This window comes from Heteronotia binoei, chromosome 8 (assembly GCF_032191835.1).
Source record: "Heteronotia binoei isolate CCM8104 ecotype False Entrance Well chromosome 8, APGP_CSIRO_Hbin_v1, whole genome shotgun sequence".
Lineage (NCBI taxonomy): Eukaryota > Metazoa > Chordata > Lepidosauria > Squamata > Gekkonidae > Heteronotia > Heteronotia binoei.
In genome coordinates, this window is record NC_083230.1 from 90798650 (window position 1) to 90942828 (window position 144179).

A 144179-nucleotide genomic window follows, 5' to 3' on the forward strand; every position below is an offset into this window, starting at 1 on the left:
TTCACCCCCCCCCCCCGGCTTTGGATATGTAGCTTCAGCATGACAGCTTATCACCTGAGAAACTGACCTTTTCTGAGTTACCATTGTTCACTTTCTCAGTATTGACAGATTTGCATCCAGAAAAAATCCACAGAGGTAACAAACTGCTTCTTTCTAGATTTAAGACTCATTCTAGATAGGCAGGTTTTATTTAAGTTACAATTCATCTAAACAATAAATGGATTTGGGTACGTATGTTATCTTAGCTGAAAAAACTATTTGATTTACTAAAAAAATCCTCCAGACACAATCTTAACAACTTCAACACTAACTTGAATATTTCTTCCTTCCTTATTTTTAACTAAATTTCAGATGTCGTCTTGACTCTAAAGTGAAACAGCGCTCACAGAATGGAACAGTCCCATTTTCCCTCTGCTGCTGCAGCCCACTACAGTCTCCCAAATGCTGTCACCTGAGACAGCACTGGGTATGGTGTGGGGTCTGCGTTGAAGGAGGGAATACTCAAACAAAATCCGCAGAAGTGAGAATGATCTACCGAGAATCAGTGTGGACAACTCCCAACAATGGATGAACTAGCAAGGTAGGATGAAATAAAGTATCTAACCTGCAAGGGAAGAACAATTACTTTTTTCTAAAAAAGTTTTGTTCTGGCCTCTTATTAATAATATTCTGCTGTTTGTAGCTCTGGGTATACAACTGAATCCCAGGCATCAGAAATCTGTCCCCCTGGGGAAAAAATGACTCATTTGGAGGTAGACTCTATGGCATTATATTCAGGTGAGGCCTCTCCCCTCCCTAAACCCTGCCCTCCTCAAATTCTATCCCAAAATCTCCCAGAATTTTCCAACCTGGATCCGGCAACCCTAGCCAGGGCTGATCTCAATTTCTCCCTCAAAGGCCGAAGTAGGGGTAGAAAGAGTCCTGCCCCCTGCTCCTGCCTTTTACTGACAGAACCATGCCAGGAACCTGTGGTTACCTAGCAAGTCACTGAGGGAGTTTTTTGCTTAAAGCTGCAAGCACTCCTTTTATCATTTTTGCATTTTTTTAAACTGCCCAGTGTATTTTTTTTTAATTTCACTATTTCCTGAAAACCTAAGGCCCTTTTCAGGTTTGTAGAAAGATCTGTTTTGTTCGTTCATAGCTTGTCACCAGATTTGAATATTCAAAGATATCCTGACTTGGCTATTAGAATATAAGATAGCGATATTGGAAATAGTGTTATACTAAAGAAGCCATCCGGTGATGGGGAAATGGCAGCCTGAGTGGCCTGAGACAAGGAAAGTGCTGGAGAAAGGCAGTGACTCCTCAGGCACAAAAAAGTCTTTCCTGAGGTGCTTTAACTGTATTAAATATGGAACTTTCTGCTTAGAAAGCATGTTCTCTATCACTGAACCAGATCCCCTTCCCTCGTTATCACCATTTTCCTCTAGTTTGGTGTAGTGGTTAAGTGTGTGGACTCTTATCTGGGAGAACCGGGTTTGATTCCCCACTCCTCCACTTTCAGCTGGTGGAATGGGCTTGGGTCAGCCATAGCTTTCGTAGGAGTTGTCCTTGAAAGGGCAGCTGCTGTGAAAGCCCTCTCAGCCCCACCCACCTCACAGGGTGTCTGTTGTGGGAGAGGGGAGATAAAGGAGATTGTGAGCCGCTTTGAGATTCAGAGTGGAGGGCGGGATATAAATCCAATATCTTCTCTTCTTCTCCTTGACTTAATTCTCCAGAACTGGTTTCTGCTGGGCCAGGTTGGAGCTCACTCCACAAAAGAAAGCACTACCTAGTGAGGTTCACTCCCTCTGGTGGTCATTTTAATGGCTACAGGATGAGCCCAAGCCACTGCAACCTCCCTCTCCCCAACATTGTAGTATATCATATGGGAGGTGCTCCTTAATTCCTTCCAACATCATAGACACAACTCTGATTATACAGTATCTGATTAGATACTGGTGAGGCTTATATCCTAAAGATGTATGGACAACATGTAAGCAATCTGTAGTGTTTTCAAATATTAGAAAACTCTCTCACTGAAAAGAACCAGAAATATCTCACTCCAGAAATTATGCACACAAACAGAAGCAGATATTTCAAGACATGAACTTTTATCAGAGTATCTGAAGATTTTTAAAATGTTTAGGACTCTAACATTACTACACAGTAATAGCTTAAAGTGGTGATGGATAATCAAAAAAAGAAGCTGCAGCAAAGTACTTGAAATGTTTTATTCGTTTTGGTTTCTGTTCCTTGTTAATAAAACTTTTTTAAAAATCCAACAAAAGACTGTGGCTTGGGTGCAGACTAAATATTTCCACAGGTGCAAAAATTTCATCATCCTTAGGAACAGGTGGTAGAGATGCATTTTGAGCTGTTACAAGAAGGGGGAAGCCAGGAAACTGTACTCTGTGGGTAGAAATCCTTGCACGTGTAGAAATGTTACTCTGGATCCAGCTCCACAAGCAAAACAACTGCATTTAGGCAATCACACTTCAACTGAACACACTGGAAGATCCTATAAAACTGTTCCTTCAGAGCTCACTGATTTTAATGCTATATTACTACTCAAAAGTTAGGCACATGTGCTTTAACTGGGTTATCTGCACCTTGCAGATAAAGGAAGCAATCCATTGAGCATGGCTGATCTGTGTGATTCCATGCACTTCAAGAGGTTGTACACTATTGGTGCCCTATGAGTGGATGCATACAGCTCAAGTCTGCACAGCAACCACTGCCAGAACTGTCTTGAGCAATGCCTTCCATTCAAGGGAGGGGGAGGGGGACACACTGAAAAAGCATTAATGAGAGGCTGATTTGCTCCCTTGGTTGTCAGTTAGTACACTGCCACTAATTCCTTCCAATTGTTTCCAGTTGCCCATTTGTCTTCTCTGGTCCTTGATCATTTACTCATTATACTTGGCCAGTTTTAATCTTGGAATAATGTTCATAGATTGAAGTTCTTGGAATAAGAGTTTACAGGCATATGGTATGCGTAGGGATGACACATGGCATGAAGACTTGCAGTAGTGGCACCTAAAGAAAAGGCAAAACAAAAGCAAGGTCAATGTATGTATTCCAATATATTAAAGGATAAAACACATCCAAGGTTAGATCAAAACAGCTGATCTTATAGAATTTGCAGAACATGTACTGAATCAGGTCCACAAAGTGTTGAAGGTCCATCCTGGCTTTGGGTTTCTGCAAAAATGGTGAAATCCACAGCTTTTATATTATCTAAAAATTAAATTTACAGAGAAACCATAAAATGTTTTAAAAAATCAGACAGCTTCAAGCCATGGACCGATTTCCCACTAGCCTATTGCAGCTCTCATGCTCCTCTGCTCTGTGGGGCTTCCATCGAATTTCAAACTATCTGCCCTGGGGCTGCAACTAGCTTTACCTTTTTTTGTGCAGCAAACAGAAACTGGTTTTTAGAGGATCTTGTTTGCTGTGTGAAAGAGGTGGAGCGAGTTAGAGCCCTGGGGCGGACAGTGTGAAATCCGACAGAAGCCCCGTAGAGAAGAGGAGAGTGAGAGCGGCATGAGGCTAGTGGGAAATTGGTCATGCTGTTACATAGCAGCTGCTGCTCTGTCCAAAGTTACACACTTGTGTTCAAATGAAGACCTTTGAATTGTTACTTAGAATTTGCTATGGAGCTGCTTCAAATACAGCTAGAATCAGACAAACTATTCTTATGAAGATGCCAGAAAAGATACCTACATTGCTCTCCTAAGAAAGCAGTTTTACTGTTTTCGAGGTGCTGCGAATTAACATTTCCCTACCCAGCCTGAGATTATCACAGCCACAATTCAATGGCATTTTCTCCAAATTCCTGAAGAGGTGATATTCATGTGGAAGCACATTCATACGCACCATACATCTCTGCTTTTACTAGCTTCCAGACTTTAGCCTGAACCATTTCACGTCCTTTTGAAAACACCCCTAAATTTACTTGTCAGAGAAGGAGGGGACTGTTGCATCTGTGGAAACTAGATGCCTGTTATCAAAGAACTGGTGGGTTAGGTCAAATCAGGATGTGAAATTGTCTACCCTCTTAACTTTCCTTTCCTGTAAAGAAACTGAGCTGTGAACAGGTTTGTTCCTTGCACAGCTTGGACATTCATGAACGTTCCATGCAGTATAGCCAATCATCATAAATTTAAGTTCAATATCATAATCATGGAGATCACACACACACACACACACATTATGAACTCAAAGTGTTTTTTTTCACCAATTTATTTTCCTTGAGTTTGTCCAGCTGGAGACACATTTCATCATGTGTCTGATCAAAATGAGCTATAGATCTACTGTTTATGCCACAATACAAATGTTAACCTTTAAAATACCACAGAAAACTTTTTGCTTTATATATTTAGGTTTTTTTAAACTATTTATGTAGATATATTTTGCCCCCAACTTATATCTCTTGAATTCTGAAAAGCAAAGCAATAAATCACATTTATTTAAACTTCCAATTTTTAATCAACTTTATCACACAACATGTAAAAGCTTTTCCTCCTTCCTAAGGAAAATGAAACAGGCAGGCAAACATTAACCACAACTGAAATGCTGATAATCTGAAACCCAATTATGCCATCGATGGAGCCTGTGGTTTTGAAAGTTGCCCCTTTGATTCAAAAACTCACGTTACTCTCAGAAAGACGGATTTCAAATATAAAGCAGACAAGTTGGTGTGTTTTGTGTGTGTGTGGTTTATCTTTTGCTAAGCTAATGCCGGCCTATGGCAGAAGGATTGTTTTGTGCTATGTTCTTGTACTCAATTTCCAGTGCTGACCAACCTGTTGTAAATATTTAATGCAACTGATCTTCTGACAAACCAGCGGCTGCCCTGACTGCTATGCGAGTCTCTGCAGTAGCCCAGTATTACCAAGGAAACCCTCAGACAGTAGCACAGCAATGTTAATTGTGGTTAATTTAGGGGTGAAGAATGAGAGTCCTCCTCAATCTAATTTGTGAGTTGAATGAATGGCTGGACCTGTACTTGCTGGAGCTGAGAGGAAAGACCACAATAAGATTTTTAAAAACCCAAAACAAAAACACTACAATTAACAGGTTTTTCTGATAATGATTGTTCAAAAGTAAGAGAAAAGAGCACACTAATTCAACAGCTCGCAGTTTTGTTATGACTGAACAAATCAGTTTTTAGGAACATTTTTTTTTTAAAAGTCAACAGCTTAAATAAGTCAACCACATCCAAGTCACAGAGCTAACTGGGAGTGGGATAGACAGGGCTGCCAGGATGTTATTCCCCTGCCCTGTTCAGTGAGATCAGGAAGTCATTCCCCAGTTATCTTTTGTCATGTTCAAACAGCTGCACGATCTCCCAGTTCAGGTGCTCACTTCTGAGCATAGGGTGAGAAGGAGTAGAGTGTGTGCGGAGCACAAAAGCTTGAGGCTCACTCTTTTCTCAGTAGGTGTGAGGGATATGTGAGATAGGGAAAGTTAACAGTAACATATAAACAGCATTGGTGCTTTTGCCGGCTTAGTGTGAGATCTGGGTAGTATTCCTCAGGGAAGCAACGTAGCCAAGAAAAGGGGTCTAATTATTGTGGACTACTTGGACCTGCCAAGGCCTTGGAAGCTTTGGTGGAAGATGACCACCGTGGAAGACATTTGCCTTACATGGGCTGCTGCTGGCCCTGCCCTGAAGAATCCCCATTTTAGTGCCACCAATTCCAACTTTCCAGCATTCATTGTTAATTTGAGCTGGAAATGTTACTTGGTATGTGGACTTTGGCTACAGACCCTACTTAGGCTAACATTTTTGCCTTTGCGTCTTCTGTACTGCTTTTAGCTCCATGTGCTGCAGCAAGCGTTTCTATATAGAAATGTCTTGCTAGAGCTGGAATTATCAGCAAAGGCCATTGCAGAGGTTTGGAGCTGCTGTAATTGCCTAGTTTCTATTGTGTGGCTCGTTATAGGGCTGGTTGGCTCCCGCTATTGACAGACAGAGCACATAATCACCTAATAACTGGATAAAGAAACCCAATTATAGGTTATGTTCCCCATCAGATGCTGTAAAATGAGGATTACATCCCTTAAATGTGTTTCCAGAATCTATACAGGGCAATTTACACAGTTTAAACAAGTTCTGTGAAAGTTTTACAAATGTCGTGTCAAGAAGTAATTAAGACTATGCAACTTTTTTTTGAAACTGCAGGTTGGCAGTTTCATGGAATCTGACAACCGATACGGATACATGACAATCTCAGAATTCTATATTTGAAAAAAAGTTGCTAGTCCCCATGATTGTAAAATTATGTGCCTGAAAACATGTGGGCAGTGTCTATATAAGGCTGCAAACTCAGATGTTCGGAAAGTCAATCTTATTCATCTTTCTGTGCCCACAGGCCTCTCACCTGCAGCCAATTAATTTCTTCTGGCTTCCTAATACTTTAGTCATTTGACATATTTATATTTTGGAGTCTCTGCAGAAGGACCCAGATTATCAAAATATAAAAAATTAAAAACACTATAATAATCATAAAATGCACAGCAGGACTAAAGACATAAATCATAATACATAATAAAGAGAACAATTAGAACACCCTAAAAATGGATAGAGAGCATGGACGGTGTCACTTGGGGCCATTACAAGTATAGTTGCGGATCAGAGACAAACCAGGGTGGGAAAGGGGATGGCAAGAAAAGTAACAAAAGGCCTTGGAAAACAAATGTTTTATTTGGTGTTCAGAGGTCAACAAACTTGGCGCCAAGTGAATCACTGAGGTCCACATCCTCTCTTCCTTGAGTCCGCTGGCAGAGAGGGCGGGATAGAAATTTAAAGTAATAAATAAATAAATTTTACTGTACACCCAGTGAAAACTCTACAACTAACCCCTTTATACGAACAAGCATGTATCACAGTGATTTATATAATTTATCCTGGGTGTAGATTCTATCTGCTTCAATGCAAAATAAAGATACACCCAAATCAAAATCTGTGTCTTCTCATAAATATAGCTGCACTGTATATGTTCACCTTTATGTACTTTAAATTGATGTACTATCATTTACCGCTAATATTAATGAAAATGTTAGAAAAATAATTCGCTTTCATGGGATGTTTGCATAATTTGTCCTCTGATGAAGCATGGGTTCTCACATAGGAATTCATGATATTTTCTTTGTCACCTGTAGTTCCCACTGAGCAATTCCAACAGAGGAAGTGGCATACCCTTTATGCAACAGGAAAAGCAGAAAGTATATCCTGTTATTCCTTGACTCCGAATTTGAAAGGGAACAGCCCAATATTACCTAGTTTCCTGTCTATCTCAGAGATATTTACTGGGAATGATTATAAAAATATACTTCTGCACTACTTTGTTTAACACTCTTTATCATCCTCCTTTTCTCCTCGTCATGGAGTACCCTATCACATAGCCTTTTTACATAGCACTAGAGGTCTACAGCCCTGACCTGGATTGCCCAGGCTAGCCTGCTCTAATTAGATCTTACAAGCTAAGCAGGGTAGTGTGTGTGTTGTGGGGGCGGTCCTGGTTAGTATTTGGATGGGAGACCACCAAGGGAATTCAGGATTGCTATGCAGAGGCAGGCAATGGCAAAAACCACTTCTTTACACAGGGCTGGCACTACCCAGTAAGCCACGTAGGCTGCTGCCTAGGGCACCACCTGAACACAGGGGCAGCAGACACCTTTTCCCTCTCCCAGTGCACCACCTTGGGCCCCCCATTGCCATGCTCACTCTTGCTGCCACCTCCCTGCCCAGCCTGGTGGCCTACCAGGAGTGCTGTGGGCAGGCAATGGCAGGAAAGGGGCTGAGCAAGGGCAGCAGGGTGGTCCGTGTACTCCCCTTCTCAGTGTGCCACCTGATGGCAGAAGCGGTCAAGGGTGCCCTTGGCTTGCCCTTGCCACTGCCTGCCTCTCTGCTGCCCTCCTTCACCTGGATGGAGCAGCAAGGAAGAGGTGGTGGTGGCACCTCTCTGGACCTGGGCAAGGGAAATGTGGCACTCGTATCCGGTCCAGCACACCCCTGCTGCCTTGAGAAGACCCTGAGGCCGGTGGCCGGGTCACCTGCCTGCCCCCTCCTCTGGGGGACTCCTGCAGCCATGTTCAATCAGTGAACACCATGGAAAAAGCATAACTGGATGCCCTATGCAGGAGGAGTGCTGCAGGCATGTCACACAATGTGTGTGGGGGGGGGGAGGAAGGGCACAGGCAGCAGGAAATTGGGGGTGGGGTGTAGCCTCACATAAGGTGCAAAAAAAGCTGGCACTAGCCCTGTCTTTACATCTCTTGTCTTGATAACCCTACAGGGTGTCCACATGTTGGCTGCAACTTGATGACATTTGTCGCCAGAGGGGACTGTATCCAAACACTTGGTTTGTTATTCCAAAGCAGTGGACTCTGGCTTTCCTGGCTATGTGCATCTTTTACCTACAAATTATTTCTTTTCTCCTCAGACTTTTGCCTATGCTCTTTTATCCATTCATTTGGATTGTTCTTTTTCTCCCAACTTTCCTTTCTTGGGGCAACTGCTTTCTCAGATCACTCTTGCCTCCCCCTTTGCCTGCTGTCCTCCCACAAAGAATCAAAACAGTTCAATCAATGGCAGTAAGAGAATTTTCTGACTTTCCTTCTCCATATGTTGTTAGCTCAGCCAAACACTGTATGTTTTCATCACTACTGCTAGAAAAACACTGCAATATGAACTAGAAATTTGTGGCCTTGGCTGCTAGTATGTTAAATTCCATCCTGCTTCCAATATTCTCAGCTTTACTGGCCCTTTGATTTCCTTTTCTAGAAAGCTGTCTAGTTCAGTCTGTGCCTTCCACCAAAGATCACCTAACCCTCCACTCTTGAGGCCATGAACAAAATCTGCCCCTTGATTCTTTCTCTCGGTGACCTCTGACTATGTCATCTTTAGCCACTCATTTGATCACTGTGTTCTCAGCCTATCACATTTCTCCTCCTTTTGGCTACTCCTGTGCTTTGCCCTGTTTTCCTTCCCCACCCTCCCTACCCCTCCTTCTACTTAGCTACCCTAGTACATTCCCTGAGTTCATTGTTCCCTCCTAAGATGGGGGCCCCAATCTTGGTCAGCTTGTGGACACTGTTGGAATTTTGAGTATATGGAATGGGTGCCACCACAAATGGGTGCCACTGGGCACTACGGCCAGTTACAAAATATTGAAAGATTGCAAGCCATGCACCTTCTCGTGATGCAGACATCTGTTTCTAAATAGGTGCTCTCTGAAAACACAAAACTGATGCCCTGCTGGGTTCTTTTAAAGCACCTCCTCCTCTAGTGAGGAAAAAGGAAAGGAAAGCCAGGACTGGCTTGTGATTTAGAAAAAGAAAAAAAATGGGCATTAGGAAACCCACCAATAGGCACCATGTTTGCAACCACTGCTTTAAGCTCCGTAACATCTTTATCCTAGGCCATGCATTATGCTATTGTAAAGACTATTGCAGTTGAGACTCCAAGAAGTTTTTTTTAGGGTTCGGCAAGTCACAGGCTATGGTTGTGCCAAATAATGCTCACCCAGTTCAAAGAAAAATCCATATAACCTCTTATTTTTCCCTTCCCCAAGATACAGGCTCAAAGGCATAGAAAAAAGAGGAGGCACTGTAAACACTGGTAAGAATAACTTATTTACAAACTCAATCTTGGGGGAGGAAAAGAAAAGAGTTTTTGCTCATCCCAGTCTCTGTGGCCTCCCTTTCCTTTTGCTATGAAAAGTCCAAGTCACTGAGAAAAGGGACAGTTCCAAGTTCCATGAAGTTCTTTTGGCAGCATTTTCAGTATTCTTTGATTTGGGTCTCAAATGAAAAAAAAGGACATTGACACAGCTGGTCTCCCCTCTTCTGAAAATGCTGTGACAGGTCAGCCGTTGGTAACATGGAATGATACATGTGGTCACATCTTGGTTTCAGTTCCTACACTCAGCCGATGAGCCCTTTTTATTTTCCTAAAGTTTAGACTTGAATTTTCCCCCTAAAGCTTGGAAGATCTCCAGACAAGTAGATAATCTTCTGCCAAAAAACACAGGGGAGAGTCTAGTTTCCTTTTAAATTATTTTGTCCTGTAAAGACATAATCCAGCAGCTCTACAGGCACTAAAACACTTCACTAAAACCTTGACTAGAAAGACTTTTTAATAATCTTTGAGCACTTGCTTTGTGAAAATAACAGAGACATTATCTTCCATCCTGAGATAAAGACATCGTTTTTTAAAAAATCATAAAGGGATTTCCTTCTTTCCATGCAGCATTAGAAGTATCTTCTTCAATCCAAATCAAAACACAATTTATTTGCAAAATGCTATGCTAATTATTATGATACATATTTTCATTTGTCAGCAAAAGCAGCAAAAACTAAGTAGAAACTTAGACAAAACCAAAACTCAAGGTAAGCCTCATGTAAACATGAAAACAAAATAAGTTGTCTACTTACCAGCCAGAATATCCCAGCAAACCACATTGGCCACACACATCCACTTCAAATGCATCACTTGAAATCATAAGTCTTTCCAGTAAGAGCATGCTGGCTCCATAGCCTATCAAGCAATCTCGTTCCATTTCTCCCAGACGTAAGCCACCATCACGAGATCGGCCTTCTGTGGGTTGCCTTGGAACACACAACAGGAAGAGTTGCTCCGGAATGTTGTCTTATTTAAACCAAAACCACATTTCTCCACAGAACCACATCAACAGACTGCTGTTAAAAAGGCTCACACTCGCTGTCCCTAATTCTGCGAGTCTGAATTTTAGTCAAAATTTTAGTGTAGTTCTGTTTTCAAAACCAGTATTAGGCTAGTTCTATATATGACCTTTTTAAAGAAAGCAGAGGAAGGCATAGTTAGTAATGGGTATAATGCTTTTCAGTAGACTACGCAGATAGGGCATAAGCAGTTCTAAGAGGGGCATGAAATTTCTCCCTGGTCTTCACAGGCATGGACCCACAGAGCATTTCTGCACATGTGACACTAGCACTAAAGATAAACATTGCAAGGCTGCTTGTGCTAAGTTAAAGCTACTGAATCCGAATTTTCTTTTCCATGTGTGCAAGTCATATCACAAGGAATTTTTTGACTTTGCCAATATTGTGTATGGAATGCTATGGTGGGGAGCACTAAAACTTGTGCTGTTGTTGCCCTAGAACAAAGTTTGAGTCCAGTGGCACCTTTAAGACCAACAAAAGTTTAATTCTGGATATAAGCTTTTGTGTGCATGGGTGTGAATGCACACAAAAGGTTACACCCTGAATAAAACTTTGTTGGTCTTAAAGGTACCACTGGACTCAAACACTGTTCTCTTGTTTCAGATCAACACAGCTAACCACCTGAATCTATTGTTGCTCTAGCAGAACAGTTCTAAGTATGTTTCTCTTTCCGCACACATTTTTCTGAATCTGGGTCTGCACACATGTCATGTGGATTGAGAAAGGGTTTCGCCTAATTTTGGGAAGGTTTCCAATGAGCTGCTGGAAATCAGTACAGAACCATGAGGCCTTTCCTCCACTCCCATCTTTTCCTAGGCTCACAGCAGTAGTGCTGCCGAGTGAGCAACAAAGTCCATGGAATACCATTTATTAAGACCAAACAAAATAGCACAAATATTTTGTGCAAGATTTTGAGCTCTCTAGATGGAATGTAGAAAAACCAAAACAAACAAATAACAACAACAACATGCAGCCCAATGACCAGTTGCAGAGAATTCAAAACGTTTACACTAGGGGTGTCAAATGTCCATTCCGTGGGCCAGAACCACCCTGTCCAGGGCTTGAATCAGGCCCCTAGGGCTTTTTCTCCCCCCTCCTCGCATCCTTCCTGTCCTCACTTTCTGAAGCTGCAAGGGTGAAAAAGTTCCCTGCTCTTTCAGTTCCCTGCCTTTTCTGCCTTGTCTTTGCAGGTTGCAGCACAGACAAAGCTGCAAGGAAAACATGGAATGGACTATTCATCAAAGATCCTGGCAGAACATGGAGTAGAATTTCCAATAAGGTTTCTACCCAGATAAATAGGGCCCAGAGACCTTGATGGAAGATCCATTCCATATCTTCCTTGTAGCTTTGTGCTGCAATGTGTTTCAAGTGCCTATTTAGACAGCTGAAGCTCAGGCTTCCTGGAGTTGTGTCCTTGCAAATAAAAGGCTGATGCTTTCAGCCAGCTTGTCTCTGCTCAATGGACCTGACCTAGTTAGTACTGTAACCTGGGAACCTACAGCCAAAGAGGAATATTATACTAGAGAGCAATTGCCAATCTGAATAAACCCGGGGAGTTGCAAGAGTTTTGTTTGTATTTTAAGTTAAAAAAAACTTTGTGTTTGTCTGTGTCCTTTATGAAGTTTATATCTCCACTAACTCATTACATTTTATCATACACATGGCCTGTGCCCACGAAGTCCCATTTGTGTCAGATCTGGCCCTCCTAACAAATGAGTTTGATACCCCGATTTACACCAATGTTAACCTGGTTGGTCTTAAATAAGAAGCATCACATGGATTTTCGTTTTAGGTTTTGTTTGGAACCAGCATCAATACTTTTTTTTTTTGTCAGCGAAGCATCTGTTTTTGTCCAGCTAACATTGAGAGGTTTTTTTCTTCTTCACACACAGTTATGTTTACTGATATGATGTAAAATCTGTAAGTGGTAATCAGTTCTTTGAAAGCCTTTCTAAAGCTTACAGGACACTGAAGTGTTTTACTGCAGCTTCAAAATAATGTTTTGCAACTTTCAAGGCACATTTAAACTTTTTTCGGAATCCAAGCTTCTCTTCAGAATTTTGTACAGGAATAAACTGCTGAAAAACAGTCCTGACACTAGAAGATGAAAGTCAACCCTAATCAGGGCTTTTTGTAGAAAAAGCCCAGCAGGAACTCATTTGCATATTAGGCCATACCTCATTTGCATATTAGGCCATACTGCGTTCCTATGTGTTTCTGCTCAAAAAAAGTCCTGACCCTAATGCAATAAGGCAAACTGAAAATGCATGTTCATGTTTCTGCCATACCTGGTAAGGACTGCTCTTGGTCCTCGAGCTCTGGCATGCATCTTATCCAACACCATGTGCTTCAGCTTCTGATAATATACTGGCCCGAAATAGATATAGGCTTCTAAGGGCTCTCTAAAAAGGAAGAACAGAAGAAGTTTCAGGACTGCTACACCTGCCTGTTCTAACCAGCCAATAGTGCAATCCTAAACAGTCACACCTGACCTACATAGCTCAGGCTAGCCTGATCTCACCAAATCTTGGAAACCAAGCAGGGACAGCTCTGGCTAGCATTTGGATGGGAGACCTCCAAGGAATATCAAGGGCATGGCATGAAAGCAGGCAATGGCAAACCACCTCTGAACATCTCTTACCTTGAAAACCCTAAGGGGTCGCCATAAGTCAGCTGTTACTTGATAGAACCTTCCACCACCAAACAGAGTTACACCCTTTGAAGTCAATGGGCTTAGAAGGGTATAACTCTGCTAGGATTGCACAGCAAGAGTCCTAGACTTTGGAGTGCCCTTCCTATTGAGACTACCTGGTGCCTCTCCTTTAAATATCTCCTTTCAATATCAGGCCAAAACATTTATTTAACCTAGTGGTTCCACTTTTTATAATCTGTTTTTATGGCCTGTTTCTAGCCAGAGGACATAATTATAAAATATTATTAGGCAGCAGAATATTGGTTTATGCTGCTTTTATTGCTGCCTTGTTTTTAATGCCTTATTCTTGATAATTTTATGCTGTTGCTTATGATGTTATATTGTTTTTACTTCGAGCTAGTCTCTGCAGAGGCAGCAGATACGTTTGCTACATAAAAAAGGGAGGAGGAGGGGCGGTGGTTCAGTGGTAGCATTTGCCTGGCATGCAGAGGGTCCCAGATTCAATCCCAAGCATCTCCAGTTAAAAGAACTGGGTATTAGGAAATGTGAAAGACCTCTGCCTAAGACCCAGAGAGCTGCTGCCAGTCTGAGCAGACAATACTGACATGGTCTAATTCAATATAAGGCAGCTTCATATGTCCATGCATTCAATGTAACAAGTCAAACCAATATGTTGTGGCCTACACTTTTGAGAGCCTATTATATCAGCTTTATGGTTAGCTTCAGCTGGCAAATCCTGTTTTCCATTATGCATAGAGTTCTAGGTAATCCAATAAAAGTTTGAGATTGTCTCGCCCTTAGGGCTAATGTAATATGGGTCTCAAGAAGGGGGAAAAGTGTGAAAGTAAGCATAGAGAAAGAAAACCTAGATCACTGAAAAGGCAAAGGCTCCTTTCATTTTTCTCCGTTGACCTTAAAGTTTCATCTTAACTCATTTATGTCGATTTCTATTAGTCATACTTTTTACATAAGCAATGTGATACTTGCAAAATGGAGAGCTGCTTGAGTGACCTTTGCACAGTACTACATAGGGAATGCCTTCCCCAAGGCACTCTCTCTCACCCACCATCCTGCTTTGAGCCTCCAAACGACCATATTTTATTTGCTGGTATGCCCCCTTCTGCAGCCCAGGAGCAACATCTACATGAACAAGCAGTAAGCCTTCAAAGTGAAGAACTCCCTGTCCCAAGACATCTGCCTCAGTTCCTTGTGACAGGCTCCCAATGTTTATTTGAACTGTATTTATTTCCACAGTGCTGGTTTTTTAGGCTTTTTAAAATTTCTACTGTCTTTTGTGAGCTGCTCTCGGCATGTTTGGCACAGGAAAAAAACCACCAAAATATAAATTCTCTAGATACATTTCTATCCCATCCTTCCTCCAAGGAGCACAGGGCAATATATATGGTTCTCTCATCTTCCACTTTATCCTCACAACATGTTGTGAACTAGGCTAGGCTGACAGAAAGAATGAGTGGCCCAAGTCCATTAAGTGACAAACAGGGATGTGAACTTGGGATTTCCTGGTCCTAGTTCCATACTCTGAACCACTACACCACACTGAGTCTCAGATGGCTTTCAAAGTATTAACCTAGTCACACTCATAACATTCTTTGTAATGAGGCCCAAGGACCCAAGTTACTGTATTGTAATGTTGTGAGTTACCTGGAGCCCCATTCTGGGGGAAGGGCAGGATAGAAATCTCATTAAATAAATAAAAGGTGAACTATAAGAGTTATTATCTGATGTCCCATATGCGGAGCACTTTGCCCTGCAAGAGGGTGCCCCCTATGTATACAGTAAACCAGATCAGCAAGTAAAACCATTCTTGTTATCTCCCCACTCGGTTTTTAGCAGTCATTCTTGACAGGAACTTCTGATACACGTTGGAGCACAGATGTAGAATACAGTAAACAGACAGGAAGAAGAAAGCCAATGAGGACAACAGAGGATGACGGCATCATAAGCAAGAGAATTTCTTATGGGGGCACTTACCCTTCCCAGTTTGGATGCTGGGAACAACAAGGTCTGAGGTGATACATGTGCATTAGAGGCCGAGGCCTCTGCACCCTATTTGTTGGCCCTTGAGGGCAGCAGTTCCCAACCATTTTGGTGTAGTGACTCCTCCAAGTGCAAATTTACTTGATATGATTTTCCATCCAGGGTCAGCCCAAGATATTCTGGCACCCGAGGCAAACTATGTGTCACCCATCTAGTTCAGCACTGCATTTTCTACAGTGGCTAACTAGATGTTGCTGGGAAACTAGATGCTGTTGAGAAACTAGATGTTGTTGAGAAACAAAACTCCATTCCTCCCTCCTTCCTGTTACTACCATACAGTTACTAGTTGCTGGACAGACTCTCCCATTTGCTGCCTTTCCATCCAAATAGAGTCCTCCCCAAGACAGTGAACATCGTAGCATTTAAGCAGTAAAATACTACTTTAAAAATACATATAAATATTTAACAATGCAATAAAAACATACATACAAACACACACAATCAGGGAGAAGGGCCAATAAGAGTTCCCTTCTCCAAGATCCCCAAATGCATAGTTCCATGATCATGGGTTCTTCCTGATTTTCACACAGATCAGTGGAGCAGGATGTACTCCGTTGACGTTTAAGAGGAAAAGTGGAAGCATTTGCAGCAGGGGAGGACAGGCAGAAACAGCATACCTCAGTCTGGACACACTTAAATACCAGTTTGAGAAACAATGACCTAGAGAGCTACTTCTGCAATTAAGATTCCTAGCCATGGGAGTGCTTCCACAATCCATCCCCTTAAGCAAAATCAATTTATAGCTTGGCATTCTGAGCTATTCCTAAATTCTTGGTTGACAATTCTGATAGAATCCCATGCTATAATTTTGCTTACAGGAATGAACCACAAGAACAATCCTGTGATGAAAACTGTAACAGAGTGAAGCAGTTTTTTAGATTCCCTAGAAAATGCATTAGACAGAAATTTCTGACAAAAGATAGGGCAAAGAAAAAAATACTCCACACACAAGAATTTCCCTAGAAAATATAACTTTGTTATTTTTTTTCTTATTTAGGAAAGCAATAAATCAACAGATGTTTCAAGTTAGTGGACCAAAATATGCAGAGGTGGGATGGGTGGGAGCACAGAGTTATGGTGGAAATGGTGGAAAGCAGAAAGGTAGGATTAAGATGCATTTGAAAATGCAGGCATGTCAGGCCATATGGCCTCGTCCTGTTCCTAAACTGTCTCCTATTTCTGTCTCCACGTCTCTCAAGAAAGTCCGACTGACACAGCAGGAAGTTAACGGAAAGCCAAGAATGCCAGACCGACTCCACAATTAGCAGAAGCAATGCACAAAAAAGTCCTGATGGACAAGCACCTGCCTTCCATACCATACTTTACTACTGTATTCAATTTAAGGCTGCTAATCTTATTCCAAGACCATGTTAAAACATCTGCCAAAATCCCTTAGAATATTTTAAAACATCTTTTCTGTACACATAGCTTGTTAATTTGATAGTTTAGGAGAAATTTTTCTTCTTCTTAAAGCAACTCATTTAACACAGTCCTATTAGGTATTAAAACAAAATAAAATGCATTAAAAATAACAAGGAAGTGTACCTCTTATCCCTGTTTCTCACAGAAGGTTCTTACCCAGTGATGCCAGATGTTACATAGTCCTTCCCTAAGTAATTATAGCCATGGCGAATGAGATCTTCACACACATCCTTAACTTTACTGCCTCCAAATGCTGTTCCATAGTGAAATCTGCCATCTAAGACACCAGCTTTTCCTGCCAGAAGTTCTATTAGCTTTCCCACCTGTAAAATAGAAAACAGAAGAAAAATCAAAAGGAAGGGGTTTTTTGCATCTCACTTTGAAATCTGTCTCTAAAAAGTCAGTCTTAAAGCAGCTATTTCCCCCTATATGTATTTAAAGTGCAAATAAGATATAATCCATTGGGGGAGGGGGAGAGGTAAGGATACACAAAATGATGTAGGTTTAGGCTGGGATGCAAATTACCGGTTAATTAATTTAATGATCCCTAGGGATCTGGGCCTGCATTTGCTGAACAGTAAAATCCCATTCAGAATGCAAGCCACCTTGATTCCTTTCTCCCCCCTCCAATGCTGTATGACAACTGAGGCAGCTTCCAAAAGCAATTTGTGATAATGGCATGGGGAAGGTCCCAATTTGGGGGGGGGGGGGGGAAGAATCAGTATCCCACTGAGCAACTTGACCCTTTTATTTGCACCTGAAGTAGCTCACTGGATCTTAGAAAGAAATCTGAAGTTAATCTTCACCAGCATAGCAGGTATGTGGGCCAAACTAATCTGTGCCCTTTCCTTGAAATCCAGAAATCTGTGCTGCCTCTCCAAAAAGCAGAATGGACTACCAGATATCAAAGCAACCCCTATTTCTCTAGTGCCTCTCACTATTTTGTGGCAGGGCTGGAACCAGGAAAATACTCTTACCCTCCTAATCAAAATTACTACTTGGAATTTTTGTTTCTGCCTCTGGAGATAGACTGAATGAGCAGCCTGATCCAGGATATCCTCCTTAAATAAGACAGAATACCCAGGATGCAGACAAACAGAACCCTACTGGGAAAGTCCGGGGACAAGCAACGTTTTGACTTTAGGCAATTCATTGCTTTGTTCATGTCTCATTCAGCAGCAGGTAGAAAAGTAAACAGATATGAAGGCTATACAAATCAATCTCTACCAAATTTATCTATAGGCAGGATGACAACCTCTAAAGGAGGTACTAACTCACTGTCACCAGCTTTCCCCTCTACAACAGTCATTAGGAATATGAGCTTGCCAGACAAGAGTGTTGGCAAGGAGAATAAGAGACATAAAATATGCATGGGACCAACTATATTAGACCAACTATGGTCAGGAAAGGGAAGTACAACTTTCCACAGTGCTAACTTGGCTGGTCCATTCTGCCTTATGAAGAAAAATGCATGATGTGAAAGGCTGCATTTTTCTTAAAACTTATCTCTACGTATGAAGAAGTAGGGACATCCAATTTTGAAAATGCTTTAACCTGAGACATTACTGACCGTCATACGTGATGGGAAGCCATGGGGATTCATGATAATATCTGGACAGATTCCTGTGTCACAAAATGGCATATCTTCTTGAGGCACAATCAGTCCACAAACCCCTGGAACATAAGAGTGTATTTCAAGCAACAACAAAAAAACCCAATGTGTACTGCAGTGTCAATGTCAACTACTATACACTCTTGTATTCCCTCCTCTCTCATGGGGCACTTTTGTTAAGTTTTGCATTAGCCTACACAACATAGTTCCCTGAGAACTGAATTGAAGGGTCAGATCTCTTTTGAAGGGTTTTTAGGCTTAAAATCAGTCAAAGCAGACAGGCAACTCTGGACTGGGGAAGGAGGCTTTAATCTTTTCTTCCATGCCATGTTCCCAATGGAAATCCCACCCACTCCTGGGACTGCTCCACAGGAGAAGACAAATACACTATACAGTTCCTGCACCACCACCCAAACATGGAAGACAGAAACTCTGTGGGAGAAGGATTTTTATAGGAGAAATAGTATAAGGAAAAGCATGAACCCTTTTCCCCTTCCGACAAGGCTTCAATCTCAACAAGTATCAGAAAAGTCAGCAGGCAAAATATATTCTACTACACTGCTGTAAACATACATGGGAATGGACTATATTACTGGATGACAGTATATTATTATATGGAATTGAACATACCTCCCCCCAACTCTGCAATACTGCTTAAAGACTTTAACCAATGACCAATGTAAGATAATCTGGTGGCATCACTGTATATATTCTGTGGAGGATGCTGTTAGGATGTTCATCAAAAATCATGTTTCATTTTTTAAAAAACCTGATCCTCCATAGAAATCAGACTAGAACGAAGGCTTTTGAGGTGGTAAATAAAATAGCACTCAAGCATTCCCTGCCATTACTTAGCCAACTCAAGTTACTGGTTATGTTAGGTTTCATGGGCCCAACTGTCTTATTTCTATATTCCCCAAGTATTTCTATAAGAGGATGCGTAAATCCAGCAATCCCAGAAGCTTGCAATACTGTCTGTGAAAACCATCCAACCCCACTGCCTAATTATAAGTGGGCTAAAATGAATCAAGGCACACAATCTAATGTCTTAATAGACTTCCCAGTCCCCATGGAGAACACTTTAAATTTCAAACTAAATTGGGTAGTGTATTTTAGATCCTTCTGGTGAACTGGAGACAACAGTTTTACATTACTGAGCTACAGAGATGTTTCATGCACACCCAACAGGGATTTGTTTATGGGGAAAGGGGAAGAATGGTGATATTTGTGTCCACTCAAGGAGAGCAATTCTTCCAGTACCCAAGTAAAACCAAAACATGGACTAGATACATAGGGCTGCAGTTAACAGAATGGAATTGATACAACAGGAAAGGCAGCAAATCCAAGAACATTCATTTATTAAAAACAGTGAATTCATGATTTGCAGAAAAAAAACACACACCCCACAATCCATGGCGATGACACATTCCATGGCAGTAACACACAAGAACACCCCCCATCCAGTAATTTTCTCACATATGAACAAGATGCAGCAGACCTACCACATTATATTTACTGTGGGGTTGACCAAATTTACATTCTCTCTCCTACCCACCCTTCTGAATTAAAGGAAGTGTTTGTATCAGGACGAAAGGGCACCTGTAAGCCAAAAATTAAATCTTTGCTAAACTTAAAATTACTTTAGGCACTGAAACCCTTTTATATGCCAAGACAGTTCCCATAGCAGACAGCCACTGTGTTGTTTGTTTTGTGTGAAAGTGAATGATAAAAGATCCATGAAATCAACACAGAAAGGCAGAACAGCAGAAAGAGCCGAGGCCTCTCCATCATAGCGGCTTCTACCCTCTGCTGACTTGTATAACAATGGGATCGAGACGTCCAACTGCAGATCTAACACAGCTGTGCATTTCATTAGATGAAGAGCACTAGTGACACAAGTAAATAATTAACTTATTCTGGTCCGCTGACTGTGCTTATGAGACCAGTCATAGCTGACAGATTTTAATACAAGTTAAACACAAAGACAGCATAATGAGATTAGATGTTAAAACAAAATATTTAGACAGAATCTGGAGAAGGGGGGAAAGTACTCAACATCAGGCAAATTTTTAGACGTTCTCCTTTCTTAAAAAAAAAGTTAACGTTCTTAAATTTCAAGATTTTTTTTAAAGACTTAAGTTTGTTGAAAGAAACGCACTGTAAGGAGCAGCACTGAAAGACTTTTTCTCTTTCAAGATACAAATATACCCTCTAATAATCAGCTTTGTTTAATATGTATTGCTTTAAATATAACATGTATTGCTTTAAATTTCACATTTAATATTTTAAAAATAAACTCCTGAGTTCTGGAAAGAAAACAGAAATTGTGGATGAATTAGGCAAAATATTCAGATCCATATTTTAAGACTCATTCTATGAGTCAACATAATACATATTCAGATAAGAAATGTGTATACCAGTCTCCTCAACAGTTAAGGGGCAAAACATGCCTATAGATTAATGTCTCCAAAGCACAGTTTTATTTCCATTCCATTTAATTAAGCACTCACTTAATTAGACAAAACTCATTAAAGTACAAAACACATCCATTCCATATTAGCATCAAATGTTAACATAACACATTAATCAACATTTAAATTACACATATTTCAATTAAATTTCATAGCACAAAAATTGCAGAACTACAGCAAAAATGTAAACAGATTAAAAAATGGGGACAGGCAGTTTTTGGGTAGTTCTATGAAACTGAGGCCATTGCTAAAAAGACTCTGCCATGCCTAATTCAGAGACCCTGAACATAGAGATATTTCTTACTGAAGCAACCATATGCATCTGTGAGCAGGATGTGACTGATGCAACCATAAAGTTGGAGCCAGCTGCATCCACATTACACATCTTGAGTGGCACTTTCTCCTCAATGTGGGACTGTGACCAGAGAAAAAGCCAGCATGGCACTCATGATCTGAAGCACAGTCTGTCTGTCTGGTTTCAAAACAAGAGCAGGTTCATTGAAGAGAGAAGACAGAAGTATTGGGTAGAACCCAATAAGAGTTTATCTAATGCAAGCCCTATTGAAAACAGTGGGAGGTGAGGAAGGGCAGAAATCATATTTCCTCTATTTTCCAAGGGGACACAAAAAGACTAGCTCCCCATGAACTGTCTGTTTTATTTTTAAAAAAGATTTCTCATCTGAGCAGTGTTGTAGGAAGCTGAGTTTCATGGATACAGAGTGGTACAAATAACTGTTTATATAGAACACTGCTTGTGAAGTTTAGCTTCCACTCCAAACTGATGTATCCACTGAAGTGAACAAGAATGTTTATTGCCCTAGCTTTCTACAACTAAAGGATTCCAGTTGTTCAATACTGTTTGAAACGGAATAATTTGAAGTTGTATGATATTGTTCTTTGGAATTTCATTAACGGGGGGAAGAAGGAAGAGAAGGAGGAGGAAGAGATTGAATTTATACCCCACCATTCACTCAGGAGTCTCATACCAGCTTACATTCTCCTTCCCCTTCCTCTCCCTACAGCAGACACCCTGTGAGGTAGAAGGGGCTGAGAGAGCTCTTTGAGAACTGCTCTTAAGAGAGCAGCTCTTCGAGAATTGTGACTGGCCAAGATCACCCAGCAGCTGCATGTGAAGGAGTGGGGAATCAAACCCAGTTTCTCCAAATTACAGACTGCTGCTTTAACCATTACATCAAACTGGCTCATTTATATAAAAATTAATGAGAAACACCCCCCTGCATATTCAAAAGATTTTTAAAAATTATTCTAAACACAATAAATTTATCACAAAACCTATTTCATGCTGATAAAACACCTAAAGTAGTAACACCTCTTTCAGCATTTTCCATTGATGACTCAAGAACATTTAAAAGTGTGTGTGGTGTTGTCAAGTCACTTCCAATTTATAGTGATCCTATGAATTAATGATGACCTCCAAAATGTCCTATCCGTAACAGCCTTGCTCAGCTCTTGCAAAGTGACGGTCACGGCTTCCTTTATTATTGGGTCTTCCTCTTTTCTTGCTGCCCTGAACTCTTACTACCATTTTATTGTCTTTTCCAGTGACTTCTGTCTTCTCATAATGTGACCATAGGGAGAGGTCAGGGTTGATTTGATATAGAATCCATTGATTTGTCTTTTTGGTGGTCCATAGTATCTATAAAACTCTCCTCCAACACTACATTTCAAATTAATCTACTTTCTTCCTGTCAGCTTTCTTCATTGCCTAACTTTCTCACCACACATAGTAATGGGAAATATTATGCCCTAGTATCTTTTCTAGCTGCTTCATGGCTACCCTGACCAATCTCAATCTCTTTCTGAGTTTTTGGTTGCAGTCTCCTTTTTGGTTGGTGATGGAGCTAAGGAACAGAAGTCTTGAAAGATTTCAGTTTCTTTAGCATCATCCTTAAAGTTGTGTAATTTATTTTTTTTAAATTTATTTTAGTATATTTCTATTCCACCCATTCCCTGTAGGACTCAGGGCAGAGTACAACATATGATAAAACAATAAAATACAATTAAAACATTCTATAAACAGACAACTCAACAGCACTCAGATTACCATGTCATCACATATTGCCCCGCCTAGCCATCTCACATCATGATATCTCATAGAGATGGCAGTTTTTATTCCATTTCCTAGCACAGATGACAGTGCTGGCCAGCGAGGCCAAGCAGATCAAGAATAGACGCCCACAGCCTCAGCTAAAAGCCTGGTGGAACAGCTCCGTTTTACAGGCCCTATGGAAGGCTAATAAGCCAGGAAGGGCCTGGATCTCAATAGGGAGCTGATTCCACCAGGTCGGAGCCAGGACTGAAAAAGCCCTGGCTGTAGTTGCGGCGAGGCGGGCATCTCTTGGGCCAGGGACAGCCAACAGATGTTGGGAGGCCAAACGTAATGACCTCCTGGGCATATATGGAAAGAGACAGTCCCACAGGTATGTTGGTCCCAGGCTGCATAAGGCTTTAAATGTTAGAACTGAAACCTTGAAGCAGATCCGGTATTCAATGGGCAACCAGTGCAGACTGCGAAGCGCTGGCCAAATGCCCACCCGTAATTCCCTAGTAGTTATTACTTTTGCCTTCTTGATGTCCAGCTGTAATCCTGCTGTGGCACTTTCTGCTTTAATCTTCATAAGAACATAAGAGAAGCCACGATGCATCAGGCCAATGACCCATCCAGTCCAACACTCTGTGTCACACAGTGGCCAAATTTTTATATATACATACATATACACACACATATATATACATACTGTGGCTAATAGCCACTGATGGACCTCTGCTCCATATTTTTATCTAACCCCCTCTTGAAGCTGGCTATGCTTGTAGCCGCTACCATCTCCTGTGGCAGTGAATTCCACATGTTAATCACCCTTTGGGTAAAGAAGTACTTTCTTTTATCCGTTTTAACCTGACTGCTCTGCAATTTCATTGAATACCCACAAGTTCTTGTATTGTGAGAAAGGGAGAAAAGTATTTCTTTCGCTACTTTCTCCATCCCATGCATTATCTTGTAAACCTCTATCATGTCACCCTGCAGACAACGTTTCTCCAAGCTAAATGGTTCATCAAGAACCATTTAAAGTCTTTGCTATTTTCTGCTACTAATGTGGCATCATTTGAATATCTCAAACTGTTAAGGTTCCTTTTGCCAATTTTCACATTCATCTAAATCAGATCCAGCTCTCATTATATCTTCTGAGCAAAGATCTCATTAGATGACTGGAAGATAAAATACATTCTTGTCTGACACCTTTTCCAACTGGAAACCATTCTGTTAATTCACATTCTGTCCTAACAGTAGCCTCTTGTCCAGAGCACAGGTGGCACATCAGAACAATCAGATGTTGTGGCACATCCATTTCTTATAAAACCAACTATAACTTTTCATGATCTATACAGCCAAAAGCTTTGTCATAAACTAGGAAACACAAGCTGGTTTTCTTCTGAAATTCTCTTCTATATCCCATTAATGAATGTAAATTTGCAATAAGATCTCCAGTAACTCTATTCTGAACTCAGCTTGAACATCTGGCATTTCTTGTTCTACATACGGTAACAGTCTTTGTTGTAAGATTTTGAGCATCACTTACATTCAAAGGTATGCTCAAACACTGGAATAGTATTGTAGACCCCTGATACCATATCTGCATATTCCTTATAGTATAGATGCATTATAAAGAACAATCTGGTCATGGACCTGTCTTGCTTTACAATAAAGTTTTTGTAAAGATCATACTCTCGAGGTTTCTATACAAGTTGTTACTTTTTAAAGAAATGTACTGGACTTCAACTGATGACAATTGTGTCCCATTCCAAATGTTTTAGTATGAGAGAGTTGAGGAAAGAGGTATACTCATTAATACAGTTAGATAACTGAAACAGGGAATGATAAAATATCAATGAAAAACCAAAAGCAGGTTTTATTTAGATTTATATTTGCCACACAGAATAAAATGGGAATGTACATTATTCTTTGGCTTATTTTATTAGTCACAAAGGTAGCAGTGATGTGCATTTATATGATTAGACCTGGCTCTAAATAGATACAGGGTCCTTTAAACTACTTTACTATCATGGGAGCTATATTTCTACATATAGCTCCTATGCAGCTGGGATATTTAAATGACCAAACCATGTGATCCACTCTTGTTGCTCATGGTCCAAGGAAATGGCTTTTCACTACTAGTAGCATAAGCAACCTGCCTGTAACATGAAGAATGTTGGAAGGACCTGATAATTTAGAGCCTCCTGTGAATGGTATATGGACGTAACCATGAGGCTTCAATTTTCAGGCCTGGGACCTTAAAAGATACTCCAATGATGATAAATGACACTCTCTAAAAATATGGCATATTTTCTTGTGCAAAAATCAAGGAGTCCTTTTACACATGTCCTAAAGTGTTGCTTTTCTAACTCTTAGAAGTTGTATAACTCACCCATCAAAAAAGTGTAACCATGGGAGAAAACATTATCACATGGATAAGATACTTTTCATATTGTCAAAACACTTTTAAGTTTCTGATAAAAAGTGACCTCACTGTACTTGCGCTCCAAAGATGACCAACAGCATGGACAGTTAAGCAGTCAGAAGCAACAGTAAAATACCACGAGTGCTTTAGTGTTATAGTGACTGGAAGTGGGGCGTAATATAAGACTCAGTCAACACATCTACCACAAGATCTATCCTGAAGTTTAGGACTTCCTTACTCTGCACTTGCCTTATTTCTTCTACCATTATTACCCTATGTGCTCTATTCTATACTGTTTTGCCTGTAGTTTCAGACTGTGTGGCAATGGTTTTAAAAGTACATTAAAAATTCACCTGTTAGCTAGCACTACAACTTCTAAGTGATAGATAATGCCACACTCACAATAAAAGGCCTGCATAACCTTATTATTTTTTTTTTTTTAAAAAGAAAACTCAGTTAATATAAACATCACAATTTGGGGTCTGAGTTTGCAACCAAATAGTTTTTCAAAGCATTGCAAATATTAAAAAGATGTTCCAAGCAGGACTCTGGATAGGCAGCAGACAAATTCCCCAAGGAAATAAATATGACATGATCATCTAGTCAGCAGTTGTTTTTTTAAATCCAGAAAATGCAAAATAACACAAATCCATTCTAGTTTTATTCTACTGCTGAATCATTTGTGGCTCTGTCATATAACTTGCTATGTATGTCCCATCTGATGTAAAAATGAACAGGATTAAAATTAACATAAATAATACATAAGTAAACTTGATTAGCTTCCTTATTAAAACCATTCTAAATGAGAGGAGGTGCTAGAAGACAATACAGCTTGTACACTGGTTTCCCATGAGCTGCTGAATGGTCTGATGTGATAAATTTGCATAGTCTGAAGCACACAAAGGGCTGATTAACTGAAACCCTTACAATAGCTTCTTCCATGAGCATTGTAAAACAATAACCATAGGAACTTTGCAAAATACACATTGCTGAATGAATCAATGGCTTCAGGGGGAAAATGTGTTTAGGATATCTACTGTTTGAAAACAGAATTGGGAGATTTTTATTCTATGCCATAAAAAGTTAAAGCACCGTAATTTGGGAGGGGGAAGGATTTACTGAAAAGGGTCAGAAGGTTACCTGTTTGCTATTTGAGTTAAAATGCTTACTTGACTCTGAGAATAGCAAGTTAAGCAGAATTTAGTTTTTTAAAAAAATCAGAAGGTTGGCAGTCTTATAGTCTTATGACTTGGACTTGCTAGAAGCAGAAGAAAATAAATGGAAAAGGTTGAAAAATGTTTGTATTCAATTTCATTTAATGTAAGTTTTGAAATGTGGTTTCAGTGTTAGTATCTGACCCAAAACCTTGAAATAGAGTAGACTAGGAACTCAACAAATAAAATGAAATGCAAAAATGATTTGCATTTTTACACTGAATTTTTGTTCAGTTAAAGCAACCTGTCCTCCATCTTCCATTATTTGACATCAAATCTACTCTCTTAAAAAATCCATACTATTCCAAATCATGTAGTACTCAACAGATTGTCATTTTCACCTTAAAATGAAAGAAGTTTATAAGTGGCACAAAGATAACGTAAGATTATGTGGCATCTTCTCCAAAGAACTCTATTTTCAAGGAAGTACTCTTGGACATTTGTCAGGTCCTGGCACCCCCGTGGGAAAGTTAAGGGAGAGTTTGAATCCCTTCTTCATGTACAAACAAGAATAACAGAATTCACAAACTGGAACTGTCTTCTGAGGGCTAGGCTCCTCCAGGGCTTGATGTTTAGCCAGTTCAAGCTCTGCAGTCAAGCCTCAGATATGGCAGGAGAAGGGAGGTTGAAGGCACCTTTGCCCCTCTCTCTTAGTCTTTCTCTAACCATCCACCTTCCCCTGAAAAAACTCATGCTGTTCCTCCTCAGTCTTTCTGAGCTTGAGGCTTTAAATCAGCCTCCCAGACCCATCTTGCCCCCAGAATCCACTAATCCTCCCATCCCCTCAAAGGAGATTGAGAGAGTGAGGGCCTCCTTGCCCAATGAGAGACATCGCAGTAGGCCTATTCCCTCCCCTATACCCTCGGCATGGGGTGGGGAAGCTGGATTGCTTGGCTTTTCCTCCCTTCTGAGACAGGGCTCCTTGCTCCACCACCCAGCTGACACAGTGGCCTGGGTCATGTTGGGTCACTGGAGCTTTACCTCTGCCTGTTCTGAACAGCTGCAACTCTGCCAGTGTGGAATCCTCTGGCATAAGTGGAAAGTCAGGTCCCCCCCATGTGGTGAGTCTGAGGGGCTGAGCCCAGAGCAGAGGGAGCAGCGGGGACCTCCAGCGGGGACCTGACCTGCCAGGGTCAGTACAGTTGAAGGTGCCACAAACTACAGTTTATTACAGGTTTGTTTGTTTTTTAAAAAAGGGGGGAAAGACTCCTTCAATTGTACTGCTGTGGCCTAGATCATCAGTTACAGTTTCAACTGGCTTAGTCAGAACTGTGAATTAACATTTACCTTCTGTTTGAGTGCCGTATCTACTGGCATTGTCACTTTATTGTGAATTCATTGGATTATTTTATGTAAACTGCTTTAGGAGTTTGCTGACTAAATAGCAAAATAAATATAAAATGAAATAATAAACATCTCAAAGGATCTTCAGATACATTCAACACAGTAAGTGAAAAATCTTTTGGATGTATTTAATGATACAACTAACAGTGGACGTTTCCATTGGCAGAACAGGCTCCATCTGCTGACAGAAACTTCTGCTGTCAGCAGAACAGACACAACTCTAAATATTTAAAAAACATTTACCCACCATAAATATGCCCCAATATCAGTTTTGTGAGATCTGTGATTTTATCAACAATCCTGCTAAACTCCAGACAAGCCCACTGTAAAAGGCAATGGATACTACAGAGCAATTATGTTTTGCAAACTGTTCTGTCCCAGCATTAAAAGCCTATAAGAACTTCATTTTACTAAAGATAACATTTATGAATTCGAAATCATTTCCTTGTCTTTTCAGACACTGTTGTATAGATACTTCAAGAAAGGTTTAAGCCTTTATCTTGGATCTTTAGCTATTAAAACAGCTTCTGTTTGCTATTTCAACCCCCGCCCCCCCTAAATACAGTTCTTCCACTTCAGGAATACTGTTCAGCACTGCTGCTTAGTTCTGTGATCTGCAAGACCTTTGTTGGAGGTGTTAATCCTTTTTCACATGACAGACTGAAAAACGTTCTTTCAGAGAAGTGATATATTGCTTTTTCACATCAAAGGAATCTAACTTTTCCCCTTCACTGGGACATGTACAGAAGCGAGAGGAAATCTGGAAATATAACGATCTAGTATATGTGGAAGCTGGAACTAGATCTGTGCTTTTCTTGGCCCTCCTTAAATCTAACAATGGATTTCATCTGACAAACCAGAAATAAGTGAGATAATGGTCTCCTTATGATGCTTAGAACGTCACTTAAAATTATTTGATGAAAGTCAAGCTATTGATATAAAAGGCCCCTAATATTCTCTCAAACGAGTCCTGATTAGAGATGGGCACAAACCTAATCACAAACCTAATTTTGTCATGAAACTGCTCCTAGGTTGTGGTTCGTGATTGAGTCTCCCAAAAACTGCCCACGAACCGGCATTTTTTCCCACATAGTTCATGTGATTTGTGACATCAGTTTGTGAGCCAGACACACTGGTGCCAATTAATTAATTGTCGAAGCAATGGGGGGACAGACTTCTGCAGCCCTGGAAACACCACTAGTGGCCCTCCACAGCTTGATAGGCAGCTTTGGCTGCCAAAATGAGGGCTCCTGTTCTGCTCTATGGGAGAAGAATGGATATATCCCCCCAGCTCAAATGCAGCCCTTTTTACTTGGCAGCAGGCAGTTAGGCAGAGAAGGAAGGAACTGGATGTCATTCTTCCGTACTGTGAGCAGTGTTGGTGCTAACTCAGGGCTCTGAGGCACCTCTCCCTCTGCTACAGCCAAGCAAAGGGGCTCAGCCAGTGAGTTCCTCAGCTGAGGAACTACACAGTCTCCCTCTGTGGGAGTTTTGCACACTTGTCCCTGGCTGGGATGGTGTCTGGTAGGATCAGGACTCAATACCTGTCCCTTGGATTCCTTGGCTGAGGACCCACCCTCCTAACTGTCAACACCCCTATGTGCCATAAGGGTGAAAGTGGGGGATAGGGCCCACAGGGGTGCTCATCATGGGGAGAAGTCCACCCCACCTCATCCCACAGTCTCTGTCCCTGTAGAACAAACCTGTCCTGCCATCTCACTGGTGTCCACTGCCCAGACATACTGAGGTATCATCAGGGGTTTCAGAGGCAGAGCCTCTTTTGCCCAATCTGTTTTCGAGGATTGACTCGGAGGTAGAAGAGCTACTAGCACTGCCCAAACCAGAGCAGTTCCTAAATCTGAGAGTGGTGAATTGGGGTGGTGGACAAGCATCCAGCCCCTCCACATCCCAACTCATTGGGGCTGCTCCCAGCTCGAGCCCACCCCTCCATCAGTCACACTGAGGGTGCTGTGGGTGGGAGTGGAACCTCCAGGCAGCCCACCCTCCAGAAGATCGTTCCCACAAGGACGCTGGCCCAGTCAAACAAAAGGGCCAAGGGGAAGGCCAAGGAGGCAATCACACTGGACTGGGCACCAGCCTCCACACTAGACCAGGGGCAGCTCTTCCCCCAAGGGCCAGGGCCTTGGCAGAGAAGTTGTAGGTGGGTGTGGCCACCTGGTTGCATCCTCTTTGCAAGGAGGGGGAGTACAGAATGTGACATCCCCTACATTTGTGACCCACGTATAAAGGGCAGCATTGCTCTCTGTAATGCAGAGCTCCTGCAATGGAGGCAGAACCCCTGGAAACAACTGCGGAGGCCTCAGGCCAACCAACATGGCCAGAGGGAACAGAGGACAGAAGAGGCTGGTGGAGGGGAGATAAAGAAGAGGACCAGCAGCAGCAGCCCTCAGCCACCCAGAGCCAAACCAGGAAGGAGCCCCAGCACTGGTCCTCAGTAGTAAGCTGGGAGGTTGGTCGCATCAGGTAGGCCAGCTGTGCCCTGTTGGAGGGCTCAGTGGAGGTGATGTTGAAAGAGTACTCTCCAAGCCCCTGTGCCCGCTGGCTCCAATCCCCTGGAGTACTGGTCACATAAGGCTGCCATCTGGCCCAACCTGCCCTATATGGCCATGAGTCTCCTTTCCTGCCCCCTCAACAGTGTCCATAGTGAGCAAGTGTTCTCCCAACTGAGAGGCATCCTTACCCTCGCCACTCACACTTGGACCCAGCCCTGATGGATGAGCTGGCCTTCCTGCTGGGTTACCCTTCACTGGACCTTGGGGAGTAAAAGATCCAGGGTCACTATCTCCCCCCTTCCCCACATCCAACTCTTCACAATTTCTGTCCCCCCATAAATTGGTGCCTGCAGCCTCCCCCAACCTGCTCCTCTTGAATTGTGTCCCACCAAGAACTGTTGCTTCCAGCCTCCCTCCATCTAGGTCTGCCTCCTCATGATTTCTGTCCCCCCAAGAATTGTTGCTTCCAGTCTCCCCCCATCCACACATCTCTTCACCATATCTGTCCCTCAAGAATCAGCACTTCTAGTCCCCTCATCCATACCTGCTTCCTCATGATTTCTGTCCCTCCAATAAATGGTGCTTCCAGCTGCCACCCAATGGATCAATATCAACCTCCAAAGACCCCTCTAAGCTGCACTACAGGGTACTGGCACACAAAATTTTAGCAGGCAGCGCAGGCATTTTTACCTCAGCCCACTAGAAGACATTTTCCCTTCCACTGAAAACAATGGATGGGGGCACCTCCTTTTGGGGCCCACAGAATTGGACCCCCTGGTCCAATCATTTTAAAATTTGGGGGGGGGGGCTTTGGGGGGTTGAGAAGAGGCATTAGCAGCTGTGCTGCACATTTGGTGCCTCTAACTAAAAAAAACAGCCCCCTTCAGAGCTCCAGATACCCCTAGACTGATTCTCCATTATAGCCTATGGGGCCCATTGACTATAATGGTCCCCATAGACTATAATGGAGCTAGAAAAAAATGATTATTTTTTTTTTTTGCACATCCCCATTATGCTTTTCAGCATGATTTGTAAGCTGCCTTGAGTCACAGGGAAAAGTGGAATATAAATATTTGAATAAATAAGTAGTTTGGGCAGGTTAACAACATTTAAGCAACTTCCTTTTTGTTAGTTTAGACAGGGTTCTGACAGTGATTGTTCCACCTCTGTTATACATGACCTGTAAGTTTTCTAAGCTCCAGTGCAGGTCCAAGGCCAGGACTTCCAATATAGTGGACTGGGGCAAGTAGATCAGAGGTTAGGTTTACCAATATAATGGGAAAGAGTAGGTAGACATGTTCTCCAGAGGACACAGGTCTAACATTTATTGTATTTTACTGAGAAGCAGTCCTTAACGAATCAAGCAACATACTGGAGCTTTCATAGAGGTCAATTTTAAACGGTTAGGCCATAAGCTATGGACATAGTTCTTTATTTTTGAACCTGTTTTGGATCCAGATATATACACATGCTCCATCCAGCTCCCAATAACAGCTGAGCCACAGTATTCTACACCATCTGGAGTTCCTGAATTGATTTTGAGGAGAGACCAAAGTACAGTGCATTATGGCAGTCTAGTCCTGATGTCACCACAGCATGGATTCAGGTGACCAGATTAGTGGTATCAAGGTACAGGGCCATTTTTCAAGCAAGGACGAGTTGGACGAAAGCCTTTTTTTGCAACTGCATTACCTTCCTTTTCCAACAATAATATTGAGTCTGGTATAGCCCCAAGGCTCTTAATGTAGTCAGCAAGCATCAACTGAACCCCATCAAAAGTGGGGAGCATAATGTTCTTCAAGACCAAGCCCTCCATGGCCTCAGTTCCTAATATCTGCATGACTCTCTTTCCTCTGTGTTCTGCCATGACAATTTCATTCATCTGAACAGGACCTTTTACAGGTACCACCCTGAAAATCCGCAAAATAAAAAACTGCCTGTACATGTGCATTCTCTGTTGCAGCCCCACCTTATGTAATGGTCTGCCTGATGAAGTCAGGAATGTTCTCATTGTCTTGGCTTTCCACAAGCTAACCTGAGTTATTTGGGAGGTCTTTTTGCACAAGAAATACTGCTGTACTATAACAATAACTGTAACTGTAACAAGCTTGGAGTAAAAGGTTGTTTGTATTGTAGATTATACAAATGAGTATAGGTCATACACTATCTGTTGTCGTTGAGTAAGCTCTTTCTATGTAAACTCCACTTTTGTGCTTTCATGCTATGTAATTTTTGCCTTCGGGTTGGTTTCCAGATCTCTACAAGTCAAATCCTACTGCACTGTCTTCTCGGTGTCCCACTCTGTCCATGGTACTGATTTAGTTTTCTGTAATCTACCTTGAGTTCCAGTCAGAAGGTAGGCTATAAATTATGTAAATAAATACATTAAAAAAACCTACAACCACCAGGAGTTATTGAAGGGGCACTACAGTAAGACTATAACAAGACTTAGTATGGCTATTAGTCTATCAACAGCCATCTTATGAAAACAAAAAAAAATTACACCCCCCCCCCCCCCGTATTTTAATGAAGGTACTATTCTAAGTATTCGACTTACAATGTTTTTTTAAAATATGAATGTATGGAATAGTCAGTTCAGTCTCTTGCCTGTGATACTTGCTTTCAGTCCCAGCAGTTAAACACAGAGCACTGCTATGGTGACTGTACATAACATTTTTTTCTCTCTTCAAAATAAAAGTCCAGTAGGTCTTTAAGGCTATCACAGAACAGTGCTGAGTAAGACCATAAACTGAATTCCATGAGCATATGAATAAAAAAGCAGTATTGAACGGAGAATTTCTGGGTCAATTTGTTCAATCTGCCATTTTTTTATAGGCAAGATGTTCACCTAGAAGTAGGAAACTGGCTGAATTAATTCTTTACATTTAATGAAAATAATTCAAACTGACTATTAAAACACTTCCTAATGACTGATAGCTTCTAGTATTTATTTATTTTATTTATTTATATTAAGATTTATACCCCGCCCTTCTCACCTAAGTGTCTCAGGGCGGCTTACAACATGATAATTCAACAACTTCAGCTTAAAACATTTAAAAATACAATCAAACCATAAATTAATAAAGACAAGATAAAATAAGATAAAATAGAACCGGCGGCCTATAAATACATTTTGTTCCATCCATGATGTTTCCATTGTCAGTTGATGTCATAGGCCTGCCGGAAGAGGACTGTCTTACAGGCCCTGCGGAATTGCCCTAGATCCCGCAGGGCCCGCACCTCTTCCGGCAGCTGGTTCCACCAATAAGGTGCCGTTGTTGAGAAGGCCCGGTCCCTGGTGGATTTTAGGCGGGCCTCCTTTGGCCCGGGGACTACCAACAGGTTTTGTGAACCTGAGCGTAGTACTCTCTGGGGAACGTGTGGGGAGAGACGGTCCCTAAGGTAGGCAGGTCCTAGGCCATATAGGGCTTTAAAGGTAATGACCAACACCTTGTACCGGACTCGGAATATTACTGGCAGCCAGTGCAGACCCTGGAGCCCCGGCCGAATGTGCTCCCATCTTGGGAGCCCTAATAACAGCCGGGCAGCAGTGTTCTGCACCAACTGCAGTTTCCGGGTCCGGCACAAGGGTAGCCCCATGTAGAGGGCATTACAGTAGTCCAGCCTCGAGGTGACCGTAGCATGAATCACTGTTGCCAGGTCGTCACGTTCCAGGAAGGGGGCCAACTGCCTCGCCCGCCTAAGATGAAAAAAAGCGGATTTGGCAGTGGCTGCTATCTGAGCCTCCATCGTCAGTGAAGGCTCCAACAGCACCCCCAGGCTCTTGACCCTGCCCGACGCTGTTAACGGAGCGCCGTCAAAAACTGGCAGGGGGATTTCCCTTCCCGGGCCGCAGCGACCTAAGCAAAGGACCTCTGTCTTCGCCGGGTTCAGCTTCAGCCCGCTCAGCCTAAGCCACCTAGCCACTGCCTGTAACGCCCGGTCCAGATTTTCTGGGGCGCAGGCGGGCCGGCCGTCCATAAGCAGATAGAGCTGGGTGTCATCAGCATATTGATGGCAACCCAGCCCATACCCTCGGGCCATCTGGGCAAGGGGGCGCATATAGATGTTAAATAACATCGGGGAAAGAACCGCCCCTTGAGGCACCCCGCAATCAAGCGTGTGTCTCCGGGACAGTTCCTCCCCAATCGCCACCCTTTGTCCCCGACCGTCAAGGAAAGAGGAAAGCCATTGCAAGGCCAACCCCTGGATCCCTGCGTCGGCAAGGCGGCACGCCAGAAGCCGATGGTCGACCATATCGAACGCTGCCGATAGGTCCAACAGCATCAGCACCGCCGAGCCGCCTTGATCCAGATGTCGCCGAAGGTCATCCACTAGGGCGACCAGCACCGTCTCCGTCCCGTGGCCCGGGCGGAAACCAGACTGGTAGGGGTCAAGGACAGAAGCATCCTCCAGGAAACCCTGTAGCTGCAACGCCGCTGCCCTCTCTATAAGTTTGCCCAAAAAGGGCAAATTCGATACCGGCCGATAGTGTGCCAATTCGGTCGGATCTAACGTTGTTTTCTTCAAGAGGGGACGGACCACCGCCTCTTTGAGCGCTGATGGAAAATGTCCCTCCAATAGGGATCTATTTATGATATCCCGTATAGGATATCTTAGCTCCCTCTGGCAGGTCTTAATAAGCCAGGAGGGGCATGGGTCCAATTTACAAGTTGTTGGGCGTGCAGATAGGAGGATCCTGTCAACTTCTTCCAGGCTGAGCGCGCCGAAGCCGTCCAGGACACAATCCGAAGACAGGCACGGAGCCTCAGGTCCACTAGCTGTATCCAATGTGGCAGGGAAGTCGGAACGGAGCGATGCGATTTTATCCGCAAAAAAATCCGCAAAAGCCTCACAGCCAATTTCCAATTCATTAATATTTGGTCTGCCCTGTGGCAGCGTAGTAAGGGTCCGAATTGTATTGAACAGTTGTGCCGGGCGCGAAATTGCAGACGCAATCTCTGCCGCAAAGTAAGTTTTCTTTGCGGCCTTGACTGCCATCTCATAGGACTTCATAACCTCTCTATAAGATGTTCGAGTCGCTTCGTCTCGAGTACGCCGCCATTGCCTCTCTAGCCGTCTGAGTCCTTGTTTCAACCGCCGCAACCCCTGGTTATACCAGGGTGTCGGCCTTGAACGAGGGCGCAGAGGACGCCTAGGCGCGATCTCATCGATGGCCCCGGTAAGCCTATTATTCCAAGACTCCACCAGGTCATCGAGGGAATCGCCAGGGGGCCAGGGATCCCGCAGAGCCGTCAGGAACCGTTCCGGGTCCATCAGGCTCCGCGGGCGAGCTAAAATAAGCTCGCCGCCCAAACGGGGTTGGGGTGGGACGTCCACACGAGCCTTGAGGGCATAGTGATCCGACCATGGCACTGCTATAGAAGCAAGATCGTTCACTAAAACTCCCGAAGCGAAGATCAGGTCTAACATGTGACCGGCCTGGTGAGTGGGTGTCGTAACTACTTGGGAGAGTCCTAGTGTCGCCATGGAAGACACTAGGTCCATCGCCTGATTGGAGGTCACGTCATCGGCATGAACATTGAAGTCACCCAGGATCAAAAGCCTCGGGTGCTCCAATGCCCATCCTGCTGCGGCCTCCATCAGTGATAGTAAGGCGCTGGCCGGTGCGTTAGGCGGTCGGTACACCAGCCAGATCGCCAACCCCTCCCCAACATCCCACGCCAGGCCGGCACATTCAATGCCCTTGATCTCCGGAGCCGGGAGGGCCCGGAAGGAGTAAGCCTCTCGAATGAACAGGGCCACCCCTCCCCCCCGCCCGCTAGTCCGCGACTGGTGAAAGACCGAGTATCCTGGGGGCGCCATCTGGGAGAGAGCTACGGTCTCCCCATCGCGGACCCAGGTCTCGGTCACGCATGCCAGGTCCATGTCCTGCTCAAGCAGGAATTCCCTGAGGATAGAGGTCTTATTATTAATGGACCTGGCATTACATAACACCAGTGACGGAGGCGAGTAATTTCGCCTTGCCCCGCTACCTGTCACCATCGGGATGGGACGCAGGCTGGAAGGTGGTCGAGCACTATCTTGTCTCGATCTCCTTCCCTTCCATTTCTGCCTGTTCCCACCGTCATACCTTCCCCTCCCCAGGAGTACCGGAATCCCCAGGCCAATCATCTCTCACTGGTGCCACCAGCCCTTCTACTGACAGATACTTGGTTTTGTCTCTTCTCAGCCCTCCCACCTCCGATTGGCCTATCAATAAATACCCACTAATATCTAATAGTTACTTAATCTAATAGTTATTTAATCTACCCCCCCCCATCCAATCCAATTCACTAGCTAACAATAATAATTTATAATTCCAATTGGCTTCTTAATTAAACTCTACAGTCCTTATCCCTTTTCTCCAATTAATTTGCCATAAATAATTCCATTAAATTAGCTAGTCAATAACCAATTTTAAATAACCAATAATCAGTCCAATCTTAATCTTAGTAGTGGCAAGAAATTTATCCAGATCACAGTTTAACAGAAATGAGACCCTTCCCACAAAATCTAAGTTATATGAGCAATGACCAACTTACACAAGCTTTCAATGATAAATGAATGGATTTACCTTGGAATCTGGGAGTCCAGAAAATGAGACGGCAACTCAATTCAGACAAAACACAAAGTTTAATGTAGGGCAACTCAGTTCAGACATGAACACAAGGTATAACTATTGTTATTTCAAGTCTGTTAGATTTCCTCAGAATGTGAGTTACTCAGTATTAGGTTTCTACAGCATCAGCAGGAGGACTGCAGGTACCACTACAATGTAGAATTTCTTCTTCTAGTGTACTGGTGCCTGAATTGCCAGTCATTTATAATTTTTTTTTTAATTATATATCATCTGTATCTCATTCCTACAAACAGCATATATACACAAAGTCACATTATACATGTTTAAATCTACTATAAAATATTGCATCTTAGGTAGGAAAAATTGACTCACCTTTTTGCCCATGACGACTGCTAAATTTGTCCCCAATTTCAGGACGCCTAGTTTGTCTTAGTAATATTTTGATCAAGAATGCATCCTCTGCATTTGACGATATCATGACTTTCTCAATGTATGAATCAGTTGCACCCTTGTAACTAACAAATAGGAGACAAAAAATATTCCTGTTCCAAAAATACAGCAAAATCGACACATGGCAAGTCCTCCGTGAACATTAATAATGCTTTGAAAAATAGGAAGGATGTAACTATGCTTAGGATAGCCATTGTAATTTATTTCTTAAAAGAAAGTTATGATAAAGATAGTACTAAAAACTATTTTAGTTTAAACCATGAAAACATAAATGGCAGATTTTGCTTTAAAAAAAATCCCAAATATATTTGTGCACGATTTAAGAATTATTAGAAAGGCAACAGCATCATCAAGGAATCTGAACATAACAAAGTGTCTTAAAATCTCCAAGAGACACTGACTATAATTAGGGCCAGCCTAATTGCCTAGGGTGCTGGCCTTCGGGGGGGGGGGGTGCGAATTGGGCACCCCCAAGTGACTCGGTGATGTCGCACTGCCACCCAGCCTGGCCGCCTCTCCCAGGTTCCCCTGCGCAGGGCTCTAGGAGTCTAAACCCCTGATGTGCAAAAGCAAGGAAAGGATCTTCCCCCCGCCATGCCTCTCAGAGACTCCAAGAGGTGCAGGTGGCAGGGCAACCCCTTCTCTGAGGTCACTGCAGCCTGATTTCTCCATTCTATTCTATGGGTCCATAGGATGGAATGGAGGAATTGGGCTGCTGCTGTGATACGACCCCAGAGAAGGGATTTAAGGTTTAAAACTTCTTCTGTAGGGTCGTGCCGTGATGGCAGTCCGATCCTCCATTCTATCCTATGAGCCCATAGAATAGAATAGAGAGATCTGGCCACAATGACCCCAGAGAAGGGGTAGGCGCAAGCAGTTAGCCTTTCCTAGGGTGCCAAAGAGTCTAGGCTACACTCCAGCTCCTTTCAAATGTATTTTTATTTATTTAATTTATATTTCACCCTCTACCACAAATGGGCTCAGGGCTGGTCACAGCAAGTCATATAGGAATACATAGAACAATTAAGATATTAAAACAAACAACAGTTAATAGCTGACAATAAAATTACTATTACAACCAGCACAATGTCAACCCATGATTGATATATTGCTAATTTAAATTGTTTTAGTCTATGATATTTATTGTAATTGTTTTTATTCTTTTAATGTATTGATGTAACCCACCCTGAGGCTGTTTGTGGGAAGGGCAGGATATAACTTTAAATAAATAAATAGTCTGACCAAAGATGGTAGGTATTCTGGGAACTGAGGTGCCTTCTGAAGAAAGCTGATTAAGATTGAACATAAAATAGATACTTGGTGGCTGGTGATTCTTGTTGTTCTCTTATGCTGGGCAAGTCAGAAAGGGCACTATAGCACTATAACAGTAGAATCATAGAATTGGAAGGGACCTCTAGGGTCATCTAGTCCAACCCCCTGCACAATGCAGGAAACTCACAAACACCTCCCACTAAATTCACAGGATCTTCATTGCTGTCAGATGGCCATCTAGCCTTTGTTTAAAAACCTCCAAGGAAGGAGAGCCCACCACCTTCCAAGGAAGCCTGTTCCACTGAGGAGTGTGAGAAGTGTGAGCAGGGGAGGCTGGGATGGATACGACATCTGCCACCTCAGCTATAGGCCTGGCAGAAAAGCTCCATTTTACAGGCCCTGTGGGACTGTAATAAGTCCGCAAGGCTCTGATCTCCAATGGAAGCATGTTTCGCCAGGTCAGAGCCAGGGCAGAAAAAGCCCTGGCCCTTGTTGAGGCTAAACAAACATCTTTCAGGCCAGGGACTACCAGAAGGTGTTGGATGGCTGAGCCTAACACTCTTCAGGACACATATGGGTAGAGTCCATCCCACAGGTATGTTGGTCCCTGGCTGTGTAGGGCTTTAAAGGTTATTACCATAACTCTGAACCAGATCCGGTACTCAAAATAGATGAGAGTTTTCCCATGGACTTTAGGGAGAAATGGATTGTATCCAAAGAGTCCTATGGAACCTGAATGAGTAACACTTTTATTGTTATATAAGTGTCCAGAGGTTTCCCCATAGATTACAGCCTATCAGAAATACAATATTGTTCATATTTTTTTTTGCCAGGTAACACTGCTAACCCTATGCTAAGCCAACCAAAGATCTAGACCCATCTGTTGCTATTTGAAGAGCTTCTTTATCTGATCACCACTCTTGTGTTGCTCACACCTATTGCTTTTCCAGAATGAAGCATCTCCCACCCACCGTCAGGTTTTTTAAAGATAACATACGTGACTGGTACATCTTTATATTGTGGCTGCTGCAGTACACTGCTGCCTTCCAGAGGGGTCTGTGTCACAGTTGGCATTGATTTATTCACAAGCACCTGCTTGTTTTCTACCTTTTCACCTGTGAAGAGATGAGGAAAGAACTGGATGATGCTGGGCGATATTTTAGGCCAATTTACAAAGGTATCATGAGATTTTACAGAAAGATTTCCAATAGTGAAAAGATGGGTTGTGAGCAGGAATATTCTACAGCATCCCTTTCTTAAGTGGATTGTATTAATAAGTCATTGATAATTAAGCAGGGCCCACAACAGAAGAATCACATATGGGATTTTGGCTTCAGTTGATTGCATCATGGACTTAACTCAAGATCTCTTTTCCTGCTACACAAACAATTAGGTGTAGTGGATTGCTTCAACCACAGAAGACTTTCCTCTACACACTTAAATATGCAATACTGTCACAGTAGAGTGGTACATTCAGTGAAGCGATACAAACAGATATGCTCCTGCTCACAAGCTTCTTGTAATGCCATTTCTCTTCCCCACCCATCTTCTATCTGTTTTGTGGCACAGGCTACCAGAGGCAATGTGTTTGATTCTACCAGTTTTCAGGAAGCCTGTACGGCAGTTCTATTTCAGTTGGGCTTTCCTTAGAGATGGATGAATTTTTCTTTGTATAGGAGCTGTGCTGTAGGAGACAAGCTTTTTGTGCAGTTCCTTTGGTTCAGACTGATTGGTGTGTTTGGATTTTATTCTTTACTTTTCACTCCCTGGAAAACTACAGCACTGCAGTATCATAAAAAAATGAGATCACTCATAATCCAGGACACCCACAACTATATGAAACAGCAGACTTTAATTCTCTTTAGCTACATTTGTTGTTCATGTGTTTGTTGTCAACTGTCTACCTTTAAAGCCTCTCTTCAAATTTAGCCTCATCTGCAAAGAACTCCCAGCATCTGCCATAACTTTGTCTATGCTGTGTGCTGTGTTCTCCATTGCTACTTCCCAGACCAATTTATTCCACTCACCCTTCACTTTTATTTCATTAGTTTTATTTACCTGAAGGACCACCTTCACCCATATTTCACCTTCCAACCTGTCAGTTAAGATCCTCTTCTGAAGCTCTGCCATGATCCTGCTGGCAGAGATGAAGGAGAGATGACCAGAGACAGAGCTTTTTCAGTGTTGGCACCTTGCCTTGGGAATGATGCCTTGCCCCTTGAAGCTTGGCCTGGCACCTACTTTACTTTACACACAAGGCTGAAACATTCCCTTTCACCCAAGTTTTTAATTAATAGAGTTTAATCCCATTTAGCTGCTTTATGATCTGCTTCTGGCCTAAGAACGAGAATCTGCTTGGTGTGTGTTTTATGTTGTCTTTATGCCCTGGTTTGTTTTTAATAGTTTTATTTTTGAAAGCTGCCTCAAGCACATTTCTGGAGCTGTGGAATATAAATCTGCCAGTGAAATAAATAAACTGACCACCACAGAGGAAAAGGTTTGCCACTCTGTATGTTCTGCATTATACTTAGTTCAAAATTCACAGTAATGTTTTTAAAAGACATAAAAAAATGTTTCTCACCTGGAGAGCAAATTCCATCAGCATCTAAAATTTCATGGCGCCAAATTGGCTTGTGTGTAGCTGCATCCAGCATGGGTCCCATCACCTTGTCGAATGTCTGATTTGTGTACCGCTTCAGAGTGCACTTAGCATTCTTGTACACAAGACACCTTCCAAAACCTCAGAGAAAGCAAAGATGTTAACTGACATTATTGACAAGATTATCTAAGAACAGCCAAACAGCTGTATAAGCAAATATCACAATTACAATACCAACAACTTTTCAGATTTTAATTAATCATTTATTTTCCCCTAAATTTCAATGCTGCAATCCAACACACATCTACATGCATTTGACCAGGCTGCAGCAATTTGACTATAGCAGGACATTTTTGAAACGGACATGCAACTTGATCAAGTGCATGGAAAGGAAGTGGCTTTTGGCAGATGAAAAGTTGAGCCACAGAAAATTTGTCAGGTTTTAAGGGGCCATAGGACTTTTTTTATTATTTGTATACAAGATTAAAATGTCTACTTTAAAAAAAAAAAAGATAGCTTCAGTAAGATCATGCAATTCCCATTGATTAAAAACTGGGCTCACAGAGAACTACATTTCCAGAAATGCAAAAGTCACTGAACAATAATGGCAGAAACATGACACTCTTTGTCCCAGATTTAACTTTTGGAGGATAATGTTAAAATCCTTAGGATAAAATAGGTAAATGTTAACAAAACTAAGACACTATTAAGTGTGTCTTTCTCTTGTGTATGTGAGTGTGAATCTCAGATGGTTAAAAATTTTAACCAGAGACCAGTAACTAAGCAATAGGGTTGCCAGGTCCAACTCAAAAATAGCTGGGGATTTTGGGGGTGGAGCCAGAAGCAAGGGTTTGACAAGCATGACTGAACTCCGGAGGGAGTTCTGGCCATCATACTTAAAGGGACTGCACACCTTTTAAATGCCTTTCCTCCATTTGGAAATAATAAAGGATAGGGGCATTTTCTTTGGGGGTTCATAGAATCGGACCCCCTGGTCTAACCTTTTTGAAACTTGAGGGGTGTTTTGAGGAGATGAACCAGATGCTATGCTGAAAATTTGGTGCCTCTAGCTCAAAGAACAGCCCCCCCCAATACCCACAAATTCATTCTCCATTATACCCTATGGGAAACAGTCTCCACAGGTTATAATGGCATGCCCAGCAAACATTTTCCCCTCCCCGCTTTCTGATGACCCTGAAGATGGTGGAGGGCCTCCAAGCAGAGGAGTCCCCTGCCCCCAACTGGGGATTAGAATACAATCCGAGAGAGGTCACTATAATGGATAACACAACAAAAAATGCAAGCTACTAAGAAGAGGTCTATATGCGACCTCTTGCCCAGATTGCTCGAAGGTATGGGCTGGGGTGCCACCAGTATGCTGATGACACCCAGCTCTATCTACTTATGGATGGCCGACCGGTCTGCGCCCCAGAGAACCTAGATCAGGCATTACAGGCCGTGGCTGAGTGGCTCAGACTGAGTGGACTGACACTGAATCCTGCGAAGACAGAGGTCCTTTGTTTGGGCCGTCGGGGTCCGGGGGGGGGGGGAAATCCCCCTGCCAGCTTTTGGCGGTGTACCGCTGAGGCCAGCGGACAGGGTCAGAAGCCTGGGGGTGCTACTGGAGCCGTCCCTGAAGATGGAGGCTCAGATAGCGACCACTGCCAAGTCCGCATTTTTTCATCTTAGACGGGCAAGGCAGTTGGCCCCCTTACTGGACCCCGACGACCTAGCAACAGTGATCCATGCTACGGTCACCTCGAGGCTGGATTACTGCAATGCCCTCTACATGGGGCTGCCCCTGTGCCGGACCCAGAAATTGCAGCTGGTGCAGAATGCCGCGGCCCGGCTGTTACTAGGCCTCCCAAGATGGGGGCACATTCGGCTGGGTCTTCGGGCTCTGCACTGGCTCCCAATAACATACCGGGTCTGGTACAAGGTGCTGGTCATTACCTTTAAAGCCCTATATGGCCTGGGACCTGCCTACCTGAGGGACCGTCTCTCCCCACACGTTCCCCAGAGAGTACTGAGGTCTGGGACTCAAAATCTTCTCAACATCCCCGGGCCCAAGGAAGTGCGTCTCAAGACAACTAGAGACAGGGCCTTTTCTACAATGGCCCCTATGTGGTGGAACCAGCTACCGGAAGAGGTGAGGGCCCTGCGGGATCTTACTCAGTTCCGCAGGGCCTGTAAGACGACCCTCTTCCGGTTAGCCTACGCCTGACTGGATAAATGTAGCTTTCTAGATCTCTGTGATTACTGTATAGTTTTAATGCTAAAATTTTTTAAGGTTTTTAGGTTTTTAAATGCTTGATTTTAAATGTAATTACGTTGTTCTGATTTTATTGTTTTATAGTTTGTTGTAAGCCGCCCTGAGCCACTCGTGGGAAGGGCGGGATATAAATCTCGGAATAAATAAATAAATAAAATAAAAATAAAGTATATAGAAATCAGTCCAAATGTCCAAAACATGTATATTCAAGTCCCAAAGTAGTGTGGTGATAAGCCAATCGATTAAGTACTTGTTCCTTTCCAGTCTTCATCAGACCTGGGACCACAAACAAAAGCTTGGAGAAACGTCGACTGCGGGGTGACATGATAGAGGCTTACAAGATAATGCATGGGATGGAGAAAGTAGAGAAAGAAGTACTTTTCTCCCTTTCTCACAATACAAGAACTCGTGGGCATTCGATGAAATTGCTGAGCAGACAGGTTAAAACGGATAAAAGGAAGTACTTCTTCACCCAAAGGGTGATTGACATGTGGAATTCACTGCCACAGGAGGTGGTGGCAGCCACAGGCATGGCCACCTTCAAGAGGGGTTTAGATAAAATATGGAGCAGAGGTCCATCAGTGGCTATTAGCCACAGTGTGTGTGTGTGTGTGTGTGTGTGTATATATATATATATATATATATATATATATATATATATATATATATATAAAATTTTTGCCACTGTGTGACACAGAGTGTTGGACTGGATGGGCCATTAGCCTGATCTAACATGGCTTCTCTTATGTTCTCTTATGTTCTTATGAAAATATTATACAAAAATATCAGAAGGACATTCAGACACCACCAACCCTCTTCCAGTGAAAAAATATACAATACTTACATATTGATTCAATTATATAGATTCTTTACACAATTTTCAAAAAAGAGGGACGCAGAGCGTCTCCAGCAGCAATTTCACATCGGCTACAGCTCAGTATGTGGCTTCTTGCGCACCCAAATGGTGCAACTAACACGTTTAAAAAGGCAAACATCTCATTTACAGATGCCATTACACAAACCTCTTAAACATAAAGTAACATATTTCTAATGCAACATGCTAAAAGACACAAACATCACAAACTATATCACAGCAGATACAACAGTTACTAAAGCAGAATCCCAGGATGAGAAATACTAGATTACAATGGGGATTAGAATTTAGCAGATTGTCTAGCAGAATTTGTAATGTGGTAAGGAAGCATTGGCACATTGTAAGTGATATTGGAGGTTGTGAAATGCCACCACAAATAGGATTGCATCGCACTTATTCCATTAGGGATAAATTGGTAAGATCTAGAGAATACTAATCGGTCAATCATACTCTTAAAGGGCACTTTACTTGTAAAAGGTGTACAATTTGTCATTTATCTATGAATGTCAAAGAGTATTATTTTGCTGAAAAGACTAGACAATGTGTTCTAAATCATTACCCTACATGTGCTACCCGCTGTGTTGTGTATTTGATCATCTGTGGGTGTGGCCTAAGGTATGTTGGCAGCACTGCTGAAGCCCTTAGAGTACGTATTCTGGAACACGGGAGCAGACTTAGGAACCATGTGATTGAAGCTCCTATGGTCAGCCACTTTATGCAAAAGAATAATGACTGTGAAGATTTTTGTTTTTTCACCTTATATAAATATGAACAAACAGACAGAAATGAAGACGTGCACAAGATCCTGCTGCAAAAAGAAGCATACCGGATACACCAGTTGAATTGCATTTCTCCATATGGACTGAATATGACCAATGATTTGACATGCTTTTTATGAATGGTCTTCTTTATAATATCATGAGTGCTGTGCATAATTTGCCTGTGTGATAACATATTTTTGTATAAATTATGGGATTTGACATTCCTTGTATGGAATATTTTGAATGTTGTATCTGCTGTGATATAGTTTGTGGTGTTTGTGTCTTTTAGCATATTGCATTAGAAATATGTTACTTTACCTTTAAGAAGTTTGCATAATGGCAGCTGTAAATGAGATGTTTGCCTTTTTAAACATGTTAGTTGCACCATTTGGGTGCACAAGAAACCACATACTGAGCTGTAGCCGATGTGAAATTGCTGCTGGAGACGCTCTGTGTCCCTCTTTTTTGAAAATTGTGTAAAGAATCTATATAATTGAATCAATATGTAAGTATTGTGTATTTTTTCACTGGAAGAGGGTTGGTGGTGTCTGAATGTCCTTCTGATATTTTTGTATAGTATTTTCTTTTGTTTGTGGTCCCAGGTCTGATGAAGACTGGAAAGAAACAAGTACTTAATCGACTGGCTTGTCACCACACTACTTTGGGACTTGAATATACATGTTTTGGACATTTGGACTGATTTCTATATACTTCTTAGTAAATTGGTCACTAGCTTGCATTTCTTGTTATGTTACCCAACAGGGGACTGGCAACCCTACTAAGCAATGTAACTAGAGTACTGATCACTCTTTGTTTTTAAGAAAACAGAGTTAAAAGTTGATACCTCAGGTTTTTTCAACAGCCATTTACTGGCAGAAGATTTTGGTGAAGCACACCCATACTCCTAAAGACAGTGGGGAGGGAGTTCAGAACAATATCTTTTAATAAACTTTAGATTTTAAACTTAAAGATAGCTGTAAGTTATGTGAAATATATCTCCACCCTTCTTTCAGTTTCACCAAGTCATTCTGGACAGTCTTTGATTTCCCCCTAATGTTACTAGTCTACCAGAAAGAAAACATTCTGCTTTAAATCATGTCTGCCTTTGTTTTAGAAAAAAAGAATAAATTAAGTGTGCAGACATTAATGCCAAAGATACATGTCTAGGAATACTGGTATTGCTGCCTGGCAACTAACTGGAGGGGTATTAAGGATGGGGAAAGTATGCTAGACTGCACCAATACAAGCTATATCGAAGGGGGGGAAACAGTTTTGGTCACACTGAAACTAGTACTCAGGCAGACTGTAATATTACCAATTTCATAGAGTAGCTGGCATTTTAAAAACAACATAAAATTAAAGGCATACCACGCACACAAGCATGACTGAAACGAATACTGGGATAATCACAGACTTTGCAAACACTTTTAAAGAATGCAGCTGTGTCTACAAAGCACTCATCTACCAAAGCTAACTCTCAAAAAACAAGCTAACAAATCAGCTTTATACTTTTTGTTCATTGTGTTTTATCCTCAATTATTAGATTCAAAACAATGTACAACATATGCTTTCTTTTTGCTGAGACTATCAACAGCTCAAATGCCTCAAAATTTCAGCAACAGAACAGCAATAAAAAGTAGGAGATGATCCAATCAAACTCTGGAATCCCATTAATTCTAAAGTGAGAGTTAAGCAGGTGTTCTAATTTCTCCCACTGAAACTAATTGGATATAAAATATTGTGGTTGAATTACTTATTTCTTGCAATTACTTGCAAAGAGGTGTCTCTTTAAGAGGCATCTTTCACAGCAATTGAACATTTTAACATTTTCACAAATTTAAATTTTCTTAAAAATTATCCTTCCCTATTTAAGGTAATGCTGGAATTAATTCAAATTTATTTAATTAATATCATTGGTAGAAATTATGCTACAATGCAAGAAATGCAGTCATCTTCTGTTCACAAAGCATGATCTGCTTCTTACCTCTGTCTAAAGAAGCTTTATTTAAGACAAGAGCATCTTCGATATCATAACCACTGTAACTCATCACAGCAACAGTGGCATTCTGTCCAGCGGGCAGTTTCTCGAAGTCTATCAGCTCTATGGTTTTTGTCTTAACCATTGGTCTTTGTGGATATGCCAAGAGATACATAAGAGTATCTATTCTATTCCTTTGATTGTATCCAATGGTACCTGCAATTTAAAATATAACAGTTCATCAACAAGGTAGCTTCTCTGATGTTTGATACTAGAGCTATATGCAAATACAACCAATACATTTGTTATTTAAAAGCCATCATAGAGTTGGAAGGGACCTCAATGGTCATCTAGTCCAACCAATCAGCAATACTTTCCTTTATGTTTTTGCATAACCATTTCCAAACAAGACACAAGAAAATACAGAGTACTAAATAGACCACCAGCTATCTTTGAAATTACTGCTATTCCTTGTTGACCACTGTCTCAGTATTTTAGCCTCACTAATCAAATGAAAATTCTTAAGGTCTGGGACTTCTTTAAAAAGGAACCACTCGTAAAATTAAAATTTAAGTTGCATATTATTAAACAACATGGTCCATCTCTCAAATGAACCAGTACTCATTCCAGGCCTTGAAACATGTATTTCATAAATAGCCTTGTAACATCAGTTATAAATGCAAAAACTATCTCTATGCAGCCAGCAAGGGCTGAGACATAAGCACACAAAAAGGTAATTAAACAGAATTTTTTGTTTACTGTCAGAACTAGCATGGTATAGTAGTAGGAATGTCAGATTAGGATTTGGAAGACCCAAGCTCTGATCCCTCCTCTCTGTGACCCAAGGGTTCTTGTGAGACACACTGAGCATATTGGAGGAATGGCAGGATTCAAAAAATCTGAGAGCATATTGGAGGAATGGCAGGATTCAAAAAATCTAACTAACTAAATAACAAAAATAAATTTGATGCGGTCAACCATCAGCTACTAGCCAACCGCCTCGCTGACATGGGGATTCAGGGGTCTGCCTTGCAAGGGCTTACTTCTTTCCTCCAAGGCCAGGGACAAAGGGTGGCAACTGTGGAGACACTGTCCCAGAGAAACCCACTTATATGTGGTGTGCCTCAAGGGGCGGTGCTTTCCCCAATGTTGTTTAACTTCTATATGTGCCCCCTTGCCCAGAATGTCTGGAAGTAGGGGCTGGTGTGTCATCAATATGCAGATGTCCCCCAGCTCTATCCTATTGATGGGTGGTCAGGCTAGCTCCGCCCTGGAAAATCTGGATCTGGATTACAACCCATGGCATGGTGGCTCAGGCTGAGTTGATTAAAGTTAAATCTGATGAAGATGGAGGTCCTTTACCTGAGTTGCGGTGGCCTGGGAAGGGAGATCCCTTTGCCAGCTTTTGATGGGGTGCACTGGTACTGGCACCAAAGGTCAAGAGCCTGGGAGTGCTACTGGAACCCTCCTTATCAATGGAGGCCCAAATAGCAGCCACTGTCAAATCTGCCTTTTTCCATCTTTACAAATATGCCAAAAATATTGTGCAAATCACACTCTTAAATAGTTTGTGCAAATTAAATATATTATGAAAAGCATACAAAAGTTATCATAAATTAAGAACATTTTAGCCAAACAAAAGTCTCAAATGTAATATTTCAGGGAGGACCCCTCAAAGTCTCTTAATTTCACAAAGAGATACTAAGACTCAACAACAAAGCTCCAAAGGAGTCTTTTGTTTGGCTAAAATGCTTTTCATAATATATTTAATTTGTACAAACTATTTAAGAGTGTGATTTGCACAATATTTTTGGCATATTTGTATTTTGTATATTGTGCTGCCACTGTCTTTTTCATTCTTTTTTCCATCTTCGGCAGGTGAGGCAGCTGGCCCCCTTCCTTGAGTGCTGTGACTTAGCAACAGGGATCCATGCAACAGTCACCTCAAGAATTGACTACTGTAATGCCCTCTACATGGGGCTGCCCGTGTCTGAGATCCGGAAGCTGCAGCTGGTGCAGAATGCTGCAGCTAGGTTGTTGATGGGGCTCTCTATATACGAGCACATCCAACCAATTCAAGGTGCTGGTACCATATAGGTTCAAAGCCCTATATGGCTTGGGATCTGCTTACCTGCGGGATTGCCTTTCCCTGCATATGCTCCAGTACTGTGTTCAGAGGTCCTAAATCTTTTGTCAGTCCCTGAGCTGAAGGAGGCTAAGCTAAGTTCGACCAGGGCCAGGGCCTTCTCTGTGGCAGCACCAACATTATGGAATACCCTCCCAAATGATATCAGGGCCTTATGGGAGCTTGTCCAGTTCCGTAAGGCCTGTAAAACAACATTGTTCAAACATGCTTTCAAGAACTAAGGAGAGAAAGCTGCCAACTGCCTAGAAGCCGGCTATAATTATATTACTATCATCGCACTTTTGTGAGACATCGACCTAGGCCGTTAGCATATTCGGAAATTATGAGAAACCATGAAAAACTATGGGACGCCATCTATTTATCTTATACATTATGTATCAGCAGACATACCACCAAAGATGTTAATTTTATATATTATTGTTTTAATAATTGTTTAATGCTTTATTTTAATACTGTTTCTTAACAAATTATTGTCTTTTACGATGCTATTGCTGTTAGCTGCCCTGAGCCTGTTTGCAGGGCAGGTGGGATAAAAATAGAAATAAATCAATAAATAATGTTAGAAACTGTGGACTTTTCTTAACCTTGGATTTTGCAGTCATTGAAAGAAGATATATATATATATATTTGATAGTTCTTAGCACATACATCAAAGTTGGCATCTCACTTTCCTTGACAGCTGCCTCCCAAAGTGGCTCACGCTAATCAAGAGGCGCAGGCCCTGTCCTCAGGTCTACAAACTAGACAAAATCAGAAACAGTGAGCCTTTGTACCTAGCTGGAGCCAGGCTGATCTTCCCAAGCTAACATTCTTGCTTTGTTGGATGCAATGCAGCCATCCTGGAGCCCTTAGTCCTCTGGCTGATAAGGGGCCAGAGTGCTCTTCCTTTAACACCTAGCAGTCCAAGGGTTATTAGAAGTTAAAGGGGGAGGGGAATTGTAACTTTGTGGGGGGAACCAAAAGAAATTAAATCTAATGAGCGATTCCCTGTAATTTTCAGAATTCTATCACCCTGCATAGTCCTTCCCTGATATTGAAATTACAAATAAAGAATGACTGGATTATGATCTCAAAATAGATGCATGCTTTGAGGTAGTAAAGGAAAGGTGAGCATCCTTTAGGATACCTTTCTTCAGGATATCCAACTTTATAGGTCATTCTATCAATCCTTTTTGATTCAGTTCTGTGGCAAAGATCCAACATTCCTGCAAATCAAAGCACTTCCATATGTACCCTAGGGGCTCTCCTCAGTGCTGTTTCTAATACAGCAATGAATACAATATGACAGGATTCTCTTGAAGAAACTATGAGTTTAGAAGCAGCTTGTCCATCAGCACGAGGTCTATGGTTGTAAGGAAATGTACAGAAGTTACAGAGGCAATAGCACACAATACTACGGGTGCCGAAGAATGCCCAAGGGCATTATATTACATTTTTAAAGCCAAGCAGGTCACTTGGCAGCCCCATTTAAATTGTAATCTGTAGCCCCCTGAACTCCCTCAATGAGAAAGCATGAAATAAAATTTTTACAATACACCCAACGGAACTAAACAATATGACTTGCACTTCAAAATCATTACAGTACATAAGAACAAAAGAGAAGCCATGTTGGATCAGGCCAATGGCCCATCCAGTCCAACACTCTATGTCACAAAGGGGCAAAAGAAAATCAGGTGCTATCAGGAGGTCCATAATTGGGGCCAGGACACTAGAAGCCCTCCCACGGCGGCCTCGCCAAGCACCAAGAATACAGAGCATCACTAGCCCCAGACAGAGTTTTCCATCAATACGCTGTAACTAATAGCCACTGATGGACCTCTCCGCGGCCATATGTTTATCCAATCCTCTCTTGAAGCTGTCTATGCTTGTAGCTGCCACCACCTCCTGTGGCAGTGAATTCCATGTGTTAATCACCCTTTGCGTGAAGTACTTCCTTTTATCCATTCTAACCCGACTGCTCAGCAATTTCATTGAATATCCACAAGTTCTCGTATTGTGAGAAAGGGAGAAAAGGACTTATTTCTCTACCTTCTCTATCCCATGTATAATCTTGTAAGCCTCTATCATGTCAGATGAAAATACTCAACAAATACCTATAATATCCTTTCAGATATTTCTACAATCCCACTAGTCACTTTCCAAAAAGCAATCTTTGACACTTTAACTCACTGGATGCACCGGTTTATTGGAAGGCACACCCATTGTCTCCCCCAGCTTGCTAAGTTGAAGGCTGACATTACTGTGGCAGTGCAGGTATTCAAATGACCAGAAGGGGGTAATGTTAAGCAACGGGCCCTTTCTTCTCAGTAGGGAGCTAAAATGCTATCTCAATAATCCCAAACTCTTGACAGCCCGGGAAGTGACTAAACGGACTTGAACATGGATCTCCTGCAGGACAATGCAAAAACAGTTAGCGACAGCAGGGGACAGGCAAAGCAGACTACAGAGAAGGCTGAACTCCCCCACCCCCAAGAGGACAAAGCTACAGTAGCTATATCTGGTGCAACCAGTCATCATGCGGACAGATTCAAAGAAGCCAATTCATAAGACTCGCACGGCTTTTATGACAGGGAAGTATTCCTGAGGTTCTCGATGAGCACCAAATCCACAAGGATATGAGGGATCTTTCCTACAAGTAGAATTGCAGTGGCTATTTTAAAAGCAGTTCTTCAGTCTTTGATTAAAAAAAAAAAAAGATTCAGCACAAAAAGCAGAAATCCCCATGTGTACAATGCAAAAGATGGCAATGTAATGCCAACTTCTAAAGTGCACTTCTACTTCCCCTGCTCATTCTTCAGAATTAGGAGCTTTGTAGTAGCACACAGAAACAAAGTCGTTTTAAAAATTATTACTTAACAATATTCAGCAGCTTTTGTGTTCCCAGCGTCAGCAGTAACGTCAGAGAATTGTATCCAAGGAGCTAAATGTGCAAGACCCGGGGTCAAAGCAGCTGAATACACCAACCTCAGAAAACACAGACAATGAATTGCAAATGACACTGAAAACAAAATGAGAAAAAAAGACCTTCACACAGAAAACTACAAAAGAACTCTACAGATACTGAATTGGCTTTCTGTACACACTGATCCTGCTTAACTGTGTGTGGTAACTAACCAAACCTTCTGCGGCTAATAGTCCTAAAATAGAGTCTCGGGGGAGGGGGGAATATACATACACACATACACACACACTACATAACCTTTTGTTTTTTTAAATACAACAATGAACAGCGAAAGTTGTGTTATTCAAATTAATTAGCACTTATGAAAGGATGTTGCCATAGGGAAGAGGAAATTTTTCATGGGTCCCTATCCAGGGGCAAAAGAAACTTAAAATAAATGGATATCTGATTTCCAACAATGTCACTGCCTTTCCACAGGAAATATTTTTTAACTTAATTCACTGACATTTTTTCTTAAATCACTGAAAGTAAATTAGAAACAGGCAGAACTCCAGTCTCTGGGTGCAAGTGAACCAGAAGAAACTGCTGATGAATCCTGCAGACTGCCTTATATTTAGGGCTAAAATAACTAATGGGGAGGGGAAGGAAAGAGAACTAACTGCCATTTTTTAAAATTGACTGTAAACCAACAAATGCACTTTTATAAATTCCTGAAGTTGCTAAATTAGCTTCCTGAAGAGCATGATGTATTTTTACTTTAAAGCAACCTGCTCAGATTGCACCAGCAACTGATCCAGAAGTTAATAGACATGCAGTACATACAGTGGACTGCCCTATTCATTTTTCAATATACGTAAGAGTTCCATGAGTGCAAGGCCAAAGCAGTAGACATTTGCACATAACATTCCCTGCCCGTGTTAAAGGGGGGGGGGTGGAACCCTGGACAAATTTCTTTCACAGAGTGTCACAGTTTATTCATATGGAAGTAAATTTTTCTTTGTTGATGTTTTCAGGATTTTAATGCTGGTTTTAATTTAAATTATTGTTTTTCTTTTGTTGTAAGCCACCTTGAGCCCTGCTTACAGGGAAGGGCGGCCAATAAGTCCAACCTAATAAATTATAAATAAATAAAATGTTATTAAGTGCATGCAGTATATAGCACCACAAGCTGTCGTATTCTTCCACTGAAACTCTGATTTTGTTGTAAATGTAGGACACTAACTTTCCTGCGATAATAATATGTATCAATGAAAATTTTGCCAAACAAGAAAAAGATTGCACAAAGTGGAATAGGGTTCTAAAATGACATTTAGCATAGCATAATTGAAGATTGTTGCTATTAATCTCTCTCTTGAAACTGGATATTATGCACATTTGCTCATGAGTAAGAACCACTGAATTCAATTTGACTTACTTCCTAATAAGTGTCCTTAGCATTAGCCATAATTCTATTTGCTACTCCATTAAGAACGCACTAATCATTTATCAGTAGCAGTATTTCAAGAGAGAGGATCTAACTAGATTTCCTTACCAACCCCTCTACCCTCCTAGATCCTGTCGTCAGAGAACGTGTAATTAATACTGGGGGAAAATGGAGCACATTAACTATTCACAGGAAATCTCATCTTCATGCGTAAACAGTCTCCCCCTCTCTCTCATTCCCTGGACCTCTACAGCATGTGATGACATAAAAATCTGCCACTAGGTCTCTAAAGTCCTGAAAACAAATCAAGTAGAGTGACTATCATATAAGAGAGGGTGGATTTCACTTTTTCACATCTGATAATTTGTTTCAAAGTTACGTGTGCAATTCAAGCAGAACTTTGTATTTCAAAATGAAAAAGTAAAGTTAATTATTTGTGATACATGACTCAAACTAATGTAGTAATTACATGGTCTGCACATGACATGACACCACCCGGATCCAAAGCAAGTAACATCTTACCCATGGCTTGCTTCCCCATAGCACACTGGTAGGTGTTTCTTGGGGACTGGTTATGGTGAGGATATGGAATCAAGCCAGCACAGACGCCAAGAAGGGTGAAAGGTTCAATCTCCAAATGTGTTGTTGCTCTTCAAAGAAAAAAAAAAGACTGTCACAAGCTCAATAGAATAGCTGTAGGTAATTAGTTGCCAAAGCTCACAAAACTGAGTGTTTACAAAGTACAGGGATCAAACACTGATTTAATGACTGTCAGTAATAAGGCAGGGAAAGAGAAGCCATGCAGGTAAAGAGTGAAGAAGAGGCAGTTCAAAAAAACATGCATTAAAAATTGCATGGAAAGGTCATCTCTGTTATGAGAGACCTGATTTTGGTGTAGCCTTACAGGCTGGGATCACCAACATGTGTAAAAATTTCCCTATACCCACAAGGGGCTCCTCATTTATTTCAGGGGCAGGGGCAGACAGCTCCACAAAATGCAAAAAGATGTGCCTATTACTTCATTGAAGTCAATGGGGAAGTACACTTGTTCTTCAGCTCTGTGAACATTCCTATATGTGGGCAAAACTACACACTTCCATTAGCTACATCAGTGGAAGGACAAGACCATAAAAATGAACGTGGAAGTGGCAAAATTCATAGGTGCAATAATCAAGTACAAGAGAAATAATACTAAGTTCTTTTAAAATAATTTTTGATTCTAACTTCTGCTTGCAGTAGCCATATAGATAGATAGACAGACAGACAGGCATACAAAATCATACCAGCAGATGAAGCTGCCTTATACCTAAATCAGATCATTGGCCCATCAGAGTCAGTACTGTCTGCACTGATTGGCAGTGGGCTTCAAGCAGTGAGCTTTCACATCACCTACTACTACTTAATCCTGTTAATTGGAGACACTGGAGATTGAACCTGGGATCTTCTGCATGCTTTACCACTGAGCCACAGGTCCTTCCCACAATTGTCTTTGAAGATCATCTTTAATAAATGTTTTTACTGTTCTGAAGATATGTATGTCCACGTCATTTCTCATTTTTCTTTACACTTGCAAACTACTTCTTAAGATCACCAAATTTCATACTCAACGCAGGACACTTACTTAGTGATTGTATGTTCATACAGAGCAATGTTGCAATCATTTTCCTCATTCACATCCAAATATTCAACCAGACTCTCATGCAAAAAGTCTTCAAAATTCCTACAAAAAGAATATTTCAAAATAATCTTGCACAATTTATTTATTTATGTCCTGCTTTTCTCACCAATGAGAACCCAATGCACCTCACAACATCACTCTCCCGTCCTCTCCTGTACCCTCACAACAACAACCATGTGAGGAGGGTCAGGCTGAGAACAAGACCACATGTCCCAAGGTCACTCAGAGAGAGGTTTCAAACCTGGTTCTCCTAGTTCAACATGTTAAGCATTACACCATGCTGACTGCATTGATTCCAAATAATTAAGCTGAAATGATGTTCAAAAGTATTAAGACAGGTGATAGCCAGTGTTCCCTCTAAGCTGTTAGTGTGAGCTAGCTCACAGTTGTTTAGCCTCCAGCTCACACATTTTTGTCTTAGCTCAGGAAAAATGGCCCCAGAGCACACTAATTTATGCAGTAGCCAAATCACTTCCTCACAGCTTTAATACCAGTAGCTCATGAAGTAGAATTTTTAGAAGCACAAGACTCCATAGCTTAGAGGGAGTGTTGGTGATAACTGTAAAAATTAAAACTGCACAAGTATGTATGGGAACTAAGTTATTCTGAAAGGCAAACTCCTGAATGAATGATCTGTCCTTCATAGGAGGTTGGACTAATGGCTCCTTTCTGTCTGCTTAGTCAAAAGGGAACCACTGGATCCAATACAGAGTTTCCTCTGAGTTTCTTTTCCTTCGTTGTCAGTGGAAAGGCTGGACAATTGAGTGGGCAAGCAAATGAGCTTCGGAATTTAAGACCTGAGTCTCAAGAAAGAGTATTCTCAGATCCTTTATAGAGTCTCAGGAGTCCACAAGGGAGGATGTTTGGCAGGTCTGGTAAGGCTGGCAATATAACAACCACACTGCAGTGAAGTGTGAAATGGGGCACTGGAGGCGAGAAAACAGGTGCTTGCACCCGGTAAAAGTTGCACAGAAAAGGGAATTTCAGCCAGTGCAGATTTTTTACTGCATAGTAGGATATGCCTCTTCTCTTGAGTCCTTTCCTCCTCCACATTTGGGCATCCTGCTGTAATTCCAGCATGCAATATGTAGAGTAGAATGAACTTCTGGTCACTTGGAGACACCTGACACACATGACATTTTTAGAAATGTTGCAGAAAGAGAAAAGTTTTCAAAAAGAAATATAATGGTGTAATTCCAACCCAGTGCATTAGCACAGGTACATATGCTAGAGAGCTGGGATTGGCTGCAACCCACCTTATATACCCAATATGTGCTGCAAATATGCAGTACTCCTGACCAATGTGCATCTGCCATTTAACTTCCAAAATGGCCCTTAGACTCAACAAGCATACTACACGCAATATGTTCAGAAGAGATAGTCTTTGTTACTGTAGGATGATTACCTGCACAATCTTCCTCCATCAGAGGAGATATAGACACATCTGTCTGAAAGATTTATGGAGACTGAAACAAATTCATTGATATATCCAGCTCTGTGCATCAGCTGAAATGTGTTGACCAGTTTCTGGGGATCCCAAATGACGCCAAGAATGTTGCCTGTTCAAGAAGACTATCTCTATTGTGTGTAGTTTTGTAAACTACAGGCTGGATCCTGCCTTGGAAGGCACTGACAGGCATGTATTCTTCCCATATTCCCCTCCCCCACCACAGTCCTTGCTGACACTGGGAAACACTATTCTTGGTGTTGTGGAACCCACAAGGGATGTGCTGTTTAATCTATTAATCCATCCTGTCTCTCTCCTCCTTCCTGCCTTCAGAAAACTGGTATGCCATGAAGAAAGTTAAGCTAAAACTTTTCTCCCCAAACATGTGGGGTAGCATTTGATGATATAATCCTGACACTATCACAAGAAGGTTGTCCTCAAGAACAACAAAACCAACAAAACTGGCATTGTGCTCTGGTACGCAAGTGTGTAAATGGAATAGATTAACCTCATTTCTAATCATGACACAACTTCTACTTTATCCTGCTTTCTACATGGCTAGAAAATAAGTCAGCATGATGAATCCTGCCAAGTTACTTACCTGTAACCCTGTGCAAGTTCTTCCATATGCTTGTCTGTAACAGCGGGTTTTTGCTTCTTCACAATAATATAGGGTCTAGATCAAGGGAAAGAAATAAAACTAACTAATGTATAGTGAGCTTATTTAAACATCATAGTACAGAAGGAAAACAAAAAAGTTGAGGCTTTCTACATTGCTGTAGTCAGCAGCATACAAAAGTTGAACATCGAGTTAAGCTCACCACTAAAAATTCATGCTGGAGCTAAATGTTAAAACTGTCGTCTGAGAGCACTAAATTTGTAAACTTCCATGCAATGATCAGGACTCTAGAAAGTTTACACCACCATGTGGAAACACGAACACAAAGAATGGCACGCAGTACCCAAAACGTCAAGGACTGTTGCTATTTGTACAAGGTGCTCTTGCAGCGTGCAGTAAATAACTGCAATATACTTTGGCATTCCACTCCAAGAATCCAAGCTAATAGTTTTAAAGGCTAATTAGCACTTTCAAATGGTGAAGTGGAAATCTGAACAACTGCAAAAGGATTAGGGGGATGTGCTGGGGGAAGAGGGGAGAACAACCACAGAGGAAGTGGCAAATTGGATGACCAGTAAGTTTTAACCTTTTGCCAATTACACTGATGTCCATCATGTCAGGCTCTGCAAGTCATGGGGTATCTTTTTGGCAGTCACCATTTTGTGAGCGTGTAAAAGTAATCTGGTCTTGTGAAAGAACACAATGGTGCATTTTAGGAAGGAAGGGGCTGGTGGGATTTCCCAGGAGGGCTGTTACTGTAGGATGCTTACCTGCACAATCTTCCTCCATCAGAGGAGATGTAGACACATCTGTCCCCAAGATTTGTGGAGATTGAAACAAATTCATTGATATATCCGGCTCTACGCATCAGCCGAAATGTATTGACTAGTTTCTGGGGATCTCGAATGACACCAAGAATGTTGCCTGTTCAAGAAAACAAGAGTTTTCCTGAGTTTCAAAAAAACAAGAGTCTTTCTCTCTCTTTGGCCAGGCAGCAGAGGCACATTAGGGATGCATTTCTGTTTTGTGCTCTGCCCCCGGTCAAGATACTGCTTGCTCACTGAGAGCTGGCATACACATAACCAGATCAGGCCCTTGATCACTGTTAAGAGGTTAGGCATTGACAACACAATTATGCTCACAGACTCTGCCTGCTGTCCCTGCAGGGAATTTCTATCATCCCCTTTACTGTGGTTCACATATCTTGGCACTGACAGCAGTTAAGGAGGGTAAACACATTCTGCACTCAACCAGGAGACCCAACTCTGTCTTAAGAACCCTTGTTGATTGACCACCATACGACAATTGATTGACCACCATACGACAATTGTGCAGGGAAGCGACAGGGCTGCAGAACAAGAATATGCAATCGTATGGTTCACTCCTGATCGCTTAGCAATGGTTTTGAGAGAAGCTCTATACAGTCTGAATTGGGGACCTTTTAAATACTCAAGAGTTCCTTTATTCCATTGCTTGGTTATAATGCATAAAAGCGTGCAAAAGTTCTTCATATGAAAATTACTTGCCCCCCTCCCCCCGATAGAATGGCAATTTAGTGTTAAGGAGTCATGTTATAGGCACTGCCTTACGGCTGCAATACTTCAAATTTTCAGAGTTATGATGCGTGAAGGAAGACAGGGAAATAGTTTACAGTGTTTCTAATAGCTTATTTTATTTTTATATCAATGTTTAATTTTTATGGTAGAGTTTTTTGTACATAAGCTGTCTCAATCAGGAGAGGTGGCTCATAAAATTTCAAAATAAATAAAATAACAAATTTGCAGCACAATCGGGGGGGGGGGGCAGAAAGTCTTTTGGGAGCAGACGAGCCGCTACGTGGGCGCAGGAAGGGTTTGTGCCGACGTATGACTGGCACCACCACAGTGAGGGGAGTTACGTACGTGGGGGGCTGCCCGAGTGCTGCTCCGCCCGAGGACAGCGGCACCTGAGGGCTGCGCTCGAGCGTGGGTGCAAGTGAGGCGGAGCGCAGCATTCAGGCGGAGGAGAGAGTGGAGTTGGGGGCGTGGCCAGGCATAGGCGGTTTCCTGAGCAGTTTGGGCCATGACATGCCCCGAGAGGTGCAACGTTACGCCTGCAAAAACAGCGGCGTGTCCCATAGGCACTCGTTGAAACCAAAAACAAAGGTCACCTCGGCCACTGCAGAAGCTCACAAACCCCTTAGGGAGTGGCGTGATTGCCTCACCAATCCCCTCGCGCCTTGGACTGACAAGCCCCCTCCCCAGCACCCAATCATGATCTCCCCACTCCTAGAAATACTTCCGCTCTGGCCTCCCACAACTCAGTTGTTAGGGACAGCTTCACGTGGCGGGCTCCCAGCCATATAGACTTAGAGTGAGGGACAGGCAGGCACGTTGGTAATGGCTTTTGCACTGCACGGTCGCTTTGACAGTATCTTTGACTTGCGAGAGGGAGAGAGAGGTCTCTCCTCTGGAGCTAACTGCTTTTGTTTTCAGGTCTCCGCAGGTTCCGGGCTCCCGGAGGCTCTGTATGCGAGGACTGTCGCCCATGGCTGGGTAAGTTCCACTGTCCCCCCCTCCCCTCACTCTCGACTGCTCGGTGTGCGACCATCTCTGGCACTTGAACCCGGCAGTGGGCTCCATCAGGGGGCATTTGCTGACCCCGATATCCTGTGCTGCCGCCTGCTCCCTTCCCTTCATCTGCCCTCTGCCACTTTCCCAACCCCTGGCAGGGTGTGTGTGTGTGGCAGCTGCCCCGTTGCGGGGAGATGGGTCAGATACTGTCCCTTTAAGAGAGTGCCCAGCTGAAATGCAGCCTGCTCTTCCAGGTGCTGCCCCTGCAGGTGCTCTTGATCTCTGTCTCCATTTTGCAGGTGGGACTCCATCACAGAGGCTTCCGTGTGTGTTGCTCCACCGCCCCCCCCACTCCCTCAGCTGTTTCTGCCACTCTGAATGGAGCCCCGCCCACGGTGAGACTGCCTAGCATGCACCAGGGAGACTGCTGCACTCTGTTCCGGAAAAATAAAGTCTGAGCTGTGCCCTCTGTCGTCTCTCCTGCTTGGCATCTGCTGCACGTTCCCTGGGCAACCCACCCCCCGTCAGTGGCCTCTCCGAGGAAATGCCTGGAAGGGTGGGCAGACTTGGTTCGGGGGGGGGCATGGCTGGACGGGGGGGGGGGGTGCCGCCCCTCAGCCTGCCCAGGCTGACAGCCTAGTCGACCCCACAGAGCTGTCGTGCGCAAGGCACTAAGGGGGGGAGGTCTGCTGAAGTGGATGGATGCCCATCGGCTTGCACCCTGAGTTCTGCGGCCCCCAGGGGAGGTGCTCCTTGCACATAGCAGAGGGTGGCGGCAGGACAACACCGGGGGGGAGGCTCCAGGGGGGTGTCTTTTGGACTTGGTCTGGCCGCTCCCAGACACACATTCCAGTCGCTGTCTAGGACAGCGAACTCCTGCACTTGGCACTTCCTGCTTGTCCACGCATACCTCTGCCCGCCATTGGCAGAGTCTCTGACAGCAGGAGGGAGTGAGGGGACTGACAGCCTCTCAGGCGCAGGCTTTCCACCCCTTCACCCGGTCATGTGCAACAGGCTGGCCAATCCCGTGGTCCTGCGTGAGCCTGTTCCTCCCCCACCCCTGCCTTGGCAGCAGGCCAATGGCGTGCACCTGGGCAGAATCACCATGGTGACAGGTTCTCTCTCACTTGTAGGGCCGCTCTCCCCCTCCAAGCGTGGTGTAACGTCTCTCCTTTGGAAGCCAACTGTGGCTGCCGACACCAGTTCTGCACTCGAGCGCAGCTACACGGCTGTTCTCTGGATTGGGCTGTAAAGCTGTTTCCTTGGTTGTACAGTAACACATAAAGGGTGCCACGCCCCAAATCTGATCCAGGGGATCATCACTCCAGATGATACAATGGCAATGTGGCATGTAATCTGTGCACTGCATTCCAAGGTAGAACTCTCTTTGGTGCATTGGTATTATCAACTCAAGGTCTCTCTATAAAACTCTCATCCTATAAAGCACCACTGGACAGAGTTTAGATAAAGAGACTGATACACAGAAATAGCTAACTTTTCATTCTCAAACTGTTTTCTCAAGATTAAAAACCAAAACGTTTTGAGGAGGTTGCCTTACCATTAAGGAAAACAAGGAAGACATTGGGATATGAAAGTTCTTCCCCGCAGAGAAGATTTACGTCTTCTACTCCCAGGTTACCAGCTAATTTAATAATAGGGCCATCTTCCATATCAGTAGTAATGTGAGTCATCAGAGCTAGGTTTTTAACCAAGCCACAAGCCTGAAGAAAACAAAAATTACATTTATGTTAAAAGACAGCATTCATAAAAATGTGCACGGATTTTACAGAGTTCCTATTATTTTGCAAAGAGAATACTGATGGAATAAAGTTTTATGCTTTCTTCTGGCTTATAAAAGAAATATCACTCTCCCCTAAAGACAGTATATTGATGGAGAATTGCGTTGCATTATATATAGTACAGACACTAAAACTTTCAACCTGTGTCACTGCTAATTGTAGGCGTTGATTACCATGTTTTGTTCAGGTCAAGAAAACCATTCAATAAATAGAATAGGACCTGCAGCCTGTCCCTAGGTAAGTTTATTCTGAAGTAAGACTTAATAGGATCAATGGGACAACTTTTAGGGAATGCATAATGAGACCATAGTCTCAGTTTCAGCCAACTAAAACTTCACCACTTCAGTGAGATGTAAAATAACAATCCTAAGGTACACCAGCTTTGAAGTAAGACACACCGAGAACACAGTTGGGTTTGTTAGTGAACAAATATCCATATTTTCCAGGATGGCAGCTTTTTCTAGATCTTTCTCAAAAGATGTATTATGAAAACCAAAGGTCAAAAAAATAACTTTGGAGAAGAAATGAAGTACAGGAAGAACCATAATTGTTCCGATACAATCAGAAGACAATAAAATGGAACAAACCATATATAAAATAGCTCATGGGGAAGAATTTCAAAGGCAGGTTAAAGGAATGTGTGACAATTCTGGAAATGCCATGAGGAAAGCCAAGATTAGACACAGAAAAACTTAAGATATTAACACTGCATTGGTACCTAATGGCCAAAACACAGTGGATTGTCACCCTGTTGCCAGAAATCTATGTCTATATTTAAGATATTTCATAGAATCATAGAGTAGGAAGAGACCTCCAGGATCATCTAGTCCAACCCACTGTACAATGCAGGAAATTCACAAATACCTCCCACACACTCGTACATCCCCAGTGACCCTGCTCCATGCAAAAACCTCCAAGATCCCTTGCCAATCTGGCCTGGAAGAAAAGTGCTTCCTGACCTCAAAGTGTCAATCAGCATTTCACTGGGTGTGTAAGAAGGAGCCACAAGACAAGAACTAAGTGCTGATGCAATCCTTCCTGCCCTCCTCATGATCTGCCTAATTCACAGAATCATCATTGCTGTCAGATGGCCATCTAGACTCTGTTTAAAAATCTCCAAGGAAGGAAAATCCATCACCTCTTGAGGAAGCCTGTTCCACTGAGGAACCGCTCTGTGAGGAAGTTCTTCCAAATGTTTAGCCACAAATTCTTTTGATTTAATTTCAACCTGATGGTTCTGGTCTGACCTTCTGGTACAACCGAAAATAATTCTGCACCAAGCCCTTCAAGTGCTTGGTGATCATATCACCTCTCAGTTGTCTCCTCTCCACGCTAGACATAACCAGCTCCTTCAGCCTTCCCTCATAGGACTTGGTCTCCAGACTCTCACCATCTTAGTTGCCCTCCTCTGGACATGTTCCAGCTTGTCTATTTCCTTAAAATGCAGTGCCCAAAACTGAACATAATATTCTAGGTGAGGTCTAACCAGAGCAGAGTGAAGCGATACCATCACTTCATTTGATCTGGGCACTATACCTCTGTTGATACAGAACAAAACTGAATTTGCCTTTTTAGCTACTGCATCACACTGCTGACTCATGTTCAGCATATTGTTCACTAAGACCCCCAGATCCTTTTCACATATTCTACTGCCAAGGCAAGCCTCCCCCATCCTATAATTATGCATTTGGTTTTTCCTACCTAAATAAAAGGATTTTTTACCAGGTTCAGTGTACTGCATTTGTTTTAGCCCAGTTTCCCAGCCTTTCACGATCATCCTGTCTCTGTCTTCTACTGTATTTACAACCCCTCCCAATTTAGTATCATCTGCAAATCTAATAAGCATTCCTTCTATTCCTTCATCCAAATCATTTATTTATATATTGCCTTTCCACTATGCTCAAGGTAGCTTACAGAATGTAAACATATACATGTAAACATACAAACACCTAAAGCAAAATACATCAAGTTAAAACATTAAAGGAATTTCAGCTCGTGTTCCTTACCTCTCCTTCAGGGGTGTCTGATGGACACAGCATGCCCCACTGGGATGGCTGCAGAGATCGAGGGCCACTCACTTTTCTTGTCTTCTCAAACTGAGAAGAGATTCTTGTCATCATTCCAAGTGCAGATATATACGACAAGCGAGACAACACTTGAGTCACACCCTGTCGATCCATCTTGAATCTCTTTAATGACCAGTTCCCCTAAAAGCCAAGAATTACAAAAATCAGCAAAAGCACAGTATAAGTAACTCTCCATTATCTAAATCCAAAACCATTTTAAAAAATGTAGATCCTTAAAGGTCTACTGATAGAACAGCTTTAAGCTTTTCAATTGCCCTCAAGACTTTATGGCAGAAACATCAGATGAAGTTCTGCAAGAATAGCACTTTAACACACTGTCACCAAGGCTGCTCTTTGATTTTATACTTTAATTAACTCTTGCAGAGAAGGACTCATATAATAGCAGCTTCATGATTGATGGTTTTTACATGGGTAGAAGTACCCAAGGAAAGGAATATGAAAACACTTTATCGATTGTGGAGGGAACAAATGAATATTAATATAAGGTATGAGGGCTCTAACAGAGTTACACCCTTCTAAATCAATTTAAGTCCGTGGGACTGGAAGGATGAAACTCTGCTTAGGAAATCACTATAAAATACCTGGAATTAGTAACTGGGAAGTGGCTTGGGTCACCTTGTTGAGTACTTTAAATACATACGCGCCTGGTACCCTACACAATGGACAAGTAATGTATTATGAACGCTGTTACCTTCACTGCACCCAAGTATAATACTTTTTTTAATTACTTGAGACAGCAGAAGGAGAAAAGATGTTACTATTCACACTAAGAAACCCTGCAGCTGTTAGAAGGTACATTAAGATTTAAGGACAAAGCAACAAAAACAACAACTCACAACCTTTATTCCATATGTTGACAGCAGACAGCCCCCTACACCAAGTCCCATACATTTTGAAGTTTTCCCATGCATTTCTATATCATGTGTTGATAAGACTTTTAAATAAGACATATGAGAGCAGGAAGAACTAATCCACTGTCAAAGCAGGAATGAGCAGGATGGAGGTATGGAGGGGCAGTCTCTGGCACACCCCTATCCCTTCACCACTGCTGTCTCCACCTCACCCACTTCCCCTTTGTTGCATGGCAGCTGAACAGTGCAAGGCTTCACTCATGGCTTGGCCACTCTCCCCCCCCCCTTAATACCTGACCTGTAGCTCAGCTGTTAACCAAAAGAAGTCTATAAAAGGCTGAAGGGTGGGGGCAGAAAAATGGAGCTATCCCTCCACCAGGATTAGCCACTTGTGCACAGCATTTTCTTTTATTCTTCTTCTTTTGTTCCAGCTTAAAGGGGAAAGGCCTGGGAGTGACACACGTGCTCAGAATGAGCACAGTGCCACGTGGAAGAAAACCCCCCCACTGCTGCTGGGGAGGGAAGGTTGAACAAAAGCTCTGTGTGGAAGGGGCTGAAATATCTACATTCTGCAGTGCACTGCACCCACCCCTGACACTATATAAATAATAAAATTAATATTCTGAAACTAGTAATTTGAAAGATGCACGATTTCAGTAGTTGTCTTCAATGCCAATTCTTTCCTAGAGCTGGGTGCTATAGCCAGAGATATCTAGTAAGAGCCAGTGCTGTTGTAGTTAAAAGAAACCCTTTGCCTTCGAAACCATGAAAGGGGACACTTACAGTAGAGATGGCATTCACCATACCATTGGTGATCTGATCTTGCCTCATGTGCTTAACTACATCAAACTGGGCTGCTCTTTGCTTGGGAATGACTTGATCCGCAATCTTCTTCAACTCAGAGTTAAATTTTTTGAACAAGTCTTCAAAGAGGAGGGAAAGAAGCTACAAAAGGGAAAAAAAATGATTTAGAGAAACAGTGCCAGAAGCCATACTGGAAATGCATCATGAGCCATTCCTATATGTAGTCTGTGGAGAAACGCCATTTTAGTCTATGGTTATCTGGGAGTTGGCAGGAAGAGGCCATCAAACTGGAGTCAGGCTTCGGCCAAGTCTCTTCCGTCTCCCCTCCTGCCTGGAAGCAGCAATTCTGAGGCCTCCTAGAGAGACAGGAAGTCTTTCAGGCTGGTCTCCCAGAAGGCTGCAGGAGGGAAAACCAGTTCCTGAGTGGGAACTGGGTTTATAGTAGTGATTTTTGGTGGGAAGTCTTGAGTTGAGTTGGGCTTTGAGTTCAGTCAGTCTTGAGTTCGGTTTGAGTTGGGCTTTGAGTTCAGTCAGTTGGGTTGGTGAGTCTGTCTGTGCTGGATGGTATAGTCAGGGCAAGTATTGTATAATAGGGAAAGAAGGAGCGTTTTTCCCTAGTTTGATTATTTCTTCTGTTCACTATTTTAAAAAGCCTGTATATAGCTGTAACTTTTAAATAAATGTTTTGTCTTTTTAAAAGGTAGTCCTTCTGTACCACATAGTTTCCCCAACCACCTTAGACCACGCTACTGCAAGAGGGGAGTCCAGGGAAGGAGAAAGGCATAGTTGGCAAGGGTGCCAATCCTCCAGGGGTCTCCCAAAGAAGGACTTTGGTCTCTGTCATAACTAGGTACTGGGTTGGCAGAGGACCTTGAGGCCAGGCCTCAGAACTGGCAAGGGCGATTGGGAGTCCTGTTCCTCTCAGTCAGGAACCCCTAAATTGAGCAGGTGGTGGCAGCATGCCCTAGTGGCGGGAAGAAGATTAGCTCCCTTCAGGAGATGGCAACTCAAAAGGGAGTTGATGGGACCAGGTCTGAAGGCAGAATAGGGCCGGTTCCGCCACATGGTCCATCCTAGAACAGGATTATATCATCACTTCTAACTAAATGACTATCTTCAACCTTCCCCCCCTCCCCACCCCCCAAAAATAACACTCGGTATGGATACAAGAAGTCTGTTCTGTTCTTGAGAACTCTGAAACGAAATGGCCGAATTGGCCAAAGTCCATCTAGATTCCAACCCTCAGCCCTTTCATGACGAACAAGAAATTCAAGTGGTCATTAACTCACCTTCAAGTTTTTTTGTGTGTTTAGATGAGGGGATGAGGATAGGTCACACTACTGTGTAAAAACTTCCTTCGCCTGGTTTCTTATTCTCAAAATTACTCTATATAAACATAATCTATAACTCGCTGAGAGTCAGAGGCTGTGATCACACTAAATAGTGCACTTTCAATCCACTTTCAATTCACTTTCCAACTGGATTTATCTGTGTGAACTGGCAAAATCCAGTTGCAAAGTACATTGAAAGTGGATTGAAAATGCATTATTTCGTGTGTGTGATCACAGCCAGAGTGTGTAATCAAAAGAGTAGATCACTAATGAAAAATCTTCCCAAAGAATCACCAACATGAATATCTGCTATTTAGAAAAAGGGGAAAGAGCGCACTGCCTTCGCTTTGATAGGTCTTTAGTTGTGCTCTCCATTCCCCTCTTTTCCACTTAACATTTCAAGACTCAGATCTGCTCACCAATTAGCCTGTTCACATTTCACCACCACTCTACTCACAAACACATGGAATGGATTCACCCTATTCCCAGGGAGAAGGGTGTGTGTGTGTGTGTAAATTCTTGAACTTGGCAAGTCTGTCCCCAGTCTTGGATTTTACAGCAGTTCTGTCAGGAAGACTAAAAATACAGCAGCTACCAAATGCCAAAAATGCAAGTTCCCAGTATACAAAGCATTGTGAAGCACTAAACAAACTAGGTATTCAACCGGGCCCTGTTAAGACATTCTGGAGTCTATTGCATAATTTAATTCCTGCATGGAATAAGACCAATTTACAACTCTTTCTATTTTCTTAGAAGTATCAGAACTGTACCGCCTCAGTCGGCTGAAAGCCAGCCACCCATTCTGCTGCCCAAATAAATATTTCTACATATAACCTGCCGACCTTCCACCATCATGATGTCCTTTTGGTCTGCACACAAAGCTTATGGACAGTGAAACATCCAGGATCTTTTATCAACACCATCGAGAAGATTTCATGAAATCTTCTGGATTCATAAGTGTAGTCAAGTTAACTACAATGGTCCTTCTTATGGAGCTCTGACAGTCCACCTGTATTTCAACTTGAAACCACCTTGCCATCAAAGGTGCACCTGAAGGAAGTCCTGAAGTATTACAATATACACTGGATTACCATACATAATATTCTGACTAAACATACTGGCTTGTATTCAGTCATGTAGTTCTGAATTTTTAAGTGCACGTCTTTCTTCAGATAGGACAGCAGTGACCGGTTCCTCCCTCACAGAGCCCCACTTCCCCCCCACACTATGTTGTTCCTAAGGATATGCTAATAATCAAGAACACAATTTCAGAGGGGCTCAGTGGACAGCAATGGGAGGGGGAAATGGGCAAGTACCACTCTGTAAGTAGATTTCATTGGATACAAGCCACTAGAGTAACAGACAACAAAAGCAAATTTTAGAGTAGCAGCCATTTTAGTCTTGCAGCACTTTTTACTAATTTACTGTGGTATAAGCTCTCACAGACTATTTAGTTAGAAGCATAAAGTTATAATCAATTGGCAGATTACACACATGCCTGTGTAACACGCTACTGGGAGGAGGGGAGAATAAAACAAGCTAAAGAACTCCATTCCATCACCAAACAACTTAACAGAGATCTGTTTCTAAGCACTGCACTGTGTCAAGTAAGCAAAATGTAACAAATTGGTCCTAAATAAATCTCTAAACCATATTACAGTGCAGAACTGACACAATCTCATGGATATAATCCCTATTCACCGATAGACTTCATACACTTTAAATACTGCAATTTGATATTTCCTGCAATTTCAAAGTACAGATGCCATGGAAATATAATGCATAGTATATGCACTTGGTTTTCTACCAGCTGTACATAGGGCAGATTTTACAAGTTCCTGTACCCCTTCAAACAGCACCAAGATTAAAAATTTACTTACTCTGGACATCTACAAATCTAACCACAACTGGTTGTGATGCCTAAATCTGAGTGTTTTGCTTCTAGCCAACACACTGGGATTCTAAAGCACATAAGCAAGTCCCAATAAACTGTAATTACAATAAAGATGTCCTGGTTTAGCAAGTGTTCAGTTTCAGAGGCTCATTCGAGTCATGAACAACTTGTGGTTTGTTAGCTTGACTGAATGCAGCCATCACTTGAAGCAAATCTGCCTTTCTGCTGCAGTTCCCCATCCCTACAAATAGCAAAAAGCCTGTTTTAAGTGTTATAAAGTAACTGGGACACATATCTCCACTGTCTTCAGAAGAGCCACCAATATTCTCTTTCTGCCTGAAGTAATAAAAGTTCAGCTTTAAAGTTCACAAACTTCTTCATGTATTCCAATCTTTATCAATTCTTGTACATCCACAAGCTCTATCTCACAGCACAGCAAAGTTTCACAATAACCTTTTCTTTTTTATGGTCAAGAGTAAGTGATTAAAAAGAGAAAGGGATGGCACGCCAGTGATAATATTCATTGCATTTTAGAGCTAACCCAAGGTATCTGAGACAGGAACATTGAAGAGCAAATTAAATTTGAGGGGTGGGTGGGGGGAGAACATAGGGGAGAGGAAATGACAGCTCATCAATTGATTTCCATTGAAAATCCTGAGGAAAAAAATTAATAAAGTAGTTAAGCTGCTGAAATACAGTTTCACCAATTAGCTTAATGTCAGAGAATTCTAATTAGGCGCCTTGAGATTGCCATTTAGTGTTTGAGGCTTTGGAGTGCCAAATTCTCCTTTTCACACACTGGTTGCAAAATTAAAGACATTAGGCAGCCTTAATTATATTATCAGAACAGCTGGGATTAGTCAATCTCTGAAGTCAAGGCGGTTTTCTTTTGTCACAGGGTAGAAATCCCTTCCTTTCCAGGGTGCCGGATTTTGGTACTATTCCATATCTCACCCATACAAAGCAAGCTGAATTAGAAAGGAAGAAAGAAAGACAGGAGGAGGGGGGAACCCCAAACAAACCCCAAGGACAAAGACGAGGGAAATGCTCAGCAAATAATGAACACATTAAGGAAAGAGAAAAAGGTAGGTGAAAAGATTAAGCCTGGAATCGGTAGGTTTCGCTAACACCTCTGCTGGCACCTGGCCTGCCAAGCCTCTAGTGGCAGGAAGACTAAGAGGAAGCTCTGTAAACCAGCTTGGCTAGGGAAAACGACTGTTATCTAAAGCGAAAGCACATTTCGTACTCCCTTGTCCCATGGGGTGTGAAATTAGCAGCTATTGTTTTCACACATTTTTACAGACACAATGCCTTTTATGTCTTCACATTATGTAGGCTGCTATGTTTTCCTCCTCATACAGAAACAGCCTTTTTTCATTCAAATTTTTAAGCAACAGGATTTTTAAACCCAGGAAAACAACCAATGTTAATATATATATATATATCTCATGCTGGCTATTAAAGACAGAAACTCTAGTCAACTGAAAACCCTAAGGAACAGCTATAAAGTGGGATGTTTAATACATTTACAAAATACAGTCAAGACACTTTTGGAAACAATGAGAGAAAAATATCAAGAGGCCAGTTTTGAGATATATTTTAGATCCTAAACGTTAAAAAACACTAAAAAATAGACTTTAGGGAGGGACGGTGGCTCAGTGGTAGAGCATCTGCTTGGTAAGCAGAAGGTCTCAGTTTCAATCCCCAGCATCTCTGACTAAAAAGGGTCCAGGCAAATAGGCATGAAAAACCTCAGCTTAAAGAAGAAGAATTGCAGATTTATACCCTGCCCTTCTCTCTGAATCAGAGACTCAAAGCGGCATACAATCTCCTATATCTTCTCCCCCCACAACAGACACCCTGTGAGGTGGGTGGGGCTGAGAAGGCTCTCACAGCAGCTGCTCTTTCAAGGACAACCTCTGCCAGAGCTATGGCTAACCCAAGGCCATTCCATTGAGTCTTTGGAGAGCCGCTGCCAGTCTGAGTAGACAATAATGACTTTAATGGGCTGAGGGTCTGATCCAGTATAAGGCAGCTTCATATGATTTCACACTCTCAAAAAGCATCACTAAATTAGTGGGCATATGCTAGAGTAGGGGTCTCCAACGTGGCGCCTGTGCATGTCATGGCACCTGCAAACACCCTTCTTGGTGCCCAAGTGTTTTTTAGAAACTGGGTAGAACCAGGTGGAGCTCTTCCCCAGTAGGGCTTCTGATTTGCCACTGAGGGTTTGATGGGCTATGCAGATTAAAATAATATTGTTCCATTGGCAGCTCCCATCACGGTACTGGTTTTATGACCTCTCTTTCCCAGTGCATTTTTAATTACATCTTTTCTTTCCTGCACTTGGGCTTCCTGTGTGAGTTTAGCTTCATCTCCTGCAGCAGCTATTTTATGGTTGTTCTCAGGCCTTGAATACACCAGGAGCTCACAGGAGCACAGCTCCTGAACCTTTCTGATGGTTCCCCCTCCTCCTCCCGACCATGTCCATTGAGTAGTAGGTGCAGCTGCGTAACAATCCTTGGATGAGCTCCACCACCTATTTTTCTACAAAACGACCCCTGGTTGTGCTCACTATCCTGTGGCACAATTCCATATGTGCCCACAGGCTCACAAAAGGCTGAGGACTCCTGTACTAGAGTATATGAAGTTCTATAATTTTAGAATATTCCCCTAGTCTGCTGTGACAAATTTAGGGGCTGTCTGCAAAAACAGTTTACTGCATCAGTGCCAACCGTAAGTATTTGGGGGCCATTATAATTTGTTTAATGTAGGATACCTGGTTATTATTGTGACATAGTCTGCCGATGCAGAATAACACTCCCCTTGTTAAAGTGTGTGTGAGTTTTTCCACAGCAAGAGGAAAAACTCACACACACTTTAACAAGGGGAGTGTTATTCTGCATCGGCAGACTATGTCACAAAATACTTAGATAATTAAGTATGTGGATGCAAAACACTGGAGCAAATTACCTGTCCCGCCAATTCCAGTCTCTTGTTACCATAATAGTCTCTGTCATCTACTTTATTGTCACCTTGGGCTAGAATCACCCTGCGGACCATCACAGCTGTATAGATGCACTTGGAACGGAAATTGAATTCCTTCACCTGAAATAGAGTAATCAGATAGAAACTAGTAGACAACAGTGAGCCCTTTCCTCCAAGAAAAAGATCCTAAGAGCCCAAACTATGGAATTTGGTAGAATACCTCGATTTCATCCATAGAAAACAGAAAATATAACAGCCACCAGGATGGGTTAGAGGTGTGCAATAATCCAGCATGTTTACTCATTTGTGTTTTTAAAAACATGTTTCTTGGTAGGTAAATAAGATTGAAATTGATGAAGCGAGGCAATATTAGCCTGGTCAGCTAGGCAAATTTATTTGAGCACAGAAGGGAGTGCTGCAGAACACAGTTTGTGAGGACTAGGTGAGCATAAAAGGAACTTGGAGAATTCCAAGAATGGGGGGAAAAATGAATCCTGATTTCAGAGACCAGGATATCAACACAGCTCAGTGTCAATGCTTTTGTCATTCTATTTATCCTCCCTATTACAGTTTATACACACACACACACATACATAGAGGACGGAAGAATGAAAGCAAACAGGTGTAAATCTGGAAGATATTAAAGGTCAGGATAGTATTTAAAACAGAATATTTGCAGAACATTCATTCCATTTTCAACATACACTACATGCAGGCAATATCCCCTAAACAACATCTCTCAGAAATAAGGTATCCCTTGTCAACTTCAAAATTTGTGATGGGGCCCCTAAATTGTTATTTTCATCGTAATGACACAAACATGCTCACTTTTGCCTCTCTTCCATCACATATTCTACCACTTCCAGCATGACTTGAAAATACAGGATCTCAGTAAATCATGTAAATCTATTTTTGATTTGCAAAAGAGCAAACCTTGAAGAACACGTGTCAAAAAAGACACTTTGCCAGCTCTGACCTGGATAGCCTAGGCAAGCTCAGTCTCATCAGTTCTTGGAAGCTAAGAAGGGCTGACCCTGGCAAGTATTTGGATGGGAGACCTCCTTTGAATACCAGAGTTGGGAGGCGGAGGCAGGCTATCAAGCCACTTCTCTGAATGCCCTCCATGCTCCAGCGGGAGTTGCCAGAGGTCACTATGACTTCCAGATGCAGGCACACACACACACACAGTGCAAAAAGAAAAGAAAAAAGACACTTTTTTGCTTGAAACAAGAAAAAGAAGAATGAGCAAGAGAGAACAGCAACAAGGTATTAAGATTCAAAACCCAAAACAAGACAGGGTCATTGTTTCACTGCCCCTTATTGTACATACAGGGACATGGGCAAGGATAGTTGTTGCCAGCAGCTCTCTTGCTTCTTCCATCTTCGTCTTCTTGGGTCCTCCCCACATTCTCTGCCTTCGTACCTTATTTCCCAAATACTTCAATGCCTGTAATGCAAATATCATAAGTCAGTATAAGATCCGGTTTGTACTTATGGAATAGCATTTTCCCCATTGTTCCAACATATCATGTCTAATATTTTTGCTTTGTTTCACATTTCTGTAATTATATTTTGATTGCGCTGCTTATTATATATCACATCCTACTGATTGAATTGATTTCAACAGAAGGGTGTAAGTGTGCTTAATATGGCGCTGAAAGAATCTTATGGCACCTTTGCTGTTTTCAGTGCAACAGCCTAGAACTTGAGCAATGAAAATCAGTGCAACAGCCTAGAATTTGAGCAATGAAAATTATTCAGGGGCACTACATTGTTTTAACTGGAGCCCTTTAAATGGATAGTAAGAGTAAACAGGTTTCCTAGTTTGATTTTAACCATACCCAAATGGTACCTCCAGATTCTCCAACTTACGTACCCCGGTGACTATTCTAATATGTCAGTAAAAAGGTATTGAGCATGCTCATTATTTTTCTTAACCATGTAAATCAAAATGGCATTGGTCTTTTTTGGCACACGACAGTAATGAGTGAGCGCATCTTCAGTTTATCAACTATAATGACCTTCAAGTCTGTTTCAGCGCTGAGATGACCCATTAAGAGTGGGTATATTTGGTGTGCCTCACATAATCTATGGCCAACTTACAACTGGAAGGCCAGTGCCTATTAAAATAATGAATCTTTCTGGGGCTCAACAAAGAACAAAAACAATCACAGATAAATGGAGAAGGGGACTGCTCAAGTCTGTGTCAGTTACACTCATCAGAAATCCTACTATAACATTTCATACAGTTTTTGTTTTACCCAGTTTGCTTAACTTTGGGCAAGTTAAGGCAACTTAACATAATATTCACATAATGAAAGCCCATTGTAAGACCACAGGAAGAGCCCTGCTGCATCAGATTAAAGTTCTACCTACTCCAACTTCCTGTTTTCACACTGATCGACCAGATGCTTCTCAGAAACACCCAAGCAGGGCAAGAGGGCAAATTATATACTACAGCTATTGTCTCCTGTCAACTTGAATTCATGGCATACTGCTTTGGAACATGGGAGGTCTCTGAGCCATTGTGGTTAATAGCCATTGGTAGATTGAATGCATACCTCCAATTTCTTTTTCAATTATTTAAGCCAGCAGTCATTATCACATGTTGCATGGCAGCAGATTCCATAAAAGATGCCTTGAGCACTTTTTTTGGTCTGTCCAGGAAACATTTCACTGGATGAGTCACTAAGGTGTTGTAGCAAGGGGAAAGGAAGGAAATGTTATCTGTCCCCTTTCCCCATACCATGCATAATTGTATAAACCTCTGTTACTGAGGGGGTGAACTCTTTCCAAAGTCAGCTGGTGCCTATACATATAAAAAAAAATTATCACGATGATCGGCTGAGATGGAGTTTTCTACTGCGACATCAATAACAAGCATGGGAGCTTGACAAGCAATACTGAGAAAGCACACCCCCACAACACATCTTTTGCATCACACAATTAATTCACAAAAGGCACATATAAAAAAAACCCTGCCATCTTTAGAAAGCACCACTGACGGACATTTGAAAGGGCACACACCTGCATCTGTGTGAAAATCTGAGCTTTCTGGCACTCCTCCAAGCTGGGGGCAAACGCAGCCATCACGTGCTCCTCCGTACCGATCATCTGCACAATCTCTTGGTCACTCTCAACACCCATGGCCTAGAAGGAGGGTGGAGGGGGGAATAAAAGGTAGAAAACAGGAGAAAGAACGTCAGCTTTGTGTTAACTCACTGACATTTGCTTATGCTAATTTGGCATTGTATGTCAGTATTACTCGTAAGCAAAAGCGAGTTCTCTCAGAAACACAGCCATCTGGCACTGGCACCAGCACACTCAGAAATCATGGGATGGAAATCTTGATAAACAGCAGCAGAGAAGACAAACTACAACAGAACAAGCTTTTGCTAGAATTGCTGTCAGTGGCTCATCTGCAGAAGAAACATAATATTGTTTATCTGTAGGAAGTAATAACCATATGTTTGTACCTGACAAATGGAAGCCTGATGAAGTGCTACAGGAAAGTTAATGGTGCCTTTTCCAGGGTTCAACCATTAAAAAGTGACATTGCAGGCAACATGGGGTTCGCTCCAAAGGAGCAGCACTCCCCAGGGGGGGAAAAAGTTGCTTTTTGCTGAGTAAGTCTGAGCAGAACATTTGCCAGAAGAAGGGACAGATCCTGCCAAATGTCCTCAGCACAGCTGCTCCAACCAGCACTATCCTACACCTTTGGCAAAGGGTATGCTTGTGAACGTGGACAGGATGATTGCTACATGCTGATACAGCTGGGGCAATTTTTTTTGGTACTCTTTCAATTGCCTCCCACCATCAACCCTTCTTGAAGGGGCAAACTGTTTGATCAATGGCCTCTCCACATTTCAGCTCAATCCTAGTCTCTTTTGCCTGTACACCCACATGTGAGAAGGTTACAGAAGGGTCATTTTCCAGTTATACAGCTTTCTAGTGTTCTACCTACCTTCAGGGAACATGTTCTGTGTCAAGATATCTGCTGGGAGACCTCCTCAGTCCTGCCACAGAACCCCAGTATCATGCAGAATTCCAGGAGGCACATTTAGGTCAAGCAGGGTTCTGCTGTTCGTCAGCACCCTCTTGTGCAGACCAAATGTGCACCCTGTAATTCACCCGACACTACCCTGAAGTTGCTCATTGCCAAGAGACTGCCCACCATCTCTATGCTTTCTTTCAAGAAAGTTTGTCTGCCGTTACTTATCTTCTCAGCAAGAAACTGCTGGGAAGCTTCCAAGGAAGCCCAGCCTCTCTTGGAACTCAGCCTGAAAACTACTGCTCATCTCCCCCCCCCCCCCCCATATTGCCACTGAAAAGAAGAGACACGAAGTAGGCTTTCCATACAGAATCCTGACTTGAAAGCCAGTGGGTCTATTTTTTTTCCACTGAATACTTTATACACTGTAAAAGCTGTTTAATAAAGTGAGAAAGAGCTTAACAGGTTTAGGGAAGGGGGGGCAAATCTCTCCATGAATAAAGTGTTTCAAGGTGGAATCCGGCAGCACAGCCTTTTGTAAATTCCAGATAGTGCTAAAGCTTCTTCTTTCAGACATTTGCCTGGAGTTCTGCCATATCAAGAAACAGAATAATCTTACTAAAACCGCCTTCTGGCAGGGCAATAAAATGATTCTCAGAAGTTGGGAGGGTGAGAAGTTATGCTTGCATTCATATTGCTCTTAAGCCATGCATAACAACAACAACAACAACAAAAAGACTCTGCCAAATAACGCCTCGGGTACACTATGTACTCTGGTGTTCATTTGGAATGGACAATGCATCCCCAAATTACATTACCAAATAAAACTGCATGAAATGTCTTGCTAAATGTCTTCAATAGAGTCTTCTGTCCTAATGTCACCCAAGGCAAGGAATGATGGTTAGGACATTACACAAGTGGTACAAAATGGTGCTCTGCAGCTGCTACCTCCCCAGGCCCTATGACTACTTCAGGCACACTCCCATGCTGTCTTCTGTAGTATGCTCAACAATCAATATTTAAAGGAAGACCTCCAGGCCCCTGTCCTTAATTTAGGGCCTTCCAACCTTGCTGAGACACTTCTGGAACTTTGTGCCACCATAAAATGGCTAATCAAATATGTAGTGAGGATTTTACCACAGAACGGCTGCCATGAGATCTGGGGCCAATTACAAAACATTGGGAGGTTCCAAGCCAAGTGGATACAGGCAGCTGCTTCTGAGTAGGTACTCCCTAAAAACACAAAGTGGATGCCTCCTGAGCACCATATCAGGGATCTCTGCCCTAGCCATCATCATTGTTACAAGCCAGTCTGTTTACAACTCCTGGTCAATCTCCTCATCTTTCCAGAAGACAGATACACTTATAGCATGTGTCTGGGGCTGACACCCAGCCTGGACTCAACCTGCCTCCCCAACAGACTCAATATGGTCCCTGTTTGGCCTTGGTTGGATATGACCTGACACCTGGACAACCAGTCCTGTTGAGCAGGCCTGCGGGAGAAGGAGGCAGGAGGCCTTGCTGGGATGGCTGATGGAGAAAGAGCTGTGCCAGAAGGACCAGCTGCTGCCAAGGGTGTGAGCTGGCCCCAGATCATCCTGATGAGACCAGGGATGCCATCAGCTGGCAACACCTGGGTAGTCACAGCAAAGGCTAAGGATTAGGCCCCAGCAGCCTGAGATCACTAGGGGAGCCAGCCCCTCACCCAGGGCTGATGATGGCAGGCTGCAGATTCATTGGCAACAGCTGCCAGGGCAAGAGGCCAAGGGAGGGAAGAAAGGATTGAAGAGTTGGCATCAGAAGACAGGCAGGAAAGGGGGGGCAGGAATACCCCCTCCCACCACACATGTTCCTCATGTTGGATTGGCTCTGCCAGCAGAGGCTTGGTGGGCTGGGCCAGGACAAGGCTCAGAATGAAGGGGACTGGCAGCCTTCAGAAGAGAAACTCCTATGGCAGGCTAGGGAAGAAGGCAAAGATCAGGGCCTCCTGTATGAGAGAAGGCCATTGTCCAGGGAAGAAAGAGGGCAAGGCAAGGGTGCTATAAGTGCCTCTCCTTCCCCAATTCTGCGGCCTGGAGGAGCCTTCCTCAGTGCAGAGCAACATGGCTGAAGGCCATGAGGAAAAAGACTCACAGTATGAGGTCTCAGGCAGTAACAACTGATTTACACAGATGGCTGCTCTCAGGCAGAAGTCCTTCATATCACCTACTACCTAATCCTTTTAACTGGAGGTAACAGGACTGAACCTGGGACCCTCTGCATGCAACATGGGAACTCTATCACTTGACCCTGGCCTCTCCCTGTTACATGTGAAACCACTGTTTATTAATTTACAAAAACTTCTACAACTCCTCTCAAGGAACCTGCCTTGGGTTGCTTACAAAATAAGAGTAGTAAAAACAGAACATTAAAATGTATTAATTAAAACCCAGCATTAAAAACCTAGCCCAGCATAAAAACATAGACTGCAAAACCAACAACAACAGTTCTGCATTTCACTACACGGTAAACACTCTGGGGAAGGCCGGCAAATTGCTGATTTCAGCCAAAGGTAGATGTAGAAGAATACACATGGGTTACCACTGTAAATATGGCAATGTATATCATGTGTGTGCATAGTGCATCATATGGCATAACTATATTTAAATTATATCTTGCTTTTCTACTGTGTAGCGCTCAAACCAGCTAACATCCAATAAGAAGGAGAGCTAATGGCAGGCGTTTATGAGTTGAGTGCCAAACGGGAAGCTGGACACCAGAACAATGGCTTTGAAAGAGAGGCTAATACAGATGATTTGCCAAATGGATCAGTGACAGACTTGGCAATAAAAGCGCAGAGCTCCTGCCTAGAAAAAGTGTGCTGCATCGCTCTTTATGTCTAACTATATCTAACTAGAAGCTTTCCTCACAAAAGTCATGAGCATTTTCAATGAGCCATGAAGACTCAGATCCCAGAAACCAATGTCTGATAAATGCTCACATATGGAATATCAGGTGCCCAGATGTCTCTGGTGTACCTGAAAAGTTATGGTACTCCCAGTTCCATGCTCATTAATTTCTAAAGCAGATGTACAGTAGAACAAACCCCACAGAGGGAAATGCAGCCGAACCAGCCCTCCTGTAGCTTTACATACTCAGGCACTGAGCCCAGGTTTATAGATCTGGGAGCAAATGATGCCTGAATTGTGTTTTACGCTGCCAAAATTCTGGAAGCAGCTCCAGAGGTTTCTAAGTGCAAACAACTCTCACTGTACATTAAGCAGTTGACTGTGCCCCGATATAGGAGAACTTTTATGCTTGCTAAGATGAATGCTATACCATCGCAAGTAACAAATGAGCGTTATAAGAAGGTGCCCTATTAGGAGAGGCTGTGCTTATGTGCTACTGGGAAAACTGATACACTGGAACATTGTTTACAATGTCCCTTTTTCTCAAATGTGAGAGATTTATGGATTATTCCATCCCTGAGTGGGATGGTACATTATCATTTTCTCACTGGAGAGATATTTGCCTGGGGTGGATCTGGAGATTACTTTGGTTTGACAGCTTCAAGAGGGGACTGGATAAACATATGGAGCAGAGGTCCATAAGAACATAAGAGAAACCATGTTGGATCAGGCCAATGGTCCATCCAGTCCAACACTCTGTGTCACACAGTGGCCAATATACACACACACACACACACCGTGGCTAATAGCCACTGATGGACCTCTGCTCCATATTTTTATCCAATCCCCTCTTGAAGCTGGCTATGCTTGTAGCTGCCACCACCTCCTGTGGCAGTGAATTCCACATGTTAATCACCCTTTGGATGAAGAAGTACTTCCTTTTATCCATTTTTACATGACTGCTCAGCAATTTCATTGAATGCCCACGAGTTCTTGTATTGTGAGAAAGGGAGAAAAGTACTTCTCTCTCTACCCTCTCCATCCCATGCATAATCTTGTAAACCTCTATCATGTCACCCCGCAGTCGACGTTTCTTCAAGCTAAAGAGCCCCAAGCGTTTTAACCTTTCTTCATAGGCAAAGTGTTCCAAACCTTTAATCATTCTAATTGCCCTTTTCTGCACTTTTTCCAGTGCTATAATATCCTTTTTGAGGTGTGGTGACCACTTCACTGCTTACTCCCAACTCCAAATCATTTATGAACAAGTTAAAGAACATGGGACCCAGTACTGAGCCCTGTGGCACCCCACTGCTTACCGTCCTCCACTGCAAAGACTGCCCATTTATACTCACTCTCTGCTTCCTATTAATTAGCCAGTTTTTGATCCACAAGAGGACCTGTCCTTTTACTCCTTGACTCTCGAGCTTACTAAGGAGGCTTTGATGAGGAACTTTATCAAAAGCTTTCTGGAAGTCAAGGTAAACAACATCTATTGGGTCTCCTTTGTCCACATGTTTGTTCACTCCCTCAAAGAACTGTAACAGGTTAGTGAAGCAAGATCTTCCCTTACAGAACCCATGCTGAGTCTTCCTCAATAACTTGTGTTCATCAATGTGCCTACCCATTCTGTCCTTGATAATGCTTTCTACCAACTTTCCCGGTATTGAAGTCAGACTGACTGGCCTGTAATTTCCTGGAACTCCTCTGGAACCCTTTTAAAAGATGGGGGTGACATTTGCTACCTTCCAGTCCTCAGGAACAGAGGCAGATGTCAATGAAAGATTACATATTTTTGTCAGGAGATCTTTCAGAACTCTTGGATGTATGCCATCTGGACCTGGTGACTTATTAGTTTTTAATTCGTCAATCAGTTGTAAGACCTCCTCTCTTGTCACCTCAATCTGACTCAGGTCTTTCAACACCCCTTCCAAAATTAGTGGTTCTGGAGCAGGCAAACACTTCTCATCTTTCACAGTGAAGACGGAGGCAAAAAATGCATTCAGCTTCTCAGCCATTTCCCTATCCTCCTTCAGTAATCCTTTGATCCCTTTGTCATCCAAGGGCCCCACTGCCTCCCTGGCTGGTTTCCTGCTTCTAATATATTTGAAGAAATTTTTAGTGTTGGTCTTTATGTTTTTTGCAATATGCTCCTCATGGTCCTTTTTTGCCTGCCTGATCACAGTCTTGCATTTGATTTGCCACAGCCTATGTTCCCTTTTATTAATCTCACTTGGACTAGCTTTCCACCATTTAAAGGAGTCCTTCTTACCTTTTACAGCTTCCATTACTTTGTTTGTTAACCATGCAGGCCTTTTCTTATATCTGTTTGTGCCTTTCCTAACTTGTGGTATATATTTTATCTGAGCTTCTAGGATTGTAGTTTTAAATAGCCTCCAAGCTTCCCCAAAGGTTTTGACTGTATTTACCTTTCCTTTCAGTTTCCTCTTCACATGCCTCTCATCTCAGAGAATTTACCCCTTTTAAAGTTAAATGTGGTTGTGTTGGTCTTTTGGGGCAACTTCCTATTTATACAAATGGTGAAATCAATAACATTATGGTCACTGCTCCGAAGCGGTGTGATCACTTTTACATCTCTCATCAAGTCCTGGGTATTACTTAGGATCAAATCCAGGATCGCCCCGCCCCTGGTAGGTTCTGTGACCATCTGCTCCATAGCACAGTCATTGAGAACATCTAGAAACTCAATCTCTTTCTCTCGACCTGAACACATATTGACCCAATCAATCGTCGGGTAGTTAAAATCACCTATTACAACACAGTTTTTGTGTTTAGCCACTATCTTTAATCCTTCCAACATATTATAATAGTCCTCTATCTTTTGATTTGGTGAGTGATAACAAACTCCCATAGCTAAATTTCCTTTTGGGCCCTCTATTTCGACCCAAAGCATTTCTAGAAGGGAATCTAATTCTCTGACCTCAGTCTCACTGGACTGTATACCCTCTCTGACATACAGAGCCACCCTACCTCCAACCCTTCCATCCCTATCCTTCCGATATAACTTATATCCAGGAATCACCACGTCCCACTGATTCTCCTCATTCCACCAAGTTTCTGAAATTTGCACAATGTCTATGTTTTCCCCAAACACTAAACATTCCAACTTACCAATTTTACTTTGAACACTTCTAGCATTTGTATACAAACATCTATAATTTCCCAGGCAAGTTGGGCCCGCCACCTTCCTCGGCTGCCTCAAGACTTTGGCAGATACTCCATACTGTTTGTCACCATCTCAGTGGACAACTCTGATCCATTACCCAGTAGAAAAGTAACAGCTAACCCTTCATCTCTTTGAGATGAGTCCTCTCGAACCAGAGACATTTCATCTCCTGTCGGCTTTCCCCCAAGATCAGTGGGTATTAGCCACAGCATACTGTTGGAGCTCTCTGTCTGGGGCAGTGATGCTCTGTATTCTTGGTGCTTGGGGGGGGGCACAGTGGGAGGCTCCTAGTGTCCTGGCCCCACTGATGAACCTTCTGATGGCACCTGGTTTTTTTGGCCACTGTGTGACACAGAGTGTTGGACTGGATGGGCCATTGGCCTGATCCAACATGGCTTCTCTTATGTTCTTATGCTGTGGGAAAAAATTCATGCTATAGTGAGCAGAAAATGATTTTAAGATAGTTTACCTTGGTTTATTTGGATTCTAACATGGCACTACTCCAAACTTATATGTTAAATTAGGAGTATTTCAGTAAAATTAAGTAATAAGTGCGTCCCATTTTCAGCTCATAGCAAGGACTTAGAATTAAAAGCTCTCCAAGGACACACACACACACACACAATAAAATAAGAGAAGAAATGGTATCTTGGTAAAATAAGAGAAGAAATGTCCTGAGGCATTTCTAGAAGCACTCCTCCCTTTCCCCGCCATCAGCAAAATAAAAAAAGTCTGTCTTGAGCCTGCTAGCTTTACACTGCCCTGATTTTGCAGTGCAGCCCATTTATTTCAGATCTGCAAACTCTTCTGCACTTTCAGAGCATGTACAGAAAAAGGAACATAGCAGAGAAATCTCTCAGAAATACACTTAAGGTAATGCATTCCTTGATCAGGATGGCTGGAATCAATTATGTTCAATGCAGATGCATCAATATATAATGTGCCCACAAATCAATAGTAATAATAATAACAGTGACAATGACAACAATTCTTCAGTTTCACTTGCAAGGGAGAATGGAACTTCCCCGCAAAAGCTGTGAATGCACGTTACACTCTAGATGACGTGCACGTAAGGCCTCAGGCAACTACTCTTGAGACGCTGCATCAACAATACTGAATTGCCATCTTATACGCATCTAATCTTTTAGAAGGTGATCAGGGCCATTTGGGATGTCACGAGCTGTTGCAGGAATCTAAAAATATGTAAACTCAGCAAAGATGCAAGTGCTGTGCTGGCATGGGTACTAATTTGCATGTGAAATATGAAAATCAGGAAATGGATCAAACACTCCCTAGAGTGGTGGTGACCAGTCTTTTTAGAAGGTGCCCCACCAATCAAGCCCAAAGGATAAGGCACGGTGACTCTAGGGCACAGAAAGAAACATGTCCTATAGCAGCTCTTCCCTCTCTCTGGGTGCCTTTGCTTCTTGCCTATGAAGCTCAAGAGCAGGCAGCAGTACACTGCTCAGTAAGGTAGCAGAGATGTGAACTGCAGCGTAGTCCAGCATATGGACCATCCCTCTCACAGATTCCTGCTCTGATTCCCCACCCTGCATCTTGTCTCCTTGCATCTTACAGCCAGAATGCTGCTAATGTCCCAAGATGTGTGTTGTTGTTTTTAATTTAGGAGATTTTTAATGCCAGCTCTCCAAAGGCCTGTTCCAAGGCTGCTTACAAATAAAACCATCAGGAATTATCACTAAAAAGCAGCCATTAAAACAATCCAGGGACAGCATAATAGTATCCATAAAACAAGAATCAAACCCAAAGAAGTCCATAAACAGGTTTAAAAACACCCTTCATTAAAAGCTTTGTTTTAAAAAGAAAAACATTTTGGCCTGGCACCTAGAAGACAGTAAGGTCAAGCACCAGGCAAATTCAAGGTAAAGTGCCACCACAGAAAATGCTTTTTAATAACCTTATCAGAAATGTGCTAGCAACAAATAAATACCCACCCTATCTAACCCTAGTAAAATCCTTTAACATACAAACATCTTTGTTATTCATGCTGTTCTGAAGTTATGAGCAAGTGCTGCCCTCTTCTGGAAATGCTTCTGAAAGTTAGGTTACTGTCTGGCCCAATCCTGAATGCTGCTCTAGCACTGGCCCACCCAAATAGAAAACCACTTTAAAGGAGACCCAATCTGCCCAGCAGAACATTCCTTCCATCCATGCATGCATGCATGAATCCATCCATCCTCTTTTGGAGAAACTGTTTCTGCATATAGTCTCCCCATCCCTTTCTTAAAAATTAAAAAGTGGCAATTATTCCAGTAATGGAACCCACTTCAGGTCAAGCTGAAACCTATGAACACATGAAGCTGCCTTACACTGAATAAGACCATTAGTCCATCAAGATCATTACTGTCTATACTAACTGGCAATAGCTCTTCAGGGGCTCATAAGGGGTATGTATCATTGCCTACTGCCGTTTAACTGCAGATGCCAGAGATCAAGATGCCAGCCTTAAGTATGTCAAGCAACCGCTCCACCACCGCGCCAAGGCCCCTCATCAGTTAACCCATCAGTTAACCACCAAGATATTCTGATTACAGATAATGAGTTACACAGCATTCTAAAACAACAGCACATGCAACAGAAACAAAAGAAAACTTTGTACCTTGTTGGTATTTTTCAGGTATTTATTCAGTCAAATACAGATTAGACAATCTGATTTGGCTACCGAAACAGCCGCACCTGAATAAAAGCTGATATTATTTCACTTTTAGTCCAGCATAGCTAGAAGGCATTTAAACTTAACTGATTGATTCTCTATTATACCCTATGGGAACGGTCCCCATAGGGTATAATGGAGCCAAATAAATTTGGGTTTCCCAAATACTTACCTGAATACCAATCCAATACCAATAATGGTACTTGGAAATATTCAGGAATACTGATATTTTTGGGGTCCAATAGACCTGAATCAAGAAAAAAAATTTTTTTGCACATCCCTACTCAGCACTAACATAAAACTTGTTCTTTTTTTTTAAAAAAAAAAATTACCTTAAAGATAATGGCAATGGGAATGTCTTCTGAGAGTGTGTTGTGCTTCAGGTAGAATCTTCCCTGCTTCACAGTTATGTTAGTTCTGCTCTTCTTCTCATGAGTGGAGCTACACAATTGGTTAAAAAGGGGGGAGGGGGAAAGGATCTGGTAATTTACACTTTTCATACTACAAATCCTTAGATTTGTGTTTGGTGATGGACTAAACAAATAAGGAAATTCTCACCATGACACAAACCTCTCACTCCTGAATACTAACACATTATAGTTTCAACAGGGTTTCCAAAAAATGTACAAAGCAATAGTTTCCGCATCCCTGGGGAGAGCCAGGTATGGCGCTTTCATCAAGTATGAAGAAACCCCTACTTTGTCAGTGGGTAGACCTCTTTCTCTGCCCTACTGAAAGGCTGAAATCATGCTGTTGCTATTCAGGGGCAAGAGGAAAAGGATGCCTTCCTGAATGACAACACTGAACAAATCCTAAAAGGTTTTTCTGCAATATATGTCATATGGCATTGCACTTAGCTTTGGGATGTTATACAAACAGTAAATATTATCTGACAGATCACCAGATCTGCAAACTGCGTTTTCCTTGGAACTTAGAACTAAGTATAATATATCTTTTCAGCAGATACCATAGGGTTTATGAGCCTTATTTTACAATAAATTAAATAAATTGATTGTAGGCTAATTTATTGAAAGCTTTGGTAGATGTACTGTAACATTTATATTGTAAAAATTAGATATTTAGAATAACATTAAACAAGCAGTTGCTTGCATCTAACAAATAATGCATGAATTTCAAAACAAGAAAAAATATGTTTATGCGATATAAAGATGTGGAAAAAGGAAAGGTCCCATGTGCAAGCACCAGTCGTTTCCGACTCTGAGGTGACGTTGTTTTTCACAACGTTTTCACGGCAAACTTTTTACGGGGTGGTTTGCCATTGCCTTCCCCAGTCATTTACACTTTCCCCCCAGCAAGCTGGGTACTCATTTTACCAACCTCGGAAGGATGGAAGGCTGAGTCAACCTTGAGCCACCCTGAGCCTGCTTCGGTGGGGAGGGTGGGATATAAATCAAATCAAATCAATAAAATAAATACCTGAAAACCCAGCTTCCACCAGGGATCAAACTCAGGGCGTGAGCAGAGCTTAGGACTGTAGTACTGCAGATTTAACACTCTGCGTCATGGGGTAGATGTGACATCATAATTCTATTACCTGGTAACAGAAGCACCAACGGTTCCTTTTCTGTCAGCTTCAACAATTATCCTGTTTTTGGATAACTGCTCTTGAATAAGAATTACTTTCTCAACACCTTTGACAATGAAGTAGCCACCTGTTAATTAGAGAAGAGGAAGCCTATATTGACATTTGTCTTACCAGAATCAAAAAAGCATCTTACAACAGTACAGACTTTCAAGGCTAGGCACGCAACTTCTCTTCTGGGTGTCTCCTGCTATCTAAAGTAACACAGACAGCCAACCCCTTGCAAACTCTAGAAATACTTGGGGACCAGACACCAAGAGGACTACAAGATGTGCAGCTTCCTGTTGGTGCGCCTTTGTCCCTGGATGGCAAACTTGCAAAGGCTGTGGGGGTTATATGGAGTGTTATTGAATTTTTTTGTATGTTTTAAATTGGGATTTGTAAGCAACCTTATGCCATAGGGAAAGGCAAGGTATAAATGCTTTAATAAATAAATGTTATTCTTAAAAACTCCCATTTCAGAGTCCATACCTGCCTAACATCAGTGCAATTGTAAACAGCATATGTATATGCTTCTGAGTCCAGTGAAATCCAAGGGCGTAGAAGGTTATAACAGTGTTTAAAACTGCACTGCAAGCAGTGTAAGATTCCACTGAGTTAATGTATGAAGAGAGGTTCCAGTGTACCAAAAAGGACCCAAGTATGTTACAGAAGTAACCTACCTGGATCTAAAGGACATTCATTAAGCTTGCCAAATTCAGCAGGAGTTTTCCCTGTAAGGACACAATTGGAGCTGCGCAGCATTATTGGCATTCTGCAAGAAATCCAAAATAGAATGATTATTTTGGTGAATCACAATGGCACATCTAGTACCATCACTGGATTCTGACAAAGTTCCAGACAGCCATTTTCATTAGTCTCCAGATTAGTCATAACCAATAACTTTCTGCATCTGACTGCATTTCACTATTGTAGTTCTCTCAGACATAGCAAACAGTCAGCTTATGGATTCTGGAGATAAACTAACCAGTTTTGCACAAAGGAGCACTTTCATTTGCCTCAGGTTTTTTTTAGTTTTTCCTGAATCTGCCAGAGTTCTAAAACTTGGAGAGAAAGTAGGTTGCAAAATATTGTTTCTACAGGTGTTACAATATAGTCAAAATAAGTTGGTCTCATCCTTTGAGGTCTGAATTAACAATTCTTGCACCAGCATACTTAGCAGAATTCCAAGACTTCAATAGACCAAGAAGAGTGTTATTCTGTTTAGGATGGCACTGAAAATAGTTATGCATAAGAGTGTCTACCTGTGAGGTGAGGCAGTTATTTTCCCAGAAAGTACTTTCCTGGGGGCACCTTCAGGAGGGGGAATAAATAAATTGGACTACATGAATCCAATCTTCATCAAACTTGGAGGGTAGGTAGAGGAGAGTTATCTAGAGATCCTCTGAGAGTTTAGTGTCTCTAGCTTGCATATGTTCTGTTCCACAGAGTCACAAACCTCACGTTGCCCCTAAATGTTTGTGATGGTTTGTGCTTTGTGAACTGGGTACGTCACTAACTGATCTGAACTGTATTTTTCCAGCTCATTCCCATCCCTAGAAAAGATCTGCATGTGCTACTGAAAATGAATGGAAGATGAACCCCAGCAAAGTCTGGCAGATAGCACCCTTGAAAAATTAGTCTCATGTACCTGCATAGCAAATAACTGATACCACCAATGTGAGAAGTAGCAATAACCCTCACCTGCCAACTGGTAGTGCATTTCGAATAATTCTCTGGCTACCTCGAGTATATTCAATGTCCACTGTAATTGGGGCAGAATAAGTCATATCTCTCAGGCGACACTTAAAAGAGAAAAGCCACACAGTTAAACACTTCATACAGAAGCCTGCAATGCTCAATCAATACTTCCATATTTGTCCCTGTTATCTAATTCGTGCATAAAATTCCAAATAAACTAATTGTTAACTTTTGAAAAATATTTTTAATTCTTCAGACTGTGTCTGAAAAAGCTACTTAGTATCCTACCCGAGACACCATTTTGTGCATGCTTTTAATTTCTGGAGAAAAAACTAGTATTCTTCTTAAGGATAAGGGAGAGTTTTCTTTAAAACATACAGACAAACCTTAGATTCTTAGACATATATTTACTTTAAATATCTACATCTAGAGTTGGTGCTAGATTTGCTACTTTAAATATCTACATCCTGCAGGCCAATTCATCAGAAGCCATGCCCTGCTGTCAGGTGGGCAAGCACCAAAGAGAAAGCCTTTTTTATTACTGTTGTATGTCCCATGGAACTCCCTCCCCATAGAAACTCACCTGGCACTTAGAGCCCCTTAAACACCAAGTGAAAACCTCCTTATTCATTTAGACCTTTCAGAAATCCCTTTTTTTCCTGTGGAATTTTATCAGCTATCCTGTTGTATTTTTAGAAGTAGTTTTAGGAGCCATTCCTATTTTATACAGTTTTTATGCCATACAATCAGGTGTTTAAGATTTTAATTTTAATCCATGTTATTTTTAGAAACTTACATAAAGTTTAATATTGTCTCTCCATTATCTTACTTTACAATTAAGTTTTACTGTCATTTGCCTTTTGCAAGCTGTGTGCAAGATATTTATTTATTTGGAGGCAGCACGTAAATATTGTGAACAAACTGTCACCACATAGCACCCAAGGTGACTTCCACCCACTGTAGTCATTTCCCTGCTTTGGGTGCTCCCACCTTATAAGATTTGGCAGATGGCAATTCAGAAGAGGACCTTCTCAACTGTGGCACAAAAGCTCTAGAACTCGCTCCCCAGGGACATTTGTCTGTCCACCTTTTGTTCCATCTTCCGCCATAAAACGAAGACTTTTTTGTTTGGTTTGGCATTCCCTCAGCAATCCCTCCTTCCTTATCAATGTTTCAATTGCTGTTTTTATGTCCTTGTAAGGATTTTAACACTGCTTTTAATTTGTTTTAAATTATGTGTATCAGTGAGCAGATAAACCATTAAATGCTATTCAGATTCAATTATTTTATTTCTAGAATACAGCAGCATAGAAGAAATACTGCCACTTCACAAATTCTTCCTAGCCCTTTAACAACAGCTCAATATGGAGGTTGTACCAGAACCACTGTTCCCTCTAAGCTGGGTTAGTGTGAGCTAGCTCACAGTTCTTTAGCTTCCAGCTCACACCTTTTTGTCTTAGCTCAGGAAAAATGGTCCGCGAGCAAACTAATGTATGCAGAAGCTCAAAATTTTAATGCCAGTAGCTCACATAGTAGAAATTTTGCTCACAAAACTCCACAACTTGGAGGGAGCATTGATCAGAACTCTGCAAATAGATCAGCATATTAATATTTCTCTTAATTCTAAATAGTTTCCGTTCAGAACACAAAGTTACAGAGCAGAAAGGAGGCTATGGCTTTTTTTATCTGCATGGTTTTGTCAGTCAGTCAGTTTATTATTGTAGTCATTGACCAGAACATGTAAGTCATTTAGAACAACCTTAAAAGTACCTTATAAAAAGTCCCACAAAGAGTCTACGTATTAAGATTTGGTGACTTGAGGGTTATAACAATAAAAAAGAATATAAAAGATTATTATTTAACCCTGTTTTGGTCTACTGATAGCACTGAATGAGAGATACAAAAATGCTCATCTTGCTAATATGTTACTTTACTGTGCCATTACTTATTTTGGGTCTAGGTTTTCCCAACAATAATGGTCATTCATTTACTAATGGACGAAAGGTTAGAAATTCTTTTTAAAAAGAAACTTTATATTCTTCCCAAGTCATCAGATATCATATAAGTTATTTTCTTAATTCAAAATATGTGCGACAAAAAGAGAAGAATGCATTTTGAAAATCAACATATTCTACAAGACTAAAAGTCTCCCTCAGCTTGCTCACTGTGATCGCCTGTAGCAAGAAATGTTAACCCCTTGAGCTGCTGTACAAATGGATTCAATGGTTACAATCTATGCAATACCTCATGAGGAGAAACTGGTCTTGTCACATTAAAGCTTTCTTCAACATCGGGAGTACCCACATAGATATTAAGATATCTGCAACATAAGCATTGCTAGTTTAAGCCCATAAAGGAAACAAACAAGATCACGTAAAAAAAATAAGATACAGTCCAGTTGCTCGATCATGTAATTTTATTGTTTTATTTTATTAAGTTAAACCCCAGTTTTCTTTCCAATGGGACTGAAAGTAGCTTATATTATTCTCCACTCCTCCATTTTATCTTCACAACAACCCTTGGGGTAGGTTCGGCTAAGAAAGTGTGACTGGCCAAAGGTCATTTAGTGGGCTTCCATGGAACAAGTTTGGATTTGAATTGGGGTGTTCCAAATACTAGTACAATACTTTTAATCACCACACTACTCAAGATCAATGCTATCTATATTTCCATTTACAAAAACCAATCAATCTTCAAGCACATATTAAAAAACACCCAAGGGCAAAAAAATAAAAGGTATCTTTCCCTCAACCAGGGCAATGCTCATGAGATTCTAAGAGAAGGAAAAGGACGGTAAGTGGAATCCAGCCTCTCCTTGTGCAGATAAGGATGTCCATGGTAGTTAGACAAGAATAGCCTGTTTCTCTTGTCAGTAAATCCAACAATACCACTTAGGGAAAATGATGAATAGGAATCTGATTTTAAGCAGTCAAACTAAGACAGACTGCAGCCTATAAACTGCATTTCACTGAAATACATAACATCTTTCATCTGCACTCATCCTTGGCTTTCCACTACATCACTGCACTGCAACTGAACTGACCATTAACATTACATACCATCTTGTACAATATAAAGGCAATACCAAGAAAGTAAAGTTCAAACATTGGGCATTCCCCACCCTACTCTCTCTACAGATCAAATGCAGTCTTACTTTAAGTACCACATTGGGTCAGCATCACTTGTGATCTTCTCATTGGCTTTCATAATTTTCTTTATCTAGAAATAAAAGAAGTCAAGACAACACAATGTCGCAGGACAAAAGATTTATTACGTATTTTATTATTTCTATTAAAAAAAGACTTACCTCTACATTGATGAAATAATTGAATGAATCTATATGCTGCTTTACAAGTCCTTTCACCTACAATAACCACAACATAAGATTATCTCTGGTAAAAACAAACTCCATGAATAGTGTTCAAATCAGTAGACAGATATCATTTAATTAGCACCTGAACAGAAAAACTTTCCACTCAAGCGGTTTCTGCTTTATTACCTAACATATTACTTTGACTTTCCACCACATCAACAAATTGCCAGTTCATGGCACAAGCCCAGAATACAGCAATACCTGACAAATGTTAAGAATGATAAGTGAAAATGGAGACTAGTAATTCCTCCCTTTTATTTGACATATCTGTTAAGACTACACCATGTATGTTTATTATTTGGGTGTCTCATATCCTCTACACATACAGAAAAATATGAACAAAACAAACTTGGAGATCACATACTGATAAAAGTTTTCAGGGAGGCAAAATTAGACCTATGTACACTTGGTGTCAAAGCCAGGTTTTCTGATGAACCATGCATCAATGGAATTTAACTGCTGCTTGCAGCAACATTTGAATGCTGCCTTCACGTTTCAAATTAGTATTTGCAGGTAGCATAAGAACCAAAAACACATCCTTCAGATACTATGTTAGCAGGATTTCTTATTGATACTCCAGTGAGACTATTTCAATTTCAAGGGACACCCTTATTAGCAACTGTGGATATATGCAAGTAGACAAACCTTCAGAAATGCTGGCAGTAGCCTCCATTTTTCCTGAAAAAAAAATAAAGAATATATTATAATAAATTTTCAGAAGATAGGGAAAAACTTACTAGGGAAGGTAAACAATCAGTAAGTAATTCACATGCATACGCACACAGCAGCTTTCGCTGTAGAATATTCTCAAATCATCAAGAGAAAACTTTAAAACCAATGGATCTAACCAGAGAAGAGAACGAAGATCCACGAGCATAACAGTTTGAATGTACATAAACATCAATGTGCTATAGCTTCAGAATTTTTGGTATACATTTATGTGTAAGATACTGCTTAAGCTAGTTTTTAAGTATTGCCCTCAACAGAGTAGATCAGAAAAATAGATTTTCTTAGTCAGCAGGAAGACATATTAAATAGTTAGAGTATCACACTAGGATCAGGGAAACCCAGGTTCAAATCCCAATCTGTCACAGAAGCTCACTGGGCAATGTTAGGACAATCATTCTGTCAGCCCAACAGCATGGTTATTGTGAGGATAAAATGGGGGCGAGGAGAACAATGTTTTAAGTTGCCTTGTTTCTGCACAGAGGAGAAAAACAGGGGATGAATGTATAAATAAATAAATATTAAGGTCTGGGGCTTAGAAGTTTAATACACAATGGTTTCTTACTAGAAAGACTGTTCTACACCACTTACTATGGTGAGAGGTTCATGTACTGGAAGCAGTAGGGTTTCAATATTCATTTATTTCATAGTAGAAACACTTCCATACAAGTGGAAATGAATGACTATTGCTGACTATTTATAGAATTCCTTCATTCTGGAAAAAACACAGTTACTCCTAGCCAACAGATCACAGCATTAGGAGCCGGGGCAATAGCTACTGATCAAGTTGAAGTTGTTAGGGTTTTGAAGGAGGCAAAAAAAAACAGACTAGGATAGGTCCAGATTAAAATCCCTGCTCAGCCAAGAAACTCACCAGGTGACCTCAGGCTAGCTAGTCCTTCTAGGCTTACTACACCACATAGAGATGTGGTACAGATGTATGCCACCCTAAGTCCTTTGAAGGAAGGGAGAAATAAAAATCGGAGGAGAGGGACTCCTAGGATATAAGATATGGGAACCAGGGTTGCCAACACCAAGTTGAAACATTCCCAAAGATCTGGAATCAGAGCCTGAGGATGGCACAGTTTGGGGAGAGATGGGAGCTCAACAGGAATTAGATGCTGTTGAATCGGCCCTCCAAAACTGCCATGTTCTCCAGGTGAACTGATCTTTATAGTCTGGAAATCAGCTGTAATTCTGGGATAACTCCAGGCAGACTGGCAACCCTATGGATCTGGTATATAGAGGAGAGGAAACAAGAGAGTCTCCTAGTAGCACAGAATGGAGGTAGATAATGAAAATTCAAGGAGCCAACATTGGCTAGAACTGGTGGCTAAAGAGCAGAACCCTAGTCACTGGAGACAGATAACATAAAATGAAGCTGTTTCGCCAGGCCTTTGGTTGAGGTTGCAGGTACCAAATTCTATTGGCTTCCCCGGCTCTACCCCGCCTGGTTATTATACTCTTAGTGTTATCATCTGTGCCATGGGTGTGGTTTGGTCCCACCTATTAATATCCCAGCCTCTAAACTTGTAGGTAGTATAAGCCAGGCAGCTGGGGATCTTGTTGGACTGCCATTATTCAGATACCAATTGGCTCAGGTTTTATGGGGATTGTCTGACTGTTTTATTGTTTTGCTGTGACCTGCCTTGAGCTTGCTTGAAGGAAGAGAGGAGTATAGATCACATGAAATCAAATAAATAAAAACAACTAATACCCCTACAGGTCACCAAGCCGAGCAGAAAACAGCCTGTCACTGGATTCATCTCTTTGCCTTGATATCCTGAGGAGGCTACAGCCTTAGAGCTTCTGTTCAAATCTTGAGTCCCAGAAATCCGACCAAGGGTAGGGAAGTCAGCTCAGCTGAGTCTCACTACAAATGCAGGTGGCAGTACTTTGGTAAGTTGGGGTGGCTACTATGACTTGTTACCAGTGGTCATTTTGTAGAAAAATAGGTAGTGGAGCTCATCCAGGGATTGTTATGCAGCTGCACCTACTATTCAATGCACAAGGTGGGAAGGAGGTGGAAGTCTCAGAAAGGTTCAGGAGCTGTGCTCCTGCTGAATCCAAGGCCTGCTTCTAACCATTATTACTGAAAACTTGAAATGCCAGTTTAAAGACCATCAAATGCGCAGATTCTCCTACTCCACCCTCGCCAGAAAACAGCTTGCCCTTTGGACCTGACTCCCCTAGGGTTGCCAGGTCTGTGTTGAAAAATACCTGGAGATTTTTGGGGTGGATTTGGGAGAAGGTGGGGTTTGGAGAGGGGAGGGGTCTCAGCAGGTACAATGCCATAGACATAGGAGTCCACTGTGGGGAGGGATGGTGGCTCAGTGGTAGAGAATCTGCTTGGTAAGCAGGTTCAATCCCTGGCATCTTCAACTAAAAAGGGTCCAGGAAAATAGGCATGAAAAAACCTCAGCTTGAGACCCTAGAGAGCCACTGCCAGGCTGAGTAGACAATACTGACTCTGACGGACCAAGGGTCTGATTCAGTATAAGGCAGCTTCATATGTTCATATATGTTCATATTTTCAAAGCAGCCATTTTCTCCAGGGGAGCTTAATCTCTGCCAGCCGGAGATCAGTTGTAAAACAGGTAGATCTCCAAGCCCCACCTGGAGGCTGGCAACTCTAGGCTCCCACCCTGAAATTTCACTCCAGGAGACCGTGAGAGGACGACTAACGCTCTGAAACTGGAGGCCCCACAATCTGCCCCTTTAAATTGCCGCCTGAAGTCGAAGAAAGCGCGCTCCCAAGGGAGCAACCTAGGCCGAGAACGAGGAAAGGGACTCTACGCATGTGTCATGAGACTTGGTGTGGGAGGTCTCAAACCCCAGGAAAAACATAACTCTGTGCGCGTGCGCATAAGAAAGCACGCTTTAGGAATATTCTGTTGGTTCCTTCAGCCCAAATAGAAAATAACGTAAAAAGGCGGAAGCGTCCCCAGTGTCTCTTCACGCCGCATCTTATTATTATCCACGCCGCCTTCACTCACCTCCACTGTGTTTACGGGAGCCGCCAGTTGCTCAGGCGTTGAAACTCCCAGCTCCACCGCCAGCGCGTCCATAGCAGCTGGCGAGCCGGTGGCCGCAGTACGCTTGCGTTGCTGAAACGTGCCCCCCCCCCGCCGCAACTAGCAGGTTACACAAAGGTTCCGGTACGTTTTTAGGTTCCTTTTCGATGTTGTGCTACTTGGTTAGGGCGAGAGTTCAAGTGTTTGATAAAAATTCTAGAATCTTTCTTTCCTTTGTAGAGTGCCTCGAACTCTACAAGGTTATTTTCTTGTCTCAAGAAAGAGCTGGGGAAGGTTTTTAAATACTTTCCAACTGTTGCAAAATGCTCTGGATACAAAGACCAGAAATAAAACTTGAGGACAATGACGCTGAAAACAGTAGATGTTAATGTAATTATCTTCAGTTATTGCTCTGGATCAAAATACCTTTTAAACAGCAAGTAGTATTATGTATGTAGTATCTCTTGTGTTTTCTTTTTTGAAAACCTCTCTCTCTCTCTCTATATATATATATATATATGCCAAGAATTTAGCGTACCCTGCTCTTCTGCAGCCTCTGTATTAACAGCTGCCTAATGGCCAAAAACTTAACATGTGAATAATTTTCCATCACTATATTTCCATGCCAGGAATCGTGGAGATACTCAAATGCTTTTTCCCTCCTCCAGCAATAAATTTGCACTGTGAATGTGCCTGTGCAGGTCTGTAATTGGAGAAGGGGAAAAGTTGAGTATCTTCTCCTTCACTTTGTATCTTGTAGTGAGCTCAGATTCACAAAAGCTCATGCTGTAATAAATGTTGTAGACTTTATTTAAGGTGCCTGTCTTGCTTCTCCAAAAGGATGATCCATGCTGTCTGATCTCAGTACGAGACTGAAGTTGGTTCCCATTTCCTTATTCATGACACATCCATGAATTCAGCCAAAGAACATTAAGAAGAGTTTACACGCTCTGAATGCCAAAATAAGGTTTGGACCACCATAAATCATACATCTTCACATTCAGGGGACCCTTCCCTTCAAGGGGACATATGGTGCTTCCTGGTCCAAAGCACAGTTCTCATGCCAGCTGCTCCAAAGTGGGATGCCCCAGGACAATCACACAGGTGTACACTGAGGCCAGGCTGCACCCCAAAACAACCTCTGGACCACTCCAAACGATACATCCCCACACTCCAGAGACTGTCCCCTGCAAGAAGACATACAGTGGTGCCCAGTCCAAATACTGGTTCCAGCACCACAAACTTCTATTTGGACTGCCACCAAGAGGCCTGTATTTCAAAGGAGATTTGAATAAGGAACCGGAACAACTGCATGCCCTCCACACGCAACAATAAGATTTGGATCCCCCCTTGATTTACACCCCAACTTTCAATAGACTCTCCCATTCCAGGGCACATATGGCGTTTTGGGTCCAAAGTGTGGTTCTTGTGAACAAAACAGTATGAAACATATACAGTCAATACATCTAATGTGGATTTTAGCTTTTATGTCTGTAGATATATTATTCCCAATCATAAGTGTCTTTCTCCTTCAACAGTGCCTGGTCTGATGGTGGCTCCTTTGGTAGTAGATTTCTGCTGTTGACACCAAGGTATGCCAAAGCCAACTCAAGTTAGCATAAACCCTTGTTCTACACATCTGAGGAGTGCAGGAACTTTTCTGAGAAGTGACCCTTGAAAGGCCCAAGGAGCAGTGAGCTAGTAAGAAGAACATAGAAGAGGATCCAGGTCTAAACTGTTATGTTTTAGGATAAAAAGAATATCTTTATGTGCCCCCTAGTCACTGGGGTGCCCCTCATGCCCTGGAAGCTCACCAGATAACTAAGTAAAAATCCACATTAGATGAATTGCCTTTATATGTTTGATACTATTTTGTTCACATTGATAGGTGAGGCAATGTCACAAATATTTTTAAAAACCCAAATAGCTTTTTAAGTGGCTGCCGGTTTAGCTCAGAACAGTAAATCACGTAACACAATTATGATTGACAGCCTGGACCTAGTATACCTAAAGCAATGCAAACTCTGAATCTTGGTGGCTATACTATGACATTTTAGTATGAGAAGCCATATTGAGACCACACACCATTTCAAGCATATTAGTTCTCGAGGCACCTCACTTTTTAGAAATTAGCTCAAGAACAAGGCTTTGGACCAGGAAACATCATATGTCTTGTTGAAGGGAGAGTCCCCTGAAAGTGGGGAAGAATTATGTGCGGTGGTCCAAACCTTATTTTGGGGTTCAGGACCTATAAACTTTCCTCAATATTTTTTGGCTGCATTCTTAAGTCACAAATAAAGTGGGAACTGGGAAACAACTTCATCCTCTAACCAAAACACCACCTTTCAGTTTTTCTTTGTTTTTGAGCCCCAAGTAGAGCACCAAAACCATGGGACACCAAGGTGCAGAGGGCAAGCAGTCAAACCAATTCCTTATTCAGATCTTCTCTGGGATACAGGCTTTTTGTTGTACTCCCAATAGAAACTTGTGGTGCCAGAACCAGTGTTTGGACTGGGCATCACTGGTTGTCTTCTTGCAGGGGACAGTCTCCAGAGTATGAAGATGTGTCATTTTGGATCATCCAAAGATTGCTTTGGGGTGTAGCCTGACCCCAGTGTCTGCCTATGTGATTTTTTGGGGTCACCTGGCTTTGAAGCAGCTGGCAAAAGAACCATGGTTTGGATTGGGAAATGGCATATGTTTTGTACAAAGGGGTACTCTGCAGAACATGGAGGTGTATGAATGTGGTCCAAACCTTATTTTGGGGTGCAGAGGGCAAACAGTCAAACCAGTTCCTAATTCAAATCTCCTTTGGAATACAGGTGTCTTAGTGGTACTCCAAATAGAAGCTTGTGGCGCCAGAACCAGTGTTTGGACTGGGCACCACTGTATGTCTTCTTGTAGAAGACAATCTCCAGAGCACAAGGATGTGTCATTTGGGGTGGTCCAAAGATTGCTTGGGGTGCAGCCAGGCCCGAGTGTCTTCGTTTGTGATTGTTCTGGAGGCACCCAGCTTTGGAGCAGGTGGCATGAGAACCACTCTTTGCACCAGGAAACAGAACATGTCTCCTCAAAGGGGAGAGTCCCCTGAATGTGAGAGTGTATCATATATGGTATTCCAGACCTTATTTTGGGGTTCAGATCTTTCAAACTCTCCTCAGTGGTTGAATTCATGAATAAATCGTGAATAAGGAACCAACTTCAGCCTCCTCATCTGGTACAAGGTTTTCTTTGTAACCTTGGTCTATTTCTCACAATATAGCCACCAAGTGGTAAGTACTTGAAATTGCTTCCACACATAGAAGACCTTTTCATATTTGTTACGGTGTCACCTGGTGGCAGTTTGGATACACGCCATGTGTTGATAAGCCTATATTCATGACAAACAGGAATATATTATTAGTATCTCATCAGGTGGTGCAGAGACCATTTGTGGACAAGTACAGTCACCATATAGGGTCCAGTTAAGATTTGTTAAAAAGAGTCTTCCCTTGCAGAAGTTGAAACAAATACTGCTATTATTGAAGGTAATAGGCAAGTTTTGCCTTTGTATTAGATTAGAGATTCCAGTCCCACAAAATCTTTGCATGATTGGCCCATTGACTGATATTTTTAAAAGAAAGCTTTTGCATTCAGTTCCAGAACTAAATTATGATCTGGCTACCCAAGTATCAGTACAATCATGAGGTTCTTCATTTGTAGCATTCACGCATTTGCTGTGTTTTTTATTTCTATTATAGTTGTTGCTACAGTATTTCCTAGAAACCTATTGTTCAGGAGTTTTTTTTGGATTAACAAACATACGTTTTGTACAAAGCTTGCATGTAAAGTGCTGTCAAGCTGCAGCCAATTTATGGCAACCGCAGCAAAGGGCTTCTAATGAAAGTAAGAAGCAGAGATGGTTTGCCATTGCTTTCCTCTACAGAGGCTTCTGTAGTGATCTCACATCCAATAGTGACCCTGCTTAGCTTTCAAGAATAGACAAAATCAGGCTATACAATGATGCCTTCTCTCCTGTACTAAGCTTATGCTATCAAAATTGATAGTAGGGAAAGGAGGGATTATACTCTTCAATAGAAATAAGACCATTTTGTTTTTTGCAATTTCTATTCTACACCCAAACATTTTGCCTAACAACTGCCAGATCTGGTCAATTGCAAAAGTGGACTGTGCATACCTCTACAGTACAGTACTTCAAACTGAATTAGGAATCTACAAGGGCATCCATTTAACTTTAATATGATATATGAAGAGGGGCAGGGATGATATATGAACTACTGATGTGATACACTAGTAATCTTAAAATTAACCCAGAAACCCTGTGGCTAACTTCATTCAAAATACTGTTGGATTTATGATCCTATATATTTGTGATGCCTCAGATGTTACATGGAATAAAAACACAAGATTTCTGACATTTTCTACTGGCCTCATGTTGTAGTTGTTTGGTAGCCGTAGGTTGTTTGCCTCCATGCTGAAATGGCACTCAAATCCAAATGATGCATACTTTCGAATCAGTTTACACAGCATTTCTGCTATGGGTATAAATCCTCTTGATCTCAGCAGAGGTCTTCTGATTATAACAAGCTACCAGTTGCCTATTGAGTATTGTGGTCGGAAATTCAAAGGCATTAACATTATGCTCATAATTGTTCAGAAGTTCATATTAGAATTCATAGTATGCGTTCTAGTAATTCTGTATCCCAGAATCTGGAGCAGTTGCATTCCAGTATTACTAATGACTCTCCCTCAAACCCAATCTGGTCAGACAGTTTTGTATACATTTTATACAAAAACAGTTTTTTACTTTGATCGCTTCTCTGCATTTATTTTGGTCTATAAAAATTGTACAGAGTATCATCTTGATATACACTGAAGGACAAACTTACCTGTGCCACATGACCTGGAGTGGATTTTTTAAATTGTTCAAAATGTCTTTCGACAGCCAGTAAACAGCCTCCATTAGCACAGAAGAGGTTTAAATTATATGGCCTATATAACAAACAAACACCACTAGTCAACTTTGGATCTGTAAATTTAACTGCTGTATACACGGTTAATATCAGAATGCCAATAGCTTATTTTGTGTTTGTGGAGAGCTGAACTGGATTTAGGCAACAACTAAACTGTGATTAATCTGCAGTATCTGCACCAAAAATGTCCAAGAGTCAATACATCTGTATGTTCTGTTTTTATATTAGTAATTTAAATGAAAGCCAAACTCCCAGCACTATTTTTTATCACAAAACAGAATTTATTAATATACCAAATATTAACTCAAACCATCTACAAAGCTATTACATACAATGTTTTGTTTTTATTATCCAAATGAAGAAAAATTGAGGGTAAACTTGTCTGGACAATTTTAACAATTAATGTATAAGAGTGATGTCAGTTAATTTGGACATCCAGGAAGCTGCAAACACTACAAGACAGGAAAAGATTGCTGAATGGACATGCCATGCTATATAAAATTCCCTTTCCAAGTTAACAGGTACAAATCACCAAACAAAGCTTGTTTTCTCTTAATCAGCTGCACAGTTATTTTTCTAACAGATGTTACATTTTCCCAAATAGTTCGGAAACTTGTAGAGAGAGGTGCTCCTATTTTTTCCTGGTTTTTGTTTCACATGTGCAGTGATTAAGAAAACAAATATATTACACACACTACCAATTTTTTTTTGTAAAGGTTTAACATAAACAGGCATATTGAGGCCCCAAATATTGTTTTTTTAAATTATTTCCCCCTCAGAATTTAAGTAGCATTCTTTTGCTTTTCAAACATATTTGCTTTTAAATACAAATCATTTATGTACCAGAAATCTTATAATTCTATTAATAATTTCTTTAGCACACTTGTTATTACCATAGTTCTCTTAAGTCAAGAGTTTTTCAGAATTGAGTTAGCTCTACAGAAGGGTGAAAAATAAAACTGAACCTTCTTGCAAGTATAATACAATAGCCACATCTAGGCCAAAATGTTACGACAAGAGTTGCTTGTGTAACTTATAGATGGTGACTGCTAGAATTTAATTTGTTCAGCTAACAATCAAATATACATCTGTCAAAAGAATTTTACTTTTGTGCAACTTCATGAGATAATCAATACTCACAGAAAGAAATTCTGCCCCCTCCCCCCCAGGAAACCAGCCCCAGTATCAGATAACCAAATAAACATTATTTTCTTTATAGAGTACATATATAGTTCTTTTATAGGGTTCCCAACCCCCAGATCCCAGCAGGGTTTCCCCTGTTTTGCAGGACTTCAATCTGTTGCTGGTGAACTGCCTGGCAGGGGAAGCCCCACTCCTGAACAGGGACGTCACTGGGTGGCATTCCCAACATGACATCACCTGGAAGTGAGGTCATTGCATTGCCGCTGTTGAGGGGGTGATGCTATAGTTTTTGGGCAAGTTCTATAGGTTTGAAGGCAAAAAACCCCATCATAATTTGCCCCACAACAAGAGCATCAACCCCCCCACACACACATTTCCAGGTGACATCATTGTACCATGTGAGGACAGGTAGGAGCTGGCAACCCTATTCTGTTAAAGGAAAATAAGGCATAGTTGCCTATAAAAAACCCACAGTGTTCTGAATGCTGAGGTCCTTTAAGTTTGCTGAGGTCCTTTAAGTTTGTCATAGGTGTTACGGCAAGTAAGTAGTACATTATTCCCAAATGGGCAAAGGTTAATTCTTAGCAAAAACATACTGTAGGAATATGAACTATCAACAGGGAGTGTTCAGAGGTATGCACCTACTGCAATTGGACATGTCAAAACTTTAGCATTTGCTAACCGACTCACAGTGAGCCAATACTTCCCAGAAGTAATTTTTAAAAAGTTATTATTCTGGTATAAATTGGAGGTTTATACACCCAATATACTGCAGCCCTTCTACATTTAGTAATTTGACATATGCAAAAATAGTTTATATATAAATATTGCAGTCAATCAAGTTATCAACATCAGAATGTTCCCACCAACTAGCATAACAATTATATATTCAATACCCTTCTAGAGGCAAAACCAGGTCAATGAGTTCTTTACCACAAAATTGTTTGGGATGTGGCCATCGTAAAGACTAAGATTGGGCAACAATTGGCAGAACAGACCTTGGGCCTTACGGAATTGTCTCCTCGCCACCCTATTTGCCAATCCAGAAATGAAGGAGGATAGTATCACAGCAATGAGACTGTGGAAATAGGACTTGCTGGAAAACCATTTCAGGGAAGACCTAAACCCTAATCTTTACCATTCCCTACTTTTCAAAATAGCCCTCCCATAAAACTGATTTCTAATCATGACGATGAAAATAAAACATCAGGTGCTCTGTTTATTATACCTAGATTTTAGGACCATCATTTCAGATTGTAAGGCTCTGTCCATCAATATTATTTATGCCAAGCTTTCAAAAGACCTACTGAGCAGTAGAAGTACAGGGCGTATCCAAAGAGCCTATCTACAAAGCTGGATTACTCCTCCAAAGTTATATACCATGAGGAGAAAAAATACTAGTGTTACATTGGCAGTATATGAGGACTAACAAGTCTTTTTACATACAGTACTGGTCTCTAACTCTATTTAAGGGATTAGCAACAAGCTTCTCCCATCCTTTTTGCCCAAGGCCATAAATATGATTAATAATTATATCTGTATCAGTCTTAATCAAGGTTACTACTAACTAGGGTTTTCATCATAACCATGGTTTTGAAGCTAGATTAATATCCTGGTTATTCTTATTAATTGAGGTTAAGATGTCCTCGTGAACCAGTTAAGATTGTTGTGAGGGAGCTGGGAAATGAAAGAAGTGTCTGGATGAGTGTGTTCCACAGCTCATGTCTGATTTAACCATATTTTAGAAATCTTACACTTGACAACAGATCCATTGTCATATACAAAGACTATTGTGTGGAGGGATTCAGTAGTTTTACCCAGCCAAAAATAAGCGTTAATCGCTGTATGATTTATGTACATAGCAGGGGAGTTTTTTGTAGAAAAAGCCTAGCAGAAATTGGTTTACATATTAGGCCACACCCCTGATGTCACAGGAAGTGCTGTCAGCCATTCAGTAGGTTACTTTCCACATATTGACACAGTACAGTGCCATCAGCTGCATTTCATGGATGTATGTTCTCACACAGCCCAATGAGACCTTGTTTCGTTCCACTCCCCAAACACAGCTGGAGAGAGAGAGAGAGCCAAGTATGACGGAGCGAGCAGTGGCAGGCCAGCTCCTCCAGAGTGGGGGTGCTCATGGGTGGCTCCACATCTCTTTGCAAGCCTGTTTGAGGCTGGAGAAGGCAGAGAGGATGGAGCACGCCACCTGAGAGTGCATGGCTGCCTACTACCTTCCCTCTACCCCGAGAACTCTTTTTGAGCCAGACCACTGGCCAAGCCAGCCACAACTGCATTCCTGCTCAAAAAAGTCCTACATAAATGTCCCTGAATGCCTGAATAAGAATACCTCCAAACAAGTGACCCAGGATATCTGCCAACACTGGCAACTTGGTATACAAAAAGGAGTGGGGGGGTTCTCATGTGGGGGTTCTCAAGTGACCCAGGATATCTGCCAACACTGGCAACTTGGTATACAAAAAGGAGTGGGGGGGGTTCTCATGTAGGTAAGGTCACCCTGCTCATGTGACCTTACCTACAATAGGATCAATCATTTAGATTATTTTTTTCTCTAGTTGCTAGAGGTTTCTTCACAAACTGGCCACTCATGTTTTGATAGTGGGCCATCAAAATTAATATTTTAGTTCAGATTAAATCTGAGCTTCTCTTTCATTGCACCAAAGATAGTGGAGGAAGCACATTTGATTCTTGCTTTAGAGAAACCATTTATGGAAGAACAATTATAATAAATGTTACAACTCATCGTTATAAGCAGAAATAATCTTTCAAACATATGTTTAACTTAATAGCTTTCCAGGGATTTGAGGTTCAGGGGCACCTTTATATGAATATAATTGCTAGAGTTTCTTTTATTAGATATACATGTTTCTGTCTCATTATCAGTCATCACTTTAAGCTATGCACATTCAGAAGAATAAATCACCACTATATAAATACAGCAAAAAGGAAGGGGTGGTGATGATTTACATATTTCAATTAGTAAAAGAGTCAGTGTCTGCTGTACTCATCATTGAAAAGCAGTTTTCGAAGGATATTTGCATAGAATGGTCCATACACCTGTTTATTCAGATTGGCAATGTTGGCAAATTGAGATCCAATGCTCTCCACCTCTGTCTGAACCACAGCAAGGCCTCCTGGAATTGTTGCCATTGACTTCTGTGAGTATGGAGAGGCAAGCAAGCTTCTCATGTACAGTTGAATTCGTTTATCTGGGTGGAGGATGAAGGGAAATCACATCTTAATTCAAAATATGTATATTTTGCCATTCTGCCAAAGTCAACCAAAGCAGGGGTTTTATTGTGGCAGGAACTCCTTTGCATATTAGGCCACACACTCCTGATGTAGCCAATCCTCCAAGAGCTTACAGGGCTCTTATTGTACGGCCTACTGTAAGCTGTAAGCTCCAGGAGGATTGGCTACATCAGGGGTGTGTTGCCTAATATGCAAAGGAGTTCCTGCTACAAACAAAACCCTGCAACCAAGCAATAATTTAAAACAAAACAAAAATATAATTAACCAGCACTAAAAGCAACACCACAAACAGATCAAGCCAAATTTCCCTTGTGTCATTCAGCCCAAGTACAATAAAATTCTAAACACAAAGAAATGTATTTTGGTGAGCTGTGATTGCTTTCGGCTTCCCCCATCCTTCTATTATGCTTGTATTGCCATTCTGCTGCAGCTAATCAATGTACCATAATCAATGTACCATTTACAAAGAGTATGAGTTGGAAGGCAGTTACATGTAATCCATTACAGTTCAGGAGCTACATTTATAATACTGATTAATCTTGAATATATCAAGGAGCACATTTTTGATTGCTTCTTTTTCTCTCTGAATCCACCTCACTTTCAAGTGTGAAATAGCATCACTTTATTATCAACAGGAAAAAGAAAAGGAAGAGATTCTGTTTACACCCTGCCCTTCACTTGGAGTCTCAGTAACTTACAATTTCCTTTCTCTTCCCCCTCCCCACAACAGACACCCTGTGAGGTAGGTGGGGCTGAGAGAGCTCTGAGAGAACTGCTCAAGAAAGCAACTCTTTCAAGAACTGTGACGAACCCAAGGTCACTCAGCCGGTGCATATGGAAGAGCGGGGAATCAAACCCGGTTCTCCCAGATTAGAGTCTGCACACTTAACCACTTCACTGAATTGGCTGTAGAGAGGGCAGTGCAATGACCTACATTGGTCTAAAGACGGGACCCTGTGGTTGCTAAAGTAAAGGTGGTCCCCTGTACAAGCACCAGTAATTTCCGACTCTGGGGTGACGTCGCATCACAATGTTTTCATGGCAGACTTTTTACGGGGTAGTTTGCCATCGCCTTCCCCAGTCATCTACGCTCCCCACCCCCACCCCGCTGGGTACTCATTTTACCAACCTTGGAAGGATGGAAAGCTGAGTCAACCTTGAGCCGGCTACCTGAACCCAGCTTCCACCGGGATCGAACTCAGGTCATGAGCAGAGCTTGGACTGCAGTACTGCAGCTTACCACTCTGCAACAACCAACTTACTAAACATAAATAAGTGGTCCGGTATTGATTCATGTGGGTAGCCATGTTGGTCTGAAGCAACAGAACAAAATTTGAGTCCAGTGGCATCTTTAAGACCAATAAAGTTTTATTCTGGGTATAAGCTTTTATGTGCATGCACACTATGAAGAAGTGTGCATCCACAGAAATACTTATATCCAGAATTAAACCTTGTTGGTCTTAAAGGTGCCACTGCACTCAGACTTTGTTCTGGTCCAGTATTGGTATTGATACAGAACAATCTGTCTAGATCAGTTTTGTTTCCAGACTGTGTCACTGATTTTTAATCACCTTGTATCTGACAAAGGGAACTTTGACTCTTGAAAGCTTACCCCTTGGAAATCTTGTTGGTGCTTAATATGCTACTGGGCTCTATCTTGCTCTTCTATTGTAGACCAACATCCACCTGGGACTTATTTTAATATATCTGATGCGTAATGATCCATAAAGCTAGATATCTCCTAGCAGATGGAATCAGATTTAGCAAGACCATAAGGAAGCCTTTTCTATTATATGCTATAATGCAGGGGTCCCCAAGCCAGCTACAAAATGGCTGCTGCAGCTTACCTTCAGTCACACAGTGAAGATCCTTGTGCTGTGGTAGCAATTGCTGACAAAACATTTTTTAAAATCTTCACTGCCAATCAAATCTCCAGTGGCCAATCAAAAGCCCCTCCTGGTCCTGCCCACTTTCTAAAAACATTTGGTGGGCACCAGGAAAGATTTCAGGGAGCGCCATAGCAAGCACAGGCACCATGTTGGCAACATATAATGACAGGAAGGAGGATTTTATTTTAAGAGCACCAAGTACAATTAAGCACAGATTTAAATAGTAAAACCCCCATAGTCCAAGAGTTAAATTACTAACCAATTAAGGAGCTGATTGGATTATCTTCCTCTACGATGTTACAGAGCTGACCCACTAAATTTGCCTCAACGTCTTTGTTTAGTGGCGGGAAGCCCCTCTCAGTTAACGACTGGTTTATTTCACTACATGTCTGGAGACCTATGGCGGTAAGAGCTTCTTTCAGATCAAATGTCCTGCAAGCAAAAACCCAGAAATAGCATTAACAAAGTTAGATACAACATGGCTCCCCTCCCACTCACTTTTCAATTATGTTCTGATAGAGTGAGACCACAAAAAAATATTTTTAGCATGTTATCAGTTTAAAGCAATTGACAAAAGCTATGCAGAGTTGAGACAGCAGCCTTCCAGCCTCCTGCTTTAGCACGTAAATAGACAATGAATGTCTGTGGATTTTTTTTAGGAAAAAGCAAGACATTTTCACTGGAATCCACACTGGTTCCACAAAATTCCCTTGTCAGGGCATTTATAATTGATTTAGAATGCACACCACTTGCTAATTTCCTTTCTTTAAAAACAACACTTACTTCTTATTCATTCCATCAAGCAGGACAAATGAAATCCTCTTTTGTTTGTCACAAAAACCTACAATTCCTTCAGTAGCTGCACCCACCATGTTGCTTGTTATGAGAGAGATACAAGCTACAATCTTCAACTGATTCAATTTCTCAGTCAGCTCACGAAGGCGACCTTCATCTGTCACCAGTGTCTGGAACAGTTGTTTAGAAAACGGTGTGTCATTTCTATAGCAATCAAACTTCTGGTACAATTTAATATAAAATGTATTTTTATTAGGCATATTTAGATGAGATATTCTCTCAAGTCCATTCAGTCAGGGAAAAAATTGTTTCTGTGGAATATAGCTATTCAAAAAGCCTGTTTCATAATGTAGTTCCATTCTGATGGTTGTTATAAATGTTCAGAATTTGTTTCCAGTTTGCTCTGGGCAGTGAATAATGTCCCACTTCAACTATATGCACCTTGTTTTCTCAAACAACAATGGTTTCCATTAACTTCTATGGGAGAAAGCAAACACAGCATGCCAGAGAGGTGTTTATTACCAACAAGATAACTTCAGTTTATTGGATTCACACGTGTTGATATCATGTTCGTTCATTCATTTGTGTGTAAAGCATTTGTATGTATGTCTTTTTTTTAAGGCAGTGTGAAGTCCGTGAAGCTAAATCTAACTTACTGTTCACACTGTATCTTACTACATTTCACTGCTTTAAGTAGTTTTCTTATAACTCTGCTTCTTTTGTTTAATCTGAGCCAGACTAGGAAAAATATGCCTCAGAAAATAGAACACAGTAAGATAAGGGGATAGGACATGGTTTTACTCCCTGTTGAATGTACCATTTTCTACAGATATTACCCCACTGTATTCTTAATACAATGCATCTTCAACCCAGGTTAAAATTCCTCTCTGAGATCCTATCCGGTTTATGTTCCTATTCAGACTCTGAGAAGATTGCATTTTTGCTAGCTGACTCTGATGCCAATGTATCTTATAAGATGGCTTTATATGCCCTGGCTGCAAAAAAAAATACAGGCTAATGCTGTTAATAGTGGGTTCTTGATGTTATTTTCTGATTTTTATTTGGATTTTTGATAATGGATACATGGTTTTATTTTACTTTATATCTTATCACATTTTATACAACTATGTTATATCGATTTTATCTTTGGTTTGTAATGGCCTGTGGCTAAATACAAATAAACGCTATTATTCATCATTCTACAAATAACAACAAAAGCCCACCCCCCCCATTGTAAATGGGCCAACACAAAGACAAATGCATCTGTTATATGCTTCTATCATGACCTAATTCAAGGTATATGTAATTATCATATAAGAAAAGTTTTAAAACAGTTAACATAGAACACACACATTTTCTTTAATCAGTGACACTCTTAACACAAGAAAACATGTATAGTTTACAAAAAGACAGAGATTGTCATAGGCTGCTATGGGATAGGACATGTGAGATCACTACTGACACATAATCACTCCTCATTCCTGGTATGCACATATGTTGAGAACTTTTAAACAGTTTATACTCTGTGTCTCTAGTGGTTGAATCAGATGTCCAATTCCAGCATGAATTTTCTCCCTCAAAAGAGGAAAGGAGTCTTGAGGGATGGCACAGAAATTCCCTGAATAAAAAATAATAAAATAAATGGCAAAGAAACTTACCTGCAAGCAATGTTACTTCCATCACAAGGGGGTAAGATATTGAAAGAATATTGTACTAAGAGTTTTTTTTAAAAAAAAAAATCCCTTACACAGCAAGTAGGATTCATATTTTACCTCAGGAATAATCTTTTTCTCATAGTCCCACTGCAGTAATTTCAAGTAGCTGTTGGTTAGCACCAGAGTAGGGCTCAGATTTGGTTTTGAGATCCCATTAGCACCAGAGGATGAAGATGCTTCACCAGAAACAGAAGATACTTCATCCTTTATAGATTCCCTTATCCATTCTGTTGTTACGTCCAGGGCACCTAAACATTCCAAGACAGTGGAGATTTTACTTGAACTGTTTGGCTTGTTACAGGAATTACTGCACAGTTGAATAAACAGCCCTATGAGGTGTAGAGCAACCTAATTGCAAAAAGGAGGTAAACATGAGAACTGGGAAAAGTTGCAGTTGTGCTGGGCCTCAGTCACGTCATGGTGGAGTGGATTCAATTTTGTGTTCAGATGCCATCACACTATTGTGGAGTGGGCTGCATCTGCTGCAGAAAATGTGATGGATGTTTTGGCACAAGTTCTGTTAACACAACATGATATAATAGAGTCACACAACACAGTACAGGTAAAGAGAGAACAGGACCAGCATGAAGATCCTCCCACAGAAGAATGACTCTATAAGACAATCCACTGTACTCCACTAGCAGCTTGTGCGTGTGGTCTGGAGCTACAATTTCAAGCAAGCCAATACATTGTTAATATCACTCGCAGTGCCATCTTAAGCAAAGTTATACCCTTGTAGGTCCACTGAAGTCAACAGACTCAAGGAATGTTACTCTGCTTAGGATAGCACTGAAGCAAACATACAGCATACCAGATTGCCAAAGCTATATTCTTTCTCCAAGCCTTCTCATCCTCATTTTGCTATTATAGTTCTCTGAAACTTCATGAATGGTTGTACCAGTTTCAAGATAAGTACATTGCTCTGGACACTTTCAGTTCACAATAGTCAAAACAGGCTACGGCAGTTACCCTCCCCTTCCTGCAGTTGTTTCCTAAACTACAGCTCTGTAACAGTTCTCCTGTGATTTTACAGCAGGGAAACTACCATTGCCTTCTATTATCATTTTGTTGCATGGTAAAGGTTTATTGAAGGAATCGCTGCTCCCAGTTCCGTGGCACACAGTGACATGTACCTGGAAGAGTCTACCTGCTAATCTTACACATTATTTGTGGCACGTGTCCAATAATGGAATGTATGAGGGTTTTAAGTACTTGGATAAAATAATAGAGAATTGTTTGAAAGAGGTGGAATTTTACTACATATATATTTGAGAAACAGGACTGTTATTTTCTTCATATTCAAGGAAGTCAACTTTTGATCATTGTTATGCTAGAGCATTTTGTTGCCATGCATGTATTCCTATCCTTGCATTTTGTTCCAAGGACCAACTCTGAGAATGATGTAGTAAAGAAGCCAGCAAATTACTTGCTGAGTTTCTGAATGCTACATTTGATAAAGTTACTTGCAAGGAGGGAAAAAAACCACTCACACACACAATACAAGGGCAGAAATAGCGCACACATCCTAGCCCTAACACACAGTGTAAATTCCTCAATAAATGGTACATTGGAGCCTCAGGAGGAGGACAAGTGATTTCACTTGTGGTTCTGTTTTGCCATTCTTGGTACTGTTGCTAAGTTGCAACACATGTAACTGCTTTCAGGGCAGGTCTGCTTTCCCATGAAGGACAAGTTTTATCATTCCCTCCCTTTCACCCTGCATGCTTTTGCTAGCTGAAAGGGGCTGTGAGGAGAGGAGGGAGGGCTCTTTGTCTTACTTCTGGTTCCACTTGTTTTCTGGGCAGACTCATAGTACTAGCAGTAAAGACAGAGAGCCCTTCATCCATACCCCTCTTCTGTAAGTGAAAGCACATGTGGTGAAAGGCAGGAATGATGAAACCTCTCCTGCCACCACATGCGCTCTAGGGATGATTCCCCCCTTCTCACTTTGAAAGGTGAGGATTGGGTCACACATTAAGCATGAGGTGGGTTGGGCTTGCTTGTGTTTAATGTATAATCTAATCCCAGGGTCCCCAACCTTTTTGTGCCTGCGGGCACATTTGGAATTCTGACATGGCATAGTGGGCCCAACAGCAAAACGGCTGCCACAGGTGGAGGAGCCAATCACAAAATGATAACCAAAGTTTAACTTCAGTAACACAGTGCGTGTCTGTGCTGTGGTGGCAACTGTTCTCAAAGCAACATTTTAAAAAACCTGCACAGCCAATCAAATCTCCAACAGTCATTCAGAAATTTTGCCAGGGAAAGGCCCTACTTGGCCCCATCCACTTTCTAAAAGCACTTGGTGTGCACCAGAAAAGGCATCAGCACTATGGCACCCATGAGCACCGTATTGGAGACTCTTGGTCTAATCAGACCCCCAGTTAGGAAGATGGAGATGTAAATCCCTTCTTGAGCGTCTCTTAAGCTACAGGCCCCAAGGCAGCTGCCTGCATTCCCAGGCCACTGGCTATACCTTCCTGTGTCAACAAAGAACGTACTTGATGTTTCTTCAAGTATTTCTTGGAACTTTTCTCGTTCATAATCCACCAAGTTGCGCTGAAGGTGAGGTCTAAGACTCTGAATAGTAAAATTAACCATATCCATTCTCATAAGATCCAGAACGTGGAATATTTGCCTGAAAGGATACAAGAAACAAGTCTATAGTATAAATCTCACATACCACTGAACAGCAGCCGTCTTCTGACAAGACAGTATGCAGATCCACATGCTTATCTCAGTCCCACAGCGATTCAATCTGAGAAAAGGGGCAACTGCCCCTCCCTCAAGTTAAAGTCTGGCCCTGCAGAAGAACTATTATTACAGCTGCTATGGTGATTTATGCACTTGCACTTGTCTGCCTCATAAAGTAATACAGTGTACATTTTCTGTTAAATGTTCACAAAATACAGAATTATCCTCACTGATGACTGAAAAATCAAACATTGTTTAATGGCAGACAGGGGGTGGGACTAAATCCTACTGAAACCACTTGGAGACAAAAGCATTTTACATTCTTCCTGTGTATAAGAAAGTAGTGCTGGGATACAGATCTTGAGAGGCTGCTCCTAGTGCCGAGAGATTACTCTGTGGCAATACCAGCATTTTTCTGAGAGCAGTAGTGAAGAAGAAGAAGAAGAAGAAGAAGAAGAAGAAGAAGAAGAAGAAGAAGAAGAAGAAGAAGAAGAAGAAGAAGAAGAAGAAGAAGAAGAAGAAGAAGAAGAAGAAGAAGAAGAAGAAGAAGAAGAAGAAGAAGAAGAAGAAGAAGAAGAAGAAGAAGAAGAAGAAGAAGAAGAAGAAGAAGAAGAAGAAGAAGAAGAAGAAGAAGAAGAAGAAGAAGAAGAAGAAGAAGAAGAAGAAGAAGAAGAAGAAGAAGAAGAAGAAGAAGAAGAAGAAGAAGAAGAAGAAGAAGAAGAAGAAGAAGAAGAAGAAGAAGAAGAAGAAGAAGAAGAAGAAGAAGAAGAAGAAGAAGAAGAAGATGATGATGATGATATTGGATTTATATCCCGCCCTCCACTCCGAAGAGTCTCAGAGCGGCTCACAATCTCCTTTACCTTCCTCCCCCACAACAGACACCCTGTGAGGTGGATGGGGCTGGAGAGGACTCTCACAGCAGCTGCCCTTTCAAGGACAACCTCTGCCAGAGCTATGGCTGACCCAAGGCCATTCCAGCAGGTGCAGGTGGACGAGTGGGGAATCAAACCCAGTTCTCCCAGATAAGAGTCCACACACTTAACCACTACACCAAACTGGCTCACCAAACATACCAGCCTTACCCATAAGATATGTTTATACCAAGGGATGACTTGTAATGGATGGATGTCCTTCTCAACATTCTATTAATGCAAGCCAGGATTCTGTATCAGCAATGTGATAACCCATCCTTAAGTAATGGAAATGGAGAAGTGGGTCAAGGACTTTAGGGTGGGGGACTAAGAGAACAAAATTCTAGGCCCCTGGTCACCATGGCCTAGGAAGCCAAACAAGTTGGGGACATATATAGTCCATACTAGAGCTTGTGGAAATATATGGTCGCCCATCTCCATTTATCTTCACAAAAACTCTGTGAAGTGAGACAGGCTGAGAGAGTCAGTGACTGGTTAACAGTCACCAGGTGAGCTTCACAGCCAAGAGGGAATTTGAATCCAGTTCTTCCCAGTCTGTGTGAACAGGAGATTTGCAAATGTTAGCAATAGAATAGGTAGTAGAGGGGGGGCAGGGATACAACAAAGGTGCAGGTCTGGATGCACTGAGTCAGTGCAATATAGTAGATAGAGGGCTGGACAAGGATCTAGAAAAACCCAGTTTGAATCCCCACTCTGCCATGGAAGCCTACTGGGTAACTGGGTTACACACTCTTGGTCTAACCTATCTCACAGGTTAGTTGCAAGGACAGAAGAACAATGTAAACTGCAATGCATCCTCAGTGGGAAGAAAGGCAGGGTATGAATGAAGTAAATAAACTCAAAAATATGCAGTATAGTGGTTAGAACATCAGACACATTCAAATCCCACCCTTCCATGAAGCTCTGAGCCAGTCACCTTCAGCCTAACCTATCTCAGAGGGGTGTTATGAAGAGAAAAATGAAGGAAACTATAGAACCTATTTGATCTCTTTGGAGAAGGGGAGGTATGGAAACATAATAGGCTGGTTTTCAATTTTACTCTAAATCAATAAAAAACAATTTAAAAATGAAAGTATTTCAGCAATTCTCTGGTTTTGGAAAGGAAGGTGCAGTAAAATGATGGAACAACTTTTTCTTTTTTCGGAAAAAAACTGTACACCAACCTCAACAATGCTACAATATTCCCAGTGGCTTTTAACTGGTTTACATCATTATCTCTTACTGGAGCACACAGTTTCCCCATTGTGGTGATGACATAATTAGCGAGGCCCTGGATGTCAACCGCCTCATGCTGGGCCTGCTGCCTTATGAGGTCTGCATCAAGGACCTCAGAGATTCGGCTTCGCATTCTGTTTGCGCCAGGGTTCAGAAACGAAAGAAGAATCTGCAGTATTAAAGGCAAAAAACACACATGCCAGCTAAGATCTACCAGTCACAACTAATGGCCTGCAACCAAAACGTCTTGTATAAAATATACAGTGACCAGCTGCCAAAAAGAGGACATCTGCACTTTCAGTGGTTTCATGTAAACAGAGAATTCCATCGGGGTTGTTTGTCTCATATTTACATGAGAAGTTGCACCTACCAGTCTGTTTCCCTTTGTATCTGGGATACATGCCTGGCAACCAGTGGGAGAATGGGGGAGCTGTTCGTGACAGTGTGATGTCACTTCTAGAAAAATCCAGAAGTGACACCAGTCCTCTCTAGGAATTGCCAGAAACTCTATGGAGAAACTACAGAAGGACTAGCAGGGGTGTCTAACTCATTTGTTATGGGGGTCGGATCTGACATAAATGAGACCTTGAGGGGCCAGGTCATGTTGGGCTGGGCCATGTGTGTACCTATTTAAGATTAGGTAGCAGAGATACAAATTTTATAAAGAACACAAACATATATTTTTAAAAAACTTAAAACATTGGTTTTAAGGATGCTTTCTTTGTATTTCTCTCACGGGATCCAGGGAACTGGACAAAGAAAGCTCTGGCTCTTTCCTTCCTTCCCTAGGGGACTGGGGGGAAGAGCCTCAGCCCATGAAGAAAATAGGGGTTTTGCTCTGTAGCTCCTAAGGAATTGAGCAAACTTTGCAAAGCAAGCTGTTATGCAGAAAGAAGCAAGATATAGGGAGAAGGAAGCATATGACAGCCAGTTGCTTGGGGGCCTGATAGGAGCCCTCCAGGGGCCTGATTCGGCCCCCGAACTGCATGTTTGACACCCCTAGACTAGAGTGACTTCTGGGTTTCTGGGCAATGCAGCTTTAATTATAAGACTACAGTTAGTTTAGCAAACCAATAAACTTGGCATAGGTGAGGAGAAACAAATCAGAGGCTAGACTTGCCTCTTTAATTTCTTCAAAATTTCTCCCAGAAGTGACATCAGGCCATTGGCTGGCTCGCTAGCCATTTCCCCCCTCCCACTGATACTTTGGGTGTTTTTACATTCAGTTTGATCCAGAGTGTTAGAGTCTTCAAATCGCCTGCCACCGTTCTGCTTTAATTATTTTCCTTTCACATTTGTGGATTTGCTCTGCTCATTTTGCGTAGCCAGACTTCTATATTGCCTGCTGAAAGTTTTTCAATTTGGGGGGGGGGGGGGTGGTCTCTGATCAGAAAGCAGCCAGAATGTCAGTGCTTAGTTAAATGTATATGATTGCTAGGAAATTGTGTCAACACTGCAAAAACAATACAAATTTAAATTATAAAAGGAGGCAAGCAATGATATGTAAAAATTTCAAGTGCTGTCAGTTCTCATGCAAATTACTGTTGGCGAGGAGTCTTTTAAAACACATGAAAACTTCTACAATACATGTTTGAAACGCCTGTAGAGAAATGACCAGATCAAAACTAGTTTTGAGAAAAACGTTGCAGCAGCAGCAGCGCCAGAACCCATCTCACCGAAACAAATGTAGATTCAGGCAGGAATGATGCAAAACAGTTGTGAGAACATTAGGTAGTGTAAAGGGTGAGTTTCCAATGCGGTGATAGAGAGTCACAAACTGTCAATATAAAAACACCCTTTGAGTGGTGGGGTTAATGAGAGGCAGGGGAGCCCCCATTAATGTGGGACTGGAAACTCTGAAGTCATCCTAAGCAACCACTGTTCTTTAAAATCACTATCATATAAAAACTACATTCAGATGTAAAACAGGCACATACCTGCAGGCAAACAAAACAGCCAGTTTATTTAACAGTAAATATATTACTATGCCTCACATTATATAGCTTCAATTTTTATCATTTGTTTTATCCTGCAATACACTCTTTCTAGGCTGTGGACTTCAGAGGGTTAAAACAAAGGTGTGCCTTTAATTATAAGACTAGCATTAAATTAGCAAACCAATAAACTTGGTGAGGAGAAACAGAAATCAAAGGCTAGACTTACCTCTTTAATTTCTTCAAACAGCTTGATAGCATGCTCATACATGGGAGGATCTTTGTTCAGATCTTCCTCCAAACGATCCCAGAATACTTGGTGTACAATTTGTCTCACTCTTCCAGGCAAACTATAAGGGGGGGGGGGGGTGGAAATCCACAAACTATATTCAAAGAAGTAGAGGAATCAACCATCACAAAAATTAGAGTTCTTTGCTTGTGGAAAAGCACCAAATAGTTTCATTAACTGCAAGATCCATCTCCACTGCACTTGCCATCCTATGGTTCCAGGGGTTAAGGACTATTTATGCTGTGAGTTCCAACAGAGCACACAAGAATGCTAGGCAGCCCCCTGTTTCTGCACATATCACTCCAGTGCCTCGTTCCCAGCACAGAGAACTCTGTTCTAACTTTTTAAAGACTGAATCTTGGTCTATCTGCAGTAGGAAGACGGTGAGTTTGGTGAGTAAAGGTGAGTAAGGTGAGTAAAGGAAGGCAAAATGGTGGTTAATTTATCTGAAGGAGCATGTAAAGATACAGATACTGCACTCGGATTCTGTCTGAGGACCCAGAAATCCTCAACAAGTACAGCTGGAAGAGAGCTTGCACAGGACTATTTTGAGAGGTGAAAAGGGCATGACTGGCAATGAAATGACATGGGCTAATGTCCAGGCTGATCCTGCTGGTTGCATGTCACAGTATAACTTGAAGTCCTAAGGATGTTCCATGCAGTCAATTAGGTATGTAACTTGGGAAAGGCCCATCCCTACCTGAGATAAAGACATAAGGATTATTATTCTTTCTTTCCATTAGAATATATTGCAAGGCAGCACATAGATACAACAATCTAGTAGTTTTGTTGTTCAGTTGCACAGTCAAGTCTGACTCTTTGCAACCCCATGGACCAAGTCATGCCAGGCCCTCCTGTCTTCACCATCCTCCGAAGTCTGCTCAAGTTACTGTTAGTTACATCAGTAACACTGTCCAGCCATCTCATCTTTTGCTGTCCCCTTCTTTTGTCTTCTGCCTTTCCCAGCATCAGGGTCTTCTCCAATAAATGCTACCTTCTCATTTGGTGGCCAAAGCATGGATCCGGGAAGGCTAAATGGGTGGCGGGACAGTGGGTGCCCCTTGCCTGGGCTGGGGAAAACCCTGATGTCAGCCTTGCTCCAACCCCAGCCTCAAATCATTCCTCAGCCACAAAGATCACTGGCCAGTCTTAGGCCAGATCTCACAGAGTTTGTTCAAGAAGAAACACCATGGGTGCGGTCACACGTCACATTAAAAGCGGGTGTGTAGGGCTCAAATCTGAACCGCTCAATATTGATTCGATGCAGGGTCGTTCAGATGAGCATCCAAGAATGCTACTCATTCTGTTGTTGAGCGTTCAGACATCCAATACTATCACTCTCTTTTCTTGGAGCATGAGTGATCAGATGGTGATTTCTGGGGGGGGTCCATTGAACATGCGCCCAACTGTTTGGAGTTGGGAAATCAAACGTTGCTTCAGAGGCAGGGGGGAAGGGGGAAAGATTCCGGAATTAATGTTGCCGATTCAAACCAAGGAACTGCCAGGAATTACTTTCCTAGAAATTAGCAGTGACAATGATATCTGGAAATCCTCCACATTGGAAAAACAAGATTTTTTTTCCTATTCTGAATAGTGGGATAACATTTCCCCCCCCCCGATCCTGTGTTGATTGGAGAAGCAGAAGCGTCACCTCAGATTCCCGGATGATCCGGCAATGCGCATGTCTGCCGAGGCTTTTTTTTTTTAAAAAAAAAAGGTGGGAGGGGCGGTAAACATTCCAAGGGGCAGTATTGCGTGTGAGCTGTCCAAACAGGAAAAAGCCGATCTTGTGCTGCTTTTTTGAAAAAGGGCCGGACTTTCTGCGCTGTCAAATTAATGCGGCACTGATCCACAGCAAGTTGGAATGACCCTGGATGACTCTCGATTACCAGATGTGGATGTGTGGATGAACATATTTAATCCGTCAGCGAGACGGAGCTGTGTCGCCACTAATGGTACGTGTGACCGCACCCCAGCACAGCATTTTCCTGGAGAAAAATAATCTAGCCTGGGGTCCCCAACCTTTTTGAGTCTATGGGCACATTTGGAATTCTGACAAAACATAGTGGTCATAACAAAATGGTGGCCACAAAATGGCTGCCACAGATGGTGGAGCCAACCAGCCACAAAATGATTGCCAAAACTTAACTGCAGTAACACTGCAGGTCCTTGTGCTGTGGTAGCAGTTGCTGCCAAAGCAATATTTTTTTTTAAAAAACTGCATGGCCAGTTATATCACCAACAGTTAATCAGAAGCCCTGCTGGCCCTGATTGCTTCCTAAAAGCACTTGGCAAATGCCAGGAAAGGTGTCATCAGGTGCCATGGCATCCACAGGGACCATGTTGGGAAACTCTGATCTAGCCTCATACAAACTTCATGTTTGGAGTTGTTATACTGAATCCTTTATGTGACTCCCTTGGAGACCATTTGGAAGCTGAACTAGTACAGCATCCCAGCTTTTGACTGTGAATAGCCAATAGCACGGTCAACTATGAAATGCCAGTTCTTATGCTGAAGCAGTCAAGAGAGTATGAGACCAAACAATATCAAGAAGCATCTCCTTCTTTAAAAGCCCCCTTCTTCCACTGCTTAGGTCACATTAACAAGCCTCTGCTGCAAGTGCCATGGCCCTTCAGAAGGTAGACCCAGGGCCGGCCCTGCCACAAGGCAATTCAGGCAATTGCCTAAGGCGCTGGCACTCCAAGGGCATTGAATTGGTCGCCACTCACATGACTGCCAAGGCAGTCGCCTGGGCTGTGTGCTGCAGCAGCAGATCCTGGTACCGTGAGGCCAGATCTGGTCACTTTTTTCCCCAGCTTGCTTTTCCCTCTTGCCACCAGAGAGGGCACCAGCAACTCTGCCACAGACCTCCCACTCAGCCTGCATGCAGGGCAACTAAGCAGCTCTTCACCCAACTCGCCTTGTCCAGCTGCTGCTTGTTGGTGTCGCATCACCTCTCTCTGTGCCCTGCTTGGGGCCCTGTGCTGCACCTGCTCCTCTGCTGCCAGGAGGCCAGTGACCAGCACAAGCTGCCCCTGAGACTCACAGCTGGTGAAGGGTGGGCCAATCACTCCTCTCCTCATGAGGATTCCTGCTCCAGTTTGACTTCTCGCCCCGGCTCTCCAGCTCCTTCTGGCTGCCCTCAAAGAGTGGCCAGGTGGGGAGGCGGGCTCTTGTGGAGTGGAGGCCAATCTGGATGCCAAAGCCCAGGCCAAGAACAGAAGATGTGGGGCATTTGCCCCACAGGATGAAGTGGCTGGCGGGTACCCAGGGGCATCTGCAGTGCCTGCCCGGGAAAGCATCCCCCAACCTGCAATACTTTCTGCCCCCCCCCCCCACCAGTTCAGGGGCTGTGCCGCCCGCTGCTGAAGAAGAGAAGCCTCCAAGCCCTGAAGTTCCACTGCCCAGGTGAGCTCCCTGTCACCAGGCCAGGGATGGATGCAGTGAGCAGGCTCTGGACATGTCCCCTGGGCCAGAAAGAAGAAAGCACTGGGGTGCTTCCCTGAAGCCCGCACAGGTTCCTTCTGCTCCTGGCCCAGCACCCCATCTGCTGTCTTGGCACAAGTCTTCCTTTCCCCCTTTCTCCACTACTTTGATTTATCATTCATAAGCAGGCTGTGTCTGATGCCTCCTCCCCCTGACAAGCCTGCAGAGAACTGTGCAGGTGGCAGCTCCAGCCCAGGCATCCTAAGAAGAAGAAGATGATATTGGATTTATATCCTGCCCTCCACTCCGAAGAGTCTCAGAGCGGCTCACAATCTCCTTTACCTTCCTCCCCCACAACAGACACCCTGTGAGGTGTGTGTGGGGCTTGAGAGGGCTCTCACAGCAGCTGCCCTTCAAGGACAACCTCTGCCAGAGCTATAGCTGAGCCAAGGCCATGCTAGCAGGTGCAAGTGGAGGAGTGGGGAATCAAACCCGGTTATCCCAGATAAGAGTCCGCACACTTAACCACTACACCAAACTGGCTTTCTAAGGTGAAAGGTATGGTTGGGGGGAGCAATATTTTGGAGTCACTGACACTTGGAATCCTTTTTGCACTTCACCTCTTAACAGAACCACAAAGCCTGTGTCTTAGCAGTTTCACTTTTGGAGGATGAAGGGGTTGGAGCTGCTGCACTCTTGTGACCAGTCTTCCAATTTGTAAAAAAAATACCATTTCAAAACTGTTTTTTTGTTGGAAGAGAAGGACTTGGGGCTGTCCTTTTGGTCTCAGCCTCCGGGGGGTGGGGGGTGTTTACAAGAGAGTCAGTTAGATAGACTGGCACAATATAAGTTTCCTTCCTGACTAGTCTTCTGTCTTTGTCCCCTTTGATGTGTAGACTGAGAATTGTTAGGGAGCAGTTTCCTCTGCTGACCACACACTTCCTAGAAGGAGGAGGGAGGAGAAGGGAGAAGGAAGGAGGAGGAGATTGGATTTCTACCCTGCCCTTAGCTCAGAGTGGCTTACAATTTCCTTTCCCTTCCCCTCCTCACAGCAGGCACCCTGTGAGGTAGGTGGGACTAAGAGAGCTCTCAGAGAACTGCTCGAGAGAACAGCTCTGAGAGAAGTTGTGACTGACCCAAAGTCACTCCAGCAGTTGCTTGTGAAGGAGTGGGGTATCAAACCCAGTTCTCCCAGAGAAGAGTTATGCGCACTTAAGCAGTACACTAAACTGGTTCTCAGGAGCACATTTCTTTCTACGTTGCACCATGGAGCAAGACAGTGCATGTTTCTCTCCATCTTGCACCATGGAGGTTGGACATGCATCCAGCAGTATCCAATTAGCTAGACTAGGTAATCTATTTCTGTCTCTCACCTGCACTATCTAGAATGTAGTTCCTTTTAATAAACATTTCTTATTAGTTTGAAATTGACAAAAAAGGCTCTGTGGAACTTGGTAAGTTTGCTAGTGCACTCAGCACCAATGCTTCACTGTGTGGTTAGATTTAAGCACTCTGCTACTTAAGTTAAGGACTTTTGGCTGTACCAAATCAGAGAATCCAACAGTTTTATTATTCAAGTGCCTTGTGGGGCTGCAAGACTGCCGACATATACATTCATAAAACATATGCAGAGAATTATCAAGTCACCTGAGCTGTCACAACTTTTGCAGGGCTCCACAAAGCAGTGCAAACTACCTGCAGATTGCCAAAACTTGTTTAAGACCCAGCTCCTGTATGAGCAGCATCAGAGTTTTACACTGTGGCTTTTAAGAGCTTCTAGGTTACCTGTTCTGCGGGTGCTCTACACGTTGCAAGTGGAAATTCTCATTCACAGCAATTTCATGAGCCAGAGTCAGGTTTGACAAGTTTCTTGCCGCAGCCATCATTTCGTCAAAGGTAAGCATTTTGGGAGGGCTTGTTGCTGGAAGAAATGCATGTTACTGCCATGAAACAAGAGATGTGAAAACTAAACAACCAAAATTTATCTTATTGGGCTGTCCTAAGCAGAACTGTCTGAAAAATAAAACCTGAGGCAAAATACACATGTCATGGAAAGTGGTTCTGGTGCCCTAGGCCCTGCCCCACCAGACCCGGGAGGGTGAGAAGTGGCAGTGCAGTGCCTGTGCTCCTTGGAGCCTGCCTTCCCTTGCAAGGGAAGGCAGGTTCCGAAGAGCACAGGTGCACCCCACCCCGCTGTTTTCACCTTCCCAGGTATGTGCAGACCCAGGATGGCAAGAGTGGCAGGGCAGCGTGTGCGCTCATTCCGAGGGGGGAGGGGATGCTCATTTGAGGGGGAGGGGGTTGCCAGTGCCTCAGCAGGCCAGGTGGCACCCTAGGCAGCTGCCTACCTGTCCTACTCGTATGCGCTGACTTTGGATGACCCTGAATGACAGTTACAGTCGATAGAACAGAGGTCTGCCAGCAAATACAACCTTTAAAGCCAGGAGATAACAGTAAACGTGAATCTGCCATTTCCATCTTAGCTGGTGGTTTCCAAACACTACTGTCTCTTCACTGAACCCATAGTGGCTCAGTTCAGACATAGGGTTCAGTGGTCTATTCTGCTCTCTTTTAGGTACGTGAACAAAGCATTTCTTTTTACCCAGGCTTTCATATGAGGAAGATAGCTTTTTAAATGGTTTCTATTAGTTTGTTTCTAGGCTGAGAACTGTCTTATGAGTCTGTATATTGCTAATAATTTAATTTAAACAATATTTACAGCAGATCTATGTCTTCTACCTGTATAATTTTGTAAGGCATTGCATACTGTTTTTTTGGGGAGGCATCATAAGAAATTTTCTAAATAAACAGAAAATTAAAAAAAAAAAACCAATGGTTTGTTAGATACAAGATTGTCCTCTTGGGCTTGCATACCTCCGCATCCTTTTGCACACAGCTGTGATGGTGAACAATTCCTGGCTATTGAGAAAGCAGTGTTTGTCATTAAGTAGGAATCAGACAAAACCACAAACTTGTAGTTTGCCATCCTGCCTACAAATTAGGATTTCACAACAGGGTTCAATCCTATTTCTTGGGAACCAAAAGAAAATGGGAACTACAGACTTGTTCTCTTAACAGACAAACCATGGTTTGTTCATTATGGCTGAACTTGTTTGCTTCTGTGTGATTGCCAGGGCTTCTTATGCAGAAAAAGCCCAGCAGGAACTCATTTGCATATTAGGCCAAGCCTTGACACCAAGAACTGTGTTCCTGTGCGTTCCTGCTCATAAAAAGACCTGGTGATTGCCATGAGTCACCAAGTGCAATAGAAAAGATTTTCTAGGGTGCACAATCAGTATATGTTTAGCCCTGCATAAACCCTATATGTTCAGTCCTGCAAGAACCCAAGAACATCCTCAGCACTCTCCTGCAGACAGACATTGCAGAAAAACATTGATGGCAATGGCTTTTCAGGAAGGTTGCCCACTCTTAATGATCTTTTCACTGAAGAATTCCTAGTGGGCTTCCAGTGGACCACAGGGTTTCTCAAGCACAGTTGCCTTCTGGCTCTGCAAAAACCTCTGACTTTCAGATACAGCAAAACGACCCTAATCCTGGGCATCTCACAGTACATGCAGATTATTCTTGCTTGCTTACAAGCTGGAGAGCTGGGCTTGCTAGAAGAGTCACTGGTAAAACTTTGTCTTGAATATTCAGAGTCACTGGAAGAAGCTGTGCTTTCAGAGAACCTTGAAGAGTCACAGTCACTGTTCTGCTCATCATTGAGAGGCATCCTGGGTCAACTTTGCTGACTGGAGTATGCAGAACCTGAAAAGAACAGCTTTTTAAAAAAAATCAAATAAGCAATATGGAAAACACAACCAAGTTCACATTGGAGTACAAATAGTGTTGCCAACCTCCAGGTGGGACTTGGAGATCTGACAAAATTGTAACTTATCTCCAGATTACATAAATCAATTCCTCTGGAGAAAATGGCTGCTTTGGGCACTGGGCCCCATGGCAATATATACCCTGCTGAGGCCCCTTCCCTCACCAAACTCTGCCCTCCCCAAGCTCCACTCCCAAAATCTCCAAGTATTTCCCATCCCAGAGTAGGCAGTCCCAAATACAAAACATGAATAAGGAAGGCTGGCCTACTGTATATTCCTTTTATCTGATTTTATTTTCTAAGCTGCCTATAGTAGGCTCCTACCTCTTCTGTCAATAACAGCACAGTTCCTACCCCAAACCCTGAGCAGTTTTGCAACTATGTTTGATATTGTTCATGACCAATGTTCCCTCTAAGCTGTGGAGTCTTGTGAGCAAAAATTCTACTTTGTGAGCTACTGGCATTAAAGTTCTGAGCAAGCAATTTGAATACTGCATGAATTAGTTTGCTCTGGGACCATTTTTCCTGAGCTAAGACAAAAATGTGTGAGTTGGAGGTTAAAAAACTGTGAGCTAGCTCACATTAACTCAGAGCGGGGGTGGCCAAACTTGCTTAATGTGAGAGCCACATGGAATAAATGTCAGATGTTTGAGAGCTGCAGGACATGAACGTCAGAAGTTTGAGAGCTACAAGACATGAACGTCAGATGTTTGAGAGCTGCAAGACATGAACGTCAGATGTTTGAGAGCAGGAAGGAAGGAAGGAAGGAAGGAAGGAAGGAAGGAAGGAAGGAAGGAAGGAAGGAGGGAAGGAGGGAAGGAGAAAGAAAATAACTTTAAATGCCTTCTCCAAGCTCCTGGCTGGCTTGGAGAAGTGATTTAAAGAAACAAATGCCTTCTCCAAGCTGGTCAATAGGGAGAGGGGGCCTCGAGAGCTGCACAATATGTGTGAAAGAGCTACAGATGGCTCCCAAGCCACAGTTTGGCCACCCCTGGCTTGGAGGGAATACTATTCATGACTATTTTTTGAAAATACATATATACACTTATATGCTGCTTCAAAACATGTTCTCATCCAGGACCAGATCTACATGTTTTTGAGGGGCAAAATTATGGGCCCATAGAATAGAATGGAATCCATACTCAATTTGGCGCCTTCACCTCTGGCGGCACCTGAGGCAAGCGCCCCCTCTGCTCCCCCCTAGATCCAGCCCTGTTCTCATCCGAAGCCCAAGGAGGAGCAGGACTCAGATATGATGTAATGGTTTGTGGGGGGTTTTGCATATACATGAATCTGTAAGGTAAGTCACATTGCAGCCTGTGTCTATCTGTGAAGAATTTTTGGTGGCACTGAATTAGCTACAAACATTTTAAGTAACTAACAAGCACAATCATAAGCAGAGTAACTCTGCTTGTGGATTGCAATGTAAGTCTGCAAAGCCTAAGCATGCTTACTACTAGTCAGTAAGTCCCACTGAATCCCCTGGGAGTTACTTCTAAGTATATACACACCTAAAGAGTAACTCTGCATAGGATTGCACTTTGAACTGTATAAAAAAGCTCAAGTCTATAAATAAAGGCACCATCAGACAAGTAGGCTGCTGGCATCCATAGGGTTGTTAAGCAAGTTCTCTGTGTCCACTGGTCACAAGAGCCACATATGCGAGGGAAAAGTTAGCACTTAGAAGGGGAGGAAAAGCCAATCATTTTGTCACTCAGGATCATTCAAAGGTTTATAGTAACCTACCTAAAGCTACAGAATGAGTCTGCTCCAACGGTGCATAAACTGATGCAATTTTCCTACAATTAAAAACAAAGCAGAAATGATTAGATTCAATACTTAGTATTTCAAGAGCATTTTAGAGAGTTACATTACTGCAGCAATATGCAGGAGCTCTGTAAAAGTGAGAGGTGGGACTGAGATGATGAGAGGGAGGAGCTTGCTGAAGGCCACCTACTGACATTAGAACTCAAGGCTTTCTAGTTCCCATTTTGAGCCATTACATGACACCAGCTCTTGGAAAGCCTGTTATTTTAAACAGCAGCTGCTAGTTCATTGAAGTCATATTAGGAAACAGTTTGGCTCAGTGGCAGCACCTCTGCTTTGCATGCTAAAAGTCCCAGGTTCTGTCCCTGGCATCTCCAGTTGAAGAGGCCAGCTAGTAAGTGATGTGAAAAGACTTGTGACCCTAAAGAACTGTAGTCAGTTTGAGTGACAAAACTGATTTTGATACAGCAAAGGTCCAATATAATATAAGACAGCTTTATGTATTCACTAGTCAGGTTGAGTGACAAAACTGATTTTGATACAGCAAAGGTCCAATATAATATAAGACAGCTTTATGTATTCAAGTTTATACTTGTCAGGACTTAATTGAGGTGAAATTATTTCCTGCGCTGAAGAAGAACAGCTAATTCAAGTGTAGCTCAGATGACTAAAAGACTAACCCTGCACTGAACAACACGTGTAGGACAGGAAGTGAGTATCCAGTCCCATTTGGAGCTCCGTGTGGAATTTAGATCGTCATACTGCAGAGACTCCAAGTATGTTCTGGCTGTGAGCCAACAAATTTGATCTTGCATCAAGTGCCAAAAGCCAAAGTTAGATCTCTTGCTTACAAGACAGAACTTTCCCAGATGTTCCTTACTTGAAGTAACCTTCATGTATTTCCCCAAATGGAATCAAATTCATGACCTGCCAAATAAGATAGCAAAAGAGGTTCACCCATAGAGACAGCAAGGGTTCAGCATGCTCAGGGTGCTCTCTAGGTATGCAAAAAATAAATAAATCATTATCATCATTTGAAAATGCCATGAGAATTGAAAACTCTCTCCCTCCAATCCCATGCCAAAACAGCTGCATTTGAAGAGGTGTGGGGGCGGGATTGCTCCGTGACCATACATTTCAAAATGACAACAGAGAACTCATAATGGCCATTGAATTCTCCTATCACATTTAGCTTGGGTCCAGGATAAACATATTAAGGCTCTTTATACAGAGTGAGACAATGGGTGCGTTCACACTACACTAAATAAACAATGTGTACTGCAACTGAATTTTTATTGTGTAGGAATAGCGAAAATCCACTTGCAAAACACATTATTTAGTGTAGTGTGAACGCATCCAATTTTTCACTACTGTCTTGTGTGACTGTGAGCAGCTCTCCAGGGTCACTTACGCCTCAAACTCTCCTGTACAGCATACATAGAAAAGGGGAAAGGTAAAAATACCCCTTTCTGTGTTGATCAGCTCAGGATTACGGATCCATGTGCATTTTCTAAAACCTTAGCCAAAATTATGTTACAATGCTTAACTGCAGATTTCAAGGCCAGGTGAACTGGTGGATAGAATCTACCATTGCTGCATTATTGCACTACCTATGGGAGAATTCCTAATAATTTATTCTGCCAATGCATCCCTCCTCTTTCTGCATCCCCTTGCAGGTTCCCACATTGTCCTTTCTAATGCAGATCAGTAGGACCAGGGCTTTTTTGTAGCAGGAACTCTTTTGTATATTAGGCCACGTACCCCTGATGTAGCCAATCCTCAAAGAGCTTAGCGGGCTCTTAGTACACGGCCTACTGTAAGCTCCAGGGGAATTGGCTACATCAGGGGTATGTGGCCTAATATGCAAAGAAGTTCCTGCTACAAAAAAAGCCCTGAGTAGGACAATAGAAGCGCTTCTGAAGAGACTCTCATGACCATACAAATCAGACCATCAGTCCATCAAGGTCAGTATTGTCTAAGAGTAATAGTGGCTCCCCCACACACACACAAACCTTTTATTACAGGGAAGACGCTATAACATTACATCTCTGCTGAACTCCCTCCTTTTTCCAAAATTCACCCTCCTCAGGCTCTGATTCCAAATCTTCAGGAATTTCCTAGCCTGGAGTTGGCAACCCTCAGCTTGGCCCATTTGGGTTTGTAACATAGGCTGTGATCACACACACTAAACAATGCACTTTCAGTCCACTTCCGATGCACTTTCCAACTGGATTTTATGGTGTGAACGGGCAAAATCCAGTTGGGAAGTGCATTGGAAGGGTGGATTGTGCATTATTTAGTGTGTGTGATCACAGCCATAATCAAACCAGTGCAGTTACCAAAAAAACATTGTGAGTCACTGTCATGAAGACACTGAGGAATTAATTTAATTCTTGGGCAGTCATAGCAACAGTGACACATTTGCCTATTCATGTAAAACAGTTTCGACAGAGTTAAGTTTGGTTCTCAAAGAGTAGATGAGGTAGTAGATCTCTGCCTGGACTGCACCACTCAGGCTGCATGTTGGGGTTCATATGACAAACCACAGAACATTCTGACGCAGAGTCAACTATCTTGTGAGAGAGAAGGAAGAAGACTTTTATATGCTCAGGAATGTTTTTATGAACATATATGAAGCTGCCTTATACTGAATCAGACCCTCGGTCCATCAAAGTCAGTATTGTCTACTCAGACTGGCAGTGGCTTTCCTTGGTCTCAATCTGAGGTTTTTCACGCCTATTTGCCCGGGAGCCTTTTTAGATGGAGATGCTGGGGATTGAACCTGGCACCTTCTGCTTACCACTGAGCCACCATCCCTCCCTTTTCTTTTCCATGGAAGACCCTTCCGTCACAGGAGGCCCCTTTTACAATCTAAAGAGGTACAATCTAGGCTAGAGTTGCCAGGTCCCCTTGCTGTCATGGCAAGGGGATTTGGGGTGCGTTTCAGCGGTGGGTGGGATGTCACGTGTGATGTCTCTAACATGATGATGTCACCTGTCAGATAACAGTGGACAAAAATCAGTGTCCAAAAAGCACAGCTTTATTCTCTCTAGCATTACACTCTTCCTTTAGAAGGGGCAGTGAAATGCTATCACCATGACAGAGCCAATGTTCTAAAGTGCTGTTTTAAGCAGAAAGAGGGAGAGGCATGCACCTACATATACACATCAAAGGATAAAATAATAGCACATGTCAATGGGTACAGTAAATAGGGTTGCCAACCTCCAAGTTGAACCTGGAGATCTCCTAAGATTTCAACTGATCTCCAGGTGGCAGAAATCAGTTCACCTGGAGCAAATGATTGCTTTCAAGGGTGGCCTTTATGGCATTGGATCCTGCTGAAGTCCCTCCCCTCCCCAGGCTCCACCCTCCAAATCTCCAGGTACTTCGCAACCCAGAGCTGGCAACCCTAACAGTAAACTATGGTCAGTTGGAGACCACACTACATTTCTGATAGGCTTGCCCTTTCTTTTCAGTCCGTACCTGCTCAGGAGTTCTCCCACATGCAGGATCTGATGCAACTAACAGGAGGTTGCACTTAAAGTGCTTTCTGCATTTAAGGTCCTTGCTTGGCAATTCTGCAGACTGAGACAGACAAAAACAACAACAGATTGTGAGCAAAATGCACAATTCCATTGTGTACCATAGCCACTGGCTTGTCTAAACGGAAGGAATTTCTGGTACCATAGCTGGCTTGTCTAAACGGAAGGAATTTCTGTGATGGTTTGGGTTTTATTGCTGCAATCTCATTACAAAACCATTGTAATTTCAGTGAACAAATACTATAAACTCATCCAATTACAAACACTGAAGCTGTGCCTATAGCCTCTCCAAAATAATACAGCTCTTCCATTAAAGTGGATTAAACCGGTTAATTACCCAGAGGTTCAGTTTAAATCAAAGATGATGTATGGATCAGCCCATGTACATGTGCTCATACAGATCCACTGAGGCTTCAAACATTACAGTTTTTAAATTCTGTCTTTCTCTGGTCTACTTGCTATTGCTGGTTAACCATCTTGGAGTGGACCCCAACATCTCTGTGTTAGCTTTGCTTGGACTGCCTTTCTTTTTGTACCCTGATTGACAGAGATGGATCAGTAGGAGTCATGCTGTTTCATGATTTGAAATTGTGAGTCTTTGAGTCTGTGTGCTGATGCTTCTGATGGAGAATAACAAATGGCTATGTAAGGAAGGGCAAATCAGGCCATGATGCTCTTGGGGGGCTTTGCACAGCTCCATCTTGCAAGCACTGCCAACTCTATTAGCTCCCCTTGACTAACTTGACCTCATTATGTTTCCAGGTTATGCCTGGATCCTTGCCTGAGCATCAGTGCACTCGATCTGTTCCTGCTTTTTTTTCGAGTTCTCAAACTCTGCCTTGGAGGGATCGCTTGGCTTTCGACCTTGGTTGCCCATGACCTAGACTCCACGGTATTTCTTCTGATCAGTCTTCCATCCAATTCCCCAACTTTCAATTACCTTGGTTTCTGACTTGCCTCAATGACCCACTGAATCTTGGTCCCTCTTCTGATGGGGTTTGTATCTCAGGTCTCTGAGATTTTGCTGCCAATAGTGATTGGGACACACCAGTATTCAAAATTCAGTATTGAGATCAGCAGTTCTCAAACTTTAAATGTGGGAGCCACTTCTAAACTTACTATACTTTGGTATTCACTAAGTAACTGCATGCTGATTAATCAGCATAAAACACAGAAATCTAAACTTTTTAAAATGTTTAGTAATAATGGGGTGGGTCCATTGAGCAATGCTTGAAGCCATCCTCCAACAGAAAAGCCACTTAAGTTAGAGGAAGACTCCTTAGGCTAGAGGAAGGCTCCTTCTAGGAAGGTTGGATGAAGACAGTTGACTGATGATAGCACTACTGAGCACTACTGTATTTCATGGCCATTTTGCATACTAAGAAGAGACAAACCAACATTTGCAATTGAGTCACCCAAAGTTCATCCTTTATCCCTTCCTGGCTTTACAACCCACCTGCAAGAAAGTCACAATCCATTTTTTGGGTGTCTGCTAACCCACAGTATGAGAATCACTGGCTAGGTGGACTGTCCCAATCCCATTGGCATTAACTATCAGTGCTGCACAGTATTGTGTTTTGTGCACTGCCAAGAATGGTGAACTCTCCACCACATGCCGACTTGAACACAGTCTCTATTTTTTTTTCAACAGGACATCACTCCAAAGATCATTAAGGGCACTAGACCAGTCTCTTTGGAAGTAGGCCTGCCCTCAACCACATATTAAGCAGTAGGCTTTGGATACCAGAAGCAGGCCTAGCAGGGAGAAAATCACCTCAGAAAGTCCAGCACATCACTCCTGCCTTTTGGCCCAGCCTCAGTGTTAATTGTGAGGAAGCCCCAATCATATATGCAGACAGTTTTCTTTCATCACATCTGGTGATGTCAGCTTTGGAGCAGCAATTCAGATGTAATATTCATATACACCCCCCCCCCCCCCGATTGATAGTGAAACAGAGCCAGGCATACAGGCTCATACATATTTCCAGGGTAAACCAGGAAACTGCAGGATATGGGTCTTATCAGAGGCTTGCATGAGAAGAAAGGTGGAAGTGCAGTCTTCCATGCTTATCCTGTCAGTGCAGCTCCTCTGATGGAAGACAAACCCACTGTAGTAGCCCTCCCAACACATATGATAGTTCATCCACCACAGCGTCAGAAGTCAATAATCTTACTGGGTATTGTAATAAGAATTTAGGAAGACCCTCAGGCACCCCCAAAGAACTGATCCCAGCTGCTTTTGAAATAACTTAATAGATTTATTTTCTACATTTGGGCCTAGAAGGCATAAATGCAGCTATTCCACCAACATGCTTACAACCTCTCCTCCAGCATTACCTCTTCATTAGCAATATCATCCTCTCTATCATTTTCACAAGTATACAGAAAAACAAACATGGAGAAAATCTACACGCCTTCTGTTTGTGCTTCCTTAGATAGAAACCATGGTCCTAGTGGCAGCAAGAAGGTATAGAACCAAGTTGGAGTCCAGTAGCACCTTTAAGACCAACAAAGTTTTATTCCCAATGTAAGCTTCCATGTGCTAAAAGCACACTTCATCAGACAACAGTATGGGATGGAATTAGACTCCTACATATAGAGAGAGTGGACAATGAACTAGTATGCAAAATAGTGGAAATTGTTTTAGCAGATTAAAAAAATAATTTTTTTCTGTAAAATGAAGCTGGAGTCTACTCTGCTCTGTTCAAATGCTAATACAAAAATACATTAGAATACAGTGGATATATCTCTCAAATGTGGGTTAAACAAACCTTTTCTAAAAATAGTTCTCTCAGAGAGGTCTTGTCAGAACTTGTAACTTTATTATTGCTAGCTTAATGTAGAACCAGTATAATTGATGGTTGGCAAGTATGCGTAGAGGGGACCTGAGCGTTGAACCAGACCGACCCCATATTGTAACCTTTCTTAACCTGAAGTGCCTGAGTAGTAGTTGGTATCCGATGGTATCCAAAGTATTTGGGGGCTGTAGACTGAATAATGTTGTATCTCTGTACTTTCTCACACTGACACCCTTTGAAGCCGAATCGTGTGGCCTTCAGAGTAAGGAGGCAACGTCTTTGCTGATAGCACTGGTGGGAAGACAGATGTGCCTGTAACGGTGTGAATTAAAGCTTTGTGGGTTGTTTGTTTTACTATATAAAACTGGGCCAGTGCTGGCTCTCGCCATCACTGTTATCTTGTACCTTGTATCTAACAGTTCTTAGTTCTCTCTAATAAAATCCTAGCTTGGAAACTAAGTATGGGATCTGCCTGGAGTTCTTAAGTTCTGACATTATAACAGTGATCCCATTGTTTCGGAGCTTATCTGAACTGGAAACCCGGCCCGATGGCTGCAAAGGTTCCAGACAACGGAGAGCCCACCACTCCAACGGAGGACCCGCCGCTCGACCCGAAGGTGACGGGGGTGAGGCGCAAGATTAAGGTGCCCGCACCTTTCTCGGTGGACGCGTTCGCCGCACCCCGATCCTGGAGCCCGCGGAAGTCCACGGCGGCGATCGACGCGGCGGAGCAGCGGTACAGAAGTATGCTGGGCGACGGGGCAAGCGGAGACGGAGACGACGACCAGGGCGAAGGTCCAGAACCGCGAGGCGGGGACGACCCGGTCCGGAGCCTCCGCAACGACCTGTTCGACTATGTACGGGAAATTCACAACGACGTACACGCCTCCCGAGTTATGATGGCCGAGGAGATGCAACAGAACCTAGGCGCGATCTACGACCAGCTCCGCACCTTGCAGACGGCGGTCCTGGGGATCCCCGTGGGAGGGCTGCCGCTGGGGCAACCGCCCGTGGCCCCACCGGCCCCGCTGGCTCCCGCGCCGCCGGTGGTGCCCGCTCCAGCCCCACCGGCCCCACAACCAGTGGCGCCTCCGGCCCCGGGGGCCCCCGCGCCGCCGGTCCCAGCACCTCCGGCGCCGCCGGTTCCGGCGCCCCCGGCGGTCCCCGTGCCCGCACCGCCGGCGCCGCCGGCCCCAGCTGCACCAGCCCTACCGGCCCTGCCGGCCCCGGTGCCCCAACCCGCGGCACCCCCGGCCGCAGGGGGGGGGAGAGAGCTGAAAATTACATTCGACGGGAGCCCAGAGGACGTGGAGTACTTCACCATACAGTGCGACACGTTCTTTACCCACTGGGGTGCGGACTACCCGACCGAAGCCAGCCGAGTGTACCACATTGCGTCCCGACTGAGAGGTCCAGCCCGCAAATGGTACGTCGGGCTGTTCACCGCGAGGAAGCCCGAGCTAGCAACCGTAGCGGGGTTCCTGCACGCCATGCTCCGCCAGTACGGCGACCCGCTCCGCGAGGAGAAAGCCATCGCAGCCCTCCAGCGCATCGAACAAGGCAACCGATCCATTCGCGAGTATGCCACGGAGTTCCTGGGCTACTGCGCGGCAGTGAGAGGGTGGAACGAGATTATGAAATATACTGCTTTTTGTAACGGGCTGAACCCGAACGTCCTCGACCGCTGCTACAGCCACGGGCGACCCGACACCTTGGTCGGGTGGATCCAGCTAGCCGGGGAGGTCGAGACCAACATCCAGCACGTGGGGCTTCGCCGACAGCAACTGGCGAAGAAGGGGTTGAAATCCACACCCACCAAGGCGGAGGGGCGACGGGCCCCGACAACCTCGACCCCCACCACTGCCCGAAAGTGTTACCGGTGCGGCGACCCGGACCACCTCGCCTCCAACTGCCCAGCCAAAGCGGGGTCCACCCCGCCGACAGCCAGGCCAACCGCATCGGGGCCCAAGAAGAAAAAGAGTAATCGGCCGAAAGAGCCCGGACGGGGCTCCGTCGCCACCACCTTGGCGACTGACGAGGATTTTACCGCCGAACCAGAAACCGTGGAAGAATCGACCGGGGAGTCGGACGACACCGAGTCGGCGGGAAACGACAACGACCTGCTTTAATGGGTGCCGCGAAGCAGGTCCAGCAACAGCCGGCACTCCTCACGGTGAGAGCCACTGGGGGTTTATTGTTTATGGCCGTAACCCTTCTCAACCCGAACCTAAAACGGTTCATGCATGCCCGAGCACTAATCGACTCGGGGTGCAACCGGGACTTAATCACCCCCCGCCTAGTAGAGGCGCTAGGATTAGCCACGTCCCCCCTCCCGCTACCCATGCTTTTCCAGCAGATGGACGGGGGGCCCATGAGGGGAGAGCCATGTAAGCTAGAAACGCAGGCGGTCCCCGTTGGGACCGAAGAGCATTGGGGGATCGAAACTTTTGTAATTGCCCCCTCTTGCTCGTTTGATGTGGTGATGGGCTCGGGTTGGCTCGCCCGCCACCAGCCAGACATAAGGTGGGAGGAGCAGATCGTCCGATTCCCGGACTGGAGGTGCGAACACCACCATTGGCGCCCCGAATGGGGGCCGCATCCGCCTCCCCGGAATGAGCGAGCCTGCCTCACCCTCGAGGAGGTCGCCTCGATCCCCAAAGAATACCGGGACTTAAAACTGGCCTTTAGTGAGAAGGAGGCGGATGAGTTACCACCTCACCGCCCCACGGACTGTGCAATCGAACTGATCCCGGGGCAACAACTGCCAAAAGCGAAACTGTACTCCATGGGTTGGGCGGAGAAAGCGGAACTCCGCAAATTTTTGGACAAAAACCTGAAGCGGGGGTTCATACGACCGGCAACAGCCCCCCATGCCGCCCCCGTCCTCTTCAGAAAGAAAAAGGATGGGTCGCTTAGACTTTGCACAGATTTTCGCTCGATAAACGGGATTTCGATGTCTAATGCCTACCCGATCCCATTGATTAAGGACCTATTGAATACTGTGGCCACAGGGAAAATATTCACAAAACTCGACCTCCGAGACGCGTACTTCCGAGTCCGCATCAGGGAGGGGGACGAGTGGAAGACCGCGTTCAATACCCCGCTAGGACAATTTGAGTACTTGGTTATGCCTTTCGGGCTACAGGGGGCCCCTGGGGTATTCATGAACTTTATCAACGAGGTTCTGCGAGAGTTCCTGTTTAAGGGGGTGGTGGTGTACCTTGATGACATCATTATCTATTCGCCAGATCTCAAGTCACATGTACCACTAGTCAGAAAAGTGTTGAGCACCCTGTGCAAGCACAAGTTGTATGCCAAACTATCAAAATGTGAATTTCACAAGACTGAACTAGACTATCTAGGCTTCCGAGTATCGGGGGAAGGGTTGTCAATGGACCCAGCAAAGGTTCAAGCGGTGCTAGACTGGGAGCCCCCACGAACCCGCAAACAGCTCCAAAGTTTTCTCGGGTTCGCAAATTTTTACCGCGACTTCATAAAGGGGTTCGCCACCATCATGTTACCCCTTACGGAGCTCCTTAAAACAAAGGGGAAGGGGGCAGAGGCAAAAAAGCCGGGCGCGCGCCTAACGTGGACGCCCGAGTGTCAAAAAGCCTTTACAGAATTGAAACGCCTCTTCACCTCGGAGCCCGTGTTGGCCCACCCTGACGAGTTAAAACCTTTCGTGGTTCAATGTGATGCTTCCGACGCCGCCGTCGGAGCCATATTAATGCAAAGGGGGGACAACGGGGTTCTGCGCCCCTGCGCCTACATTTCACGAAAGTTCTCGAACGAGCAGAAAAATTGGTCAGTGTGGGACAAGGAGGCTTTTGCAGTCATGTTTGCCTTGAAAACCTGGCGCTCCTGGCTTGAAGGGGCCAGAGTCCCATTTGAAATCTGGACTGACCACAAAAATCTCGAGGCATTGACCGGGCGCCGCAAAATGACTGCAAAACAAATCCGGTGGGCTGGGTTTTTCGCCAAATTCGACTTTGTACTGAAACACATCCCAGGTACCAAGAATTTCTTGGCGGACGCCCTCTCCCGCCTGCCACAGCACGAGAGCCTCCGCGAGGAGGTGGTGGACTCCCTTATCCCCCCTTCGGCCATCGCGGGGGGGGTCACCACCCGCTCCGGGAAGAGGATCGGCCCCCCGGAGCCGGACCTCTTGTCTCAATTAGTTGCGGAGACTGCTCGGGAAGCAGACCAACCACCGAACCTCCGTAAAAGCGAGGACGGCCTCCTGTTGCACAACGAAAAGATCTATGTGCCCTCCTCCCTCCGCAAGCAGATTTTAGAGCATTGTCATTCCAGCCGCCTGGCGGGCCATTTCGGCTATGTCAAAACCCTCAACCTCATTACCCGACAGTTTTGGTGGCCTAGGCTCAAAAGAGACGTCTCCGAATTCGTCCTCTCATGTCCCACCTGTCTGATGGCTAAACGAAGAGGGGGTAAACCTCCCGGCCACCTAGTGCCCCTCCCAACAGCCACCCGGCCTTGGTCGGTAGTGTCTATGGATTTCATTGTGGAGCTCCCGCCGTCGCAGGGCAAAACTGTTGTTTTGGTAGTGGTCGATACATTCTCCAAACAAGCCCACTTCATCCCCTGCAAGCAGCTCCCCACGGCTAAAAAACTTGCCCAACTTTTCTTTACACACATTGTACGCCTACACTCGTTCCCAGACAAGGTCATTAGCGACCGCGGGACGCAGTTCGTTGCCAACTTCTGGCGGGAGTTTTGCAAACTTGCGGGTATTGAGCAGGGCCTCAGCTCAGCCTACCACCCCCAGTCGGACGGACAGACGGAGAGGGTTAATAGCCTTCTAGAACAGTACCTCCGCTGTTTCATTAACTTCCAACAGTCCAACTGGGTGGACCTACTCCCATTCGCTGAATACGGCTACAACAACAGCCTTCACAGCTCTACTAAAACCTCTCCTTTCCAAATCATAAATGGCTATGAGGGCAAGCCTTTCCCAACGCTTCCCCTCCCTGCCACCCCCTCAGAACCCACATCGTGCCAACAATGGTGGGAAGGCCTTCGGGAGAGCTGGAAGGGAATTCAGGAGAACCTGGAGGAAGCGAAAAAGGCTTACAAAAAACAGTTTGATAAAAAACACTCTCCTGAATGGGAATTGAGAGTGGGAGACACTGTCTTTTTGTCCACAAAAAACCTCCCCCTTCCTCAGCCCTGCCGCAAACTTGCGTTGAAGTTTCTTGGGCCTTTTAGGATCAAACGAGTAATCAATAAGGTGACTGCAGAACTCGAGCTGCCCAAGTCTCTAAGCAAAATCCATCCTGTTTTTCATTGCAGCTTACTCCGGAAAGACCCTGGTGCCACGTCCTTCCATCCCAGGGCTCCGCCGCCCCCTCCGACGACAGTGAGGGGTCAGAGTCACCATGAAGTCCACGAAATCCTGGACTCCAAAGTCAAACGGGGGAAACTGTATTACTTAATCAGGTGGAAGCACTTCCCCCCGAGCTGTGATGAATGGGTCGAATCTCAGAACGTAGCTGCGCCGCAATTGTTAAAAAAGTTTCACCTGCTGTACCCGCACAAGCCCAAGCCGCCACCCCCCGGGGGAGGGCGCTTAGGGGGGGCAGTATGTCAGAACTTGTAACTTTATTATTGCTAGCTTAATGTAGAACCAGTATAATTGATGGTTGGCAAGTATGCGTAGAGGGGACCTGAGCGTTGAACCAGACCGACCCCATATTGTAACCTTTCTTAACCTGAAGTGCCTGAGTAGTAGTTGGTATCCGATGGTATCCAAAGTATTTGGGGGCTGTAGACTGAATAATGTTGTATCTCTGTACTTTCTCACACTGACACCCTTTGAAGCCGAATCGTGTGGCCTTCAGAGTAAGGAGGCAACGTCTTTGCTGATAGCACTGGTGGGAAGACAGATGTGCCTGTAACGGTGTGAATTAAAGCTTTGTGGGTTGTTTGTTTTACTATATAAAACTGGGCCAGTGCTGGCTCTCGCCATCACTGTTATCTTGTACCTTGTATCTAACAGTTCTTAGTTCTCTCTAATAAAATCCTAGCTTGGAAACTAAGTATGGGATCTGCCTGGAGTTCTTAAGTTCTGACAGGTCTCTACTCTGTTATATTGTATAATATCACAGACATTATTCTGGTATACCCCATTCTAAAAAAAAAATACATTGGAATATATCTTGTGGAACAGAGCAGAGCAGACTTCCCACAGAACCCCTAGCTATGGGGCTGGGGGCCTTGCAACACCACCTGTGGATCTCCAAGGAGGGGCCCCACTTACCTCTTCAGGGAGCTGGAGCCACCCTCCAGCCCACAGAGCCGGTGCCACAATGGAAAAGGCGAGGCACAGGCTGATGTCATATAGGCAACCTTAAGTGGTGAGACAGCCAACAGATGACTGTCTAAAGACATAGGTTGAACACAGGGATATATGGATTGTAGCTGGTCCACAGAGATATTTATGTTACTTATAGTCTGCCTTTCTCACTGAGACTCAAGGCAAATTGCACACTGTAAGCATCATCCTTGTTGATGGTGAACATTCAATCAACAAGATGTGGGAGCATTCACTAAATTGCCCTCAACATTCTCTTTCCATCCCTCTGTTTCACATAAATCAAATATGTGGCATTCTATCTCGTGCCATTCCAAGCAGCCTTATGACCCAGTAAGTATTATTATAGTTTGGGATTAGTGTGTTGCCTGCTTCAGTTTAGGGCTACTAATAGCCTATTGCTCTTTGCAAAGCTAATCACAAATCTGCTTAGAGACCTTTTACTCTTCTGCTATTGAAGATATATATACTATGGCTTGGATCCTATGAATGAATTTCATGAGTGCTAAATAGATTTTGCTGTACAATATACCTCCTCTTCCAAGAAGACTATCTGTTGTGCACGGAACACATTCATAGGATTCAAGCCAAGGAATTCTCAGACATATTTAATCTTGTGCCTGCATTTAAGTAGGATACTGTGATAAATGATATTTTCACAAGCATAGTTACGGCTGGAACAGAGATAATTTATCTCTCCGCAGCTGAGGATTCTTCTCTTGAATTTACGATCTAAGAAAAAAAGAGAAAGTAGAATTCTGGCAATTTCAAATGGGCTGTTTGGATAACCTTGGGCTTCTGCTTTTGTTTAACATAACTCAAAGAACTGCTGTGGAGATAAAATGGAGGTGGTACCACTCTTTGAGAACAGGTGGGATAAAAATAATAAAGTGTGGTACCCAGGCATCTCTATCAGAAAGAAAATGGCATGGATGAGATCTATGCTTCTAATATAAATTCATATTGTGTCCTCAACCAATCTAGTTTTCAACTCAAAATCTGAAGCACAAGAGTATTTGAAGCAGCAAGACAAAAAAAAAAAACTTCACTGATTGGGGGAACTCACTTCAGAATGTACATGCTTGTGTTAATGAACAGGAACAATGCACTGGGCCACACAGATAAGGCAGTTTGTGGTAGAGTTGTGTGATCTGGGTGTTGCTAAATACAATGCAGGAATTGGTTCCTTATTTGGTCCTTCTTGCACCACTGGGTTACATAAGGACCTATGGATTTCAGTCATGCCTCTCTCATTCAGCCCTAGGGCAAGCTTTCTACCCCATTACAAAAACAGCAGCAATATCATACCTTTGACTCAAAACTGTGGAGCTCTTTAATTGTCCTGAACACTTCACTGGACTGGATTTAAAAATAAAAAAACACCCCACACCATGCCCTCACCTTTTAATACCCCCCTGATGAAGTGCGCTGGACAACTTTCCCAGTTCTGTGTCACTTGGGTTGACTTTAATCAAAAGGATATTGCACGGCTTTTGTTTTTGGTCCAGGGGAAAAAATCCCATTCTGCAAATCTTATCCCAAACAAGCTCTAAATTTTCACATCGCCTGTTGTCCTGGAAATCCCAGCGGATATGCATACACTGCCCTAGGAAATAGGACGGCTGGCCTTAGGGTCACCCAGCGAGCTTCGCGGCTAAGCAAGCGACTGAGCCCAGTTCTGGTCTGACTCTTTTAACCTCTACGCTGCACACGTCCCCCTCCGCCGCGCTGCAGAAAGCACACAACCCCAAGCGGAGCTCTTCGAAAACTCCTCCTCTTCCTCCATCTGCTTCACTTACCCCCTCCTCCCTCCCACGTATTTTTGGCAGTTACTTTGAAGCACAAGCGCTTTGGCACCGCAGGATCAAAACAAAGCAGCGTTTCTAAGGGAAGCTTAAACAACAAAAAAGCCCCTCTTCAGCGCCACCATTTGCTTCTTCTGCCGCTAACATCTGTAATGCGAGTCCTACTCAGAAAACGCTTTAGGAAACCTTCCGGGGCCTTCCTATTAGGTACCCCCGAGAAATCCGGGGTGGGGGGATGCAATGGGGTTTATTTTTTAAAAAAGGACTGACAAGACATTATCCTTGTGAACAATAGCCATCGAGTTAGCAAATGTGGCAACAACTGCCCTCCTTCCTTTATAGTCAAGAGGGAGGTAGATTGTTTACCATCACCCTTCCTTTACAGGCTGCAATTCGTTGCACACTTAAGCCCCTCTAAAGACACCAGGACTTATTTCCGAGCAAACAAGCATTACAATCGGACCGTGTACCGGGTTATGTTTAATACTAAACAAGGGGGCAGTAAACCGCACCTCTTTTTATTTATTATTATTATTTTTGCAAAAGCAATAAACCACCTAGGGATGCCCCCAAACGAATTTAGCTTTGACCCTATGCGAACTAGGATTCCCTCTGCCTGAAAGGGGGGAGGGGGAAACCTGGAAATGAGCCGGATTGTAGCTAGAGAAACACCTCGGGGCGGAGGAAAGAAGAAAAAGGGAGAACCACAGGGAAACAGAACCCCTCTATGTTCACTCACCCCCAAGGATATCCTAACAGGCAGCTCCCCCAGCTGGCTCCCCTTTCCGTCTTCTTTTGCTTCTACTCAGCTGTTCTCAACCTGGCTTTAAACTCCCTCCTCCCCCATTTAGTTATACATAGTCTTTGGCTCGTCTATCAGCAGCTGCCTGGACGATTCCACTTCTCTAGGGAGAGGTGTGTGTGTATGTTTAATACTTATTGCGCCGACGCGCCGGTAAATCGGGTAAACAAAGAGAATAATGCCCTTACAGAACCCAGCAAACCAAACCATCTCCCAATATTGGAGGTTCTGGATCCAAAAAATAGGACAGTACAGCCCATGAAATCTGGAAGCCCCCCGGGGAGAGAAAATGCGCCCTTCCAGGGAGAGAGGAGGGACTGAGTGGTGTTTACGGAAGGGAGAGATGCGTCCTCAGTTCTCCCCGCTTGCTTTCAGCTTAGGTTGTCCGTGTTCGATTTCGCGACTCTTAGGCTGGGGGCGGCTATAACAGATGGTCACCACCCCCGAGTCACTCTGACTTTTAAGGTGGGGCAGGCGAAGCAAGAACCAAAAAAGGTTAGTTGCAAACCAATATAGGATCAATCACTAAAACTATACTATATATTTCATATATATATGAAATATTATCAAAATGCATGTTTTTATTATCAAATGGTTAAAACATTTATGGGCCCAAATCTAGCCTCATTACAGCATAAACATGCAGTTGGGCATTTTGGCCTTCTTCAGTGGTCTAACAATGTACGTAAAGGTTCATTATATAGTAAAACAATATACAAGTTGATATAGGACCAAGAAAGGAGTTTAACAATCAAGAATACATAAGGGAAAAGTATGTTTGTGAGGCCTCCTTGAGTCTGGTCTTGTGCGTTAGTCCTATATGCTGAGTGATGTTTCTTATTGTATGTCTTCCAGTTTTGGCCCAGAGAGTACAAGTGCAAACTGCTGATCAGAGCCAGTGTACCATAGATAGTGTGGATTGCTGGGGCCAGCCAAGCACCCATTGTAGGCCTTTCTAGATTTTTATGTTGCTTCTAATTCTAAATAAACATAATTGTTCCACAAAAGTTTACTGTGTGTGTCTACTGACTTGAGCTGGTTTCATATTATGGGGGCAGTATTAGGGGGGGTGAGAATGTGAAATATAACTGTACATAGAGAAAGAGGAATATCCCATATCAAAATGGTAAATATCAAAATGGTAAACAACCATTCCCCCCCATTTATTGTAAGAAACAAGTCTGGTGGCTCCTTAAAGACTAACAATATGGATTCCAGCATGAGCTTTTGTGAGTCAAAGCTCACATTTCCTGCCTTTCAAAAACAAGCTCATCTCCCCCAAATAACTGAACATTATCTGAACTGAACATTACCTGGTTTTCCTTCTCCTGAGGCCATTTTGCAATGTGATTGGAGTGTATAGCAAAGGGACATGATATTTTGTTTGTATCCTTGGTGCTGGGGGGGGGCAACAGTGGGAGGGTTTCTAGTCTCCTGGCCCCACTGATGGACCTCCTGATGGCACCTGGTTTTTTTTTTGGCCACTGTGTGACGCAGTGTTGCACTGGATGGACCATTGGCCTGATCCAACATGGCTTCTCGTATGTTCTTATTGTTAAGATACACAAGTGTGAGAAGGTCTTGCTTTTGATATTCAATTTTAAATCAGGCAGTTTGTTACAGCAAATAAATATATACACCTCTCAGTATGCAGTTAGGAACTATACAATGCAAAGCAGTCTAAATCTAGAATGTGCAAAAGGACTGTGTTATGTAACCAATTTGTGTTGAAGCTCTGATCAGCCCTGGGCTTGTTACACAAAAGCCTGAGTCATCAGCATAGAATTCCACTTACAAGGAGGACAGCATGCCAAACAATGTTATTAGCATTCCCAAGTCTCTTTAGCATTACACTGGTATATTTTCTTCCTCTTTCTTCACTTCATTTATTGCAGCACCTGACACATACTGTCTGTCTTATCTCTTTTTGGTTAGTACTCATCAGCAGACCTCCTTTATGCTAAGCAGATGCTCCACTACTGAACCTGAAGTTCAGTGAGACTTATTTTCTTCTAGTAAATGTGCGCAGAGTTGCATCCATACAGCTCAATCCTGTGCTTATTTACTTGCAAGCTATTTCCATTGTGTTTAATGGCATTTGCTCTCAAGGAAGTGTGTTTAGGATGGCATTGTGTATTTCCATAGGTTTTGTGCTCATCCAGTGTTTCGAAATCTAGGTTTGGGCTTGAAAGCAGTAAGGCAGCATCTTACCAGCACTGTGAGCGTGTTAAGTGCTGTCAAGTTGTTTCCAATTTATGGTGACACTATGAATAAAATGTCCACCAAAACATCCTATCGTTAACAGCCATTCTCAAATCTTGCAAGCTGAGGGCCTTGATTGAGTCAATCCATCTCGGGTCTTCCTCTTTTCCTGCTGCCTTCACCTTTCCTCAGCATTGTTGAGAGCCATTGTGGTGTAGTGGTTAAATGCACGGACTCTTATCTGGGAGAACCAGGTTTGATTCTCCAGTTGCAGCTGGAATGGCTTGGATTAGTCATAGCTCTTGCAGAGCTATCTTTGGAAGAGCAGCTTCTGTGAGAGCTCTCTCAGTCCCACCCACCTCACAGGGTGTCTGTTGTGGGGGAGGGAAGGTAAAGGAGATTGTAAGCCACTCTGAGACTCAGAGTGAAGGGCGGGGTATAAATTGAATTCCTCCTCCTCCTCTTAGTAGGAGTCAATCCACCTCATGTTGGGTCTTCCTATTTTCCTGATGCCTTCACCTTCCCCCAGCATTATTGTCTTCCAAATATTGCAAAAGAACCTGCTAGATTAGCTGTCATCTTCTAACCTATACTTATATTCTATAGACCAGTGTTTTCCATTTGCAGGGTTGCGACCCGGTACCGGGCCACAAAAGCCTCACTACTGAGTCACAAGAAAAGCCAAAGCTAGCCCCACCCCCAGCAAAGCTAGTCCGGCCCCATCTCTGTGTTGTGCAAAAAGGAGCTGGGCTGCCTCTCCTTCCTTCTCCCCCGCTCTCAGTGGCATTTTAGACCTATGAAGTGTTCTTCAAGGTATGAGCTTTCATGTGCCTTGCAGTATGTTTTTTTTGGGAGATTTCCCCGGGAGGCCTGGGCAGCAAAGAAGGATGTTTTTTTTTTCAGCTGGGAGGGGTGGGGAGTGGGCATTCCAGTAGCTATTTTTTTTACCGAGTGACCCGTGGGCAGAATTTTGCTGGCTGGGGTCATCTGATGGTGAGGAAGGCTTTTTTTTCTTTGCCCCCCCTCTTTCTTTCTTTCTTTCTCTTTCTTTCTTTCTCTCTCTCTTTCTTTCTTTCCTTCCTTCCCTTCTTTCCCTTCCTTCCCTGCAAATGATGCTCTGTCTGTATTCTTGGTGCTGGGGGGAGGGCTTCTAGTGCCCTGGCCCCACTGGTGGACATTCTGGTGCTTTTTGGACATTGTATGAGGGAATTTTGGACTGGATAGTCCACTGGCCTGATCCAACATGGCTCCGCTTATGTTTATGTTCTTTCTTTCTTTCTTTCTTTCTTTCTTTCTTTCTTTCTTTCTTTCTTTCTTTCTTTCTTATCTTTCTTTTTCTTTCTTTCCTTCCATTTCATTCTTTCCCTTTCTTTCTTTCTTTCTTTCTTTCTTTCTTTCCTTCCTTCCTTCCATTTTTACTGGATGAAATTTTTCTGTTCATCATACTGTTGTTGCAGACATAGGACCTCTGCCAATGAAAAGTTGGCACCCCCAGTTGTAGTCAGGTGGCCTTCTATGAGATTTCTGTGTGAGTGAGTGAGAGTAAGAGGTGTGGGGCAGAAAGAAATGATTGGAGATTACTGCGGTATATCTCAGCAGCACTGGAAGAGATGGTACTATGAACTTGGCACCATTTTACAGGTCCTGCTTTTAACAGCTGTCTGACACCAAAATTAAACTTCTCCTGTAGATATTAAAAAGGATGAAAGTAGTTCACTGGCTAAGTATCTGCACAACAGGTTGCTTTTAAAGGCATGGGAAACACAGCCAGTAAAAAGCTGCAAGTTCCTCATAAATATCCTTTTTGGGATAACTGCAGAAAAGCTTGTATGAACCTCATATAACTTGAAATTAATTCATTAGTTGCAGTACAAGTCTTTGCTACCGTTCACAGCAATTTCCTCATGTTTCAACCAAAGAAAAG

At 42.8% G+C, this 144179-nt stretch overlaps 2 protein-coding genes across 3 annotated transcripts; both read right to left on the minus strand.

Moving 5' to 3' along the window:
• Positions 1–2199: 2199 nt before the first annotated feature.
• On the minus strand, positions 2200–94989 carry POLR3B (RNA polymerase III subunit B). Its single transcript, XM_060245573.1, has 28 exons — positions 94883–94989; positions 91806–91838; positions 91095–91151; positions 90942–91006; positions 90032–90107; positions 87791–87891; positions 86770–86861; positions 86060–86177; positions 84837–84945; positions 74795–74917; positions 73098–73214; positions 71753–71887; positions 65534–65695; positions 63819–64019; positions 61572–61734; positions 58232–58385; positions 57444–57518; positions 55339–55437; positions 54240–54367; positions 47253–47462; positions 41344–41502; positions 39760–39877; positions 37413–37555; positions 18396–18499; positions 16982–17148; positions 12981–13094; positions 10426–10599; positions 2200–3018 (listed from the first exon to the last, which is right to left on the minus strand). Exons 1-28 carry the CDS (start codon positions 94952–94954, stop codon positions 2889–2891), a joined length of 3399 nt encoding a protein of 1132 aa, XP_060101556.1. The 5' UTR covers positions 94955–94989; the 3' UTR covers positions 2200–2888.
• An 8728-nt stretch (positions 94990–103717) lies between these two features.
• TCP11L2 (t-complex 11 like 2) lies at positions 103718–140074 on the minus strand. Of its 2 annotated transcripts, none has more exons than XM_060245574.1 (12): positions 139991–140074; positions 128259–128360; positions 124755–124807; positions 122777–122947; positions 120965–121100; positions 115693–115813; positions 113478–113698; positions 111190–111326; positions 108746–108936; positions 106962–107143; positions 106438–106610; positions 103718–104246 (listed from the first exon to the last, which is right to left on the minus strand). In XM_060245574.1, exons 4-12 carry the CDS (start codon positions 122910–122912, stop codon positions 104026–104028), a joined length of 1518 nt encoding a protein of 505 aa, XP_060101557.1. In that variant the 5' UTR covers positions 122913–122947; positions 124755–124807; positions 128259–128360; positions 139991–140074; the 3' UTR covers positions 103718–104025. The 2 variants fall into 2 exon arrangements, with proteins under 2 accessions (XP_060101557.1, XP_060101558.1); XM_060245575.1 differs by lacking the exon at positions 139991–140074 and adding an exon at positions 138755–139162.
• Between the last annotated feature and the right edge of the window lie 4105 nt (positions 140075–144179).

What these genes read in the sequence shown, in the direction of transcription:
- POLR3B (XM_060245573.1), bottom strand. Translation starts at nt 94,954, where the DNA reads ATGGACGCGCTGGCGGTGGAGCTGGGAGTTTCAACGCCTGAGCAACTG. An exon ending in TATGGGGAAGCAAGCCATGG is followed by an intron (nt 47,463 to 54,239) that starts GTAAGATGTTAC and finishes TTTAAATTGCAG; the next exon opens with GTACCATTGGATACAATCAA. An exon ending in TTGCTGGGATATTCTGGCTG is followed by an intron (nt 3,019 to 10,425) that starts GTAAGTAGACAA and finishes CCTTTTCTTTAG; the next exon opens with GTGCCACTACTGCAAGTCTT.
- TCP11L2 (XM_060245574.1), bottom strand. Translation starts at nt 122,912, where the DNA reads ATGCCTCTCAATGATGAGCAGAACAGTGACTGTGACTCTTCAAGGTTC. An exon ending in GTAGAGCACCCGCAGAACAG is followed by an intron (nt 115,814 to 120,964) that starts GTAACCTAGAAG and finishes CCCCCCTTATAG; the next exon opens with TTTGCCTGGAAGAGTGAGAC. An exon ending in AATATTGTAGCATTGTTGAG is followed by an intron (nt 111,327 to 113,477) that starts GTTGGTGTACAG and finishes GTATCCTTTCAG; the next exon opens with GCAAATATTCCACGTTCTGG.